The 121896-nt window shown below is 43.7% G+C and overlaps 1 long non-coding RNA gene, 1 other non-coding gene and 1 pseudogene across 3 annotated transcripts, besides 12 other annotated features; 2 read left to right on the top strand and 1 right to left on the bottom strand.

Annotated features, from left to right (window-relative positions):
- The first annotated feature begins 761 nt into the window (after window positions 1-761).
- Window positions 762-32921, top strand: MIR4432HG (MIR4432 host gene). Of its 2 annotated transcripts, NR_132991.1 has the most exons (4): window positions 9101-9193; window positions 13517-13635; window positions 22100-22228; window positions 32289-32921. It is a non-coding gene; the product is annotated as an MIR4432 host gene (long non-coding RNA). The 2 variants fall into 2 exon arrangements; NR_132992.1 differs by lacking the exons at window positions 9101-9193; window positions 13517-13635; window positions 22100-22228 and adding an exon at window positions 762-831.
- Window positions 4692-4775, top strand: MIR4432 (microRNA 4432). The gene has a single exon (NR_039631.1). It is a non-coding gene; the product is annotated as a microRNA 4432 (primary transcript).
- RNU1-32P (RNA, U1 small nuclear 32, pseudogene) lies at window positions 7374-7532 on the bottom strand (annotated as a pseudogene).
- Window positions 38436-38485: an enhancer, noted in NCBI's record as "active region_15802". NCBI's record gives its function as "activates an Ori minimal core promoter by ATAC-STARR-seq in GM12878 lymphoblastoid cells {active_cell/tissue: GM12878}" and the evidence as "EXISTENCE:reporter gene assay evidence [ECO:0000049][PMID:35858748]".
- Window positions 38626-38705: an enhancer, noted in NCBI's record as "active region_15801". NCBI's record gives its function as "activates an Ori minimal core promoter by ATAC-STARR-seq in GM12878 lymphoblastoid cells {active_cell/tissue: GM12878}" and the evidence as "EXISTENCE:reporter gene assay evidence [ECO:0000049][PMID:35858748]".
- Window positions 39186-39685: an enhancer, noted in NCBI's record as "active region_15800". NCBI's record gives its function as "activates an Ori minimal core promoter by ATAC-STARR-seq in GM12878 lymphoblastoid cells {active_cell/tissue: GM12878}" and the evidence as "EXISTENCE:reporter gene assay evidence [ECO:0000049][PMID:35858748]".
- Window positions 40456-40535: an enhancer, noted in NCBI's record as "active region_15799". NCBI's record gives its function as "activates an Ori minimal core promoter by ATAC-STARR-seq in GM12878 lymphoblastoid cells {active_cell/tissue: GM12878}" and the evidence as "EXISTENCE:reporter gene assay evidence [ECO:0000049][PMID:35858748]".
- Window positions 54953-55142: an enhancer, noted in NCBI's record as "active region_15798". NCBI's record gives its function as "activates an Ori minimal core promoter by ATAC-STARR-seq in GM12878 lymphoblastoid cells {active_cell/tissue: GM12878}" and the evidence as "EXISTENCE:reporter gene assay evidence [ECO:0000049][PMID:35858748]".
- Window positions 55513-55562: a silencer, noted in NCBI's record as "silent region_11508". NCBI's record gives its function as "represses an Ori minimal core promoter by ATAC-STARR-seq in GM12878 lymphoblastoid cells {active_cell/tissue: GM12878}" and the evidence as "EXISTENCE:reporter gene assay evidence [ECO:0000049][PMID:35858748]".
- Window positions 69646-69897: a silencer, noted in NCBI's record as "fragment chr2:60549375-60549626 (GRCh37/hg19 assembly coordinates)". NCBI's record gives its function as "represses an EF-1alpha promoter that drives an FKBP-Casp9 reporter gene in an ReSE screen in phorbol 12-myristate 13-acetate-treated (for megakaryocytic differentiation) K562 erythroleukemia cells {active_cell/tissue: K562(+PMA)}" and the evidence as "EXISTENCE:reporter gene assay evidence [ECO:0000049][PMID:32094911]".
- Window positions 74011-74070: an enhancer, noted in NCBI's record as "active region_15797". NCBI's record gives its function as "activates an Ori minimal core promoter by ATAC-STARR-seq in GM12878 lymphoblastoid cells {active_cell/tissue: GM12878}" and the evidence as "EXISTENCE:reporter gene assay evidence [ECO:0000049][PMID:35858748]".
- Window positions 75931-75980: an enhancer, noted in NCBI's record as "active region_15796". NCBI's record gives its function as "activates an Ori minimal core promoter by ATAC-STARR-seq in GM12878 lymphoblastoid cells {active_cell/tissue: GM12878}" and the evidence as "EXISTENCE:reporter gene assay evidence [ECO:0000049][PMID:35858748]".
- Window positions 80851-80920: an enhancer, noted in NCBI's record as "active region_15795". NCBI's record gives its function as "activates an Ori minimal core promoter by ATAC-STARR-seq in GM12878 lymphoblastoid cells {active_cell/tissue: GM12878}" and the evidence as "EXISTENCE:reporter gene assay evidence [ECO:0000049][PMID:35858748]".
- Window positions 94159-94689: an enhancer, noted in NCBI's record as "H3K4me1 hESC enhancer chr2:60524583-60525113 (GRCh37/hg19 assembly coordinates)". NCBI's record gives its function as "activates a minimal SCP1, AML or CMV promoter by ChIP-STARR-seq in naive H9 embryonic stem cells {active_cell/tissue: H9 hESC(naive)}" and the evidence as "EXISTENCE:reporter gene assay evidence [ECO:0000049][PMID:30033119]".
- Window positions 117259-121215: an enhancer, noted in NCBI's record as "VISTA enhancer hs1535". NCBI's record gives its function as "enhancer in: hindbrain (rhombencephalon)[4/5]" and the evidence as "EXISTENCE:transgenic organism evidence [ECO:0001131][PMID:17130149]".

Genomic DNA, 121896 nt, shown 5'->3' with positions numbered 1-121896 from the left:
ATTCACTCAGGAACCCGGCAGGAAGCAAGGCAGTCCTTGATTGCCCATGTCGTTGAGATGGTAAAAGGGGTATTCTGAGCAACTGTTGAGTTCTTTTACATCCCTGGGATGGCATGGTCACAAAGGCCAGACACCGGGCCTGACTTCAAGGTCACTGTGGCTGCACTACTGAGTGACTGTGGACAAGTCTCACATTCTCTTGAAGACTCAGGAGCCTCCTCTGTAAAGTGGAGATGATAATTATTTCCCACCGCATGGGTGTGTTGTGGGGATTAAATGAGATCATACAAGTGGAATGCTGAGCACCAGTCCAGGAAGGCGAGGGGCACGCCCTACATGTCACCTACTGGATCATTGCTGTTTTCAGGGTTCCTATTACCCAAAGATCCACCTAGAATTCTTCCCCTGAGTGCTGTTCATCTTCGTCAAGGCTCAGCAATGTTTTGGATGATTCTCCTTTGACATAGCTCTGGTGCTTGTTAATACTAAATGTTTTCCAGCTTACCTATAAGGAAACTGAGTCTTAGGAAGCAATTGCAGGGCCTCTACTTTGTGCATGAGAATGAGTGACGGCTGGGGAAACCTGGGATTTGGCCTGATGTTCAAGCACTGGCACCTGCCTGCCTTTTCTCTGTAAACATCTGACCCTAGAATGCTCCACCAGGGCGAGACCATCATCACCAAGCAGCAGCTGCATGGTATTTATCAAAGGAGGCGTGGTTTCCTTTGCTGTGGCTCTCCGCATTCGTGGCAGTTATTCATTTTTGAAGCAGAGGTCACTTTTCTTTCACTGGTGAGGTACTTTGACAAAGACGAAGAAGGGAGACAATGGTAATGATGGTGGAGTCAGGGGGAAGTGGGGATGGGATTGGCATTGGGTTTGAAGGCTGACAGTCAGAGGAAGGGGAGGGACTGAGGATAAAATACTTGCTGTGCTCATGTTGTCCAAGAGTTTGCATTCTCTGGTAGTCAGTGATCAAATGAAGCAGGGAGTTTCGTGTTCAAAAGCAGCACCTACAGGTTCTTTATAGAGGCTTGCCAGAAGATGAATGCCTTGGCTAGAATTTGTAGGCAGGCTTATTTAAGTTACAAGTGACAGACACTCAAACTAATAATAAACAAAAAGGGAATAATTGGCTCATGTAACTGGGAAGTGCAGAGGAATATGGGATACAGGAACAGCTGGATCCAGGGGTTGGCACCAGGTTGTCAGGGTTTTTTTTTTTTTTGAGACGGAGTCTCGCTCTGTTTCCCAGTTCAGTGGTGCAATCTTGGCTCACTGCAACCTCTGCCTCCTGGGTTCATGGGATTTTCCTGCCTCAGCCTCCCAAGTAGCTGGATTACAGGCGTGTGCCACTATGCCCGGCTAATTTTTGTATTTTTAGCAGAGACGGGGTTTCACCATGTTGGCCCGGCTGGTCTTGAACTCCTGACCTCAGGTGATCCACCCACCTTGGCTTCCCAAAGTGCTGGGATTACAGGTGTGAGCCACTGTGCCCGTCCCAGGTTGCCAGGGTTCTGTCTCCCTCTCCCTCTCTCACCTTCCGTGAGGCAGGAAGCCCCAGCTCACAGGCCAGCAGCTGAGATAAGAAGTCATGTCCTTTTTCAATGACATCAGCAGACTATACCAGGGAGGGTCTGGCTAACTGGGCCTGGGTCATTAGCAGCCCTGCCTCAGGAGAGGAGCTATCTACTATGCAACACAGGGCAGTACAAGCCTCGGTTCCTCCCTGTCCACCTAGTCATGAAAATGAGGATGGTTTTGGTGGTTAGCATGTTCCCTCTTAACTTGCCTCAGCATCATCTGCAAAAACTAGAAAATATAAGTGTGCATATTTTTAGCTGTTTTTAAATTTGTAAAACTGGAAACTGTTAAGATATTTACTTAGAACAAGAAAACCTACTGTGCCCTGAGTGAAGTTCACTTAAGCTGCCTCACAGTTACTCCTTGAGTCCTCACTGTCCCGCAGTCTCCTTTCCGCTGAGTTGGGGTGAGTTCTAACTTCAATTTTGCCTGTGAATGTAAATCAAATCTGACCTCCCGTCTCCAGTACATCAAGGGTGTACTCACAGGGACCTAGAAAATATTATATATGGTCCCCTAGAGCTCAAACCCAAGTTGTCTGGGGACAGAGAAGCAACTTTGGGCCATTCCAGGGAAAAGCTCTGGCCACCCTGTAGTAAATCTTCTCCCTTCCTTTCCTTTCAATGGAGGAGGAAGCTTGTCCTTTGCATGAGCATGAAAAATACTAAATTTGGACTTTTTGGAGGTTTTCATTTATGAAGTAGAGTCTATATATTTGGCTCAAGTCTTGCCGGCTGCCCTATTTTCATAGTCCCAGGATCAATATGAGGTTAGTCCATTTGTCTTCTGGAAAAATGTTGTGGCTGGGCTATGTGGCTCACACCTGTAATCCCAGCACTTTGGGAGGCCAAGGTGGGTGGATCACTTGAGATTAGGAGTTCCAGACTGGCCTGGGCAATGTGGGGACACTCTGACTCTAAAAGAAATAGAAAAATTAGGCATAATGGCACATACATTGTGGTCCTAGCTGCTTGGGAGGCTGAGCTGGCAGGATTGCTTGAGGCTGGGAGGTTGAGGCTGTAGGGAGCTGTGATTGTGCCACTGTACTCCAGTCTGTGTGACAGAGTGAGGCCCTGTCTCCAAAAAAAAAAAAAAAAGAAAAAAGAAAAAAGAAAAATGTCGTGCAGTCTTGCAGAATCTTCATGTGATCTTGCTTTGAGGCTATTAGAAAGTTCTTTCATACCCTTCCTCTGTGCTTGGCTGGAAGCCTTTTCCCCTAATTTTGGCACCTCCACCTTGAGTCACCTTGCAGTAGGTGGGAAGTGTTTTCCTTTTACAGGTTGGCCACACAACTGCCTCATCTCCTGTCCTGCACGAGGGCCACCACAGCTCTCCCCTTTCCTTTCCTTTCGTTTCGTTTCCTTTCCTTTCCTTTCCTTTCCTTTCCTTTCCTTTCCTTTCCTTTCCTTTCCTTTCCTTTCCTTTCCTTTCCTTTCCTTTCCTTTCCTTTCCTTTCCTTTCCTTTCCTTTCCTTTCCTTTCCTTTCCTTTCCTTTCCTTTCCTTTCCTTTCCTTTCCTCTCTTCTCTCTTCTCTCCTCTCCTCTCTTCTCCTTTCCTCTTCTTTTCTTTTCTTTTTGAGATGGAGTCTCATTCTGTGGCCCAGGCTGGAGTGTAGTGGCACGATCTCAGCTCATTGCAACTTCTGACTCCCAGGTTCAAGTGATTCTCCTGCCTCAGCCTCCCTAGTAGCTGGATTACAGGCATGCGCCACCATGCCCGGCAAATTTTGGTATTTGTAGTAGAGACGGGGTTTCACCATGTTGGTCAGGCTGGTCTCGAACTCATGACCTCAAGTGATCCATCTGCCTCAGCTTCTCAAAGTGCTGGGATTACAGGCGTGAGTCACCGCGCCTGGCCCAGATTGTTCTATCTCCCTCTCCCCTATCACTTTCCATGAGGCAGGCAGCCCCAGGCTCATAGGCCAGCAGCTGAGATGAGAGGACATGGCCTTCTTCAATGACATCAGCAGACTGTACTAGGGAGGGTCTGACTAACTGGGTCTGGGTCACTGGCCCCTCCTTGCCAGCAGCCCTTCCTCAGGAGAAGAGCTGTCTACTGTGCAGCACAGGGCAATACCAGCCTCAGGTCCTCTCTGTCCAAGGATTTAGTTGGCTTCAGGGAAGGCCCTTGTAATGACCTGAAGATGGAAATGAAGAGGTCAACTTCACCAGCACCAGCCACCTGTCCAGAATGTCTCAGCTTGTGTTTCTTCCTTTAAGATTCAGAAGGGTAAAAGGGAGCCACCAAACCTCATTTGGAGGGTCTGTCATTCTTTGCTGTTACTAGCCACTTCTCTGGAACACTTGTGTCCCTGTATTAGTTAGATGCTTGCAGTTTAAGGGGACTATGGCGTAATCCCATTGCTTTAGGTGATGGAGGATTATTGGAAGGACACCCTGGGAGGTGGGGAAGAACAGTAAATCTTCTCAGCAGTCACAGCTGGGCTTCACCGAGAACTGGAGTATCGTCCATGGCCATATAGGATTTGACAGGAGTTTGTGTAATCTAGTAAATAAAACCCCATGTTCCATAATCAAACTGCTGGGTTCACATTGCAACTCTGCCCTTTACCACTGTGTCACCTCTCTAGCCTCAGTTTCCTACCATCTATACAGTGGTGACAATAATAGCACTGACCATGTGGGGTTCCTTGTCAAGTTTCGGTGAGATCCTGTGCACAAGGACCTAACAGTGCCAGGCAAAAAGTTATGCTCAATGAGTATTGTTGTCAACTGTGGCTCCATGGACACTGTTATTATGAATACTTGTTATTAACAGGGGCTTTGCCCCACAAATGTAAGTCCATTTTTGTCCACTCTCGTGTTGGGGAGTTGGAGTGCTGGCTACTCTTTTCTGTTCTGTCACATGTACCATTACTCTTTGACGACAGCTCCCCATGTCTCAGTCAGATGTCCCAATAGAAGATCTGATTGGCTCTGCCAGGTGTTATCTAGTTTTGGGCAGCCCTACTGGGCATGTGGGGCCCTAATGTTCACACTGGGCCACCTTTTTGGCCTGTTTGCAGCCTATGAATTACCCCCTTGTTTGGTGGATTATGGCCAGAACAGTCTATAACTGAGAATCCCCTCAGACTCTGGGCAGAAAGGCATCTTGCAGAGCCGTTCCAATGCGACACCTCTAGAGTGTCATCCCCTAGAATGTCACCTTGGAAAGACTCTGCAAGATGCCTTGTTAACCATCATGGACCCTGTTAACCATTGTGGGCTAGCATGGTTCTACAAAGACACCTGTGCTCTGCTAGTGAGGGCCCTAACCCATCTCACCCCCTATGGATCCCTCCCTGATTCTGCTGGGATTCCTGCTCACTTTTCCTCTCACATGTTCCCAGCCTCGAGCAAAAATGAGGTATCTGTATTGGAAGCTAGAAATGCTGAGTTTTGAAGCAAATTCTTTGGGTAGGGGGTCCCCTCATAGCAATGCCTCTGGAGTAAGGGGATAAAGACAGAAGGATGACTGACAGGTTTCCTAGGGAGCCCCAGTTCTCTTAACTGAGTGTCTTTCCCCAAGATGGCCTCTCCCTCACGGGGGTAAACGGGGTGCCTGGCGTGGCTGGAGAAGTCTGCTGGTTCTCCCACTGACTAGTGAAGGAGCAGAGAGGGCAGCTCTGCACAGGTTTCTGGACTGGCCTCTTGGAGACCCTTTCGGGGGCTGCCTCTGGAAGATTCACTCCTAGGCTCTCAGAAGATCTGAGGTAGGCTGTTAGCTGAAGCTCCAGAATCCCCTTTCTTTTATTTCTTCAGCAAAGTCCCAGCCTGTTGACCTTTGGGTCCCAGTGCTGAGCCCAGCTCTAGATTTATCTACCCCTCTGGGGCCAAATGCCTGACTTGTTAGCCATGCCGAATGGTTTTATTTGTTTCTGTTGTGCATTTTTATCATTTTTGTTCATGTGCCTGGAGGCTTTCCTTAGAAAATGATGGATGCGTTTTCATAAATCAAAACATAAATGAGAAAGTATATAAAGGCAAAAAATAGACCCAAGTCTGGAATTTGCCACTAGGAGCTGCTAGCTATTTCCCAGGGAGAATGCCCTTTTTGATTTTACAATGTCAGATCCTGACTTATTTCACAGAGTACAATTTTCAGAGCACTTCCTAATACTACTGGCCACAGTAATAATGATGACAATCCCAACCGTGCCTGGTATGGTGCTGAATGCTTTTGATACATTATCACACTTAATTCTTAAAACAGTCTGAGGAGCCAGGTTCTTTCACTATCCCCATTGTAAAGATGAGTAAAGAGAGGTCCAAATGATTTTGTTACTTAACCAAGTTCCCATCTTTGGTAAAAAGTGGGATTAAAATGCAGGTTTCTCATGTTCTCGACGGACAGATACCTTGGACTCCCTTTTCATTGCTTGCCGGAGGTGTGTAAGGGTGGTGGGTTGTAGCTTCTCCTGCCAGCTCTGCTGGAAAGCAGGTGGCTGGGAGTGGTAGGGGCAGCTTTTAGTTGGAGGGGCTCATAGAGAGAGTCTGTTCTCATCAGCTCTGTTCACAGAGTGCCCCTGAGCAGAACACCAGCTTTGCTGGGTGGCACATTAGCGCAGTGCCTAATGCCACGACGCCTTAGACAATGTCACTGTCACCACTAGCAGGAACCTGCCCCCTCCACTCTGCAACTTTCCTGTTTCATCACCCTTGAGCTATGAGGGTGTCCTCTAGCTATGAGCCAGAGGGTGTCCTCTAGGACCTAGCCACAGGGTAGGAGTCTGATACAAACCAGAAGACAACTGGTGAGAATTCCACGTATTTCCTTTATTAGTCACAAATCCACTGGTTGTACGTGGTAGAATTATCACTGGGACCAGCTTAAGAAGAAAGGAGGGCTGGGTGTTTATTGGTTCATGTGATCAGAGCATAAAATGCTTTTTTTTTTTTTTTTTTTTCCTGTTGGGGAAAATCCTAGTTTCCCTGTTCAGTCTCATGCCAATCCTTGGGCCAATCAGAGGGAGGGGGAAACTGTCCAGTTCAGTTCATGAGCCCTTTTCTCTGGCAGAAGGATGGGTAACTATGATTTTTTTTGTGCTAGAACTGCAAAATCAGAGTTAGGGGGCAAGATGCCCACGAAAGAGGAGGCTGCTCTTCTTGTAGACAGTTTGGTAAATGTCTAGGACATTTTCTATTGCTTTTCTTCTATACCTCCCTTCTTTGTCTGGGATATCATACACCTGGCCTGAGTCAAGGTGCTGACATAAGTCTCTGGTGAACTGCTGAACAGTTCCACTCCTTGTTCTTTCCAGGGTGCCCCATCCCATCTTAGGGCATCTAGGCTCAGATCCTGTCCTTTGCTCAGGCTTGGAGACCTCAAGTGATGTCACTAGGAACTATCCAGGATTGTAGAGGGGCTTTCAGCCCACAGAGTTTCTAACTGGCCACATTTGGAATTTTCCATTTAGCAGGACTTTCCCTCTGTGAACATCTGGTAGGATCCAAATCCTATCCCAATTCTGTGTTCTTTTTCAGACTTTCTGAACACTAAAAACATCTGTAGTTTTGCGAAAGGTTCTTTCACAATTTTATGATTGTAAATAGGCTAATTAGCCCAATCACTTGTTATTTTGTCATCTGCGTGGCACCACCTGGCCCTGGAGTATGTATCTCTCTGAGTACTAGGCAACGAGCAGAGCAGATGACCACCCTGACGAGACTTTGAATTAGGAATCTCATGACCCTGCCTTGGAACTCTGGCAGGGAAGTCCTCTCCTTCTTGATAGGAAAGGATGAAGGTTTGGGCACTTTCTAAAACAAATTTTTATTATTATTATTTTTAAAGCATGAATGCAGTTCCCCACTACCACAAATTATGCAGTCAGGTTTCCCACATTTGGGGAAATTGCAGGGGGTCAGCACATCCAGTGTGAAATGGATAAGCCTCATCCTCGGAAAACCACCTTTGCGGTCATGGTATCTCCCCTGCCAGTAAGTATATCTGAGAAAAATATTTTTAACAACAACTTAAAAAAGAAAACAAAACAAATTTCTGGTAACTACCATGTAACTCCATGGTAAATGATTCTCTCTCTGCTTCCTACCAGGTGACCCCAGTACCCAATGGTCTATCAGGTACTCGGTTCTGCCCAAGAAGCAATTCGGAGCTTTGCTAGGTTCCTTCTTGTAGTGTTCCAATCTGTCTTTCGCACTTGATCTTGTCTCTTCGGAGATGTCATAAACTCTCTAAGGACGGGAAGCCTATCTCCTATTTCTCTTTGTTAGGCATATGGTAGGCATTGATAAGTCTTCCTTGGCTAGGGAGCTATAATTGTAAGAGTGTGTGTGTGTGTGTGTGTGTGTGTGTGTGTGTGTGTGTTTTGGGGGGGGGACAGGGTTGGCAACTACAAGCAAATACTCTGAGATCCCTCTAGCCCTGATCTATTGGGAATACCTAAATCATATGTATGCAAGTTTTAATTCTTGGGTGAGGGGCTGTTTCCTAACTCTGCTGATTTCTAACTGCCCCTTTCCTGTAATTGCTGGGTCAATGCAAGTTCTCAGCTGCGCATTGGAAATGCCACTGCTTTCCATCACAGTGATGAATTTACATGGGAAAAACCTGAGGCCAAAGAGTTCTGGCTCTTACTCAGAGCCTTCCTACCAGTCACCTCCCAAAGTAAAAGAATAGTAACATACCTGACCTGTTCTTCTGGCTTCTCTAAAGCCAAATTCCAGCCTTGGTTAGGTTTCTGTTCATTTGGAAAATATCTGTATGAAATGTAGGTGCATGTCATGGAGGGGGCAGTGGGGAGTGAGTGAAGTGAGTCAGAAGGGAAGAGGAGAGCTCTCTCCCCCTGACCCTGCCGCCGCCTGCTTTCTTCCAGTGAGTCTAGATGGATTTTTGGGATCTGATGTGGCTGCATAAAGACGTGTCTCTGAAAAAGCAAAATGTCAGTGTTTTGAGGCCTTTCCGTTGGGGAGGGAGGGAACACGGTGGTCACTGGTTGTTCTCCTTAGGCCAGACAGGAGGAAAGGGAAGTATGTGTGAGTCTCTGATAATTCTCTTCTTTTTCTTTCCCTCACTTTTGTTCTTCAATAAATCACTCAGGACAATCTGCTTCTTCTTAGTGGTGTGTTTTCCTAGGGTTCAGCCTTTGTTTGAAATTCTAGAACAACAGAGTTGCAGTAAATATGGTCAACCTACGTGTAATTATGCTGGTATGTCAACTTTGCCCCGCAGAGTTGGGTCTGCTCTGGTTAAACAGAGGCCCCCCTGACTCAGAAACAAGACCTCCTGCAGGACCCTGTGGAGGGCCGACCCCAATCCCTGTGTCTGAAGGGGGTAAGACAGCCCATAATTACGCTCATTGTTTAGGTCGGAGCACAGGAGGGTTTACATTAAAGACCTCAGCTGGCACACACAGCATGCCTATGGAAAAAATGAACCGCTCTCCTCCGCCCGCTTCCCGGTCCCAGCGTTGCCTGTCCAAGGGCTTTGGGTTTCACAGACGCCTTCTGTGACTCCACGTTCTGACCACTCCTGATTAGAAGCTTGGCTTCCCCCAGTTCTAAGAGATGTCTCAATCCAGAGGTTTGGAAATTGAGCCTTTCAAGAATCACAGCGTGTAGGTCTTGGGAAGGACCTAGAGATGATGCTGTAAGTTGGTGTCTCTTAAACTTTCATGCTCACAGGAATCACTTGGAGTTCTTGTCAAAATGCAGATCTAAATGTGGTAGTCTTGAGGTGGGGCTGGAAAGTCTGCATTTCCAGAAAGCACCCTGGTAATGCCCTGTGCTGGTCATTGGACCCCACTTGGAGCATCAAGATTCTAAGCTAAGCCTTTCATTTCACAAAGAATAAAAGGGAAACCCGGAGACCTGGAAGAGCTTGTTGGGGCAGAGTAAGGACTTGAGTCTTCCTCTTGTCATGGTGTTGTCCTGGCCCTGCACAGATGCTCCTGGCAGGGATGGTGTGTGTCTTAGCAGAGATGGTGGTCCCTTCTGGAACCACACCTAGAATCCAGGAGCAGGTGGCTTTTCCCCAGATGCTCTGGAGTGGATTGGATCCCCAGAGCTCTTGATGTGAGCCCGCAGGCTTCAGTAGTTGAGAAACTGGATGATAGTAGACCACTCACTATAAGATCCTGCCTGGAATCTTCAAAGGGGGCACAGGAAAGGAGGGCCTATTGAACATGCTGTGTATTGAGAGATGTGTGTGTCAGCAAACCCCAGGCTACTGATGCGACATTTTGGATAGGCAAGTGAGATTTGGAGGGGAGAATATGTGGCATCACGATAGAGGGGAATGGATTTTTTTAGTAGAAATCAAGGATCAGGTTGGGTGCGGTGGCTCAGGTCTGTAATCCTAGCACTTTGGGAGGCAAAGGCGGGTGGATCATCTGAGGTCAGGAGTTCGAGACCAGCTTGGCAAACATGGTGAAACCCCCTCTCTACTAAAAATACAAAAAATAGGCGTGGCGGCGTGCGCCTGTAATCCCAGCTACTAGGGGGTGCTGAGGCGGGAGAATTGCTTGAACCTGGGAGGCGGAGGTTGCAGTGAGCTGAGATTGCACCACTGCACTCCAGCCTGGGCGACAGAGACTCCATCTCAAAAAACAAAAACAAAAACAAAAACAAAAACAAAAACAAAACGAAAATCAGGATCACAGACTTTTTTCCAGTCTACCTCTATGGGATCTTGGACAACCTTTCTAGACCCTCTCAGTACAGTCTCATATGTTATGTGCTTGAACCCAGGTACTAGGGCACGTGCTCTTTTGAAGTTTATTTCCACTCTAAAATTCAAATTGTGGATATTATCTCTTTTTCTCTCTCTAATTCTCTTGCTCCTCTGTCTATCTTTTTCTATTTTTATCTGTGTCGTGGCACTTTGGTGTTATATATACAGTTGTGTACTGAAGAATTGACCAAAAGAGGGGTCTGGCCTTTGCCCTTGGCTCCTGGGAGGCAATCTCTAGGCCCCTGAAGTGTCCAGCCCGATGTCTTTGTTTGTCTGGGGGCTTTGGCAACTGGACAGTCCAATAGTGTGTTTCATAATGGGGGCTTTGGGACACACCATATCAGTTCTAACCTCCATGGGAACTAGAGGCATAAGGTATTGGCCTGAGCCTCCACTGAGGGCTGGAGACTGAAAGTCAACCATGTGGACATTATGTGACTAAGCCCCAAGGAAAACTCTGGACACTAAAGGCTTGGGTGAGCATCCTTTGTTCACAATACTCTGTGTGCATTGTCTCACACTGTGGCCAGGAGGAGGCAACACCATCCACGACTCTATGGGGAGAGGAAACTCAGAAGCTTTGCCTTTAGACCCCTCCTGGATTCCGCCCTACGTGTCTCTTCTCTTTGCAGATTTAAATGTGTATCCTTTTCCTATAATAAAATCACAAGCATAGCGCCTTCCAGAGTTCTCTGAATCATTCTAGTGAATTATCAAACCTGAGGGTATTTGTGTGAATCTCCCAAATTAGTAGCCAGCTGATGTGTCATGAGGATGGCATGGATACCCCCAAACTTGCAGCTAGTGTTTGAAATGAGGGAAGCCTTGTGAGGATTCTCCTTTCAATCTTTGTAGTTGACTGAACTCTTAACAATAGCAGTACATCAATTTAGCAAGTATTCTGGGGAAAACAAAGAAATACATCAATTCCTTTAACCAAAGCCTGCCTGGTTGTAGAGTGGATTAAAGAGTCTAGGCTAGAGTCTAGTGGATTAAAAGCCTGAACTTTGCAGAAAGACAGCCCCACAGATGGAGCTGGGCCTTAGTACTTTCTGGTTGAGGTGGGCATGTTACTTAAATTCCCGAGCCTCAGTTCCCCATCTGTAAAGCATACTTACCTCGAAGGTGTGTTGAGAGAGTGACATGAAATCAGCTATGTAAAGCACAGGGCATACAGGAGCATTCCACACATGGTCACTGTTGTGGTTACTGTTATCATTATTGCTTCTGGCTTTGTTGTTGGTGTGATTTCCATGTTTACCTACCTACTGATATATGAATTACTACTTTGCCTTCTTCAAAATAGTACTTGACTGACTCAGACAGATGGAAGTAAGATAGCCTGATACAATAAACTACCAAGAAGTAGGAAATAAGTATTGGGTAAATGGCAGTGGCTGCTGAGGGAGAAGTGGGGGTCCTCTCTCAGAGTCTCTGGGAGGCTGGGTCTGGCTAAGGGAAAGGTTGCAAGATTGAGCCTCGCTAAGATTGGGAGAGCTGCCGCTTGAGACACGATGACATGTCTTTATATCAGAAGTAGGGGTAATCTTGTAGGGGCCAAAATGTGAGGAGAACAGCAGCTGGCCTGGCCTGGAGGAGTTGAGAGCCAGGCTGTGCATCTCCGGACTAACCCATCCATCTTTATGTCTTCCATAGATTTCTGTTTGGTAAGCAGAGTGGTCATTAATACAGGTGTGCACTGTGCCATAAAGAGCTAGGGGAGAGAGGAAAGGTGGCATTTGGTTTTGGGAACCTTCCATCTCCCTATCCTTTCCCTTCATTTTGTCATTTTGGGTATTGCCAAGTCTCTACAGAGGCTCATTTCCATTTTCTGCTAATTCGTTACTTGAGAACTAAGATATTTACTGATAATGGTTCTAGACATTGCCCTTCCAAGATTTGTATTTTAATGAGAGGGAGGAGTCTCTTTATGAGCCAAAAGAATAAAACTGTAGTGATAAGATATGGTGATAAACTTCATTGATAAAAGGAAAGTGAAACTTAAAACATTAACCTCACAAGGCTGGGTGCAGTGGCTCATGCCTATAATCCCAGCACTTTGAGGGGCTGAGGCTGGAGGATCTCTTGAGGTCAGGAGTTTGAGACCAGCCTGGGCAACATGGTGAGACCCTGTTTCTACAAAAAATACACAAATTAGCCAGGTGTGGTGGTGCACGCCTGTGGTCCCCGCTGTCTTAGCTACTTGGGAAGCTGATGTGGGAGGATTGCTTGGGCCTGGGAGGCAGAAGTTGTAGTGAGCCGAGATTGAGCCACTGCACTCAAGCCTGGGCGACAGAGTGAGACCTTGTTAAAAAAAAAAAAAAAATTAACCCTACAAAACGACAAAACTCCTATCCTCAAACCCTCCAGTCAAATCCTAGAGAACTGCTGCTTGTGAAGTTCTTACTAAGCTCTCTGGAGTCCGCAGTTAGGAGCAGAGTCCTGAATCAGATGCCCGTACCTGAATCATGGCTCTGACACTGATAAGCAGGTCCCTGAGCCTTTCTGTGTCTTAATTTTTTTTATCTGTAAGATAAACAATAAAATAACAATAGTGACTATCTCATAGGGTTGTTGGGAGAAATAAATGACTTACTAACATAAAATATATTGGCACGGTGGCTCACGCCTGTAAAATCCTAGCACTTTGGGAGGCCGAGGCAGGCAGATCACTTGAGGTCAGGAGTTTGAGACCAGCCTGGCCAACATGATGAAACCCCATCTCTACTAAAAATACAAAAATTTGCCGGATGTGGTGGCAGGCGCCTGTAATCCCAGCTACTTAGGAGGCTGAGGCAGGAGAATTGCTTGAACCCAGGAGATGGAGGTTGCAGTGAGCCGAGATCGCGCCACTGCACTCCAGCCTGGGTGACATCTCGAAAAAAAAAAAAAGAAAAAGCCATTATCTTTTGGGGGTCAGTGGTGTTTTAGTAAAAAAATCAAACAAAAACACTGTATTAGGGCAGTTCAGTGTTTTGATCACATAATACTTGGATTGCACAAGTTGACCACTGGCATCTTAGGGTCTCTCAGAGTTTTAACCAGTGGGCCAGGAATCAGGCAAACAGATAAAAACGTGGAAAACAATGTCTTTTTGTGATTCACCATGTCTGATTAGCAGTGGGAATGTGCATGGAACAGATCCTGTTTGGTTAAATAATAAAAACCAACAGTCTCTTGCATTTGGTAATAATATATTTGAAGTACTGGGGATGAGCAGTTTCTGGTTTGATGGTCTAGGTCTAGATTTCCCCAGCCTTCTCTTTGAACTTGACCTTCAACCGCTGGATCTTGAACCAGAAAACAGTTGAAAGGACATAGTGGAGACAGCGTGGGATCAAGCATGAAGACTGAGCTATGTGAGTCTGGATCAATCAGAACTTTTGTGAGCCTCAGTTTCTATCTCTCTAAAATGAATACCATAAAACTTTCTTCACAGGGCTGTTAGAAGAACTAAATGAGATGATGCATTTGGAATGTTTTGGAAATGATTAAGGATAGTGCAAATGTCCATTATTGTTTTGTTTTTGAAATGTATTGACTCCTGTCATTGCTCCTAGAAGGAGGCCCAGACAGGTTCAAACCCTTGCCCAGGATGAAATAGAGGGAGGATGTGATATGCTTTAGGGCTACTGTTGGCTGAGCTTAGCAATCACCTCTCACCCTTGTCCAGCATGTGGGTCTGCTTGCCTTCTGATCAGGAGCAGACGTCTGTCTTCAGTCTGAGTTTTCTGTCTGCTTGGCTGAACTGTAAGGATCTGTGCTACGTGTTGGATTAGGTTCCATTCTGTGTTCCATCACTGATTAATTTTGTGACTCAGTTAAGTCATGGAGGTCCAGTGTTTTCATGGATTGGGCAGCTCTGGTTCTACCTGTCTCAAAGAGAATTTGGAAAATAAAGACAACTAAAGGATTCAAAGTAAAAGCACTCCTTGTCAGGTTTTTCCACTCTGGAAGCAGGATAGCATCATGATTAAGTACACAGACTCCTGGGTTGCTGATTGCAGGTCGCTTAGCACTCTGGGCCTCAGTTTTCTCATCTATAAATTGAGAATAACAATAGTAAACTGGGGTAATTGTAAGGATGAAGTGACTTAATCATGTGAAGGGCTTCATTATAGTTCCTGGTCCGGGTCAGTGCTCTGCAGGTGTTAGCTACTGTGATGTAGGACATATACTGTATCCCCACTTTGAATGCAAGATTTCTGCAGGAGAAATAGGTGCAGAGGTGTTTGGGACCCTTTGGTCCTTGTTTTTCTGTAGTATTTTCCTGTAAGTCACTGGCAAGTGGAAAATTGGCCAAGCATTACCAATCTTTGTTAAAAAGTGTGGAAAAAAGGTGTTTAAAGATAAATCCCCTAAATAACAACCCTTCCCTGACCATCTTTTCCTAGAGCCTCAAAAGCAGTTTTGTATTTATATGAAGCTACCGGGAAAAAGGCCCCTGTGTTTGAGTTAACACATACAATAATTTATTCTGTGCTAGTTGCACCATTACAATTGAAATCTCTCATATTCTAGAATGGATGGACAAGGTCATGCTGCTAGGTTGGTCAGTTAGTTCTACTTTTTGTTTACAAAGTTTGTGTTCCCAAGTGCTGCAGGAGGCACTGTCTATTCTCTGACCTGCTCTGCAAAGTTTAGTGCAGACAGGCAGCGTCCCATTTTGTAGAGCAGGAGCCCAAGACCCTGAGGTACGTTTATTGGCCATTTTCACCATGAGTACTGATAATGATGGTGTTATTTTGAGATTAGTAAGGACAATTTTGAACACTTCTTGCTGGATAGAAATCCTCCGTGAAGGAACTTGGGAAGGTTTCCTAGGAAAGCACACTGGCCTAGGCCTGGTTTAGGAAGGTTTCAGTGGATGTTCATTATGATTGTTTGCAGGAAAACAAAATCGATGTGATACTTTGAACATGTCACCCAAAGACTACCAATGTTGACCCCAGACACTTGGGATCTCAGCTCTTGGCTGGAGCTGGGCATTCTTGCTGAGTCCAGAAGGAAAGAAAACAGCCAGGTGAGCAGGGCACCAGGAGCTCCGGGTCTGTGTGGCTGCTGGCTGTGGCACAGGGCTGAGAGCATGCACCTTGGGAGGTTTGTGCCTGATGCAACAATGAGGTTTCCAAGAAAGCTTTCCATTGCTCTATTATTGTTTATAAAGAAAAGAAAGTTTTTGTTTTTTTCTTTCCAAACACACAGGTAGAATTTGTCCAGTAGAACTCAACAACCTGGGCCAAAGAGGAGGGAAAGGAAAGTCATTTCTTATTGTCTTATTGGCGATTGTAATTGTGGTTCTGAGGCTGGCGTTGCCCAGGATATGGCATAGTGCAACATTCTAGGAAGTTGTGGGGACATTTGGTATTAGCCTTGCCATTCAGATCCAGGAGCTGTGTCAACACTGGGGTGGTGACATCCTCTTATCTGTTCACTTAACAAGTTTCCTTCCTACCCCATTTACTCCTCATTCTTTCTGGAAGAGATGCTATTTTCTGAGAAAATGTTTTGAAACATCTGAGAATTCAGTGGTAGAGGCTGTGGTGGGCATCCCAGATCCCCGCTTCAAGACCAAGGCATCCATTGTGCTAGCTGCCCAGGGAGAATCAGCTGCTGATGGTCCACAGCTGGTCTTTCTCTAGAACCAGCCCTGGCAGAAGGCAGTGGCCTTACCCAATCTTACTCCCATTCTTCCGGGGGACCCTGCAGCCAATTAGTTGACTTAGGAATAGAAAAGCTGGGCTCCCTTGCTGTAACTTGGAACAGCTCAGAAGGGCAACCCACCTCCAGAGCTCCCCAAGGGAAGAAGGAAGCTTCTGTTACAACCGCACCACACTTCAACTTCCTCACCTGCCTCCTCCTGCTTTCCCTTTTCCCTGACAGGGGTTGTTCCTGAGTGTTTCCCAAATTGCTCTGTACCACAATCTCTGACACAGAGTCTGGTTCCAGGGAATTTGATGTAAAGTAAGTCCCTTGGCACCATGACTAGGGATGAAGCAGTGTCTCTGGTCTCTGACATTTTCTATCTTTTCTAGAAATGTTCCCTTGTCATTTTTTTCCAGCCATGATCTTGGGGGCAGGGACTTTCAAACCCATCTAGGTCGAAATTGTTTACATGCATATATCTGCATGTCATGCAGATGTAAAATCTGAAAGGACACCCTCTGAGGTATTCACAGTTATGGTAGGAAAGGAAGTGAAGAGCGAACTCCGATTTTAACTAAATAAACTTCCATATTGTTTAAATAGTGTAATGAAAATAAATTAATGTATCGCCTGTATAATTACTATTGTTTCTTACATTTTGGCCTATTTTAGAATCTGAGGGTGATCATCTCACCAACCCATGTATTCGCTATCCCCAACCTTGTCGTTTCTTCCTCCCCACCTCCCTCTCATTCTGTGGGGGCTCTGTGCAGCTGGTCCTGAGTGTTGGGGTAATGGTGGGATGAGAGGTGGGGAAGTGAGGATGACCCCCAACCACAGGGGTCAGGGGTCAGCTTCGGCTACTCGCTTATTGGAATGAGTCAAAGTACAACAATAATCTGTACCCCTTGCCACGGTGAATTGATGAAACCTTCCTATCCCAGTGTTAGAGGAAGTGTTTACTATTTTGTTATAGTAAATAAGAAGGGCTTCCCTTCTTCCTGCTGAATTCCACATAGAAGCATGAGGATTTAGTGCAAAGCCAGCACTCTGATGTGGCTCTGTCTTTCCAGATCTTTCATGGTCCGGAAGACCATGTCTGGTCCCTGATCTACTGATAAGGGATGGTTAGTTAGGAGGAGGGACCCGGGGGTGGCTGCCTTTCTCCCTGAAAATTGGTGTCAGTGTTTAGAGCTACCTCTTTGGTTTTGGAACTTATCTGTAATTTAAGGTGTCAAGGTCTGACTCTTTTCATTTGGGGCAAAGACAAGCTGTTTTCACTTTGGGGAGAAGAAGAGGGGTGAACTTTCATACTCATTCTCTCTCCTGCCCCTCTGTGAGTGCCAGGCTTCTGTTTCTCTCTTCCAGGTAGAGCTGATTACTCAGAGCACAAGATATGAAAGGACAGGCAGTCCACAGACATCGAATCTTTTAAAATCACTTAACAATTGAACAGTAACTCCTGAAATGGAAGCCCAGATCCTATACCTCATTCTGAGAAAAGTTACTCTCCACCACCGTGCCTCAGTTTACTCACGTGGAACACTGAAGTTACAGCACCGAACAGAGGCTAGAGGGGGTGGGTGTTTGCTAAGTGGGACCTGGGGCTAACCTTTCTGATCTGGCCTGTCTCCCTAACGGGGCTGTTCAAGACTCAATTGGGTTAATGAATGTGGCTGTATAAAGCAGAATGTTTGTAAATATAAGACTGTCATCAATTTAAAGCAAATATATGGTTTATTTGCTTTAAATAAGGTCTTCAAATAAACATCTTCCTGGAGGTCAAATGCTAAAGTGCACGTTACCATGGGTGGATAAGAAGAGACTACTTTGTCCTGGGGCACTGTTTTCCAAAATGTGTTCCAAAAAACCCTAAGCACAAAAGATGTTGCTGTAGAGCAAAAAGCTGTATGTATGTATGTATGTGTGTATGTATTTATGTGATCAGTGTATTTGGGAAGTAATGCATACACATTTGGGTGAAGGAGGCTATGAAAGTGAATTCTTATAGAGGAGGAAATAAATAACAAGTTATACAGTTATTAAAACACTGATAAATGCCACAAACATGACAAAATCTAGAAAACTAATGTAATATTTTTACTCATTAATTGCTTGACATATTTCTATAATACTTTTCCTTCTATATTTTATAGCTCTGCACTCTTTGCTCACCTCTTCATATGACAACAATTTGGAAATCTTTTCTACAAAGAGGCTAGAAACCTAATTTAGTCTTTCCCTAACATGATTGATGAAAATTTATTTTTTGTTATTAATAATTAAGAAAAGGTCAGTTTTGTTGCTTGTTATTGGTACTATCATGTGAAGTTTTAGGATTGTTGACAAATTTGGGACATCTCTTAAGTTTCCTTCATATGTGAGCTGTAAGATTTCACAATGTTCTGAGTTTTCTGGTGCAGTAATTTATCTCACCTATTCTTTAAACTGATGACCCTCATTAACCAGGCCTTGAAAGGGCCCCATCTAGAGAGGGGTGGTGACACTTAAGCTTTATTCCCATCAAGGTACATTTGCCCCCGTACAAAACCTCTTCTCCTACCCCTCCAGTATTTATTCAGAGAAATTTCAAACCTAAGGAAAAGTTGGAAGACTAGTGCAATGGACACTTGTACAGCACTCACCAACATTCACCAATAAACATTTTGCTACATTTGCTTTACCTCTTTCTCAATCTCTACCTCTCCTTCTCTCCTGTCTATGCACACACACACACACACACACACACACACACACACACACACGCACCCCACCAACACATCACACACCACACATACACATGAGTTCAGGCTATATTTTCTAGGAATGAGGACATTTTTGTACATAGCCATAATACTATTTTCATGTCTCATAAATTTTCCATAGATATTATAATGTTATCTAATAAACACTCCATATGCTATGTGCGTATTTACTAATTGGTATCAAAAGTCCTTTGTAACCGCTCCCTTTCCTTTCCTCCCCCTCTCTTTCCTTTGCTTTTTCTTCATTTCCTCTCCTTGCCTCATCCTATCTATTAATCTTTGGTTACATTCTTACTTTTTGGTTCACAATGTCCTAGGATTACATTGCTCTATTTTACCCCCAGAGCTGGAATCAGCCATTCTCTCCAAGGAACCCTGGTTCAAGGATCCCTGTCAAAAACAAAGCACCTATTAACATGTGACAGATGCTGGGACATTACACTGTGGGGTGAACACCACCCTGTTATCTCTGGATCCCCTCTTTGTGAGCCAAGTCCTTGGGCTTGCTACTTAAGTACCAGGGAGACCACAGATGCTGGTGACACCTGGAGACTTTTTATCAGGTATTTGAGAGATGCAATTTGTCCTGTGGAAAAAGGCTCAGTCTGCAGACCCCTGGCCTTCTCTTGTGTACTCCTCTTCTGGCTGGGAGGTGGGGTGAGGAGAGAGTAGACCACAGAGACAGCCTGTAGCAAAGGAAGAAGAAATTTCTGGAAGTTTTTTTTATATCTAAATACTACTCCTCCCTGTATGACATCCAAGTCATTGTTTAAGGTCCACCCAGTGTCGTCTCTTAAAACACCAGTATCATGTCTGTAGATAGCTGGGAACTCAGTCTCCATCTGCATCTCTGGACCCTATGGTAGGAGCCTATGAAGAACAACCTGAAGCTTTGCCAGGGCCTTCAGCTATGGGTTTGGACATTGTCCAGAAAGAGCACCAAGTTTCCGCTTACACCTTCTGGGAGGACAGCCTTGGAGACCTGCAAACACATCCTGAGCTAGGGAGAGTCAGCAGGCCTGGGCCCTGAGGGGCAACCAGGGGTGACAACTAGGGTGCATTACTCAGACTTGCTTCCTGGTGCCACTTCAGAGGCATTAATATGTTTCTTTTGAGAACTGTCCTTTGAAAGAACTCTTGGAGTGGAGCTGATTCTGTAAACTTGATGCTATCTGGAAACCAGAGGACCAAACAAGCAGCCTGAGGAGGCCAGGAACCCTGGGGATGCGACCCAGGTATTAGTTGGAGAGCCCAGGAGAGGCCCCAGGGAGGCGCTGATGAAGTGGGACAGGACGTGATCACTACTGTGAGCTTCTAGGTGGGGGACAGGGCAGGAGAAGCCCCTCCCAGGGGTTGCCCGAAGTAGGCGCCTTGGCTGAGACCGAGGACCCTGGCAGGAAGGCCTTCTATAGAGACAGGATCTTCCATCTTTCTTCTACAAGTGGCTGAAGGAGGAAGTTGGAAAATCAGTTAACGTTTCTCCAGTGTGATCTCTTCACCTACAAAGCTGTGGATTAGATGACTAGTTTTCATGCATTTAAAAAAAAAAATCAGCAAAATGAGGCCTTCTGTGGAAGCCCAATTAGGTAGAAGTGCAGCTGCTCTATTTGAAGAGGAAGTTGGGGCCCCAAAGCCTTCCCAGAAGCCCCCTCTGCCAACCTTCCTCCACCCCTCCGTGGCCCCTGAAGGGAGCTCTGGTTTTTCTATAAACAGATTCCATCTGGAATAAAAAGCAAAGGTCTGAAAAGTTTTTCTCATTCTAAACATGCAACTACAGGCAGAAAATTGATTATTTGGAATCCTGCGTGGAATGCGCTTGTGAGGGCTGGTGAGGAGGCACAGGAAGTGCCTTCAGCATCATGTGTTTAGATGGCTGGGCGGGAGGGCCATCGAAGGACCCTGGAATCATTAGAACTGTTGGCGCTGACGAGGGCTAAGTGGACCAGAGAAGCCCGTGTCCTGTGGCTGTGGGTCTTGGGTGTGGGGAGTCAACGGAGCCGCTGGGTCCAAGTCTGAACGTGTCCTGAAATGCCTCCTAAAGCCTTCATTGTTTCTGGTCTGCTTAGCACAGGTCCGCATTAACACTGTGTAGAATGGCTATAGGCTTCCTAGAAAATATGAGCTAGGATGGTAGTTTTGAGACACTCTGTTCTGTGTAATTCTTGTTTTAGAAGAGGATTCATTCTATGTTTGCCCAAGATTCATAAGGAGTCTGTGCATACTAGACAAGAACTGACACTTCTGGAAGGTTTTAATTTTCAAAGAACATCCTATGATCTCATTTGATCCTCACAACAAATCAGAAAAACAGGCAGGGTAGGTATTAGACTCATTTGCAGATGAACAGACAGAAGCCTAAGGGAGGGTGAGTGGCGTGCTCACACATGGCTGGCACCTGTGAAGCTGGGACTGCATTTTCGATTCTCCAAGCCAGCCCCAGCTTCCCAATTCTGTGTAGATAGCGGATCAAATGCAGGTGGTTAGAAAAGAGTTTTGTTGCTGTGGCTTCTGTGAGCAAGATCAGCCACGGGCATGGTTAAAGGTGGAATTAAGACTTCTTACCAACTCCACTAAGTAGCTCCTCTAGGCTTCAAATGCCACTGAACATTTTGGGATCCACTGGGGAGAGTAGTGCCCACCCCCACTCCTGCCCAGGCTCCCATTGTAATTGCTTTTCCTGTAGCTCCCTGGGGCAGCAGGATGTGGCAAGAGTCTACAGACTTGAATGCTACTCCTAACTCTACTGCCAATGGTTCATGTGTCTTGGGCAACTGCGTTGACCCTCAGAGGATATTGAACTACAGCAGTGTTTCTCAAAGTGCTGTGCTTGGGCCACCTGTGACAAAGTTACGTGAGAGAGAGAGTGTGTGTGTGTGTGTGTGTGTGTGTGTGTGTGTGTGTGTGTGAATGTCCTGTGTGTGTATATATATTCCCAGGCTGCTCCCCAGATCCGCTGAATCAGAGTCTCTGGGCTGGGGCATCTTCTCCTTCGTTGATTCAGAGACACACTCAGGTTTGACGACCACTAGGCTAGAGGCTCCCCAAGTATCCTTCCAACTTAATGCCTCCTTTCTGCAATAACCCTCTTCCTTGACTCTGGGTGGGCTGAGATTTCTGTAGCGAAGGGTAGGACTTGATTTAACAGTAGGTTTAAAAAGCTGTTTCAGGCAGACTTGCAAAAACCTGAGAGTCCAAGGGGGAAGTTACAGAGTAGGGGATGCAGGAGTGAGTGCAGAGTGAGAAGGCACCTGTGTGCCTGTTTCAGAAATGAAAGTAACTTCCTAAACTCTGCTCATGCCAAGAAAAGTATGGGTACTGTGTTGCTGCTTATTAAAGACAAAATAAATCACTGTTCCAAGGAGACACTTCTTGCCTTTTCTTGCTATCCTATGTCTACTTCTCCATGATTCAGGTGCTGACGAGGACTTTCACCTGGGAGAAGAGCTCATTCTTCCTATCGTTTCCCTGGGAAGAACATGGCTGAAACAACTTACTGTACAGACCACAGAAGTGAGACCAAAAACACTGAGATGAGGAAGAGGTCAGCAAAAGAGTCATATTTTAAAATATGTGCAATACTTATTATAATTGTTCTGCGCACTCCTATGGTGTGTTAAAAGATTTCACACTTTATAAGGTCTGGCTTCCAAGCTGAATATGATATTGTCTTGTACTCAGGTTGCATATAAAAGTGGCTGTAACAGCTTAAAGAGCTAGTCTTAGGAGTAGACTCACAGACCAGTGTTAGATAGTTTATGCTTATGAATTTGAATTTGAATATTTTAATACACCAGGGTTGATAAAGTCATCAAAAGTGTTATGGTAAAAAGCCAATTCCTAGGAGGAGACCATTGTCTTAAAAAATTATTAGCATTTATAGCTTATGTGGGAACATAAGTTCTACTCACCGAAGACTATAGAAGAGGTGGTTTCGTGATACAAGAAATGTGCTACCTGTACAAATTTAATGTGAAGTGAAAATAGTGTACCTATGTGAGTGGGATATCATGCAGATAACTTTTGGTTATTCAAGGTCTCCTTGTATAATTTAGGAAGTTATTTATTGTCAGCAAATACTTGTAAATTATTTCCAGCTGCCATGAACTAAATTTTAGGTACACTCTTTTCTGTGAGACGCAGAGGTGCTCATTTGGGAATGGATTCTGGCCAAGAAGTATGCATGATCCACTGGAACAATGGGAGGTAACATTTGGAAGAAGAAAATAAAATTGGCTGGGCGGGGTGGCTCACGCCTGTAATCCCAGCACTTTGGAGGGCTAAAGTGGTCAGATCATGAGGACAAGAAATCGAGACAATCCTGGCCAAAATGGTGAAACCCCGTCTGTACTAAAAATACAAAAAATTAGCTGGGCGTGGTGGCGGGTGCCTGTAGTCCCAACTACTCAGGAGGCTGAGGCAGGAGAATCGCTTAAACCCGGGAGGCAGAGCTTGCAGTGAGCCAAGATCATGCCACTGCACTCCAGCCTGGCAACAGAGTGAGACTCCATCTCAAAAAAAAAAAAAAAAAAAAGAAAAAGAAAAAAGAAAATAAAATGGACCCCCACCAATGTCCTGCGTCTTCTGTTCTCATTCTTCTTAACTCTTCAAAGATCATACACAGCGGATCTCAGGTCAAAGCTGCAAGTTGTTTTAGTATCCTGGGATCTTCTGTAGCAGAGCCAAGATTTGAGTTTTTCTAAACTGGTAGGCTCATTCTTCCTGGCTCCGTATCTCTCTCCCTGTGGCCATTCCAGGGTCCACCCATGAACAGCCTCATTGCAGCTGCCAAGTCACCAGCCAGCCTATTGGACAACTGGCCTTTATATTGAAGCAGGCACTTGACATTCCAGCCCTGTTTCCCTGCTGCCACTGCTGCTTTCTCCCATCCAGTGATACTGAAATAAACTGTTCAGGTGAAATGAAAATATCTAGAAAGAGGCCTATAACTCTGTGTCAATGGAAAGCTACCTGGGATGTGCATTAGCTCTGCAAGCAGTAGTGTGGGGAGATACTCATCCTGCCAGGGTAGCTGTCTCCACATGAAACATCTTAATTTGGGTTTACTATAGTTAGAATATTTTGCATATTACTGTTCTTTATTTCAAAATTATGCCTACTTAAAAAATAATAGTTCTTTAAAGAGTTGCTAGGTTTCCATTTCTTTTGCATCATAAAGACAGAGCATTATGGATATTTCGAGAAGTAAAGATAAGGGATAATATCACTCATGATCCCTCACACGGTTATTATTTTTGTTTATTTCATTCCAGCCTTTTTAAAAAATAAGTATGCTTTTATCTAGTTGTAACCACAGTGTCATACTATTTCCAGTTTCTTTTCCCACTTAGCATGTGTCATTTTGCATTTTTCCATGTTACTGTGTAGTCTTTGTCCTCCTAATGGCTACATGAAGGTCCATGGCTGTGTATCATAATTTACTTAACCATTTACCTACTGTAATCATTTTGATTGCTTTCAGTTTCCCACTGTTATAAGTCATATTGCAATGGGCATATATGTGCATATTGTTTTTCCATATTTGTATTATTTGTTGCATTTTTTAAAAAGTGTCATTCAGGAACCAGGATATTTGCTCAACAGTAGACATTGCATTTGAAACTAATGGGGAAAAGGGGCTTTATAGAACAATTACAGTGGGAAAATGGGGCATTATTTAACAATTTATTGGGTCTTCACTATTCCATAAGTTGAGGAGAACATGTAGCATTATGAGTATTACCACAGTCATAGGCATTCAGACACCTTAAAAGTACCTGTGATTCATTCAGAGGTCTTGTGGTGGTGTTAGGACTCTTCTGTCCTTTGCAACATACTTACTTGCTTTGGTGCTGGTTGTTATTGCTTTATTGCAATTTCACTGCCATATGCAGGTACACAAGAGCCTATGTGCAAAGGTGTTAAACAAGGCAATCGGAATATTCTTTGGTCAACATCCTCCAGGAAAGATATCTGTGATATCCTATTTACCTGAACTTCACCTAAGGTGTGGGTTTTTGTGGTGGTAATAAGAATACCATTCTTGTCTTTTTTTGTTTTTGTTTTTTTGTTTTTTTTTCCTCAAGATGGAGTCTTGCTCTGTCACCCAGGCTGGAGTACAATGGCATGATCTAGGCTCACTGGAACCTCCACCTCCCAGTTTCAAGTGATTCCCCTGCTTCAGCCTCCTGAGTAGCTGGGATTACAGGCACGCGCCACCATGCCTGGCTAATTTTTTGTATTTTCAGTAGAGACGGGATTTCACCGTGTTGGCCAGGCTGGTCTCGAACTCCTGACCTAGTGATCCGCCCACCTCAGCCTCCCAAAGTGCTGGGATTACAAGCATGAACTACCGCGCCCGGCCCATTCTTGTCTTCTTTAATGTCAGTAATATAGCACTTAGTGAGTGTACAAATGAAAGCTGTGACCCTCTACTTAATATTTTGGAGGCACTGGATGTATTGGCCACTGGCATGCCAAATATGAGCTTGTAATTACAATGACATTCTTTTTTAGGGTTTATGAAGGTTTTATTTAATGAAACATGCTTAAGACTAACTAGAACACCTTTCTGTCCCTCATTCTACCCCTTTGTTTTCTCCATTGAACTTCATGACCTCAGAGTGAATGTGAAAGGGTGAGTTTTGGGAGGCTGGGAACAAGGGTGCACAGTAGTGGGTCTATGTGAGCTAATAGCAGGGAAGAAAAATCAGCACTGCATTTTTTAAATGGGGGAAAAATCAGGAAAAAGGCATGCATAAAGGATTTATCCCTTCCATGAAACATTGATTAATGAAATCTAGTATAAACGGGTGTCATGCCCTTTAAATATTAGATTTCATTACTTAGTGGATGGTAGGCTTCAGAAAGGGGATACCCTGTCTCTGCTGGCTCTTTATGGACACAAGTGTTTCATGCCCTTGCAGTGATCAAAGATGCAAATGCCTTGGGTAGCCGAATCATGGGACAGTGTGAAACATTGTGCTGGACAGATGTGTTGTCAGGAAAGGGCTTTGGTGATAAAAGGGACAGCTGTCCTCAGGATGGGGGTGGGGGAGAAAGGAGTCAAGAGGGAAGGAAGTATGCAAGGGAAGGTGACCCAACCACATGAAGCCAGCCACTTGGGCCCCCAGCTGGGAAACTCCACCAGCTTGCTAGCTCTTCCGGTTCTAGTAGGGCTGGCCAGACATCTGGCCTCTGTTCTAATTAAAGTGGGCAACTAATTTGGTGGCTGCAATGAAGAAAGCGGCAGTGAAATCTTGATGGCTGCAGGGTCATAATAAGGCCCTATACAACTTTCCAAGACTAAGGCATTGCCAAATTATTTCCATTTCCTAAGGGCCATTCAGTTCAATTCTGCTTAGATTTATTGAGCACTAGCTCTATAGAAAGCCCACACCCCGGCTCCAGGAAGCCTCTTATCTATTAGGGAAGGCACATGAGGAGACTATGGTGTAAAAGAAATGAATTAAAGACCACGATACAGGCACATGCAGGGTTCTGTAGGAATGTAACAGGGAAGTAATTTATTCCTATTGAGAGAATCTGGGAAAGCTTCCTGGTGGAGTTGGCATTTGCTCTGAATTGTTAATTCTGAAGTTCGATTCTAGGCAAACATTCTGGAGGATCGCCATGAGCAGAGAGGCAGATTTTCTGAATGGAATTTCTGGAATTTGTCCTCTATGGGAGTGAGATAAGAAGTTCATTCTAGTATAGTCACAGAATTCCCCACATTTCATGGGTGGAAGCTCAGGCCCTGTGGCCTCTAAGACTAGGACTTGCACAAATAGAACGAGCCGGGAGCCTAGCTTTTCACCCGACTTGAATTGTTGGAGAAGGATCAGGTTGGCCCTTAGGATGTGGCCTATGTTTATGCTCCAAATGGTGCATATGGTAACCTGTTACTATCAGGAATAATTAAACCACAATATACCCAAGTTATCTCCCGCTAGGTAGTTAACCTGCACTTGGCTCTGTTGGTGGCACTGGCGGCAGGCAGAGTGAGGGCTGCCCACCTTCATGGAAATGAGCCAGCTGGAGCCCACTTGTTATCCATGTCCTTCCCTTTGGTGCCCCTCCTCCATCCCTCTCCATCCATCCTCCATCCCCTCTTCCTTAAGGCCTCTCCAAGTACCAAAAGAATGGCTGGCGAGACTGTGCCAGGGATCAAAAAACTCCCTGATTTTATCTTTGTTACTGAAGGCGAAAATGATCTGCTATGTATATTTTATGAGAAAATGTGTTTTGTTTCTAGTTCTACAGGCAGCCCTCCCTTTCCGCCCCCTAATAAGCTCATGTCAGAACTCTGAAGTCAGTTTGCCGTAATGGTAGCCTAAAGGACATATTTTGTAAAAACGAAAAATGAACATATTATTTATATATCAATAGTGTAAAAAGCATTGATCAACGCAAGCAGCCTGTTGTTTTGCTTCTCTACTTCCCCTCTAAACCTCCTTCGCCATCTCCTGCTTCCCCCTCCCTTCTTGCCCCAGGTGCCCACGTCACTCCTACCATTTAGAGAGGGAGTTCTAGCCTGTCCTGGTCAGTTTGTGCTGGGATCCGGCCTTTAATATGGAGCCTTCAACGGCTGAGCCTCCAAAATGACTCTCTGACAGCCAGCCATTAATTACCATCATCCGTGTCTAATTCATTCATCCCTCTCCCTCTCATGTAGAGGGACAGCTAGGGCTGAGGGCACTCAGGGAAATGTAGGCACGATTCCATGTTCTTTATGCAGAGAGGGCTGCCGGAGACTTTGTTGGATGCAGGGGCTTTAATTGAATTGGCTTGCCAATAAAGCTGTTGTCATTCAGTAAGTGAATTTGTTGTACTACTCGAAGCACAGCTGCTGCAGACGGCCCGGAATTTCCTGAAGGCAAGCCAGGCCCTCGGCTCGCCTGGGTTCTGCCTTTTCCATTGATCCTGAAGGCCATGCAGAGTGTCCCCCTTCAGGGCTTGGTTTTGGCACTGATTTGGATGCCATCAAGGAGCATGGGCAGGCTGGGATTCAGCAGGAACCTGGAGAGCCTGTGGGGTGTGACCCTAGGGGTTTATAGGGAAGAGATAACTCAGGAGTGTTAGGGGTGGTAGCTATCAGGCAGGAAAGGCCTACGTACCACAATTGGGTATTTTTTCAATGTCCAGAAAGAAGCTGCCTTTGGCTCCATCAGGCTAGTCATAAGAGAATATCACTTCCCATTGTAAAAAAAGAAATTGAGAATATGACAGTTAATATATTTGTAGGGCCTTGTTTAAGAGGTCAAGTGGTATTGAGAAAATGCAGTGGCATTAGAACTGGCATTTGTTACTAGGAGATCGTTGGGCCAGAAATGCTCTACTGCTCCCACAGTTTATAAAACACAACAAGATTGGCAGGTTGCATGATTTATGATGGCTTTAAAGTAACATCAAGATTAAGGAAAGTTTTTCAAGGGACTGCAGGCCATTTTTATTTTCTGCATCCACGCACATGAGTGTAGTGGGCTCAAGTGACTAAGAACAAGAGTGGGAGGAAGATTTTCATGTTTCTGGTGGTGTCCTTACACTTTAAAATAGGTGGGGATTGCTCACTGAGCTCTTCATTCAAGGGATTTTCCCCCTTGTAATTTGGAATGATCTGAGCAGTGCTTGAGCCTTTTCAGGGAGCCTACTGTCCAATTGCAGTGGAGGGTTCATAGAACACAGGGATCCCTGGTCTACTTTCAATTAGTCAGGACTAGAGGATTTCCCAGCTCTTTACACCTCTTCTCCAGGGTCTGTCTACCTTTTGGCTGTTTTGTTGTCTCCTTTACCAGGACGCTGGAGAAGAAGGACCCTGTAAGTCAAATGTAGTTTTTGTTTGAACCCTAAAATTCTGACAGCCCAGAAGCTCTTTAAAAGAAGCCTATGTATTGGCCCCATTAAACTTTTTTTTTTTTTGATCCAGGGTCTCGCTCTGTTGCCCAAGCTGGAGTGCAGTAGTGCAATCATGGCTCACTGCAGCCTTGACCTCACAGGCTCAAACGATCCTCCCACCTCAGCCTCCCAAGTATCTAAGACTACAGGCATATGCCACCATAACTGGCTAATTTAAAAAATTTTGAACAGACTGGGTTTCCCTATGTTACCCAGGCTGGTCTTGAACTCCTCAACTCCTGATCCTCCTGCCTTGGCCTCCCAAAGTGCTGGTATTACAGGCATGAGCCACTGTGCCTGGCCTTGGCTGTGTTTTGATATGGCAAGTGAGAGTTGGTTTCCTACATCACGTATGCAGCTTTGAAGCTTATAAGGAAGAAAGATGGTGGAAACTCAGGTGAGAGAGGCTTTGGGACTTGGTATCGACATGAATATCCGGCTGGTGTGAGAGAGAGTGATGTATGTGTAGGTGCTCCTGTGTGTGTGTGTCCGTGTGTGTATTTTTGAGAGAGAGAGGTTTGCTTCAATGCCTAACTTTGGCATGAAATAGAGAAAATGATGCTCCTTACTCTAATAAGTAAATCTGTTGACAATACTTTTTGCTAGGTACAATCACATCTTTGTAAACTCTTCCCGCAAATCAAATCATGACAGAAGATGTGGCCATGGAAACAAAATCATTACTGTTTTGTTTCAAGAAGGTGGACTGAACCACAATTCAAGTGGAAGGTCCATCTTCTGAAGTTTCTGGCTTATACTAGTACTAGTTTTTTTTTTTCCCCCAAAATGGTTAATTTTTTTTTGTTTTGGTGAGACAGAGTCTTGCTCTGTTGCCCAGTGGCACAATCTCGGCTCACTGCAACCTCTGCCTCCCGGGTTCAAGTGATTCTCCTGCATCAGCCTCCCAAGTAGCTGGGACTATAGGTGCATGCCACCATGCCTGGCTAATTTTTTGTATTTTTAGTACAGACGGGGTTTCACCCTGTTAACCAGGATGGTTTCGATCTCCTGACCTCGTGATCGGCCCACCTGGGCCTCCCAAAGTGCTGGGATTACAGGCGTGAGCCACCGTGCTCAGCCGCTATCTACTTCTCTTCCTGTGTTTTCTGTTCTCTTTCTTCTGGGCTTTGCATTCTTTCTACCGTTCCCTACTCCTCCTCCCTGGCCTCCCAGGTCCTCCCTGGCCTCCTGACTTCCCCTTTCTTTCATATCTCTAAGTCTTTCCCTCTTGATTTCATCATATATCAAACTATCTAATAATAGTATTAAAATTTTACTTGTCTTTACACACATGATTTCATTAACTTGCTTCTCCAAGTGATTATTCTTTCTCCTTTTGCGTTGGTGGGGTTTGCGTAGCTGTTCCTCTTTGAGGAGGCCACCATGACTCTGGCGATTTGCTCTGAGACGCTACTTTCCACCAACTACCATATTGGGTGGAAGAGGCAGATCCAATTTTTAACTTTCTAAGGTAATAAATTCAGGAAACCCCAGCTGAGGCCAACTCACAATATCATTCATTTTGGTTTCTACTTTTCATAATTGAGTGCCTTTTTGTACTTCTCTTTGATAAGTGGAGTTAACATCTCCATGTGAACTGGAAAAGCTAAGTTGGTGGTAGTCCCTTGAGGATTTTGTGTCTTGCTCTGACACCTTCATTGACTTCATCAGAATTTAGATGTATTAAGGGATCAAGGAGTTGCACTTATGTGCATGAAGTTCTCAAGGTGTTTGGAGAGCCTGTTCCTAAGCCAAGTTCTGATGGTCCCTAGGAGAGAAAACTTTTTGCCAAATGAACACAGTTTGATGGAAAAGTTCATGACAAGCCAACATAATACTTTAACCATTTTCTAGCAGTGACTCAGCAGTTATGGAAAATGACTATGGGAAAAATACCAAAAAATTCTTCTTTTCTGTCTTCCCCTACTTTGATAAGCATTCTTTTCACTTCTCCTTCCAAGATTCAGAATTGTACTTTCATTCCCTTGTTGCTTTTCTTCTCAAACTGGGGAGTGTCGAGTGAGGTGGTGGTATCCTGGGTGAACCCTGGGCTGTAGGATAAACATGGCAACTTTCATGGAGCATTTATTTTACTTATGAATTTTTGAGGAAAATGTAATTAATGGAAAGATCATCATTACATGATGGAGTCAAATGCAAAATTGGCATTAATGTTAAATAAAGCAGGAAACTTCAAACTTTGTTGTTGTTGTTGTTATTGCTGTTTCTTGTTTTTTTGAGCCAGAGTCTCATGCTGTCACCCAGGCTGGAGTGCATGGAGTGCAGTGGTGCTATCTTCGTTCACTGCAACCTCCATTTCCTGGGTTCAGGGGATTCTCCTGCCTCAGCCTCCTGAGTAGCTTGGATTACAGGCACCCACCGCCATGCATGGCTAAGTTTTGTATTTTTAGTAGAGACGGGCTTTTGCCATGTTGGCCAGGCTGGTCTCGAACTCCTGACCTCAGGTGATCTGCCCACCTCGGCCTGCCAAAGTGCTGGGATTACAGGCGTGAACCACGGCGCCTGGCCAGGAAGCTTCAAACTTCTGTTTGAGGTTCTCCAGTTCAGCCCCCATCTCACGGTCTCCAGAAGTAGGATTCTGCTCTTCAAAGGGGTGGGGAGGTGCATGACCCTGGAACCAATTACTCTAGTGGATTTCTTATCAGAGCTAACACAGATTATTTGTCTGACAGTGAATCTTAACATCCTTGGGGCATGGATCTTACTACATCTATAATGTCAACTTCAGTCATCCCTACTAAAGGCATTAGATATTTGCAGTTGTGTTATCTGCAATGTAGGAAGGGCAAAAGTCTTGGGTCAATTTTAACTCTTCTTAGTTTACGAAAATGTCTGGAGTACATATAGGCAACCCATAGTCATTTGGGGACTTGTCGTTTGTGTGTGGATTATCTCAGCTTCTTATGTTCCACATTTCCACTTACCTGCTTTTGGACATTTCTTCACTCATTAGGTTATTTGTGATGAGTCAAATCCCAAATACACAATCCCAGATCAGGCTCAAGAAAGACATGCAGAGTATGTGCTCTTGGCAAAGGCCTCCTGATTTCCACAGGGCTTTGACCCCATGCTCGATGTGAAACTCCTTTTCCCGCTGAATCTGCTGCACCAGCATGGGTCTCAGGATTCCCTTAACCCTCCGGTTCAAAGCCAGCCTCAAAGCAGTCTAATAGTCCTCTTAGTCCTTAGCCCCACACTCTGATCTTGGTCTGTCAAGTTTCTCTCTTGGAACAAGAGTAAGCACAGATCCTCAGGGAAGAGCAGGCAAAGAGGAAATTTCTCTTTGAGGCCAGAGAAGAGTTGATCCAGGGTGCCCACTCTTGGCCAACCCTCAAAGGTAGTGGTCCCAGGCTCATCTTGCCCCTCCATGGCAAGTGGGTGCTAAGTGAGAAGCATGAATAGATGAAACCCCAAATAGCACCCTGAAGCAGACATCCGCACTTCCTCACCCTTCTCTCCTCATAGGCAGAAACTTGGGGGTGGGAGAGGGGGAAGAATTAGGGTAGCAAGGCAGGCATGTTGGGGGCAGGGTTGGAAGGAAGTTTAATGTTCGGATGTGTCAAGTTTCTCCTTGTGGCTGGAGTGTGAGACTAATATTTTGCCCCTACCAAAGGAAGGCCATGGCTGATAGAGACAATGATATTACATGCAATGCTTCTTTCTTTTCTTTTTTTTTTTTTGGTTCTTAGGTGTGGCAAAATGGCTTTGTTGTGGTGGAAGATGAATTGTCGTCTCAAGGGGGCAGAGGACTGCCTGTGAGCTTCCTTAACATGGAGCCCGAAACCGGTGTTTGCACAGTCCTTGAGGAAAGGGTTTGCTCAGCAAATTAACAGTGTGAACAAGACTGCAGGAGGGACCATTTACCTACCTGAGAACAAACTGTTTTCTAGCTCTTCAGCAGCACCACTTACGCACAATTTTCATGTGCTAATGGCAAGTGATTATTACCTAGTTAGTGAATATACGTGGAAGACATAAAATAGCCTTTACTATCCCCTGGTTGAGACAACTCGCTAACTCAGACTTGCCAGGTGCTCTGAATTAGAGAGGTGCTACAGGAATGTCCTCTCGGATTTTTGGCGTTGAGCATGCATGCATGTGAGCAGGGTGCCATTTCTTCAGAAGAAAAATAAATGACAACATTCTGTTTTGGGGCTTGAAACTGCATGACTGAAAACATAAAGGTGACAACTGTGATATGCTTTTTTAATGAGGGCAGAGATGTCAAGAGAAACCAGCCTTCTAGGAACAAAAGAATACTCTGTCAGGTGCAGTGGACTTAAGACCTTTTTCTCTCTTGGAATAATGTCCTTAAAAATAACCAAATTTTCCATTCAATAGAAAAATGTTCATCCCTTCCTCCCCATCAATATGAATTGTTGTCTTGGAGCATGGGGCACTAGCAAGCCATATTGATTTTGGAAATTAAAATGGGAATGTTGAAGAGCGTTTTCAAAGAATTATATGGGATTTTAGCCATCTGAATGGCTTTCTTTTTAGGGTCAGTGAGAGTATTCTGGCTAAAATGTAGCCCATTGCTTTAGAAATAGTTTCCTTAATGTCTTTCCTGTCGCCCCTGCTGGGTCTGTGCAGGAAATGTAAACCAACATACAATATGTGTGTTTATTTTCATGTCCCATTTTATGGGAAATTGGATGGGGTATTCCACTGAGGCTTCAGCTATGATGTGTTGACAATATAGGGGGAGCAGGGAAGACTATTGCTGAAAGAGTTTACAAGGGAAGAAGGGGGTTCTATAACCTTTGAGAACTATGGGGAAGAGCCAGGCCTGCCAGCGAGAGCTCCGTTACTCAGGGGCCAGAGGGAGGCATTCAATAATGAAACCGGCTGGTGAGTTGCTCATCCATTAAATGACATCCTCACCAGCCAGCCCCAGTTTCCAGCACAGTTGGGATGTTGTGCCACACCTCATCTTGTGAGATGTTATGTCTGATACTGTGTGGTCTTCCTGCCTCTGCTGGCCATAGGAAACTCAGGCTACCAAACACCCAATCCAGAGTCCATAAGGGGTCACTAACTGGGTGGGGGGCAGAGTTACCCGGAGGACCCCTGCAGGAATGCAGAGGTTAGAGATTGTCAAACCAGTCATATCCTGGCCTTGTGCAGGTGGTGGCAAAACTGAACCTTTTCCTGGGATCCTACTGGAAAAGCAATTTAAAAAGTGCCTGGGTAGCACGGGGCCTGCTCAGGGAGTGTGGGTCCGTGTATTTCCTGTAAAATGTTTGAAATCTCAGCGTTAGGCCCATCTGTAAGACAGCAGTAGGTGTCAGTGGGAATACATGTTTTTCCTGCAGAAGAAAAAAGTTAGCATGTTTGCATTTTAAGCTCATAAACAGCTGCAGCCTGGACCGCCATGGCAAGCACGTTGGGGCTGGAGGAGCTGAGAGCTGCTGTTTGCCGGTGCACAGCAGCAGTTTCCAGTTGTAGACTGAAATATTGTATATATCTCCAATTTCAATAGGACTTTGTTTTGTGTTTCTAAACAAGGAAATTGAGGAGTGTCAAATTAATTTTTTAGTCCTGGTCATTTTTTAATTCCAGTTGGCCAGCTCGGCCTGGATTTGTACAAATACCGATTCCAGAAAATAGTTGAAGTACTAAACTTAGTAAATAAATGTGTTTATCTTTCAAATAGATTCAAGATGAAATACCCAGCACTTCTCCAGGGCATTTCTGTCCCTGCCTATTCATTTTAGCAGCTTGACCAAACTAATTCCCTTCCCTTAGTGTAATATTTAAATGGACTTCTGGCATCTGATACATTGCCTGCTGCTCCAATTCCCTAAGAAAGTCATTTAAATAGATTTTGACTATCTTGCATCTACTATAAAGCCAGTCAACTAAAAATCCTGGTCACTTCTCTCTAATTTTAGATGAGCCATGTGGAATTATTGGCTTTTGAGAAAATTCATCTTATCAGAGCTGAAAGTTTTGGATTTAATTTTTAACTATCTTTTTTTTTTTCTTTCCCAGCAAGAAAAATGAATGAAAAGACAAATAAGAAAGTGTTGCCATACAAAGTTAGCGAGCTGTCAGATAGATATAACTACTAAATGAAAGTCCACATTAAACTTTTGGGGCAAGATTCTCACTCCGCCTTCCCTCAACTCCAAGCCTTTGCTCCACTCCACTCATGCCCAATCTGAGAAAGGAAAAGAAGCAAGTTTGACACGTATCCTGCCTTCCAGGAATTTGCGATCCAGTTGAAGAGACAAGCTCTACCCATTCAGAGGGTGGCTTGTGTGATTTGGGTTTTCTGCTAGGCACAGGATGAGGGGTGCAGAGGGGAGTGGGGGAAATAGATCCTTATGTATTGGCTGGGGACCAGGACTTGGGGGTATTATAATAAGTTGGCCTGAAGGAATAGCGAGAGGTGGGTATGTGAAAAGCAAGCTGATAACAGCATAGAGATGGCAAATATAAGGGGAAAGTGGCCACAAAAGTGAGCAATGGAATGCCAGGTGCAGTGGCTCACGCCTGTAATCCCAGTACTTTGGGAGGCTGAGGCGGGTGGATCACAAGGTCAAGAGATTGAGATCATCCTGGCCAACATGGTGAAATCCCGTCTCTACTAAAAAAATACAAAAATTAGCTGAGCGTGGTGGCACGCACCTGTAGTCCCAGCTACTTGGGAGGCTGAGGCAGGAGAATCACTTGATCCTGGGAGGTGAGAGTTGCAGTGAGCCGAGATTACGCCACTGCACTCCAGCCTGGTGACAGAGTAAGACTCCATCTCAAAAAGGAAAAAAAAAAAAAAAGTAAGCAATGGAGAGCAAAAGGTGGAGGTGGTGGACAGGGACTCGGCCAGTCTGACTGCATCCCCAGAAAGAGAGAGGACCTGGTGGAGAGTGTGGGGCTATGGTGGGGAGGCCTGGAGTGTCGGGCCAAGGACTTTAGATTTTTTGTTGTAGCCAGTGGGACGGGATTGTCATGAGATGTGGTGGAGGACACAGAAACCTGAGGCAGAGAGGCTCCTGTTCTCCACACTCTGGGGCCTTGGGTGGTGCTTATGTTAAATCATGACATGAGTCACCAGAAGGAGAGCCACCCAGATGCGGGAGGGCAGAGAATCTCTCTGAGTTGGGAGTAGGGAGAGAATGCTGCAGACTGGAGTTGTCTGGGAAGGTGTCTTGGAAGACGAGGATTTTGCCAGGTGAAAGGGAGTAGTAGGAAAGTTATGGTATTTTGAACCATCTTCTACTACAGGAAGATGATTATTAAAGCAGCACTAGACCCTACCTTGGCTGTCAAGATGCATGAATAAAAATACACTTGTCACCATATTTACTTCCTGTTCCCTTTCTTCCCGTTTAAAATAGTAATTGATGCTTTCATTTTTTAAAACAGATGTTCTCCATTTTTCAGCATGTTGTGGGGTTGCAGAGTATGCGTGGGGCAGCAGCTGGTGATAACATCTTTTATTTTTTAATTTTCTGGCTGTGGATTGGAATTAGAATCAGGATTTAGAAATGGGGAAGCCGTGGCTTGTGGCCTGCATCCTGACGTCTTACATTACATCTCAGGTAGCAGTTTGTCCTTATGAATCAAACCTGCCATGCTACTGACAAATAGGAGGTATTTTTATATGATGTAAGTTATACCTGCTTGTGGTAAAACAAAACCAAACCAGAAGGTTTCCTTTTCTCCTAATTTGTCTCTCCAGAGGAAACCACTGTTAACAGTTTGGTTTATATCCTTTCAGTCTTTTTTCCTTTTCAGATAATAACAGTGGTAAGAACTAACCTTTACTGGGGAATCTGGACATGCCAGACACAATTCTAAGTGCTTTACATATATGAACTCATTTAGTCCCTGTGCCAGTCCTCTGAGGCAATATGACTGTTTTCCCCATTTGAGAGATAAGGAAACTGAGATGTTAAGTAATTTTCTGGAGCTCACGTAGGTAGTAGGCAGTGAAGCCAGGATCAATATCCAAGTGTTTTGAGTCCTAAATCTGTGCTCTTAGTTATGACTTTATGCTGCTGCCATGAATATGTATAGTGCATATACATATTACTACCTAGTTCTTAAAAAGATGAAATCATACTATAAGTGTTGTTCTGTGGTTTGCTTTTTTGATAAACATTAATACTGGGGACATTTCCCCATTTCAGTATATATAAATTTAATTCTTTTTAAAATGTACCTACAATTATACTGATGTAGCATCATTTTCAAAAACGATACTCTTCCTTCTGGCCATTTGGGTTTGCTCCAGATTTTTGCTATTATAAACAATATTACAGTGAACCTCTCAACAATAGCAGTAGCAACAACTACCATTAATCCTGAATAATGTGCTTACTGTGGGTGGGGTCCTATTCTAAACCTTTTCCATGTATAAACTCATTTAAACATACATCTTTATATAAGTGGGCTAGTGTTTCCATAGGCTAGATGCCTGGAAGAGGGACTGGTAGGTTAGAGGCCAAGTGCATTTAAAATTTTGATTGCAATTTTCCTCCCCAAACAGGCAAGTATTTATTAAGTGTCAGCTCTAAGTGCAACACCCTCTTAGGCATTCTTTGGAATGCACAGACACATGAGATAGGGGCCCTCCCACAGGTTTACAAGAGTGGAGAGACAAGCTGGTACAAGTCGCCAGGTGATGAAAACAGTCATTCCACAAGGCAAAGCTGGTGGCATATGCTGGGAGCACTACAGGTGTGTAGAGAGCAGGGAGGTCTGTGAGGGGTGGAAGGTATCAGGGGGAGCTTCAGAGAGGAACTGGGGCTGAATGAGGCTTGGAAGGATGGAAAGATGGAGGGAAGGGGTTGGAGAGCAATCCTGGGGAAGGGCCAAGAAGAACGAGGCTTAGGCGGGAGGTGGTGTAGTTGAAGAATGAGACAGTGAGTCTGTGGGATTGCCATCCTGACTGAAGCAAAGAGTGTGTTTTGGGAACTGGTCAGCCAGCCGACCATCAAGAGAAGAGTAGAATAAGAGTAGAAATGGACATCCACCTGTCACATGACTAAATTGTTTAACCCAAATAAAAGCTAATCAATTAACAAATAAAGCTAATCAATTAGCTTTATAAATGAAGCTAATCAGTTGCTAAACTGTGCTCTATTCTTCTGCCTTGACATAAGAATCTTTGACCTGGAACAGGTTTGAATTTAGAATTTTCCACTCCATGGACTATGGCACTGGAGGGTGGTGAATTACATTTCCCGATCAGTGCCAACAGAAAGAGAATAGGGCTTGTGATAATCAGATATATTTGCCCAAATCACTTGGATAAGTTTTTCTCCTCTGTCAATGCTGAAGCACGCTGGTGCTGGAGCAGGAAATCACAGCCCAGAGAAGGTGAGCAGGTGCCCTGTTCACACAGAGCTTGGAAGTTCTAATCTCTGACCTGAAGTGAGACATTGAAATAGAAATCTTTCTCTTCCTCCTCCCTCCTTACCCTACCCCCAGCCAACAAAGAAAGAAATGCAGGTGCATTTAACTTTGCCTGTAACTTTCTGTTCTGCAATGAAAATGGCCTCCTGTGTTTTTGTTTCACAAGCACAATTAAAAGTCTAATTTCAAAGCTACAATAGGGAAGCAAGGGCGTCAGTAAGAAACCCAGAACTTGATGCAAATAATTGAGCCATTTTTAATTTGTTCAGTGTGATCAGGTAGGGGGAAATTCTATATTTAAATATAACCAACCACCTTGAACCTTGTATGGAAGTAACTGTGTAAGAAATGTTTGGTAACATGTTGCTGAAGTTGTAAAATGTGTACCTCCCAAAACAAGGATATTCAAAAGTTAAGTTTCTCACGGTGATGTTAACACATCCGCATCGCGTTGCACATGCTGTACAATTCTGCATCATAAAAAATGGATTTACAAGCTTAAGTACTACTCGGGAATATTACATGTGTGGAATGTGGCTGGGTTAATGTCACTGTGAGACCCTTAGCCGTTGCCAAGGAGGTTTCCTGAGCCTCAGCTGGGGCCAGGCGGGGGCAGACTGGAGAAAGCCGCTGCTGCCTGGGCCTGCAACTTTGCCTAATGAACAAAAACACCATTTTGGCCTCAAAGATCTTGAGCTCCACAAGCCACAAATCACAACGAGGAAGAAATCAAACATTAAGGTTTCTCTCGGATTATTATTGACCAGGACGGTCTGGAAATTATAGGATCTTTCTAAATGTGGGCAGGGGCTTCCGTGAGGTCCAGCAACACAGTGGCATTTGCTTTTACTGCTGCTATTTCTCTGTTTCTGGTTTTACTTACTCTGACCCCTCTCCACACCAGAGCCGGTGTGAGAGCTGCTGTCACCTGGCCTTTCCCAGAGCTGGAGGGAGTCCCTGGGGGACGAGTTGGGTGGCAGGTGATGCGTGTAGACTAGGATGTGAGATTAACTCCAGTCCGAAAGGGCCCTGGGATAAATTACACATGTCCGAACATATCCATAGAGGAGGAGTTGAGTGGAAATAGGCTTCAGGGGCAGCCAAAGAGGGAAAAACATGAGGACATTGTGTGTGTGTGTGTGTGTGTGTGTGTGTTGCTGTAATGATGGGAGGGAGGATGCAAGGCAGGACTTACGGGTCCTAGCCAGCTGTGCTGCACCTGGTCCGTGAGGCAGTGTGGAGTCCACCGAAACGACCCTCAAGCCTGATGCCAGTTCCAGAAGCCCAGTCGGCAACTCTGCCACCTTACACTCCTCTCCCCGTGGAACTGCCTGGGGGTGCTGGCATGGGGACATGAGGGATGTCTGACAGGAGAAACAAGCATTTCAAGAGTGTGTGGTTGGCTTCGCTGTCCTTTGGGGGGAGGAACTGGAATCAGTCAACAGGCAAGTAAGTTGTTATTGCACACCTTTTATGTATTCTGCTGGGCCGTGGGCTGCGGAGGGCACTAAAGGGGTAGAACATCCTGCTCCTCTTGAAGACGCCCAGCCTTTGGTCCCATGACCTCAGGCACATGCGTAATCTAAGCGGCAGCCCAGAACTCATGACGGGTGCCCAGTTCCTTGATGCCTCCTGAAGGAAATGCTGCAAGCTGTTCAGAGGATGGAGACTGCATGGGGGTGTTCGTAGGCAAGGAAGGCTTCAAGAAAGAGGCAGCTCTGAGCTGCTTTTCAAAGAAGAGAGGATTTAGACAGGCAGAGAGAAGTGGGGATCACTCAATAGAAGTAAATTCCACAAGCTCTGATCTCTATCCCTAATAGGGAACGGGGCTCCTAACAATAGCTTTTTTTTGTGGTCTGAATTCAGGCCCGACTCCCAGTTCCAGCCTGAACACTGGTCAGCTGAAGACAACGCTGCCACCTTCATCTCTTCCCTGCCTGTCCTGCTTACAACAGTTGCAAGAAGTTTATACCCACATTAAGCCCCCAGAGGCAGGCTGGCAGCCAGCCTTCGCCACTGGTGCAGAGAACTGAGTCAACCACCCGGTGTTCCTGGCTGCTCCCCCTGAGAAGCTTTCCCACCCTGTTCCCTGAGTCGAGAGTCTTGGCTGGGCACCTGCTGCACTGTGGACGTGCGGACGCGGCCTCCAGAAGGGGGAAGGGAGCCCTGGCTGGCTTCTCTGAGACGTGTTGAGTGGCTTGCCATTGAAGACTGTTTCCTCACTCAGGCAGCTGCATGCCCCAAGTGAGTGACTTCCTCTCTCTGGACTCAGTTTCTGAATCTGTAGACAAAGAGGGTGGACCAGATGGTCTTGGAGGTGCCTTCCAGGTCACATCTCTCCTGTTTCTAACAGCAGGTGGAAGCAGGTGAGGAGGGCAGTCGGGCAGAGAGGAATGGAGAGGAATTCCCCCACAGAGGCTCTTGGGAACCACACAATTCCCCATTCTGGTGCCACCTGCTTCAAGGATGTGAGTGAGAGCAGTGCTGGCCTTGAAGCCTACATCGGTGGGTAGTCTAGCCTCCCTAGATGTGTCCTTAGGTGTCATGGGATCCATATCTGGATCATCAAGGAGACCTCACTTAGGCTTCTCTTGACTTACCAGGAAAGGCTAAGTCTTGCTTCGGGCAGGCAGCTGCCTCTGGGGCCCGGGCCTGTGGCCCCAGGGGAAAGAATTGTTGCCCCAAGATGCTCATGCAATGTTGTGTGACTGTGGCAAGGCTGTGCCATTTTAGCTGGGATCAACACGCTAATGGGCACAGGTCCAGGGGGAGTGCAGGTGCCTTCCTGGGTGCAAAGTGGCCCTCATCCCCATAGCACACAATGTCTGCACAGCTGAGGCTGGAAGGGACTGGCTGAGGGCCGTGCTGGTGTGGGCAGATCCCTGGAAGATCACCTGGGCCATCTCCTCATTCTAAAGATGAGAAGAACGAGGCTTGGAGAGGATGAGTGTCTTGTTGAGGGTTGCACAGCAAGTTGGGGACACAGCTGCAGGAAATCCAAGTCTCCTGATTCCTAGCCCATGATATTTTCTCTCCCACCAAGTTGAAAGGCTGAGGTGATGGGAGGCCTGGCATACCACAGATGGAAACTTGCATCGTTGCCCCCGGGGCTCAGATGATTCTCTAAAAATGTGTCTGAGGAAGTGAGAGTGCAGGGCCTCTCCTCACACGTTGGAGCTGTAAGTAGGGCACGTGCTTTCAGCTCCAGGCAGGACTGGAGAAGGTTATGGAAGGGCAGCCAACCAAGAAGCACTTATTTAAGCATTTTTATGTGCCTAGCCCTGAGCTAGGCATAGTAGGGCATAAAGGAGCTTTGAAGGACCCTCCCAACACAGCAATTTCACTGCAGCTGGTGAGCAAATTTAACTCACAAATCAATTACAAAAACAACCTCATGCAAGCTACTGTTTGTGTAATAAAATGTAAGAACATATATTTGTATTTGCGTAAAGGAAATCTGGAAGGATATAAAAAGATAATAAAAGTGTTAACTAAACAGTTACGTGATGGGGTGGGGGTGAGATTTTTGTCCTTTGTACCTTTTAATTACAAAATTATTTTGAACTATGTGAATGCATTTTCTTTGCAAAACATTAAATACAAACAATAACAAAAAACCCAGACAACTAAATGTGAATTGGGTGGCAAGGGGCCAAAGGGATTTGGGAAAAGCAGAGTTCAGAAGATGTCATAGAGCTGATCCAGGTTTCTGGAAGGCCAGAACTGGAAGAGACTGTTGGCGTTATTTTGTCCAACTTCCCATTCAATGCTCGTGTGTTTTGTACAACAGCCAAGACATGGACCTTCGAGAGTCCCTCACTCAATAATTCCTAAATGCTATGGCATGACAGTGCTAACCTAGGGGTCACAATGCACAGATAGGTCGGTCCCTGTCTCAATGGCCTTATGTTCTCCAAGTGTACCCTTGACTGAAGTGCCAAGGAGATTCTGATTCCTAGGGAAAAACAAGAAACACAGGAGTTAAAGGGCTTGGAAGGAGGATAGAATTAGGGAAAGCAGCAGAGTTTAGTTAGGATTTGAAATAAATCTCAAAGGAGGGGTCAAGTTTTGACAATCGGAGGACAGGAGTACCAGGTGGTAGGGATATGGATAAAGATAGAGATAGAGGCATGTTCTCAGGATTAGCAGGGGACTAGGCCAGGTAGGGTGGAATAGTAGGGTGGGAATCTGGGTGAGTATATGTTGTAGATTGTATTGACTGTCAGTTTGAGCTTTTTTTTTTTTTTTTAATTCAATAGAACATGGAGAACCAATAAAGATTCCTGAGCATGTGCTTGAGTCATTCTTCTTGAAATTCTCCAGTGAGTGGGAACTCCCTATTTCATCCAAGAACTCATGAGGATGAGCTTCTTGGAAGCAGTAGGAATTGATCTGGGGCTTCAAGGATCAGAATGTCGAAGGTACTCTGGGTGGAGGGAAGAACGAGTCTAGTGTTAATGCGCACTGGGAAAGGATTTTGAGCATGAGAGAGCATATCCATGCTGTGCGTTGGGTAGACAGCTCTGGCTGTGCTATCTAGGATAGGCTGGAGGAAGGGTTGCTTGAAGCAGCATGACAAGTTAGGAGTCCCTCACAATTGTCCTAAGAAGAGATTCTGAAAGCCTGACTTAGGAGGTAGTAATGGGAGTGGAAAGGCACACTGGAAAGACTCATTCCTCTCCTATCCCTGAGGTCCTCTTTGCTTGGATTAGAACAAAACAAAACAAGACAAAACAACCAACAAACTTCTGACTCACTTGCCAGTCTCAAGGGAAGAGACTATCCTTAGCTCAACAGTCCAAGATCTCTGTTTACTAGATATTTTCCTGGGTCATTTCTTTATTTCCTGTGCCACTGGCAGGGGGTGGCAGCTGTGGTCACCCTGGCCCTGGTGTTTTTTGGCATTTTGCTGCAGTTTAGATTGTGTTGATGGTAGGATAAACATTTCCATCCTTGGGCATCTTGTTCCATGCCAGAGGAAAGGTACTCAACGGTGTTGAAGCCACTGATACAGCTGGCCTCAACCTTCTCATCTTGCATATGAGAAAATGGAGGTCCGGAGAGTTAAAGAACATGTTCAAATCATGTGGGGAGAAGTGGGGACACAGGAGCAGAATTTAGTCCTTAGGTCTTGGACTTTTTTTTTAAGTATACCTTGCAGTTTTTATTGAATAATGCTAGTATTTACTGACCACATACTATGTGTCATACACTGTGTTAAAGCCTTCATTAATTTCATTTAATCCTCTTAAGTTGCTATAGGTAGGGACTATCATTATCTCTATTTCTTCAGATGACAAGCTGAAGGTCAAAGAAATTGAGTAATTTTCCCAAGGTCATGTAACTAGGAAGTTGCAGAGTCAGAATTTGAATCCAGGTCTATCAGACACCATGTATCTGTCCAAGTATAAGGAACCCCCTGAAAATTACTTATTAAAAATAACTCTGACATCTCCAGCCGAGTGTGGTGGCTCACGACTGTAATTCCAGAACTTTGGGAGGCCAAAGCAAGTGGATCACTTGAGGCCAGGAGTTCGAGACCAGCCTGGCCAACATGATGAAACCACAGCTCTACTAAAAATACAAAAATTAGCCAGGTGTGGTGGTGTGTAGTCCCAGATACTTGTGAGGCTGAGGCAGGAGAATTGCTTGAACCTGGGAGGGAGAGGCTACAGTGAGCTGAGATCATGCCACTGCATTCCAGCCTGGGCCACAGAGGGAGACTCCATCACAAAAAAAAAAAAAAAAAAAAAAAAAAAATTAAAAAAGAAATTGTGACATCTCCAATAGAAGTTCTACTTTTAAAACATTTACTATGTGAGTAAATATATAATGAACTCAGTAATGCATTTAGGTGAACTTGTATTTTAATAATCAGTATCTATAAATGTTATGGAATATATACTTTTGGAAAATAATGTTGTGAATTCATGCAAGACATGATGGAAATGAGTTTTAGAACTTTCAGTTGGGTAGAGGAGGTAGTAGGTAAGGTGGGGAGGATGGTTGCTTACGAAGTACATACAGTAAGGGGTCATCTCATTGGAGTGAGTTTCTAAACCTTTTCAGGTTTCTCATATAACCTGACCCACCGGTGTAAGGGTATGAATGAAGTCACACATTTCACTGGCTTGTTACTCCTACCTGCAGAATTCATGACCTCAGCCCCACTGCAATGTTTACTAGTACTTCTGGAATGCACAGAGTAGCATCACATGTAAACAAACTTGGACCTGCTGCTGGGCTCTGTCTATTCATCGTGTGTCTTGCCATTCTCCCTGGTGCCCTGCCCCATGTCCATGTGCTCGCATGTACTGCTGTACCGGAGGCTGGTGGTCTGTGGAAAAGCAGAGGGAGGGATGGACAGGGAGGCCTTAGTAATCTTTGTTAGAGGTATTTGTTAAAGGGGGTCCCACAGCAGGGCTGCTGGAGCACCAATGAGTTACACAGCTTAGAAAAAAAACAGCTCTTTCCAGTTTTTAATTGAGTATAACTTATATTCAATACAATGCACAGATCTTTAGTGTTTAGTTCAATAAATTTTGATGATTGTATATGCCCATGTGATCAAAAAAGTTATAGAATATCCCAGAAATTTCTTTTATATCCCTTTAGAGTCAATTCCTTTGTTCCCCAGAGTCAATCACTTTCTAATTTTTATCATCTTAGTTTTCTCTAACTTCTCCTAAATGGAGTCATACCATACATACTTTTTAATGTCTGGCTTCTTTAACTTGGAAATATGTTTTCAAAATGCGTCCAAGTTTTTGCATGAATCAATAGTTTATTCTTAATACATACAGTTAAATTGTATTCCATAGTATGGATGTGCCATAATTTGTTTTTCTGTTCTCCTATATTTGCATAGCTGGGTAGTTTCCAGTTTTTGACTATCATGAATAAAGCTGTTATGAACATTCTCTTACAAGTCTTTTTTGGAAGCCTGCTTTCATTTCTCATGTGTAAATAGTAGTGAAATTGCTGGGTCATAGGGTAGATGTCTATTTAACTTCACAGGAAACAGCCAAACAGTTCTCCAAAGTGGTTGTACCATTTTATATTTGCGCCAAGCAGTATAAGAGGGTTTTATGTCCTCTGTATTAACTTCAACATTTGGCATTGTCAGTGATTTTCATTTTAATTATGCGAGTAGGTTTGAAATTATGATTTTGATTTGCACTTTCATGATTATTTTGAGCACCTTTTCGTATTTAATTGACTCTGTATATCTTGTGATATTTTAAAAAAGTCTTTTCCCTATTTTTTTAATGGTGTTGGTTTTGAAATTTTTGGTTTGTAGGCATTCTTTATGTATGGTGAATACATGTCCTTTGTCAGATATTTGTATTGTAAATATTTGTTTCCAGTCTGTGGACTGCCAATTCAATTTCTTAAGGGTGTCTTTTGTTGCACAGAATGGTTTTTTTTTTTTTTTTTGATAATGTTCCAGTAACTATGGGTGCATAACAAACTATCCCACATATTTGGCTTAAAATAATGAAAACATTTATTTTGCTCATTAATCTATATTTTTGGTAAGAATCAGTAGGGATAGACTGCTTTTGTTCCCTTTGGTGTCAACAACTTTATGGTAAGCCTTAAAATCATGTAGTATAAGTCCTCCAACTTTGTTATTCTTTTTCAAATTGTTTTTGATATTTTTTGCCCATATGAGTGTTAGAATCAGCTTGTGAATTTTTCAAAAAGGCACATGAAATGTTGATCTTAATGATATTGAATATGTAGATTCATTTTGAGAGAATGTGCATTTGACAATATTTTGTCTTCCACTTCATGAGCATGACATCTCTACATTTATTTACCTTTAATTTTTTTCTGCAATATTTTTATGCCCTGTACAGTTTTCAGTATTTTTATTTCTAAATGTTGAATGTTTTTTGATGATATTGTAAATGGGATACAAAAATTATTGTCCATTTTTTTATTGGTACTGCATAAAAATTAAATTACTTTTAAAATTTTGGTCTTGCTAAATTGATTCCGTAAGGTTTTCTACATATGTGATCATATTATCTGCAAATAACAATGGTTTAAATTATTTTCTGGTATTCATGTGTTATATTTCTTTCTCTCTTTTTTTTTTTTGGGCTTATTTCACTGGCTATGACTTCTAGTATAATACTGAATAAAAGGGGTAAGAATGGATATAATTTCCTTACACAATGTTTTTGTTAGGTTTTGGTATCAGAGTTATATGAATGTCATGTAACAACTGGTGACATGTTCCCTCTTCTAACTTTTGAAAGTGCTTATCTAAGATTGGTATAAATTCTTCCTTAAATATTTACATAATTTATTGGTGAAGCTGTCTGAGCCTGGATAGTTTTTCTTGGTAGGTAGTTTATTATGAGTTTAATTTCTTAACAGACATAGGACCATTTAGATTTATTTCTTCTTACTTCAGTTCCGGTACATTTTATTTTTCAACAAATGTTTCCATCTTGTATAAATTGTTGATATTTTGGCATCCACTTGTTTATAAAATCTTCTTATTATTCTTTTAATATCTTTAAAATTTGCAGTGATGTCTCTTCTTTTACTCCTGCTTTTGGTGATTTGTGTTTTTTCCTCTTGCTCGATTTTGCCAAAAATTGATCAGTTCTATTAATTTTTTCAAGTATCCAACTTTTAACTTTTTTGTCTATTTTCTGATGTATTTATTTCTGCTATTAAATTTTATTATTTGTTTTCTTCTACTTAATGTTGCCTTGAATTTGTTATTTTTTTCTTGCTTCATTTTTTTTTTTGAATTGAGTTGTTGCTCTGTTACTCAGATTAGAGTGCAGGGGCATGAGCACAGCTCACTGCAGCCTCTACCTCCTGAGCTCAAGTGATCCTCCTGCCTTAACCTCCCAAGTAGCTAGGACTAAAAGTGTGTGCCATCACACCCAGATAATTTTTTATTTTTCAGTTGAGATGGGGTCTTACTATGCTGGCTAGGCTGGTCTCGAACTCCTGGCCTCAAAAAATTCTCCCTCTTCAGCCTCCCAGAGTGCTGGAATTACAGGCATGAGCCATCGTGCCTGACCTTTTTTTGCTTCTTAAGGTGAAAATTTAGGTCTTTGATTCAGTCCTTTTTTCTAATATAGACATTTAAAGCCCTAATTTTCCTCTAAGTCCAGATTTATCTGCATCCTACAAATTTTCTTATGTTGTATGTTTTTTATTCTTCAGTTGGAAATATTTTCTAATTTCCCTTTTTTTTTTTTCTTCTTTGACTGATGGGTTATATAGAAGTGGTTACTTAAATTTTGAAATATTACAAGATTTTCTAGATATCTAATTATAATTGATATCTAATTTCTATTGCAATCAGAGAATATTATTTTGATCCTTTGATATGATTTTGAACCTTTGTTTTTTTTAGATTTGTTTTGTGGCTCAGCATGTAATCTGTCTTGGTGAATATTTTAGGTGCAATTGAAAATAATGAGTATTTGCAGATTTTGGCTATAGTTTTTTATAAATGTCAAATTGGTTAAAAGTGGTATTTCAATCCTTTTATATCCTTACTGATTTTTTTGGGGTTTATTTGTTATATCATTTGCTGAGAGAGAGAGGTGTTATAGTCTCCAAGTATGAATGTGAATTTCTCTATTTTTCTCTTTAGTTCTGTCAATTTCTTCTTTTCGAATTTGGAAACTTTGTTATGAATATATATATATACATTTATAATGATTAGGTCTTCTACATAAATTGATCTTTAAAAAATGACAAAATACTCACCTTATCTCTGGTAATATTTGTTGTCTTAAAATCCACTTTGTCTGATTTTAATATAGCCCCCAGTTTTCTCATGTTTATTGTTTGCATGGAACATCTTTTTCTAATATTTTCCTTTCAATCAATCTTTCTCCTCCTCCTTCTCTTCTTCCTCCTCCTTCTCCTCCTTCTCCTCCTTCTGCTTCTTCTGCTTCTTCTTCGTCTTCTTCTTCATCTTTTTTTGTTGAGACAGAGTTTCACTCTGTTGCCCAGGCAGGAGTGTAGTGGTGCGATCTCAGCTTACCGCAACTTCTGCCTGCTGAGTTCAAGTGATTCTCCTGTCTCACCTTCCCAAGTAGCTGAGACTACAGGTGCACGCCACCATGCCCAGCTAATTTTTTTGTATTTTTAGTAGAGATGGGGTTTCATCATGTTGGCCAGGCTGGTCTCAAACTCCTCACCTCAAGTGATCCACCTGCCTCAGCCTCCCAAAGTTCTGGGATTACAGGCATGAGTCACCATGCCCAGCCCAATCTATCTTCTTTTATCTCTGTTTTTATATTAATAATTAACATGTTACTTTTAAATTGCATATAGGTAAGTCTTGCTTTTCTATTCAATCTGACAATTTCTGCCTTAAACAGTTGATGTATTTAATCTATTTACATTTACTACAATAACATTTATGATTGGGTTTAAGTTTATCATTCCGGTATTTGTCATATCTATTCATTGTACGTTGCTTCATTTTTTTCCTGTATTCTTTTAGGGTAAATCAAGTATTTTTTTATTACTCTATTTTGTCTTCTTTATTGACTTTGTAGCTATACTTTTTGTATTATTTTTATAGTGTTTGCTCTTTAGAAATTAGACTGTGTATTTTAAGTTATCACAGTTTACTTTCAAATACATTCCTAATGAATGGCAATGCAAGAAACAGCAATATAATTACATTCACCTGCTTCTTGCCCTTTATGCTATTGTTTTCATATATTTTACTTCTATTTATGCTATAAACTCCATAATATATTATCATTTTTGCTTTTAACAGTGAGTCTTTTTTTTCTACAGAAGTTGGAAATATACATATTGTGTGTGTGTCTGTGTGTGTGTGTGTGTGTGTGTGTGTGTGATGTCTAGGTATGGTTTTCCTTGTATTTATCTATTTGGGTTCACTGAGCTTCCTGGATCCATGGGTTGATTTTGGAAAGTACTTGGCTGCTATCTCAAAAAAAAGAAGAAAAAATACATTTTCCTTGTTAACATTCCACTTTTTTTCTTAGACTTATTTTGCAACTGGCTTCAAACAATTTGAAGAAAGGGTCATGGCTTTCCCTTCAGCAGAGTTTGGGATCTGAACACTGGTGAGATTCTAGAAAATTCTTTATGCTTTACAACATAGCTGCCAGCTTTTATTCTTCTTTTTCCCACTGGAGTGTTCTCTTTGCCCTCCAGCGTTGCCCCCAAATGTCTGCCTCTTGAGAGTTCTCCACCCAGTGGTCCTGCTTGCGTCTTTGGAGGACGGTAGCAGTGCGCTCAGTGGAGGCCACGGGTGCCTCAGAGGGATTTCTCTTGGACCTCCTGCCCTACCCCAGCTTCGGCGTTGCACTTGGAGAAGGCCCTGGATATCTCAGGGTAATCTACCATCCCTAGCCCTACAGCATACTGGCCCTGTGCACTAGATAAGAACAATAGCAGAGGGTTGTGGACTGGTACAGACACACACTCCCCAGGGTCTTAATCTGCCATGCCAACCCACTCACTGCTGCAATTCTATTAAAAGTTTGGTGGGGCTGGGTGCGGTGGCTCATGTCTATAATCTCAGCACTTTGGGAGGCCGAGGCAGGCAGATCACCTGAGGCCAGGAGTTTGAGAACAGCCTGGACAACATGGTGAAACCCTGTCTCTGCTAAAAATACAAAAATTAGCTGGGCATGGTGGCAGGCACCTGTAATCCCAGCTACTCGGGAGGCTGAGAAAGATAATCGCTTGAACCCGGAGGCAGAGGTTGCAGTGAGCCGAGATTGTGCCACTACACTCCGGTCTGGGCGACAGAGCAGGACTCTGTCTCAAAAAATAAAAAAATAAATAAATAAAATAAATAAATTTAAAAAAACAAAATTAATTAAAAAAAAAGTTTGGTGGTTTCTCCTTACCCCTATCCATGGCAGATTCATCTTTCTCTGCTCCTTCCCAGTGATGAAAATGTCTCTCTTCTTGCTAGGAAGGAATCTTCACTTTCTGAAATTTAGTTCATTTCACTTCTTTGCATCTGAAGCTCTCTGATAGGTTTTAAACAATTGTGATATTGTAGCTTACCTGGTTCATTCTCATTGTTAGGATGGGAGCAAGTCTTCAGCAATTTTTGGCAACCTAAATGGAAGTGGAGCTCGTTCTTTTTGTTTTTATTTATTTACTTTCTATTTCCAGTAACTAGATGCCGATCTATGCAGCTGGGATAGGAATAGATTTGAGTGATCCTAACTCAAAATCCCAATTCCTTTCCTATGTCAAAAGCTTTCTATTGGATAAAGCTCATAATCTGTGACTCCTTCTCTCACTTGCAGTTGCCCCCCAAGAGGCTCTTCAGAACCAATTAAATGGATTTCTGTCGGGCCCACCCGTCAGTGTTACAGAGATGTCTAAATCTCAATATTCAAGGCATGGCAAACTCCTCACCCGTCAGCTACCCAATGCATCTATTGTTACAGTAAGAATACACTGGAGAGGGGCAATCCCTCAAAAGCATTTTCAGCTTGGTGACATCAAGGCTTACAGAAAAGGGAGTGATTTCAGGGTGAGAGTAGGGTAGGAACACCTACCTACTAATGTTTCCTTGGTTTCTTCTCGGAGCTACCCTTTTCCACAGTTAATCCTGTGGTAACTCCTTGAGCTAGGTCTCATTTAACGCACAAGCATGCTGAGACTCCAAGTCGGGGTATAACTTGCTGGAGGTAAGTGGCAGAGCTGGGATTTGAACCCACATCTGACTCACTCTAAAACCTAGGCTTTTAAAATTTTTTCTTGACCAACATGGAGGAAGGCATGGCAGAAGACAGAATAGGCAGACCACTGCTCCCCGGTCAGGCCTGGGACTGACCTGGCAGGTGTCGGCCCTGGGGTCAGAACCACGTTGGAGGCTGTAGCTTCTGAGAACAGTGCTCTTCTGTCAGGACCCCACCTCACAATGGATTCAGGTACTCTCGTAACCTTGAGCAGTGCATTTAGTCTTTTTCTGAATATCAGCAGTTTTCTGAAAACTGGAGTTGTCCCAAATCCTTTGAAAACATTCGTGTGGGAAATTGGGAGCCACTCCTCCAAAGGTCACTGTCCCAATAACTGGATTTATAGAAAGGAAAGGACAGAAAGGAGCAGCCCCCACGTTCACCCCAGCCCCTGCCCATCCCAGTCTGCACAAACCTTCTTGCCACACCAGAGGCCACCTCACGCTTGGCCTCTTCTCCCTGGCACGGTGGCTTACACAGGAAAAGCCAAAGTGTAATTAGTTAATAGCAGAGCTCCTCTGTTAATGGAAAGGGCATTTCAAACTTACTTATGCAAACTGATACTGTGGGATTTGTCAGAAACCATCAATAGGATGCAACAGAGAGGACTCACAGGTCATTTGTCAAATGGGGACAAACCTTGTCTCATTTAAGCTTTGAGACCCAGAGTGGCTCTCTGAATTGCTGGCCTGCTGGGATGTAAGAGCACTGGGGGAGGAAGCTGGGACCCCTTTTTGGAGCATCTTTTCCCTCATAACAGTTCTGGTCAGGACTGCTACATACCCAACAGGCATGATCTCAGCTGTTCCTCACCACAACCCAATGAGGTAGTTACTAGTACTGTCCCTATTTTATAGCTGAGGAAACTGAGACTCAGACAGGTAAGTACCTAGACTAAGGTTAAGTATCTAGTCAATGGTGAGCCTGGAACATGAGCCCAAGATTGCTTGAATTCCAGGTCTAGGTGGTTAAACACTTTCCTGGTACCTTTCCATTCAGCAGTTGGCCTACTCTAAAACCTAGGTTACTAATAGAAGATGACAGGGGATCCTCTGAGACTGGTTATTTATCACCACACCTCTTTTCTCCTCTTCTTGGGCTCATGGCCACACTATATTTCCCAGACTCCCTTGCAGTTGGGTGTAGCCATGTGACTGAGAGCTGGCCAATGTCATGTGAGTAGAAGTGTTTCTCCTCTACCCCCTTAGGTGATCTTCATGCTCATTCCATGGCTAGAATGGAAGTGATTTCCAGGACCACCTTGAGAGCCATGTGTTGAAGGTAGTTGATCCATAAATCAGAAAGAGCCTGGGTCCCTGATTCACCACTTGGAGGAGAATGTTCCTACCAAGCATACCTGTATCACACTCTTTTATTGGGTTAACCCACTTATATATGAAGGTTTACCAGTTGTAGAAACTGATGTTACCTTAAGCTATGCAAGTGTTACCCATCAGGAAGGGGTTGGATGGCCACTGAGGAGCTGAGGGCATGACCCTGAATACTCCCTCTGATTAACTTGCCTAGGGAGGAAGGGGTGAGGAAGCTCGGTCTTTCTTGCTGCACAGATTCAGGTTTGGGTGCAAGGCTTAATGGATTAATGAACCTTGAACAATTTAATTTTTCTAAACATCGCTATTTTTCTGAAAGTTAGAATGATATTTGCATCATTCTGTATGAGTTTAATTTAGTCAACAGATTTTGTTGAGCACTTACTCTGTGTTGATAATTGATCTAGGTGCTGGGGAGAGGAGCAGTGAGCAAACACAAAATCCCTGCCTGTTTAGAACTGATCTTCTAGTGGTGGTGGTTGGGGCTGGGAGCAGCTGGACAGTGAATTACTAAGTAAGTATGCCATGTGGCGATTAGTGATGTGGGGAACTAATAAAGCAGAGTTGGGGGAGTGAGAATACCAAGCATGATGGGTGGAGGGCAGGTGGTCAGGGAAGGTGTGTCTACTTGCAGACATTTGAGCAGATACCTGAAGATAAAGAAGTGGGCCATGGAGATCTTTGGGGAAAGGGTGCTGCAGGCAGAGGGACTGGTCAGTGCAAAGGCCCAGGCCAGAGAGCATGTGTCATGTTGGAGGAGCAGCGAGGTGGCCAGTGTGGCTGGAATGGTGAGGGCCAGGGTAAGTGTGGTCATGTTGGAAAAAGCATCCTTCACACCACCTGCATATATGTAGATGGCCCACAAATGTTGAGTCCTTTCTTCCTAGATGACAGCTTTGTAGTCTCCCAGGGAAATCCTCATTGGTAAAAACAAACAAATAGATGAAAATTGAAGCAAATCAAACACAAATTTTCTTTATTGACTGGCTGATGCCTGAAATTTCACTAGGAGACATTGTCCTTTTAGTCCAAGGCTCTAGTTCCTGTATCATACAAATACTTCTGGCAAAGGATAACATTCCAAGCCATTTTGGTCATTAAACCTTAAAGAGGTTGATTTCAAATTTGGTTGAGGTTAGTGGAGGAGAAGGGTCTGAGAGATCTGGTTGCCTGGAGAGGATTGAAGTAAAGATCAAGAGAGGGCCAGGGAAGGAGGGCAAAGGGGTGTGTGTGGAAGCTTAAGCCTGTGTGTTTTGAAGCTCCTCTATGCTATAGCTTTATGTGGGTGTCAAAGGAATTTACATCTGCAGACATCACTGATTCTCAGAAAGGATTGCTCCTAACTCACAAGTTTGCTATATATTGAGTGAATGAATGAATTTTCTATATCCCCAGGAAGGGATGATCCTTGCCTCCCACCCTGTCACTGAAGACCAGGAGAAGAGTGATCCCCCGAAATGCCCTCAGCTCCTGAAATGCCCACTGTCAACATTCTTGGTTACAGACAACGGCAACACCTGTTTCAAGAATAAAATGGATCTATTGAATATTTGGGATCATTAGGAGTTGAGGGGCAGGGAAAGCAAATTCCAGGTTAAGTTTCCAGAAAAAGTGCCCCAACCGCACTGTAGAACTGGCCTGAAGATGAAACCACCATTGCAGCTACTGAGAACTCAATGATAAGAACTTGTCATTTCTACCCTGTGCACTGCTGCTTCCCAAGAACTGATGCTACCGTGTCAGCGAAGGGATTCCCTTGCTGAGCCCAGTTCCTTACACTGCTCACTTCATTTCTAAAGCAAAATCTTATGCAGGTGTGTACAAAGACAGAACTATGTCACAGGCCTGCATTCTAACTGCAAGAGAGGCTGGCAGTTTGAGTTGTGACTACAATGGGGAGGCAAGAATGCTATCATGAGATTTTCCCCCATTATAGAAAGGATTGGCAAAGATAGAGCCAAAGTTCCCTGTAGGAGATGTGTACAGAAGGTCTGATGAAAATTCGAAGTCTTATTCAGAACAAAAGGCCTAGATAACCTTCCAGGGACCCTGGAAAGAATGATGCCTAGGAAGGTGGCTTCTGTCATGAAGTGATCACCAACCATGGCAATGTCAACTGGGGAATGGCAAGGGGGAGTGCTGGGCATAGGGTCCAGCTCCCAGGAAACTAGAAGGAGCCCAGGAAGCTAGAAGGCAAGCTTATGTCAGCTTGGTCTTTTTAACAGGGCTCCACCCTGCCAAGAGAACAAGGCCTACATGGGAAATTATGAAGAACACACACACGCAAAAAAAAATCTGAGTTTGCTTTGTGTAGGGATTTAATTACTGACTTATCCTGATGCTTATGTATACTTGCAGCTTAGAAAAGTGAAGACATCTTTCTGGGACAGTTCTGGGAAACAGAAGCCCATGCGCACTAAAAGGAACCAAGGAATGTTTTCCATGTATCCTGAGCTGGACACCAAACAAATGTGTTCCTCTTTCTTTGCTCACTTAGAAGTCTTCTTCCTGTCCTGGGTTAATTGACTTCAACTTTGAAGGAGATGATGTTTATTTTCATCTTCGAATCTGACCTGATACCATTTAGAAATTATGAATAAATTTTAATACATTGGAACCCTATGTTAAACCACAATGCATGAGTGGATGAGTCACAATTCCAAGACAGCTCAATGCCCCACACAACTAAGACACAGATGACTTTGGTGCTCCCCAAATCACTTTCCCATGAAGGGCAAGGTTCTCTCGGCAGGGTGGGGCATGGTCAGAAAGGAGAACTTCAGCTTCTGCTTCAAAACAAGCTTCCAGGCTCAGATGGGCCCTGCTGTCTCAAACACTGCTCTTCACCCTGCCACGCTTTGTCCTTGCTGGGCTCGCCATCCTTCAAGGGCCCCCCTCCAGGAAGCTGCCCTCTCGTGGCAGGCATCTTGCTGGTAGCTCCCAATTATTTTGTGAGATGGGATGCAGAACAGAGTTGCTTTGGAAGCCCTGGAGGGTATTGAGGGTCTGACTTTTGGGCCGCAGGACCTCTGCAAAGCCTGATTCCTTGAAGACATCACTTTGACTTACTTGGTCCCAGAGCCTGTCTTGTTTTTAATTTCCCTGCTAAGTTTCTGTTCTCCAGCAACATATAACCCCCTTTTTCTACTTCAGTAACCTCAGTGGTAGCTCTCACCATGTTAAACAACGGTCTGATTTGGCATGGAAAAAAAGCAGTCAATTGTTCCCTTTAAATCTTAATGTTTTCAGCCCTGGGAACATTTGAAGTAACTATTTAATGAGAAGACTTCTGGTGAAGCATAGGTAAGATCTTAAAGGCTCTAATTGCTCCCCAGAGAAAGCTGTCAGGGCTAAGTAACCTCATTCAGGTTGTGTACGCAGAGCAGGGAGAGCAAAACAAGGCAGAAGTGAAGAGTGGAGGCTGAGGGGGCAGAAGTCACAGAGACTTCTCGAACCTGGAAGTATTTCTGGAGTTGTGCCTTGCACTGTCTGTTTTGGGTACCTGCTGGCTGACTGCTATGCCCCCAAATGGTCAAACAAATGACTTACTCTTTCCTGGGTCTAGTTGCCTTCTAATTTGGAACTCAAATTATAGTTCTTTCTTCTCCTCTTTCATTTAAATACAAAGCAAAACAAAACAAAATCTGAAACTATTTTTCCTTCTAACCCCCACGTGAACTTTTTATTCCTTTTATTTTTATTCATTTGCTTATTCACTGCACAAATATTCATCATGTTTCCCCGGGGTTTCAGGCACTGTCCTAGGCACTAGGGATGCACCCTATTGTTTATGCATTGTTGATTTAGTGGCAATAAGATAAATTTCTGCACAAGGGACAAGATAACAGATGCACACCCCATCTGCTGCCAGGGGGCACCTCCTAAGCCAATATCCCCTGCCTCTAAGTTTGGGCTGTGTGAGGTAGAACAGGGGAGTTCTGCCATACAATAGTAATGTTCACTGTGTGCCCAAGGCACGTGGAGAGTGAGGCACTTTGGAAATTGGGCTCAAAATGACTTCTTATTTAACTGAAACAAAAAGCCCTTTGTGTGAGCCTTGCTCCCTCCAGTCCATGGAGGCGGTCTGTTTGCTCTGACAGCAGCCCCGCAGTCCCTGAGCTGCCTCAGGTGAAATGCTGCCTGGTTGCCAATGGCCACACTGCTTGTGACCATTACAGGGCCTAAGTGGGTTTGGGAGCCATACGCTTGGAATTAAGTAAGAAAAATGGAGGCGAAAGCAGGGCACTCTGCAGCCTGTACTATTCAGTCTTCTCTTGATGTGACTGAGACTTAAATTGGGAAGTATTTGGCTGATGGCGAGGTCAGATAAACGTTACGGATTTGATGTAATCCCAGACCTCAGACTTGAAACGGAGCTTGACCCTTCCCTTTGAGCACTTTTATGCAATGCTACTGGACATGTAGTAACAAGAAAGGAAACAGAGGGAGGATATCGGTGCAGCCACGTGTTGAGTCTGGGAGAGAAAATGACAGCGGGAGCAAGATAGGAGATGTGAATCAAATCAGGGGTTGAAACAGCAAAAGAGAATTCCACAAAGTTAGAGCTAGTGACGGGGATGATATTCCATGATACGATTTTGGGGAAGGGGGCTAGGAATGTCATCTGGCTGTTTAGAAATCCAGTATAACCGTATGGCCTGAAATTCAATGTATAATTATTACAAATTGCACTTATGTGTCCTCGTAAGGCTAAGTGTGGGGGTGGGTGGAGCAGCTTTCACTTTGCCTGGTTTTCACACGGGGAAACTGAGGCACAGGAAGTTTCTATGACTTGCTCGGGGTTGTACAACTGGTGGCTAAATTTTGTATAAAATATAGTGTGTGTATCCTGTCTTTCCATGGTGATGATGCCTTGAATTTGTCAAGTACATTTGCATTTATCATCTCATTGGAGCAGCCCAACAACCCTGCAGGAGGTGGAATGTGTGAGAAAACCAAGGACCAGTGAACACTGAAAATGGACTGGAATTCCCAATTCTTGGGCACTTTCTATGTGCTTTGTGCCTTGCGCATGCTGTCTCAAAAAATACCATCTTTTAAAGATATAATTTATCGCTCTTTTGGAGATGGGGAGGCTGAATTTTGGGAAGGGTAAGAGATATGCCCAAGAGCACCCAATTGGTAAATGGTAGACTTGAGATGCAGCTCTAGGTGTATGACCCTGAAGCCTGGGCTGTTCCATGACAGCAGATGACTCCTACCACCTGCTACCTGCCTGTGGACACCCGGCAGCCCATCAGGGCAGAGTTGGCCTTAGAACTCCATTTCTCCACTCCTAACGTTTCCACCAGACCAAGCAGCTTGCACAATAACAGCTTTGTGGTGAATAGCAGAAGTGTGGAATCCGAGAGGCCTGAGTTTGGTTCTGGGTTCTTCTACATGCTAGCAAAAGGTCTAGGGTAATTCTTCGGTCTCTCACAGTGGTCCAGTTGCCACCTGTATAAAATAAAGATGAAAACTCCCCCCTGGAAGGACTGTAATGAGAATTAGTGCGTGTAAACTGCTGACAGCTCTCAGGGTGTGGTGAGCGCTCAAGTAGTGATGGGTGTAGGGAGGGACAGCTGGGCGCTTGTTTCCTGACTTGGTCTCTACATGTTGCCCTGTCCTGTCTTTCTCATTTCCACAGGTAGGCACACAGTTTCCTTTACTTATTTTTGAGAAAGGGTCTTGTTCTATCACCCAGGCTGGGGCATAGTGGTGCGATCATGGCTCACTGCGGCCTTGAATCTCCTGGGCTCAAGCAATCCTCCCACCTCAGCCTCCCCAGTAGCTGGGACCACAGGTGTTCACCACCACACCTGGCTAGTTTTGTCTATTTTTTTGTAGAGACAAGGTCTTACTTTATTGCCCAGGCTGGTCGCGAATTCCTGGGTTCAAGTGATCTTCCTGCCTTGGCCTCCTAAGGTGTTGGGATTACAGGTGTGAGCCACTGTGTCCAGTGGGCACACAGTTTTGAAGCTTTCCTCTGCCCTCTCTCCTAGACCTCTCCTCTTTTTTCTTGATTTCTCTTCTGAGCTCTTGCCATGGGTATGGAATACCCTTTATTTTTCAGTCATATGTGCCACAGCCAATGTGTGAGGGTGCAGAACGGAGCCATCAGCTTCCCTTCTCCTGGAGCCCCTCTTTGGCTTCTGTATCCATCAGGGTTCTTCAGAGAAACAGAACAAGGGGCTGGCAAGTCAGAACCCTGGGGGGCAGGCTGGTGGGTTGGAAACTCTCAGGCAGGAGCTAAAGCTGCCCTTGACAGGTGGTATTTCTTCTTTCTCAGGGGAACCTCAGTTTAGTTTTTAAGGCCTTTCAACTGATTGGATGAGGCCTACCCACATTATTGAGACTAATTTCCATTACTTAAAGTTATCTGATTATAGAGGCCAACCACATGTACAAACATCTCCCCAACACCTACCTTCGTGTTTGGTTGGATAATTGGGTAGGATAGCTCAGTGACATAGGTCCGTAGGACTCACCGTTGCAGCTTCCATGAACTGCCCTTGCACTAAAGCCCCCGTAGTGCCTCTGTCCTCCTTTTCCTCTGCCCACTCTTTAAGTATTTACAGTCATCAAGGTTCCATAGCTGGCACTTTGCTCATTCTAGATGCTCCTCCAGGCAGCCTTGTCTCCCCGCGGTTGCTGAACTATGGCTTGTATGCTAGCAATTGCCTAGTTCTCATTTCCGGAAACCTATTTCTGCTCAGCCACTGAGCACCTGCACGGGATGCCCCCACTCCCTCAGCTCCCACCTTATCCCCCACTCCCTCCTGTCCACTTTCCGGGATTCTGCTCTTTCCCTTCACTTGGTCACCCCAACCAGAAATCTGGCTGCCATTCCTGACTCTTCCCTCTCCCTCTCTTGTCACATTCAATGGGTGACCAAGTCCTGATGATTTCTACCTATTAAATATGTCATTCACCTAGGTAAGAAAATATTTATTGGTTATCTACACACAGCACAGACCTAGGCTCTAGGGAGTTCTTAATCTTGGCACTATGGACATTTTGGGTCAGATAATTCTTTGTTGTGGGGAATGTTCTGTGCACTGTATGATGTTTAGCAGCATTCCTGTTGTATTAGTTGCTAGGGCTGCCCTAACAATGCCACAGGCTGAGAGGCATAAGCCATGGAAACTTATTTTCTCAAAGCTCTGAAGGCTGTAAGTCCAAGATCAAGGTGCCAGTAGGGTTGATTTCTCCTGAGGCCTTTCTCCTTGGCTTGTGGGCTGCAGCCTTATTGCTGTGTCCTCATGTGGCCTTTCCTCTGTGCGACCACATCCCTGGTTCCTTTCTTCTTCTTATAAGGGTGCTGGCCTTATTGGATTAGGGCCCCACTCTAAAGGCCTCACTTTAACTTAATCACCTCTTTAAAGACCTTATCTCCAAGTACATTTACATTCTTAGTTACTGGGGATTAGGACTTCAACATAAGGATTTTAGGAGGGGCAAATTCAGTCCATAAAACTGGTCTCTACCCACTAGATGCCAGTAGCATCCCTTACTCCAAGTTGAGACAACGAATAGTGTCCCCAGATACTGCCAGATGTTCCCTGGGGGCAAAATGGACCACGGTGAGAATCGCAGCTCTATACAACAGAAAGTTTCTGACAGTGACTGCACATTAGAATCACTTGGAGAAATTAAAACCAAACCACCCACAGAGATTCTGATTTAATTTAATTTTGGGTGAGACCCAGGCAGGGATATTTCGCAAAAGCATTCCTGACTATTCTAACTTGCAGCCAGAGATGAGAACCTTCTAGGACCATTAGAGTGAACACGACAGACATTAAATAACAAATTTTGTGATTAAAATTTTAAAGCACGATTAAGATTATATTATGCATACTCTTTTGTAACATTCTCTTTAAGTATCTTGAACATTTTCTTATGCTGTTAGAGAATCTGCAATAAAAATTTTCATGAGTGTATAGTTGAATGTGCTGCAAGTCACATAATCGAGGCCCTATTATATATTTTAGAGGGTTCAAACTCTCCTTTATGGACGTAATACTGCAAAGAATATTCTTGTTTGCATATCTTTGTAAGCAGCTTTGATCATTTTCTTAGCGTAAAATTTGAGAGGTAGAAAACCTGGGTCAAAAGGGTGGATATTTGTGTGGCTTTTGATACATATTACTAAATTGCCCCTCAGAAGTGTTGTATTAATATAAAGCTCTGCTAACAGAATATACAGTTGATTCTTGAAAAATATGGGGGTTAGGGGCACTGATGGCCTGTGCACTTGAAAAATTCAGGTATAACTTTTGACTCCTTGAAAACTTAACTATTAACAGCCTGCTGTTGACCAGAAGCCCCACTGATAACATAAATGATTGATTAACACATATTTTTATGTTATATGTATATATACTATATTCTTACAATAAAGTAAGCTAGGGAAAAGAAAATGTTATTAAAAAGATCAGAAGGAAAAGACATTTGCAGTACTGTGCTGTATTTACTGATAATGTAAGATGACATCATCTGTTTACAAGATGAATTGTTTGTCTGAAATAGGCAAATACAGCTGCAGACCTTGTCTATGGCACATATCAAGCAATCCAACTTTTTCCTGTAATGTCACGACTTTTCTCTGCTTCTTGGGAGTACTTCCAGCATCACTAGCAGCACTTCGTGTGTATCCCATGGTGTTATTCGAGGTTTATGGCATTGCACTAAACACGATGAAAAGTATGAGAGAACCACAAGAGATCACTTTTCACTATGATACACAATTTACTGGAGAGAGGAACTGCTCACCCGAAGATGATTAGAATCACACAGTGGCGATTTAAGTGGATACTTGTAACACTTGAGTCACCACAATAGCAACAGGAGGTATCTATGAAACGACTACAGTAGTACAGTATGTACTGCAGTTCATTTTTTGCAGCTCTGATTTAATACTATATCTTCACATTTGTTTACATATCTCTTGACTATGAATGATACCATGTATGTTCTGTATTTGTGTGCATATGTCTTGATAAATTCTAACTTTTTATAATAGATTTATGTATACTTTATGGTAGTAAATGATAAAATAGACTAGTATCTACATATGGTTTATATATTCATGACATACCTTTTTCTTAATTTTTTCGGTATTTCTAGTCTATGCAGTTCTGCAAGTCTTTTAAATAGTTGAAAAATCTTCCAAGGATTTTCAATATATATTGGAAAAAATCCATGCATAAGTGGATACATGCACTTCAAACCTGTGTTGTTCAAGGGTCAACTGTATCAAAAGTCATTGCCCTATGTCTTCACCAGCCTTGGGTATTTCAATTTTTGAAATTAAACAAAATGTAGTGCCTTGTTTTAATTTGAATTTCTTTGCTTATAATTGAAGCTAAACTTTTTTTTCAAATACTATACATTATTTGCAGTTTTCATTTTTGAGTTGCTTGTTCATGCCATTTGTCTATTTTTAACAATATTTTAATTTTTCATATATATATTTGCTAAAGCTGGTTATCAGCATATTAACTGTTATATGTTGCAAATTTTTTAAATCAAGTTAGTATTTGTCTTTGGCATTTGTATATGTCATGTTTATTTCTAGAAGTAACTTTGTTATAGTTAAGTCTATTAATATTTCTTCTCTCTTTCCCTTTCTCTCTGCTTACCATCCTTCCTAATTTTATTTATAGAAAACTTTTTCATATTCACCATCAGATCAATATTCACCTATGTTTTTGTTCTTTTATTATTATATTTTGGACATTTGATTTTCTAAATTTATTTGAAATTTTGGCATGCCATGTGAAGTAAGGATTGAATTTACATTTTCTTCCAAATAGTTACATAGTTGTCCTGAAACAACTTCTTAATAATTTTATCTTTTCCTGTTGATTTGAAATGTCACATTTTCTTAGATGAAATCCTTATCTGATTGGGTCTGTTTTGGTGCTTTCTGTTCTGTTTTACTCTGCATCGTTTTATTTGCTAGATTTCTAATTTGTTCTGGCAGATGAAGTTCAAGTTCTTCTCATTTTAAATTTTTCAAAAGAATTTTTGAAAGTCAGAATCTTTTGTTTCTTTCAGATTCTAAAAATTCCCATTGTGGTTTTGAGTAAAACTCCATTAACTTGGGGAGAATTTATAGCTTTCAGTATTACATCTTATCTTCCATGCTCATGATATAGCATTTCTAGTTTCAAATATTCTTTATGGATCTTTGTAAAGCATGTTGTTTTCTTTATAGCAGTCCCATATGTTAAATTTATTTTAAGGTACTTTATATTTTTGTTGCTATTTGAAATGGACCCCTTTAACCATTATATTTACTAGGTGGCTATTGTTGTTATTTAAGAAGCTATTGTTTTAGATATATTTATTTTGTAATTGTCTAGTTTACTGGGTAATTAGTTTCAATGGTTTATTAATTTTAGTTTTCTGGGTTGTTGATTATGCAAACAGTGTTCATTTGGTCTTATTGTCAATGTTGGCATTTCATATTTCTTGTCTTACTGCATTGGCTAAATATCAGGAAAAAAATTCAGCTATATTGGGGATGATGAACATACTTAACCTGCCCTTGATATACTTTGATCTTTTTATCTATTCTAATATAAGATTGGCTGAAGTTTTGTAAGACTTTATTGTGCTTTGTCTGATTTTTGTATTGACATTGTATTGCCTATTGTCTCTGTCAGATTTTTGTATTGGCATTATGCTAACTTGGCAAATTAAACGAGAGCCTTTAAAGAAATTATATGGTCTGGAACATTTTATGTAACAAAAGAATAGTTGATTTCTTAAAATTTTGAAAGAATTTGCCCGTAAAACCTTCCGATTCTAATCTCTTGGCAAACTTTTCCAATTTCTTCCATAGCATTTGCTTGTTCAACTTTTGGATATAATTTTGGTAGTCTACATTTTCTTAGAAAATTATCTATTTTACAGAGATTTGATGTTTTAGATTTGTTGTAGTGTGGCACATGAAATTCTGGTTTAAGTAAAAATATTTTCATGTCTGTAGATTTATGTACATTTTTACTCCTAATTTTGAATTTTTATTTTTTGTCTTAAAATTATGTTCTATTCTTTTTCTTTTAAAAATACATTCACTTCCATTTTATTTTTGTTAATTGCATCTTATTTACTTTTTCTAAATTATTTGATTTGAAATTTTAGTTTATTCTTATCTTTTTAAAATTACTGATGAAACCATTTAAGGCTGTATGTTTTTTCTCTGACTCTGGATTTGAGAGCATCTCCTAAATTCATGTATAAAATTTTCTGCGTAGTCTGAATTGAACTGTTATTTCCTCTTTAACTGAAAATTATTCATAAGTGAATTTTGACATTTTTAAGGAGCTGGGACTATTTTTTGGAAGGAGTGTTGTAATTTTTGTTAATCTCTAGATTTGTTCTAGGGTGCATTGAGGATGTGATTGAAACAATTTCTACTTGTTTCAAACTAACTGTAATTTTCTTTTCTGGAAGAGTCTTTTTAAATTGAAATCTGAGTGTGTTCCTTTCCTATGTAAAATTCTTCAGTACTCCTCCATTACCTTCAGGATACAATCTTAAGTCCTTGACATGGCAAAACAAATTTTCTAGAATTTAGCCTCTATCAATTATTCTAGCCTTATCTTTTGCCACTGACTCCCTTCTCCGCAGCACTAGTCAACCCCTCCTGCCTCCCCATCACAAACGCACTGAGTTAAAAGCCCCTGCTTTGGGCCTCTATTTTGTGCAGACCTCTAGTTCAGCACTTCTCTTTTATTACAGCTATGTGTCTACACACCTGCCATCCCATTAGCCAGCGAACCCTGTGGGGCCTTGGTCATTTTTGTGTTTTCAGTGTTGAGAGCAGTGCCTGGTATATACTAGGCATCAATAAATGTTGGTTGGATTGACCTTGAACAGATGGGAGCATGGCATGAGCTCAGCTGGCTAAGGGGCCTGAGGCAGGTCCCTTTTTTACCAGTTGACTTTATTGATCCACAACAAAAGATCAGGTACAAAGATTATTTGTAGAACAAGTGAAGTATGTGTTCCATATTTGTAACAAATTATCATCCTTTGTTGACAAGATTAAAGTCAATTCTAACTTTTTTTTGTGATGCTACCACATAGTGGTGTACCTGTTCTTAACATTAGGAGGAGAAGCAGTCTAGATCATGGAAAGCAGTTGGACCTGAAGCTACATGTAGCAAGCAGTCAGTCCAATATTTGCTCTGGCTGCCCCCACACAGGCTTGCAAGCCCTCAGCTTCCGCAACTGTCAGAGAAGACACTGGACAGGGTTATTCCTAATGATTTAAAAAAGCATCCTTGGTAAGCAGCAGGAAAAAAATAACTCACACCACCAAAAGAAGAAACATTTTTATTTTTTAAGATTTTTTTTAAACTGCTTAGATTCCTGAAATAGAATGCAGAATTTTATGAATTTGTGTGTTGCACATTTTTTTTTATTCTGCAGAGATCTAATTAGGTTTTCAAAGTGTATATGATCCAGAAAAGCTTAAGAACAACCTACTTAGAGGGTTCCAAACTTGAGACCTAAGGGTCACAAGGCCTGATAAAATATTATTTCTTTTTCTTCCCAGATTGCCCCATCATGTCATCCCCTTAACTGTCAGTCAATCAAAAATATTTAGAGCAGCTTCCATGTTTAACGCATTATTCTCTTCCAGTTAGAAGAAGAATAAGAAAAAGGAGCATGAGCTTGTCCCTGACTTTTAGAAGCTTAAGGTGGGATTGGGGAGAGAGGAAAAATAAATGTGGAAAGTTAGCAAATACGACTTCTGGTATAAGGCAAATACATTGGCCACAGGCTGCAGCCTCCCCTTTCTACCTTGAATACTCACAAATGATAAGAGAAAAGTTTTACAAGCACATAGCCATTCTTAAACAAGAGTAAATTTCCATTATCAGATATGGAGAGGTTTCTCTAAAGTAATTTAACACAAAGGTCATACTGGAATTTGGAGGCCTTAGCTGTTAGGCTTGTGGGGAGTGGGAATCAAAGTGGACTAATCAACGGACTCCAACTGGAATCCCATTAGCTGGAGAACCTGGGGCTGTAATTATACAACCTGTGTAGAGCTAAGGCCTGAAAACACACTCCCCATTAAAGGTGGGAGGGGGCAGCAGAAACACCTTGCTTTTGTGCCTAGGCTTATGGCTAAGGGTCTGAGGAATGCCACCCAGCATGACAAGATCTTGGCATCATCCTGTGTGTTCAGGGCCAGGGCCAGTGAGCAGATTACTTTGAGGTGAGAAGCCTGAGCCTTAGTATCAAATCCTCCTTAAAACTGCCTTGGGTTTTTAGAATGTATATGTAATATAAACAAACAATATACATACTGTATATTATTACAGTTATGTGTCTACATGTCTGTCATTCCATTAGCCAGTGAACCCTGTGGGGCCTTGGTCATTTTTGTGTTTTCAGTGTTGAGAACAGTACCTGCTATGTACTAGGCATCAACATATACTGAGTATATGTTGATATATACACACACACACGTATCAGTCAATTTTCCTAAAAGATAAGTTCACAAACAAAAATTACAAAATGCCCAGGAAGTTCAACACCATGAAAGATGAGTAACAAATTCAGAAAATGGAGGAACCAACATCCAAGGAAAAGAGATAATAGAGCAATCTAAAAAAAAAAGAAAAAGAAAACAAAAAATTAGCTAAATGTTTTCAAAGATAAGTGAGGACACAGATATGATGAAATAAGAACAGAACACAGTGAAAAAAGAACAGGTGGTTAGGAAAAGATTAGAAACTTCATAAATGAAGAAATAGTTATTAGAATAAAATAATTTAGTCCATGGGTGTTTTAGTTAACAAATCATGCTAAAAATTAGTAGCTTAAAACAGTAAACACTTATTATTTCATAGTTTCTTTGTGTCATCATTCAGGCATAGTTTAGCTGGTTGATTTTAGTACAGGATCTCTCATGAGGTTATAGTTAATACATGAGCCAAACTCTGCAGTCATCTGAAGTCTTGACTGGGGCCGAAGAACCTGCTTCTAGGATGGTTCATTCATGTAGTTGTTGGCCAAAGGCCTCAGTTCCCATAGTGCTGCTTGATGTAGTCATACAACATGGCAGCGGCTTCTTCTAGAGTATGTGATCGTAGAGACAGCAAGGATTAAGAAAGCATAAGGTTTTTTATGATGAAGTCTTGGAATTTACACACTGTCTCTTCCACCATATTCTATTAATTAGATCCGTCATCAAAACTAGACCTAACTCGAGAAGAATTAGATTCCACTTCCTAGAGGAAAGACTTTGCAGGTACATTTAAAAACATACAGTGGGATAAATAGCCTATTGTACACAGCAAAAAATGAATTAGGAAACCGGAAGACTGAGCTGAAGAAATGTTTCAAGATGTGACATAAGGAGCTAAAGGGATGAAAAACATGCAAAAGAAGTGAAGAGATCTGGAGGACAGATCAAAATGCCCCAATATAAATTTAATAGTGGTCCCAAGAGAAGGAAACAGAGAAGAAGATGCAGACAAAATATTTGAGGGTATAGGGGCTGAGAATTTCCCGAGACTGAAGATAATATTTCCCAGATTGAAAAAAATCTCATCAGGGCTGAAAAGTATAAATAAAAGTTAGCCAACTCTACAAAGCAATCACATTGGCAAAAGGGTGGCAGAAGATACTGCTTCAAAAAATGAAGGGCAAGAGATTTCTAGGGATGGAATAGTCAGAAAACTCTTTGTAGGTGGTAGTGGGAAGGCTAGGTCTGTTTCAGGCACAGAAGGCTGACTGTGCTCAGTAGAAAGGGACCAGCTTGTTGGGCAGTGATGATGGTGCTCACGCATCTTCAACTGACCTTCCATTGGCTCCTGGGACAACTTCCTCCCCACCTCTGCCTCACCTTTGCCACTATAAAAAGTCTGGCAAAGAAGAGTGAGGCTGCCCTGGAACTCTGATACCCTAAGTGTAGTGGCAAGGCCTGAATACACCATGCTTTCTACCCCTCCACCCCTCAATGGGGCAAGATAAGGTCCCTTTCTGCTTCAGGCTCCTCTCTCCAGATTTTGGGCCTCAAATGTCAAAATGCTCTAAGCAAATAAAGATAATTTTCTTCTGCACTAAGGCCTAGACTTGCCACATTCCTGTTTATTTTCACCCCCAAAAGCTGTAATTAGTAGTCAGGCTTGATTTTCCCTGCAGACTCAGAGACAGGAATAAGTGTTAATTTGAACATTTGCAACTAACAAATACCTTCCCATTGGCCCACACATAACCCAGCAGTTTTGAGAGATGATGAAGCCCCTAAGGAAGGCACAGGGTGGGGTGGAAGGTAGGTGGGGAGGGTGCAGGGAGGCAGGAGCTGATGCAGTCCGGCCGGGGCTATCTTGCTGACACCACAAGGCCAAGACCTGGAGAAGTGACAGCTTTACAAAAGTGAAGGCCTTGATGGGAAGTGGCAGAAGGCAGCTAACTACACCCAAACTCACAAGAGACGAACACCACCGAACGGGAGCAAAAGCTTTGGCTGGGAAAATCAGTCATCTTAAGAGAGAAAACATTGTTGGGGAAAAATATCTTTGACCAGGCAGTGTGATCCAACCCCATGAGAAATTTTTCTTAAGACCAAACCTTTGCCCTTTGCGTCCTGATCTCCTGCCTCAGGCGGAGGCTCTCTGGATATATGTCTCTATGCTGAGGTCACTATTGTCTAAGGTTCAATAAAGCGGGTCTGAGGGAACAAGTTTTGGGGCAGGAAGGAAAAAATATTGGCAAGGAGAAATCAGAGTCTTAAAACCACAATAATTCGATCTACCACATGAACTTTCACAGTCAGTTCAGAGTTCATTCATGGTTCTTTTTTTCCCTCCTGTTGCTGCTGTTGTATTTTCCCTGTCTGCATTTTTTTTTAGCTTCCTGAAAACTACTTAAAAATTGGATAAAGAGAAGGCATCATCCACTTTTCCTCCCTTTAAGGGAAAAAAGAAGTTTCCAATATCACCAAGCAGGATGGCAATTTATTCCTTTTGGTTTCATTTCTAATCCCTAGGGATATTGAGGGAAAGGGGGCACTCTCTGTCTTCCCCTCCTCTTTGTTTCATTCCTCTTGTTCTGTGTCTCTTAATCAGTCGGTCACATTCCAGATCTTTCTTTTTGTCTCTTCTTCTCTCTGGGTATTCTGGTCTTTCTCTTTGGCTACAGTCTCTACATAACCAGACCCACACCCAATATATCAGCGAGGCATTCAGCATCCTGGGCCAGCCACAATCTCACAGCCTGCACAGCAGTCACATTCCCGGTTGTATTTTCAACCTCGTTTCAGCACCCCTAGGCGGTGTACACGCTGAGAAACTTTGGTTCTTTTAGCTGTCTGGATGATCTTTTATTTTAGTGACCCTGGGCAGAACACAAACCGAGCTCAGTCTGCTGACGGAGACCTGACCTCTTTTTATGTAGCTATGTCGAAAGGGGCATCTGTGGGATAGCCAGGTTTTCAGGCCAATAGTTTTGGGATGGCTGCACGTGCACGTGCCCACACACACACACACACACACACACACACACACACACGGCATTGCAGAGAAACTGATTTATTTTTGGGGTGGTATTTGATTCCTATGAAGTAATTTGAAAACTTTTATTTCCCATTTTCCTTATTGTTATTTTTTTTTAGTGAGAGAAGGAAATGGGTGATACCTCCAGCCAAAGCTGTCATGTTATGATGCAGGCAGGGGCCTCAGCAAAGAGTGTGGTCTTTCAGGTAAAGGAATCAGGGCTGGGAGAAGAGAGGGCTAGAAATTGCATATGGCAGGGAGGCTGCTGGACTCTCCTGCTTTGCAACCGGGCACTAGCTGCAGGATGATTCAGGTGCAGACAGGTTTTTTTTTTTTTTGTGACTCAAGGACTCCAAATGATTCTGAAGACAAGGGGAAAGCATGGCGTGTTGACATGAAATCTGAGGCTTTCTTGGGTGTTGTGGTGGGTGAGAATGAAGGTTAGGTTTTCAGTGAGTTTGAACAGCACACCAGAATTTTAGGGAAAGAATTGTTATTTACAAATTCCTGGATCTTTCTCAGTGAATGGGGGTGCTGGTCTACATGCTTGGGGTCCCAGGCATTTCAGAGATTTGTAGGAAACACAGGGCAGGAAGGTGTCTAGCAATTAGGAACAGTTTCTCTGCTGGTCTGAGTGTCTGAGAGCCCTGGAGTTCTGCATCTTGACTGGGTTTTGGGACCCAGGCTTACTGATAGCTGAGTGGAGGAAGACGTGCACCAGTCACTTGTCTCATAAATATAATGGTAACTCAGAATCTTGGCCTTTAATCCCATGGCTATTTGCACAATTACCTTCTCATGACCAGCACTAATCCTCAGCAAAACTGCAAAGTCAGGTGAATCCTGCCTCAGTGGCTTCAGCTTTTTTATCTCCTCCCCTATCCCCTGGCTGGCCCACCCTCACTCACTTCCTCAGCTCCTATCTTCCCTCTCAACCTGGTGTTCTGGGCTCCTTTCTCTCTGCCCTATTAAAAATTCCATAGAAAACACAGATCTTAGTAACTCACATCTTAGCTTTCCCAAGAATGTTTGCATCTCTCATTATGTTCTAAAAGGCTTTGTCCTTTATGGGAGGAATGAATGCAAGTTCCACGGGGATAGATATTTTTGTTAGTTTTGTTTGCTGTCGTAACCCCAGGACCTAGGACAGTGCCCAGCATATGGCAGATGATCAATAAACTTAATTGAATGAATGAGTCAACTAAGTGAATTCAGGTTTTGGTCAGCACATAAGGACAGCTCTTCCCTGTGGGGGGAGCAGCTGGAGAGAGACAGACACTGAAACTGCCCCTACTCTCTCCAGGGTTTCACATACAGGCTACCACCTCCTCCGTCCCCACAGAAGGCCAATCCCTTAAATAACTTTTTAAAGACGCAACTTTGTTTCGTCAGACTCTCTGGGATACTAAAATCCCTGCTTCGGTTTCTGGCAAACTTTCCATTCTTACATGGCAAAGATGGTTTCCTTTCCCACTCTCCCAGGCCCCCGGCTTCATTATGGTGACCTCTTTCAGCATGGTGGTCAGTGCCTAATGTTCATTCGCCCCCGGGGGATCCCAAAGCTGCATATGCAATGCCCACCTCTGTCCTCACGGCGACGGGAATAGAACAGTCTTTCCTTTCGCAAACCTCCATGCCTGCGTCTCCTTTGCACGACTGACTGCTTAATAGTAAAATCGATCTGCTTCTAGGCAGGGGCTTCAGGCCTGGTGACTTGGCCTTAAACAAAGTCACGCCTGCAAAGGACAATTGCTCAGAGCTGTCCCTCTCTGAGGACTGCCCCTTGTTAAGGTGTGAGATGGAAAGTTGACAATGGAATTAAAATATTTTGGGCTGTTTGGAGAGCTGTTTTTAATATGTGCAAGGGCTGTAGTAGTCCTTGTTTAGAACATCTTCAGTTTGCCAGGGAGCTCTGTGCATGGAAAATGTGAGCGCAAGGCCTGAGGTAGAAGGGGAATCTAAACGACCTGGACATGTACCCGCTGTTCCGAGCAGCTGGGGGTGTGGGCTCTGTGTGTATTAGGGAAGGCTTTTCTTCTATTTCTAGACATTCTCTCTCCCACCTTTCAGTGGGCATGTAAATACCCATCAGCACCCTGGTCCGCAGGACCATCCCAGCCAGCTGTACCATCCACAGTGGATTGTATACATAATGCAACACCATTAACTGTAATGCTGTCACTCGGCAGAAAGAGCACTGGGGAAGTGCTGGGTGGAAGGTAGGAAGCTGCTGACCAGCTGGCTCTCGTTTATGTAATCATAAACTCAAACCTGCATCTCTCTGAAAGCAAGAAAAATCACTCACCCACCTTTGGATTACACTTTTACACAAATTAATGTCATTTTCTTTTCCAACAGTATTGACTGCAGGGCTGAATTTGGCCCGGCAGGCACAGGGAAAAGGAAGCATGCTAAGAGCAGCTGAGTTAACGGCATCCCTCTCAAGAAAGAGGATTCTCTGAGCAGGGTGAGAGAACAGAGGGAGAAGATGAAGAAGAAGAAGGAGAAGGAGGAAAAAAAACCCAACAACTTGCAAACACATACACCTCCCTGTGTGCTGCTGCTGCCTGGATGCATCTAAGATGGCACCTTGGTGCCCTGCCACATTCGGTCTCCTTGGTACCGAAGCGGCGCTCAGCTTCTTGTCACTGAGTGGATGATGATTATCTGCACCAGGGTCTCAAGGGTGCTCAGGCTTTGCTGGCGATTGGAGCTGAGATGCTTCAGCTGAAGGATTTTAAAAGCTATACAAGGCCAAAGAACCATTACCAGTCACTTGCTGTGTGATGCCTGTTGAAGAGGGGGTGGGTATGGAAAGGGGGGGTGCTGGGGGAGCCAGCAAGGGGAGGGCATGATATCTTTATCCCCTCCCTGTCCTCTCACTCTCCCCCTCTCCTCCCACCTCTCCACTTCCCCATGCCTTTTTAGCCACTGTACCCTTGCTGAGGCATGACAAGGTTATGTCAGTGTGGTCTGAGAATCTATTGATCACGGCCATCAAAGATCTTCGCAGGAGTTTAGGGATTTGGTGCTTTGCATAACACCCCACTCATCTCGGTTAACTCCTCCTGTCCTGGCCTGGGCTCCTACCACCTCAGAGCTGAGCTGTTTGCAAAACTTGCTAATTCCTGTGACAGCTGCTTTCTGAACTACATTCATAAGGCTGTCAAAACCATTGTAATTACTATTATAACAAAGCTCAGGTGCATGACCCAGGCAGCTAAGAAGAGATGGGATTGGATGAGACATAGCAAAGGGAAAAAACCCACATATAGCTACCAACACCCCATGCGTGTGCCTATTCACAGACACGCACATGCTTGCCTCATCTTCCCCTTGGAGGACCACAAAAGAAAGGTTCAATAAGCAGAAGGGATCTTGTTGATCTCCTATCCAGGTGATTTTTCTTTGAATCAGTGGAAAAAAAAAGAGATGGTAGAAACTACTGAGTCATATACTTGCATTCTGACATGTAACATCTCTCAATAAATGTATTTTGAGTGTGGACTGTGGAGCCAGCACTATTCTAGATGCTGCAGCTAAGCAGGATATAAGACAGACAAAAATCCCTGTCCTCATGGAGCTATTAGTCTGGATGCACTGATACGAGGCCGCCTGTCTTCAAAGTCTGTGAGTGACTGAGGCCTCCCCTGTGACTACATCATGACTGGATCAGTATTTTCCGCTAGTGCAATTTGCACAAATACACATACACACTCACATATAATACTTACAGACTTTAATAGTAAAAGAGTAAGAAAATATCTGAAATATTTCTCTTTGGAGTCTGCAAAAACAGGAAAAACTAAAATGTCCCAAACCATGAACCTCAAAGAAAAGTGACACTGGTTTTCAGCCTGATGATGCACTGTGTCCTGAGAGGTGTTTTTGTTAGCTAGATTTTACCCACCTGGAAGGACGATTACAAGGGCTTGCAGTGCATGGAAAAATCTAAGTATTTCTTACAGTAAGAGAGAGGTGGTGGTCCTCCACAGGCTGTAGAATGGGCAGTTCCCGTGGGTACCTGCCCACAGGTTTCCTGGGATGCTGCAGGGAGAGCAGGTTTAGAATACAGAGATGTGAGTGGTGTGGTCCTGGACAGGAGGCTACAGAGTGAGAGGACTGGCCTTCAGAGCAAAACTGTATTTTGCAAAGGATCTTGGGGACCCTTCTGGGATGCAGGGCATCATGAACCCCCAGATGGTGGCCAGGCTTGTGGTCCCGGCTGGGTTATACCACGGAGCATCCTATTCAGGGCACAGCAGAGTGCCCAGGTGTCTAAGGACCAGGGCACATTCAGCCTGCCTGAGGGGGCTTTTGGCCACATGTGACAACAGATGAGCTTCTGGTTGTTCCTCTCTGCCCTTAGCACTGGGTGTCACTGCAGGGAGGGTGGATCCCTTTAGAGACTTGTAGGGGCCAGGAATTAATCACCTGGCTGAAGGAGGGTGGGGGTGGAAGTTGAGAGGAAGAGAGGGGCAAGAGCACGAAAAGTTTGACAGAGGGGAGGAAAGAGAGGGATCTTTTTGGCTCAGCAATTCTCAGACTCCCTCAGAATCCAGCTCTTCATCCTTGGCTGTCCTGAAAGTATCCTTTTGTAGAGACTGATGTAACGCCTCGGCTGAGCCCCAGACGTTTTGTGCATTAGTGCATTGCCTTTGCACATTTTGGGAGCTGGAGGGTTGGAATCCCAGACACTTATGTTTACAGTGGGACTGCAGATTTCTCTGTTAACAGATTGGAGGAGCAGTGGCATTTGCATGCAGGAGAGTCGTTGTTTCGGAGGCAGGAGAATGCTGGGTCTGGGCTCTATGTTGGGAATGGGTAGCACTTGGCAACTTCACTGTCAGACCCGAAGCCTCCAATCTCAGAACGCCCATCTGAATGGGAGCCGGCAGAGGGCTCACGCAGCACGCAGCCCCATCCTGTGTGTCCAGCCTGCAGCAGGGCGGGGAGGGAGAGCTTCTTTTCTTTTTTCTCTTCTCTTCTTTTCTTCATCTTTACGCTGTCTTCAGAGTTAGGGGGTTACATTTTGGATGCTTCCCCTCAAAAGGCAGCTTGTTTTGAATAAGCATGCCCACCCCAACCATGCTTTTGAATCACACAGTGACTTTATTCATAAGGTCGCTCCTTTCAAGGCAATAGATGAGGAATGAGGAGTCTGGGCCCACAGTGAAATCATCACTAGCTAAACCCAAAGCAGGGATGCTAGCAAGAGAAGTCGACATCTTCCTCCAAAAAGGATTTATTTTTAAGCAATGAGAAGAAGACAAGGCGTGTGTGTCTGTGTGTGTGTGCTACATTCACGTGCCAAGCATGGCATAACTCTGCACGAAGACTACAAGCAACTTGAACTTGGCTTTGGTGACGCCCTGTGTATTTTTCTAATAAACAAAAACACAAAAACAGAATTTCTAAACCCTGGCCCCACCTCCAGAAAGGTCCTCCTCCTCCTTCTCCTCCTCCTTGTCAGACAGTTTCACTTCTGCCATGTTTTTTCATTTCTCCTTTAGGTTCTCGTGCCTTTTTGAATACCTTTGTAGTGAGGAGCCGGCTGCCTCCCCACCTCTTCTCACTTCTGCTGTTTTGTGATCTTGCCGTTTTAATGAGAGCACAGTCAATAACTATGGAGAGGTGCTGACGACATTACAAAGGAACTCGCCCTTAACAAGTCAACTGTAGACGAGGTGCCAACGGGATGGACAAGAGGATTAAAGTATTTATGCCAAAATATCAGAAGCACACGCAGAATTAGCTCCCTTCGTGTTAGATATTTTACTTTTGGCAAGTCCGTATTTAAAAATCTTTTATCCTTGTTTTGCTTAAAGTATTACAATAAGCCCTGGATTTTTCACAGTTACACTTGTATATTTTCACAGCTGTTTTAATCAGAAAAAATTAATGTGCTTTTGATAGCTCAGAAATCTATCACTGGCAAAAGCTTTGCAAAGATGTGCTATGGAGCAGAGTGGAATCCTCAACATCATACATTTTACTGGCTATTTGAAATTCATAGAATTTCCCCTAAATATTTTCTTTTGCAATTCTTGCCTAAATTAATCTAACAGCTCGGGCTGACATCTTTGATAATCTCTTTTGTTATGAATGCAGGGATTGTTATTGTTAACGTTCTTTGGTAACCCAATGTGAACTGTCTGTTACTGGAGGAAAATACAATTGCTATTTTTGGGTGTATTGGAAGCATTTACTAAAATAAAATATATGCCATAATGGATAGGCAGGACTGGTACTCTCGTTGGTGGCTTTATAGTTACTGGCTTAACCAAGGTGCTCCCCTGGATTTTCACCAGCAGCTCATAAAAGAACTTGACTTTTGCTTTTCAAGGTCTGAGACTCATACAGATCCATGGACACTGCATCTCGGGCATGGTGACAGCACATGGCCTTGGACCCAAATGCTGGGTACACATCATTCACTGGGCAAGAGAGGGAACTAGGAGTAAAGTTCCTGGCAGCATGTCAACAACACCAACACCAAAAATAATTAAAAAAACAAAGCAATACAAAAACAACTTGCAACAAGGGAAGGGAAAGATGGGAAAGGAACAAAAGAGATGAACAAAAGTCTCCATTTGCCCAGGTTTGCCTGGCAAAGAAGAGGCTGGTTTCAAGGGGAGGGGGAATCAGTGGATTAATGTGAACTTTAATACCGAAGCAGTGTGTGTTTATTGCTGGTGACCACAAGACATAAATCTTGCAAGCACAATATACAATGCGATGCAGCCCCCAGTTTTTTTTTTCCATCTCCAGTCTCAATTTGTGTGTAAGTGTGTGTTAAGTGCTGGTGAAAAATAGTGACCTTTAATAAAGGATTGTATCCTGTGACTATTTTCCCAGACACACAGTGACCTTTCAAACCAGACTGAGGTGAGGGGGTGTGGAGTTTGGACTTTGAACCGGCCAGACCCCGCTGCGCTCCTCTGTTAGCCTGGCCACTTTTTATTGTGTCACCAGGGAGCATTCTGTATGCAAAGCAGGCTGGGCTGGCAGCCTGAACCTTTGCAAATCAATTTGTCTGTGAAGGCGAGTCCACTGGAGTGAAAGATGGTCTAACAGGGCACACTGCCTCCTCTCTTTGTGACATCATCGCCTGTGGTACTCTTGTCAGTCATGTCTGCCCAAAGGACAGTTGGAAAGGGGGGCCATGCTGGGGAGGGGGTGAAAGGGTGGGAGGGGTTAATCCTCATGACCAACTGTGGCCTGAGAGACAAGGGGCATTCTTCTTAAGAGGACAAAGCTGGGGGGTGGATGATCTGCCTGGCTGGGAGGGTGTTGGGGGAGGGCACCATTCACTTTCAATATTGTTGCCTGGCTGTAGAAGCCAACCCTACTGTTTTTTCTCTCTTCTGGGTCTAGGTATTGTTACAGGAAGGGATCACTATCTCTTTTGGACCAAGAGAGTGTCAGGTCCTAAGGAAATGTTGAAGGTCATAGTAGCAAGAAGGTTCACACCTGCCAACGGAGCTGGCACCCATGAACTCTAACTTTTGACTATTTACCATTAAAGACCTTGAGCTACAATCCCATCTCATAGCAAACCTTTTCATAAGGGTTAATATTATTATTGATTTCCTTAAGTCTTTCCAACATCCACGACTGTGCATTAATCAGTAGCTAAAAAGACCAGAAAAGACAGAAAAATTTAACTACTTTGTTCCCTAATTCAAATTTCTTCAAGAAGTCCTTCTAAAGATATGGAACTCCTGCATTTTTCATAAAACAGTGGTTAGATCAATTTCCGTGTAAGCAATGAATCATCTTTATACTTCACAAAAGATGGGGAGCAAAGTTTGACTTACCAAAGAAAGGCTGACTGATTAGTCTCTGGGTGAACAGTCTGGTGGGAAGACCACAGATTCCTGACCCCTGCACAGGTTTAACATGAAGCCCTCCAAGGAACCTTTCAGAACTGCAGCAATGACTTACGGTGGCTTCAGAGTGGGGTGAGCTTGAGTTCTAATCCTTGCTCTATCACTTATCAGATTATGAGAACTTCGGCAAGTTACCGACCTCTTTAAGCCTTGGTTTCCTCATCTATGAAATGGGGATAAGGCATATTTACCGTATGGGGTTTTTGTGAGAATGAAGAGTTCAGATGCTTGCACTGCTTGGCAGAGTGCTGGCATGTAGTTACCTTCCATAAGCGGCAGCCCTGGTAATAATATCATAAGTGATGATTATTGAGGTTGGGTACTAAACAGGATGTTGTTGTCTACAGATAGATGAAGGATAATTCAGGTTTTAAATAGCTTTATCATCCATGAAGCACTTGTTTCAACTTAAAGATCCTGGACGTTTGAGGAGAAGTTGTGTTTTATTTTGCAAATTGTCATATTGGATTTAAGATGATTGACATGTGCATCATATATATGTAGCATCATATATATGTATACACACATAGAAATATATATTTGTGCTATGCACACATCATTTTTTTCCTGACTACCAAGCTATTTTCAGTTATAACCCCCAAGCATAGGATACTAAAATTTATTTGTGTATCATGTCCTTTCTACATGAGATCACAGGATGATTTGCAGAGAGTCAGTGGCAAGCTGACAGGGAGAAAATGTTTTTGGGAGCAGGATTTGAAAGGGAAGTTACTGTGAGGCGAGGCTAGCCATCCATTTGTAAAGAGCACAGACGTGATTGGCATGGGCTGACGACTGAAAGAAAAATTCCCAAAACAGTTTGATTTTTAAGTTGAGTTTGAAGTTGAGTTTCACCATGAAAATTGTGAAAAGGAATGGGTTGAGTGTATCTCATTTTGAGGGAAACAATCTTACTGACCTTTTTATTTGGGAACTCACAACTAAGGGAACAGTAATGGGGGATTTGGGAAGTAATGTGAGCAAAGGTAGGAATTTCAGAGAGACCCGAGGCAACATGGAGTATTCTAGGTGAGGAAAAGGAAATATTAGAGGCAGAAAGATAAGAATGAGGTCACATATCAGATATTGGAATCAAAGTTAGGATGCTAGAATTCCTTTAATGATAGCAACAAAAAACAAGAAACAAACAAAAAACAAACAAACAAAAAAACCCAAACAGATAATACAGAAACAACCACAAAAACAGTTCTTTTAACCACAAGTTAGTGGTGTAGAATGAAGCCTTGAAATAGCAAGCTAAAAAAAAAAAAAAAAAGGTTATATCGAGCATCCCTTAAGAAACACAGAAGACTTTGAGACTAAAAGTAGATATAATTCTTAGCATGGAGGTAATGAATGACACATTCCAGAAAATGAAGAAAGGATGATAGACAAAGACATGCAGGTCCAGTCAGATCTTGTTTACGTGTTTCTTGGATTCAGTTATCCAAGATGTCAAATCTGGACCATAAGTGAGATGGTTCCAAAGCCTTACCCAATACAAGCAGCACCTGAGGTGGGCATCTTTCTGGTCCCTTGGTTCAGCTCATCTTGCAAAGGGTTCCTTTGCACTCCCTAAGTAAGAGATGAATTGAGGCCAGGTTGAGAAACAGGAAAAGGGAGAGAAACTTCTTGGAATTGCATGAGCAGAAACCATTCTTAGAAAGGCTGGCTGTCCTAATACAGTTAAGTGTGTAGGCATAATGCTCCCAGTGTTCCCAGAGGCTGAGTTGGAAGAAGCCACGTGGGAAATTGGAAATAGCGTGGCTCCTTTGTCCTTGCTATATTCTGCTCTGTTTTTCTTAGATGTTGGAAAACTCTCCTTGAATCCTGTCCTTCCACTGCTTATGAAAGCAGGGGATTACATTACCTCAGACCTCTTCTACAGTGAGAGAAGGTTGATTACAGTTATCAACTGGAATTGTGGAGAAAAATGAGAAAAGATTAGGCATCTATAACAAGAAAAAGGCAGAGCATGAGTCTGTAGGGCAGGGCAGCTGCTAGCCAGGTGGAAGTGAAAGTCTAGGTGCAAGTGGTCTGGGAGGTGGAGGCTGACCCTGCTGGTAGAAGCTCAAACCTGCATTAGGGAAAGGAAACTCGGACACTGTTTTCTCCTCTCTGTCCACAAATGAGGAATAATAGAGCCATTTTCTGTTCTTATTCTGGGGATAGGGTGTGTCCCAAGAGAGGTCACATTCTAAGACCCTGTCCAGTTTGAACTGAGGCATGACCATCTTGATCAGTCGTAGGAGATTTCTATGAGGAAGTGAGATGGGAAAGGGTAGGGCCTCTTATCCTAATATACTCAAATTGGTAACATTAATTATCCATCAGATAAGAAATCAGGGCCTCGCCTGGCATCTCTGACAGCAGTAGGATGGGAGCTCTCTGGAGGTTTCCAGCTGCCTCGATGGCGGCTGGCTGTGGGTGATTCCTGGACCAGGTGCTGGGAGCATTCTACAAGATCACCTAGGGTAGTGCCTGATGAGAATGAGGTGTTGGTAAAATGGAGCTGTCTCATTGTGCTTCGACACTTAATTGTACACTGTCTCTTCAATGACAAAGTGAAGCCTTGAGGGTAGGCCCCATATCTGCACATTAAAATTCCTCAGGATCTCTTACTAAACTGGCATGCAGTAGCCAGAAATGTAGCCGGTGAAACTTTGTTGTTTAGCTATTTAAGTGGTGAGGGAAGGAGAAGAGGTCCCAGAAAAAAATCTCCCAGCCATTGGGAAGGGAGGTGTTCGTGGTGGTGGGGAGAGGACTTGTGGGTGGTTAAGCTTATTACCCTGATTAACTTGGTTAGCTTGTTACCCTGATTAACTTTATCCAAGTGTTTCATATGCTTAGAGCTTATCTGATCTCCACATGGGCCATGAAAGCTACTGGGGCTGGGAACTCCTGCCCATTACCAATTAGAACTGGGGTTATGACTAAAAACAAAAGAGCTTTACTTTGTGTAGCACTCCACCATTTTCATTTTCATTTTCTTTTCTTTTCTTTTCTTTTTCTTTTTTTTTTTTTTGAGATGGAGTTTCACTCTTGTTGCCCAGGCTGGAGTGCAATGGTGTGATCTTGGCTCACTGCAACCTCTGCTTCCTGGGTTTAAGCGATTCTCCTGTCTCAGCCTCCTGAGTAGCTGGGATTACAGGCAAGGGCTACCACGCCTGGGTAATTTTTGTATTTTTAATAGGGATGGGGTTTCATCATGTTGGTCGGGCTGGTCTTGAACTCCTGACCTCAGGTGATCCACTGGCCTCAGCCTCCCAAAGTGCTGGGATTACAGGCATGAGCCACTGCACCTGGCCCACCATTTTTATTTTCTTACTTTCTTTTAAAATAGTTTTTAAATTAAGGTATGACTAACATACAAAAAAGCTATAAATATTTAATGTACACAGTTATCCCTCGGTATCCTTGGGGGATTGGTTCCAGGACCACTACAGAGACCAAAATCTGGGGATGCCCAAGTCCCCTATATAAAACAATGTGGTATTTGCATATCACCTATTCACATCCTCCTGCATACTTTAAATCATCTCTAGATTACATATAATACCTATTACAATGTAAATGCTATGTAAATAGATATAAATATAGCATATTTTTAAATTTGTATTTTAAAATTGCTGTATTGTTATTTTTTATTGCTTTTTTTCCCAAAAATTTTTGGCAGGTGGTTGGATGAATCTGAGGATGTGGAACCCGTGGATATGGAGGGCTGACTCAATGCCTTGATGAGCTTGAAGATAAGTATATACCCCCGAAACCACCACCACAAACAATGCCATAAACTTAACCACTGCCTCTAAAAGTTTCCTCTCTCCTTTTTTCTACAATAAGGATATTTAACATAAGATCTACCCTCTTAACAAATGTTTAAGTGTATAATATAGTATTGTTAACTATATGCACTGTGTCGTACAGTAGCTCTCTAGGATTTACTCATCTTGCATAACTGAAACCATGTATCTTTTGATCAACACTTCTCCAGTTCCCCCTCCTCCCAGCCCCTAGTAAGACTATTTTAGATTCCTCATATAAGTGAGCACTTCACTGTTTTCAAACTGCATTTGTAAAGTTGATCTCCAGGTAGAGTTGCAAGATAAAGTACAGGACACTCAACTACATTTGCATTTCAGATAAACAACAAATAATTTTTAAATATTGCATGGTTCATACCTAGACCAAAAAATTTTGTTGTTTATCTGAATCTCAAACGTAGTTGGGCATCCGGTATTTTTTGTTGTTGTTGTTGTTATTGTTGTTAAATCTGGCAATATTATCTCCAGGCAGAAGACTAGAATTGTGGTTAAAGCACAAACACTGCTAACATAGAAGTGGTTAGTACTTCAAGCTCTGCAGCTTATTAACTTGGTGTCTTTGGGGAAGATTTCTTTTCTTTTGAGTTGGAGTCTTGCTCTTATTGCCCAGGCTATAGTGCAATGGCGTGATCTTAGCTCACTGCAACCTCTGCCTCCAGGGTTCAAGTGATTCTCTTGCCTCAGCCTCCAGAGTAGCTGAGATTACAGGTGCCTGCCACCACGCCCGAGTGATTTTTGTATTTTTAGTAGAGATGGGGTTTCAACATGTTGGCCAGGCTGGTCTCAAACTCCTCACCTCAAGTGATCCACCCGCCTTGGCCTCCCAAAGTGCTGGGATTATAGGTGTGAGCCACTGAGCCCAGGCTTCTTCTTCTTCTTTTTTTTTTTCCCTTGCAACCATAATTTTCTTGTGTGTCTATCACGCATTGTGTGCCAGGCTGTGCTGTGAGAACTTCATGAGATAATGCACATACAGGCTCAACACATAGTGCTTGCTAAGAAAGGTATCGTTATTCTCTCATTCAAGCCTAGCACAAAAGACATGTGAGGAAGACACTGAGTCTTCATTTTAGAGAGGAGGAAACTGAGGCTCAAGGTTGTGAAGAATCCTGGTGAGGCTGATTTGAACCTGGATTCCAGAATCCTGCTCTTTTCTCCTTAGGCGGCTGGTGGGAAATTGCCAGGTGATTTCCAGGCCAGGGCCTTGCATTGTAGACTGCCAGTTCAGATGTCTTAGATGGGACTCAGAAGGTGGGATTGAAAGGGGCAGTGGTGCAAACCCAGTGGAAATGGTTGCTAAACACAAAAGACAAGTAGGCGGTGTCTTCTTGGGCCAAACTCCCCAGTAAGCTGCTATCAGTAGCATTTGCTCAGGAGTGAAACACACACAAAGTCTGTTCCTGAGAACTGCTAAGCAAGTGAACTTCCCCTTCCCTTGGGTCAGCACTTTCCCTCTCAGGGAGGCCTGGAGCCCTTGGGAGCCTCTTGCTTCTGTGATCCCTCTCCAGCCCCATGGAGGAGGGATGCTGGCTTGAGTTCCCCATGTGGGGGTGGCAGCTGGCCTTCGCCACGGCTCCCACCTAATGAAAACATTGCAAGATGGACAAAGCATAAAGCAAAGCAGAGACACTGATGTGTGGGCAGGTGTGGGCAAAAAAAAAAAAATAAAAAATAAAGTTCCAGCACGCAAAGTTGAATTGCTGACACATGGGGTATCTTAATAGTGTGGGAAAAGGGGATTATGAGATCAAAGGCCATGATAAGAGGGAGATTATTTAATCACAACTCTGCCACAAAGAGGGACAGTCATATAGGAAGAGCAGGCACTTACACATGCCCATTTCTTTGATTTCAAAGTGTGAAACACTCCACCAGATTCCACACAACCTGCTCCCACTCCTGACTCCCCAACCCTCCCGCCCCTGCTGCCTCCCACCACTGCCTGCTTTTGCTGGTAGAATGCAAGACCTCTAGTGCACACCAAATTTGCTTCCCTGGGATTTTATTTCCAACTCATATTTTTATTTTTTCATAGCTAAGTGTTTTTCTCTGGCTTTTGAACATCCTGGCTTTTGCTTGAAGTCTCAGCCCATGTTCTTTATTTGGTGGTAACATTAGGAGTCAATTTGGAGGTTTTAAACAAATTATTATTATTTCATTTTTTAAGAAAAGGAAACCGGTTTGCCAGCATTATTGCTAATTCTTAAAATTCAAAGCAGTTTGTTAGAGACTGTTCTTTGGTCTTGGAGATGGAGCCGAGTTTGGTTTATAGCCCGTTGTCTTCACACCCATCTTGGTGACTAATACTGTAAGATGGATTTCCTTTTTTTTTTTTCCTTCCTTGAAGTGGGTTTCAAATTCCCAAAGAATTTCTGGGAGGGGAAAAAATCCTTTAATTGAAAGCAAGAGAAAACAAAACAATAAAAACATAAGAGAGCGACAGAAATATCATGTTTAATGAAACCAAGTTCCATCCCTGCAGATGGAGGCACAGAATGACCTAAAGATAGAAAAACAAGTTTCTTTTATGTGCCTTTTAAAGCTCGGTTTTATTTTGAGGGTTGCCTGTGTGACTGACCAGAGCCTCACCGAGCCCTTTAGAGAGCAGGCAAGAGGAGTCCAGCCGCCCTCCACCTCCTTCGAGTCTCCCAGGCATAATGCACACTCAGACACTTTCCTCCTGGGGCCTCAGTTTCTTCTTTGTAAATGGGCAGATTCTTGTCTACCTCCATGAGTTTTTGTAGGATTCTTGGAGATGAGTTAAGGAAAGTTCTTGGCACAATGTCTGGCCCTTTTGAAATGATGCTGGCTATTCTTGTGGCCTGATCTTCCCCACCTGTGAGGCTCTGTGTGCAGGCAGACCATAATCTTCCATCGAGTAGGGCTGGGCTTTGCACACCTGAGAGGCCTCCTGGGCCCTGATGATACCCGTGGACTGAACAAGTAACCAAGAATAACAGAATCATTCAGGCAGGTTTCTTAAAATAAACTAAGAAAGAAACCCTGAACATCCTTTTTAAACAAATTAGGCAAAACACAGAAAAATAAAACAAATTTTTAAAACTCCACAAATCTGTAATTAACTCTATTTCATTAGTAATTAATGACTTGAAAGTTTTCCTATTCTGCTGTCAATTCTTGCATCTCTTTGAAAACCTTTCTGTCTTTTCCACCTTCTATCTATGGAATTACTCTCCCAGAAGGTTGAGAGGACTTGGGTATGTTTTGAGGCTAGAAATGGATTTGACCCTTATCCATTAGAAAAGGGGCCGGGTACAGTGGCTCATGCCTGTAATCCCAGCACTTCAGGAGGCTGAAGCAGGCGGATCACCTGCCATCAGGGGTTTGAGACCAGCCTGGCCGACATGGCGAAACTCCATCTCTACTAAAAATACTAAAATTAGCTGGTCTTGGTGGCAGGTGCCTGTAATCCCAGCTACGCGGGAGGCTGAGGCAGGAGAATTGCTTGAATCCAGGAGGCAGAGGTTGCAGTGAGCTGAGATCACGCCACTGCACTCCAGCCTGGGTGACAAGAGTGAAACTCCATCTCAAAAAAAAAAAAAAAAAAAAAAAAAAACACACACAAGAAGAAGAAGAAGAAGAAGAAGAAGAAGAAGAAGAAGAAAAGGGCACTGAGGCTCTAATAATTGCGTATGGCCTATGAAATTCCTAAATAGCAGGGGCACCATTTATTCTGGAATCTTCTTTGCTAGAGAATAACAGAGGATTGTGTATCACTAATCCACCTTTACTATTCTTCACATACACTGCTCCTGCCCACCCTAGAACAATTTTAAGCACTTGGCTGGAGTCTCTGACTTTTCCTATTACTCCTAACCTGCAGTTTTCCTCATCTCACTTCCTTTCTCCTCCTTGTCTTGGTGCAGCAAACCCTCTCTTTCCTTGGTTCTCCAGTGGCAGCTCCTCTCCCTCCGCATTATCTGCTAATTTCTGTCCCTTTTAAGATACAGCATGGGCACCTTAATTCATTGAATTGGGTTGGTTGAACCCAAGGGGGTATTGTTCGTCCCTCTCCTCTTCCTTCTCTCTTCTTCCTTCTCTTTCCCTCTTTTAGTTTGTTTTAGTCCATGTACCTTGCAACTGCATTTCTAGCTGGAATTCCATATTTTTAAAAAATTTAGAAAATTTGTTGATTTTTGTGTCCTTTATTCTGTCATTCCTGGCAACCCAAGTTGGCCTGAATGATAAATAGCAGCTGTTTTTTAATGTTTCAAATGGCAAAAGGTTTCCCTCTAGGAATAACAGCTGGTACACTGACACTGAATCCATTTGTTAAAATGATTTCTATTTTATTTTTTATGATATATGTCTATTGAGCAGCTTGAGGCAAGCCTGTGTTATCTTATGGCTTGTTCATCCCACCTTGTATTCACGCAAGCTCTTCCTTGCCCCATCCCAGCCCTTGCCAGTTCAGTGCAAACTTAGCAGCAAGTGTACTTTCTTTCATATATTCATCTGGTGAGTAAAGTTTGGATCTTTGATTTGTACCCTTCCCTTGCTCTGTCAGGGCAAGATGGGGGCAGGCTGGGTGTGAAGGGAGTAACACTGCTTTTTAATCACTTAGAAACGTACCCTTCTCTCTGGCTTTGCTTTTGTTCAGGGGTTTTTAACCTTGTTAAGAAGTCACACCTGGCCTCCAAATAATTGCATACTCCACATTAAAGTTTACTGCCCCTTTCAATAGAAATAAAATGAAAACTAGAGAATTTAGAGACAGACCACAGGCTTTGACCATGCAGTGAAATTCACCCAAGTATAACATTGTGTGGATGCAAAGCATCAACACAGAGAAAACTTGAATGGGGCTGGACAGCACCCTCACTTACCTTCGGGGTCTTGGCAGTTTCTGAATGTATGAAGCTCACCCATCCTGGCACAGCAAGAATGATCCAGCTTGGAAGATGGGTTAATATTGTCCCATCCTTGTTTGGTGATCTTTGCTGTTTTGCATTTTAAAAATCTTTTCTTTCAAATTGTCTCAGAATGTCTTTTTATTTTCTTCTCTGCCAAGCCTATAGGACCAGGAAGGGTTACATCTAGTTAGCTGTGCCTGTGCTTAAAGATTACCTCTCTCTCTTTTTTTTAAAACACACACACACACGCACACTCACACTCAGACTTAACTTGTTTAATTTTCATTATGAAGGGTGAAGTCCTAGTAGGGAATTACCCTTGGGAACAAAGTTAACAGCACACAATTGGAATACTGAGTCTTAAGACAACCTTTTTTTAAGGGCAATAAGGAGATTGGCTCTGGGCTCAGACGGGACACCTGGGCAAGCCTTGTCTACTGCAGACAGGCTGTTTTTGCCCCTTTTTTGGTTCACTCCATCTCTCTCCATGTGCTGCTTCTAGAACTTCCTGGTGCTCAGGCCTGGCCTCACAAAAGGGAACAACCGTTCATGTCCAGACACATTGCAGACTTCTGGCAAAGCAGCCTGAGCTCACGAAAATTTACACTTTTCCTGGCAACTGGCCGAGAGTATGAGCAGGACTTGGCTTGGGTTTGCTTTCAGTTAGAGGGTGGGAGTGGAGGGAGGAAGGTGGGGCTGGGGGATGGGGCAGCAGTGAGATCCCCATGAAGGGTCAGAACTGCTGAAATAAATATCAGCTCAGCTAGGGAGAGCAATTCCTGTAATTATATCTGCTCAATGGCTTATAATCAGCATTCTTAGCAGAGCCTGTCCCTTTCATGTTTTCTCCTCGTGTGTGCAATATGGGTGGCACCGATGGTGGGGGCAGGGAGCAGAATAACACCTTGGTTAAAAAAAAAGGTGGTGGTGTTAGTGGTGGTTATGGCTGTTTATATGAACATCACTCTTATTGAGGTTACCTTTGAAATAATTCCAGTGGGGCATTTGCTGGAATTTCTGGTGGTGGGAAAGGGGCTCTTAAGAGGCTTGGGGGACTGTGTGTTGTTTTTCACTAGGGGGAATCCTGTGCCTGTAGACATTTAAAATACCAAATAAAACTGAGCATGTGAACGAAGCTCAGAGTTGCCATTTTGGTCCTGCCCTCCGAGTGAGGATCCATTTTGGGTCCCACCCTCGTGTAGCCATTCTCCATCTCCCCTCTGAAAAACTTGAGAGAAACCAGCCGTCTGCCAGTCCACAGCCCGTGTGTCATTTCCTTCTCCAAGCCTCACTCTTTCCACAGAGGAGACTTTTCAAATTAACGTTTTCAGTTCATTAAAGACCTTTTCGCAAACATCTCGTTCTGGTAAAGGCAGCATTTCATCTGGAAATGGTCAGGCGCACATTGGCACAGAATGGTGTGAGAAAGAAAAAAATTCAAAGTCAAATCCCTTCTCACCAAGTGGACAGACAGTGTGCAGTAAGCCTCAACTGGGCCTTCCTTAGAGGATGCAGAGATTTCTTTGGAAGGGAAGAACAAAGTCAATGAATGAAAATTATTTGCTCCTGTTTGTTTTACAAAACTAGCAAGGGAATAGGGGAGCTGGGCTTTCATTGCCATTCTCAAAAAAGAAAAAAAAAAAAGAGAATTCTCAGGGAATGAGCAACAGCTCTCAACTGTGCCTCTTTTTCTTGCTTTTGCTAACATCCACTGTAGCCTCTCCAGGGCTCTCTCTGTGCTTGGGGAGTAATGCATGAAAATCCTTCTGCCTCCAGAAGAAAATATGGTCTTCTCTTCTTTGCCTGGTTTGAAGGAGACACTTTGAGAGCCTCACCCAAATGGCTGGATTCCTCAAAATAAACCAATGGAGCAAAACAGCAGTACCTGGAAAAGCTTGAGTGCTTGCGGCTGGGACAAAATTTCAGACAGATTCAGTTGATGTACAACTGAAGATAGGTGTGCAGAAGTTGCATTTCTCCTGCTGTGTTGCCCCAGACTTGGAGAAAAAACTCAAGAAGCTTAGAGTAGGAAGGAACCTGAGGGATTAGCTAGTCTTTTTATTTATTTATTTACCTACTTACTTATTTATTTAAACTGTTTTCTGGAGTTCCAGGATTAGCTTCACTTTTATGTGTTTCATATGGTGGAGTCTGGCACAAGATTTCCACCAGACCTCAAGCTCAGTGAGGCCTGGGCCATGTTCACTTTATTCATGTTAATTGCACAAAGTTGGCTCTAGGTAACTATCTGTGAACTGAACACAGAAGAAATAATGTAGCTTCAAAGGAGTTTGACAATCATGATCCAGTCTTTTTGTCCTCCCTACCACCCATTTTACATCAAGGCCAGAGAAGCTGGATGAGTTTCCCAGGGTCTCCTAGCCAGTCACTAGGCCTAACCAATACCCAGGCCTAACCAGTGTCCCCTAACAGCCAGACTAGTGTCCCCTCCATCAGTGGGACCCAATTAAAACCACAGAAGCCAGCTTTTCAAGGCCAGCTTTTGGATATTAAGACCCATTCCCCACTCACCATTCAGCCAGTGCTGGGCATGAACAGCTGGGGCATTTGGAACCGTGAGCTCTACAGGAGCAGGATTATGTCTGTTTTGTTCATCACCGTGTACTGTGTGCATACCACATGGCCTGGCACTTCAGTAACTGCTCAGTTATTGTAATGCTTATTGAATAAATGAACAAAAACACAACTCCAGCCCAAGTTCTCCTCTCTTGAGTAATCTGGAAACAAAAGATAATGCTCCATCCCAAGCTTGTCCTCAAGAACTCTAGGACCACAGAGGTCTTTTGTCTTAATTGCAGAATGAGCCGGGATTGATAGAGCTCCACCCTCAGTGGCACCCAGCCTCCATGTCAGCATCAGCATCAGCATCACGGTAGCAGCAGCAGATAGAGATGAAGTACCTTACTCTCATGAGCCTGCACAAGGAAAGAAGCAGTTTTTGCCTTGTTTGAACATGGCTACTGGTTGGTCCTACTCCATCAATCTTCTTACTCTTGCCCTGTGCAAATTATATACTCCTACAGCCTGAATTCATGAGGTGGGGCAAAGAACACTGGACTCTTGAAGTAGCAGATTTGGGTGCTAGAGTTGGTTTCACAACTTCCTGGTTATGTAACCTCATGCTTGACCCTTGTCCTATTTAATCTCTAGTTTCTGTAGGTGTCAAAAGGGAAAACATACCATGTGGATTTGCTGCATACCGGCTGTGTGTCATTGGTCGAGTTTTGTAATCTTTGGGTTTAAGCCTCAGTGTCCTTAACTGTGAAATGGGTTATTAACAGAATGTACTGCTCAGGGTTCATGTAAGCATTGTGAGAGTAAATACATATAAAATACCCAGCGTAGTAAGTGTTCAATATGTGTTGTTGTCATACTTGTTCTCATCTCACAGGAATTATAAAAACCATGGGAAGTGATTCATTCTATAGAAGAAGAATTCTATATAATGTAAGGGATGGGTATTGTATTTTTAATTATTTTCACTGTGTATCCAATTCTCTACTAGCATTCACACTTAGCTCTGTTTTACACAAATATCAGAGATAAATGGTTCCAAATGAAAGCCATGACCTTAACTCCTTCCTGGTGTTCTCCCACCTCCCTCACTCTTCCTGCCCCCATCTCATCTCCTCTTCCTGTGTTTCCTGCTTCAGCAAATGGTGTCAACATCTTTACAGTTGTCTAAGCCAACAGACCAGAAGAAGTAAAATTCCACCTCACCTTCATAACTACTCAATTACCAAGTCCTGTCAATGCCCTTGATTAGGGGGACCCTCCCCAAAAGCTGGATGTGCTTCTCCCTCCACATTCTGCTATTTGGTTTTAAGCCACAGCCTCTCACCTAGGTTTGGGCAGCTGTGTCTCTGTGGCCCTACTCTCCAGCTCTGCTGTCTACATTCTTAGCAGGTTTGTGTTCCTCCCATTCTTGCCTCTGGCTTCTACACAAACTTCTCCTCTTCCTCTCACCTGGGCAGCCCTTTCAGGACTCAGCTTAGAGTGTTCCTACAGGAAACTCTCCTTGAGCACCCTCCTGAGGCCTGAAGGATGAGTGCCTTCTAGGGGCATCTTTACTACATTGCCTTGGGCATACCTCTGCCTCAGTGTTTATCATCGGGCCATGTTAAGATTTTTAGAGACAATAAATCATAAATTACAATGTCTTCGGGGCATACCCATCCTATGGCACAGAATGAGGTGTTGCTGGAAATAAAATAAAATTAAAAAAATAAGATATTCTCTTCTCTGTATGTAATCTAAAATAAAAGAAAATAGTAAACTATATGTGTCATTGTAATTATCACTAACACTGCTTGTTATGGATCAGGCTCTGGCACTCACTTTACAGATGTTAAAACTCATTTAATTCTCACAATAATTGCATAACCTGCTATCCCCATTTTGCGGATGAGAAAACTGAGGCCCAGAATGGTAAAGTAACTTGTCCCAGATCACCGAGCTAGTAAGTGACAGAACTTAGCTTCAAATATAGGCATTCTGTTCCAGGGTCTATGTCCTCAACCATATACTGTAAGGAAGCTCAACAAAATTCAGAATGTTTGCTATTTTACATGTTTTGAAGAAATATCCAGCGTAAAATCGTTCCAAGAATCTTTCTGTCTTGCTCTTCTGTTGTTGACAACTGCTTTGCTGAGACTCTGCGCATGTGCTTCTTGCCAACTGACCAAGCCACGCTGCTTACTGCATGGCACAGTTGCCTTTGCAAGACAGAAGACATCTATCTTCCCCTCTGGACTCTAATCCCTGAGGGCAGGTCCTGTGTCTGTGTCTGTGTGACCCATGGAGAGAGGGTTGCCCAAGCATGCAGGCCAGTGTGGGTTTCCACAGTATGGTGATATCCCTGTTTCCTGATCACACCTCCCCGCTTCCCCAAGTTCACTCTGGTTTCCTGTTTGTTACCTCCCTGGCCAGGTTCAGCTAACCTTGCCAGTGGTCAGCAACAGGGTGGGCTGAGGTGAGGATGGCATAAGCACTAGAAGCTTCCCTCTCCCGTCCTGTACTCCTGCAACCAGTTCCCTGGGAGTTTCCTGTCTTTCTTCACAGTTGTCCACACACCCTCAAAAACTGTCTCTTCAGTGAAAGTTGGTAGAAGCTGTGTTGTAAATACGTTGTAATATTATTTGTAATACAAATAATAAAGAAATAAAGTTTCTCTGTCACTATCCTTGCTCTAAGGACCACCCCATTCTAAAACAAATACTATAGGATTAAAAACACACCAAGAGAGCCATCTTTCTAATTGGGTGGAGGTTGAGCTGAAGTTTCGGAAACATCTTTCCTGAGCGTTCCCTCAAACTTGAAGCTGAAAATACAAATGAGCCCATGAGCTCTTCAGTTCTTGGAGGATCACTCCCCTCCGTTGGACTAGCTATTTTTCTCTATACTGTTGAGAGGTATTATGAGTATTTATTCACTCAGTATTACGAGGAGAAAGCTTGCATTTGCCTTGCCAATGTTTTGTTTGCTTGTTCCTTTTTGGGTTCCAGGACCTCTTTCTTTTTGGTTCCAGATTCCGTCCCCCAAAGGAATCAGTGATGCCTTTCCCCAGATCTTTCTTTCTCAGAGTCTGCAGTTTTATCTAACTTGAGCTAAACTGTTGAAAATATGGCTGTCAACATGCATTGCATTTTCTTCTCACAAATAAGAATTGAACCTATCATTTGCCAACAAGTGTACCAGGCTTGTTATGAGAGAGTTTACTGTGGCAGAGCAGCAGGGGGTTTTGGTATGGCTGAGGAAGGATGCAGAGAAATGACTGTATTCACAGTCGCTGGGATTCATACTGGGTGTAAACTGCCTCTTGGGTATGACAGTTGTACTGTTTCCAGTGAGGGTTCTGGGTTCGGTATGTATACATAGGTTAAGTTTCCTCTAGTCTTGATTACTTTAGGTGTAATCTCATGGGAGTCAGGGACAAAAGTATTTTTAACTTTTCCATCACTCTTAGATTCTCTAACAATTAAACAAATAGGTTCAGACTCCTCACCTTCGCAGCTGACTGCAAGTAGGACCAAGATATGTTTAGGCCTGGAAGTGCCAAAAGCTACCAGAGACCTCCTTTTCAGAAGATCACCAACCTAAGGTTGACCTCTTCTGAGATGACCAGAATTGTTTTATGAGTAAATGCCCACCATTAATTTGCTAATCAAACTTTTCCTGTAACATGCACTTGTCTAATTATGCAAGAAATTCTTTCCATTTGATTTCCAAGAAATTCTATTTGATTTTTAGATTATGAGTCTGATTCCATTTGGGTAAACAGTTTAGTGCAATGCAATAAATAATGAAGTCTTATTTCAGTGTAAGTATTTCCCAAATATTGCCTGGGATATACTTATGCCAAACAATTTTTTGTTGTTTACACGAAATTCAAATTTAACTAGGTATCTTATATTTTTATTTACTAAGTCTGGCAGCCTTAGAAGGTAAGCACTTGAGAAATGGATTTTGAATGGATCCACATTGTTATGTGCGTGGGTGTGTTTGTATTTTAGGTGTGTATTTTGGGGGACAGAAGGGAGGGTCTAGGGAAGAATTTCTTGGGCAATTAGACAAGTGCATGTTACAGGAAAAGTCTGATGGGCAAATAAATGGTGTGTGTTTACTCATCAAACAATTCTGGTCATCTCAGAGGAGGTCAACCCTAGGCTTGCTGATCTCCTAAGGAGGAGGTCTCTGGCAGCTCTTGGCACTAGGGCCTTAGCGAGAGACATGGTGAAAGGAATCCTGCAGTATGCCAAGAAAATGGAACTCCTTTATGATGGCCAGTCAGCATGACTTTGGGCATCTCTCTTAAGCCTGCTTTGTCTCACTTTCCACATCGCGAAATGGGATTAATAATAATTATTTTAGTTACATCATGGATGCATTTTGAACCATAAATTAACATGATGCTCACACTCTTTGAAACAGTGTAAACTTGCTATATGACTAAAGGAAATGGACTCTGTTTTGCCAAAATATACTGAGCTGTACCACATGGTTTTAGGGAATCCAGGCTTTGGATCGCACCTTGGAATCCAGACTTTGGATGCCCTTGATAGGTAAACTCTTCTCCCATCCCAAACTCTCCCCTTTTAGCAATGAGAGTCCCTTTGGATAAAGTCTCAGGTGGTTTTGTCTTTCTCTGATGCTGTTTTGAGGTGGCTACTGTTCTCAGTACCTCAGTGGGATTCCAAAGTATGACCAAAGAGGATTTGGGATATTTATGTACAAGCTGGCTCAACTTAGCAGAAAAATATCTGTGCAAAAATTGAGAGTAGAAAATGATTGAACGTGTATTTCTCCACAATGACTCTAGTATCTCCACTCAGGTGCATAAACAGAGTGTGTCACATACATAAGACGACATATAATTCACATTGCACTTGAGAGTTTACAACGTGCCTTTTCACACACATTATTTCATCCATGTATATATTATCTTCCTGTGGGCAAAAACAGACCTTTTGCTTCTCTGTACACATGGGTGGAGGAGCACAAGCTGCAGAGTGGGTGACCGAGTGACCAGACCTACTCACACTCCCGCCAGCATCGAGTTGTCCTTGATCATGTGGGCTGCGCCATCACACTCAGCATTCTGTAAATCATTGGTACTTATGTTGAACGTAGTACTTTATTATACCATTGTTCACCGGACTTGTAAGCTCTAAGAGGGCAGAGATTTTTATATCTTTTGTTTATTGTTTTATTCTCAGTATCAGGAATGTTGCACGTAACAGCTGCTCAAATATTTACTGAATAAATGAATAAGTGAATTGTTCTTCATAACTTAGTTATATCTTCTCAAATAGATTCTCATAGCTGTGAGGGTAATTTCCCTTGTTCCCCCGGTGTACCTGGCATGGTACACTGGTGCTGAAGAACCTGAATATTAGTGATGCAATTTATGTGTAATTGACTCACCCAGGCACATGGAAATGTGTTTTGAATCAGTAGATAGAGCCATTTTAGGGCCAAACGCACTCTTACTTTTGAAATCCTAATCTCATATTATATTAATTTTTAAAACGCATTTACATTTCGCCCTATATGTGGGTGTGCATGCAGATATTTCTGCTGTAAAATAATTTTTATAATTTGCTTTGTTAATTATCACTTCAATTATTATTTTGATTTCACAGTTTCTGTTTTGTAATTTAGAGCCCTTTTTTTTTTCATCTCAAACTTGTTTTGGCCCTTGACAACCCCACATCCCCTAGGCACTGTGCCTACAGCGCCTGATGCATAAAATGGCTTTGCCTGTGGGCGCTTCCAGGACAAGAGTGACCTAAAAGGAACAAGAGGATGCATCAAAATCAAATTCCGCATCCCAGTGAAACTGTTCTCCATCCCCTTTCATCCTGTTCCCGGGCCTTCTCTTTTGCCCTGCCCCATCTGCCAGACTCCAGGCATGAGCAGAGAGAGGGCGAGCTCTGAGTTTTATGGTATCTGTAGTTGTCCCCCAAGTGCAAGCGTCTAATTAGGCTTGACACTGCCGAGGCGTTTCCCTGACATTTATGTCACTGTCTCTCAATCTTTGGCAGCATTCGGTCTTGTGGGAAGCACAACAAACAATGTCAGAAACAACATAAAATTCCCCGTTAGAGGAGGCCCTCGGAAACGGTGCCGCTGTTTTTTAGGTTCACTAAAAGGGGAGGCCGAAGGGTGGGGCCGGGTGTGCAGATTCCGGCTTGGAGGAAGAAATAAAACGGCTCATTTAAATTCTTAAGAACTGCATAGGAGGCAGAAGACACAATGAGTATCTTAGAGAAGAAAGGCCATCAGTTGAACAAACTAATCACATGGTAATCAAAGGGGAGTGATTCGCTGCCTACTGAGAAGTACTTTAGAAGAAGTTCCAGCCAGGGAGAGTAAAGACCCTATCGAATGACAGCTTTCATAAATTATAGATTTTTAAAAATTGCACAAAGGAATGTGCAATAACGTGCGAAATGGATTTAAAGACGAAAAGTTCCTAAAGCATCTGGGCAAAGCCAGGAAACAGGCAGGGCTCAGCTATGGGAGGTTCTGATCCCGCGTCAGAGGCCCACGCCCCCCGCAAGCCCCGCCTCCCTCGCAAGGTCCCGCCCCCACGCTAAACCCCGCCTCCCGCAAAGCTCCGCGGGGATCCGCGTGCCTGGCGTTGATGCGGAAATGCCCTTCATGTGATTAGCCGGGAACTGGATGCCTGACTCAACAAACACCTTAATCAGGGAGCAGGTTGCTGGACTCTCTCCACTGCACACTGCCACCACCAGTTTTACAGACTGGAGATTCTTAGCCTTTACCACAGGACAGGAAGGCAGGGAGAAGCAGCATGACTTGGAGTCTGACTTCTGGGCTTAGGCCAGGCTTCCTGCCCCATAGTTAGGGTGGGCTGCTGGGTGGGGTGGGGTTGCTGGGAGGACTGCCCAGTCAGAGCTCTTCTCCGCCTAGGCTTGTCCTTAAGCCAGGCTGAGCACTCAAGCCCTCTGCCCAATCTGCTGTAGCCATTTCGGTCATGTGGAGTCGTAGCCTTGCTGGGAAGGGCAGCAGAGGCCAAGGTGGCTGGGAGGTGCTTCTGAGCATCAGGGCCAGGCCAGGTCTCAGCCAAGGGAAAGGAAGGCAAGCTCTGCCTCCTGGTCTCCCGCCTTTGCAACCAGGAGCCCTTTTCTTGAGCTGGTGCCCATGGTAGCTGCCTTGAGGCCTCTTCTTTTTCTCAGGTGGTAACAAAGTGATGACTAGCGAAGCCTTCAGATGTGATTCTACCTAGGACTGTCTGTCTTTGTAAGGAGATTTGAGAAGTTGGGAAAGTCGTGACAAGTTAGAAGTATTAGCACTGAGTGCTCTTTCTAACTGTGTGATCTGAGGACAGGTAATTAACCTCTCTGGGTCAAAGTTAAAAGGCAGGTGGGACTAGTACCTTCTTCTGAGTTGTGATGAGAAGCCCAAATGAGGTTCTGGATGCAAGTAGCTCAGCACAAAGCCCAGGATAGAGTGAGTGTTCAGTAATGTCAACTATTGTTATGCTACTGAGGTCACCCTGAGCATGACGGCTGGTGGTGGAGAGAGGCAAGGGTAGGCTTAGCTACCTGCTCTCTTCCTGACCTCCTAGAGGAACCTGAGTGGAGAAGGAGCATTGGCTTGTATGAGCTCCTAACAGAGTCTGTGAGGAACTGTGAAAGCTCCTCTCCTTGTCTCCAGACCCTGGCACGGGGGTGAACATGCTTAGTACTCCGGAAATTAGTCAGCCCCATCACTGGAAGATTTGACTGGTTGCTGCACTGTGGAGGGCAGGCTTGTAGACTATAGATTCCAGCTCCTGTTAGGAATGGATTAAATCTAACCTGCAGCCGCCACATGAGTGGCTTTCTTGGGGATCTGCCACACACGTGAGCGAGGCCTCAGACACATTGAAGGGAAATCAGCCTCCACTCCAGATGGTCAGTTGGGGCCCAGAGCCTCCAGGTCAGCTTTTGGGGGGTCTGCCAGTCTTGTCAGGAGTCCAGCTCTGTGCCATCATCCATTCAGTCTTTGGCATCAGAGAGGAAGGGAGTGTCTGGGGACTTTCCATGAGACCGGTTTAGCTGTGAACCCAGAAGAGAAAATAGGTGTGGTGAGAATCTAGCTGTCTCTGGCATAAACTCCTGAATGGCACAGGGTAGCTCTAAAGCTGGGCCTGAGCTTCTTAACTGGAGATCCTTGAATTTGTGGAGGATTCATGCACCTCTTGCAACTGGACGCAAAATGCATGTATGAATGTATTCACTTTTATCCTATTCTTAAAGGATTTGGGACTCCCCGAATACAAAGAATCTTTGCTTTATCTTGCTTTCTAGTCCAATGGGAAGACTTTGGGGCTGCCAGTTTAGGTGAATTCCCAACATGAGTCTACTCCAGCCTTATCCAGCCTCATAGATTCCAGATTAGATTCTGTGAGTTGATGATACTGAGGCCACCAGGCCAGCACAACGCTAAGAGGGCTGAAGCCCTGCTCCTGGTTGGACCAGAGTAGAATTATGGTACCTGCCTTCTGCATCCAACATTCTTTGAAAAGACGATGGGTCAGGGTCAGGATTTCTATCCCCCTTTCTCCGTCTTTCGTTTTCTTCCTTCCTTCTAGTAGGGAGCAAATGATGGATAAGAGGCAGAGATTTATGAGCACCGTACCTCATGGTGGCGCTGCTATTGAGAGGCTGTCAGCATTAGGAAGAGGGAGGTTTACTTGGCTGTGAAGAATCCGAGAGACTGCGATGGGCAGGGTTAGGGCCCTTCCAGAACAGATCCAGGAGCAAGGGTCATCCGGACCTCTCCAGTTTTCATGTTCAGGCGGGCAGGGAGAGGAGGGAGAGGGATGTCAGGGAAGGAAGTCCCAGACACCCATTCGAGACAGCCTCTGTGAGGGATGAAAGGCGACTCGATGGGAAAATTGACATTTTGCACCGTTGTCTCAATGCCGTGTCTGCCTGCAATGGGCTCAGAGCACCATTGTTTTCTTCCTGGTAATGGGCTCCACCTGAAAGCCCTTCCAGACGTCGAGGGCATGGCTGAGGGGTTACAAACGGTTCCGTGGCTTAAAAAGAAAACTTGGAAAAACCGCTGGTGTAGCCTAACAATGGGGCTTTGTGCTCTTGCCCGACCCTGCCTACCAGAGGGCCTTTTGTTTTCAACAATTTCTGGCACCGGACTTCAGGAGGCCATGGGCCCTGCTTTTCTCTTAAAGTCAGAAATACTTGCAGCTGGCATTCTGTTTCATCCTATCTCCTCAATTCGAGGGACCTACCCCCGTCTGAGGCCACGGCTGAACAGGAGTGGCCTGCTCTCTCTCTCTCCTATTTGTAAGGCAGGGCGGGAGACAATACTCCATCCAGCCTGGAGCTCCGGCTGTCTGGGTGAGTGCGACGCCAGCTGTCAGCCTGGGATAAGGTCAGACAGAGGCCACCCTGGTCCCAGGTGGGCAGGGGTCACCCAGGTGACCAGACTGCACCGGAGGCCCAGAGAGTGTGCAGGAGCATGAACTGTTGGGCTCCCCTGCAGGAGAGAAGCTGCAAGCACTGATGGGAATCCACTGCAGACCCTGGCCAGGGGGCCAGCATTGTTCCAGGTGCCTCTGTCCCTTCAGGAAGTTTGGGGTCTTCATTAAGCTTGTGCTTCTGCAGCCCAAACACAGGGGTATCCAGGCTGTGCTGGCCGGGTGGCCTTTCTCTGTTGATAGTTTTGTCATCTGGAGGAGTGCTTCAGGAAGAGGCGGTTCATTGGATCAAGTCCTCTCTCTGGTTTTGGAGACAGTAAAGCGTAACGATTAAGAATGAACCTTCTGAAGCCAGACTATGTTCAAATTCTGCTCAGCCACTGAGTAGCTTGGCAACAGAGGGCATGTGCCTCAGTTTGTTCACCTATAAAATAGGCCTAATGAGAGTATGTACTTATTTTGTAGGATTGTCATGGGTTTGAGTTGATGCACGTAACACACTTAGAGCAGTGCCTGTTAAACAGTAAGCACTCAATAAATGTCAGTTTTTATTATTAGCAAGAAATATCTCCAGGGGAAAGGGACCCTTCCCACTGATGACAATGCAGTGGCTCTGTGAGTGGTGTTTATGTCTGTCCGTCACGGTCACTACCCCTGAGAAACCTTCTTTTATCACTCCAACAGACAAGGTTGCCTTTTCTTTTAATTGCTTTGATATTTGTGATCTTGCACCTTCTAACTGAAAAAATTCCTTTAGGCTGTCTTCTCTGCCTTATCTTTTTCTGTCCATTCTCCCAGCTATTAATATCATAAATTCTTGTTAAATATTTTTTGGTTTACAGATTTCACTCTGTTTTTAGAAAACAACATATACTCTTTGTAAGAATATCCTTCATAAAAAGAAAAATCTCTAGTCTAGGATAATGTTCTTAAAGTTTTGTTCTTTTGATAAACTCCATTTTTTTTTTTTGAGAAGGAATCTCGCTCTGTCACCAGGCTGGAGTGCAGTGGTGTGATCTCGGCTCACTGCAACCTCTGCCTCCTGGGTTCAAGTGATTCTCCTGCCTCAACCTCCCGAGTAGCTGAGACTATAGGCACATGCCATCATACCCAGCTAAGTTTTGTATTTTTAGTACAGACGAGGTTTCACCATGTTGGCCAGAATGGTGTCTATCTCTTGACCTCGTGATCTACCTGCCTCAGCCTCCCAAAGTGCTGGGATTACAGGCATGACCCACCATGCCCAGCCATAAACCCCATTTTTTAAAGAACAGCACTCTACCTGACCAAAACTACATTGTAAAGGTATCATAATAAAACAGTATGGTACTAGTTCAGAGAGAAGACAGAAACAGCAGTGGAACAAAATATAGTAGGCAAAGCTCATGAATTGATAAAATGTATTATTTTATATATATAAAATTATTATTAAAAATTATTATTTATTAAAAATTTATTTTCAATAAATAAAAATTATTTATTGAAAGCCAATAAATACAGCCAGATTTGTATGAGACTTTATTAAATTGTAAAGATGGCATTGAAAATCAATGGGGAATTGATATATTAGTCAGCAGTGTTGAGACAGCTATTTGGAAAAATACACATTTTGAAAAATAAGTAAATCTGGATCCCTAAATTGAAAAAGACTATAATCACAAAAAAGTAAATGAAAATTTTAATGATATTCAAGTAGAGCAGACATGAAACTATGGGAGCTATAAAAGAAAAACTGATTAGTTTGATAACATAAAATCTGAAACTTTCGTATGGCAAAATATTATCAAACTGGGAAATAAAATATAGCTATCTGGGTCTATGTAGCAAAAATACCATAGACAAAGTGAAAAAAAAAAGACTAACTGGGGAAAATTTTTGTAACATATTTTCTTAATATGTAAAGAGCAATCAGTAAATCAAAAAGACAAATATAACAATAAGAAAGTAGGCAAAACTCATGAATTGATATATGTTTTAACCTGCTTTCTAAAAACTACTAGATAATCTCTTGTATATTTGTTGTCCACCAATGTGTCTTTTTCTTTGAAATATCAATTCATGAGCTTTGCCTACTATAAGTAGTGAGAGTATGCCTACTAGCTGGCTAGAGAACAATGGAATCAGGTCTTCCACTTGTGGGTCTCTCTCTTTCTCCTTTAATTCCTAGTTCAGGTGGCTTCCTCTCTGCCTGCCCTGCCCTGTCCTGCTGCTGGCAACCACACTTTCAAATCTGAAGGAGTGGTACACACTCCCTCCTCGTGTTTCCTGTGCTCTTCTGCTCCATCTTTGGTCTGCTGCCCAGAAGGCTACCTGGTGCCCACTGGACATTCAGGGCTCACCTCTGAGTCCAAAGGCGCTCTTCTTCTTCTGGAAGGTCTCCTTTCTTGTTAGAATGCCATGGCTGTCAAGCTTAGCTCACGTTAATTGTGGCCTGCTTCTTGACTTGATTAATGGAGACGCCATGCATATTTAAAAGCAAAATTGACCAAAATTAACTTTCAGCAGTTTTAGTCATTTAGATCCCAGCAACTCTAATCTCAGTCTTTGAAAATAAGTTGCCTATGCATAGTGACACTTACAGCTGGTTAGTGCCTCTAAATTACACCCATGATCCAGATGATGACTGGTGCAGAAGGACTCTTGCCATTGGCACATAAGTCAGAAGGTCAGCTGCCTCTGGCTCTGCCAGGGCAGTGGGCATATTCTCCAAGTCCGTCAGGGATCAGGCTGCAATGTGTTTGCCCATCATGACTTTCCTTTGTAAGTCTTCACAGATGAGAAAACGAGTCAGGGACCTGACTAAGCAAGACCTGGAATTTTGAGCCAGATCTATAATGTGGAAACATGAAAATCTTTTCATCTGGATTAATGCCCTGCTGGTGGTATCTTTCTATAACTATCCAGGGATAAAGTCTAACCGGAATAATAATAATTTAAAAAAATCCCAACAGAGCCTCCAAACATCCTACCCTCATCAGAAACTTGGCAGCATGATTTTGGGGTGTTTTTTTGTATAGCCCTGTTGGGAAGCAGACCCCTGGAACTGTTCATTTGTATAGCTTCCTTGACCAAGCTAGGATTCTAGCATGAAGATAGTCTGTGATGTTTTTCCCTCTTGATTTTGTGCACTTGATTTATTTCTTCACTTTATTTTCCCTTTCTGAAGTTTTCAATGATATACCAGGATTGTAGTAGAAGACAGTCTTCTGAAAAGTGTCCTTTTGCAGTGGAAGTTGTGAGACAGGGTGGGAGAAAATGAAAAAGATATAGGGGGTGAGGCAAATGAGAAAGTAGAGTCGAGGTTCACCCTTCTGCAGAACCTGCCTGTAGAAGCCGCTGCAGTAGAGGCTTTTCTGGCTCTAGAAGCCTCTACAGAATGTCCTGGGCCTGGGGTTGCCCTTCACTAGTATTGTGAGAGAACCTAGTCATAGGGACCAAGACCAGGAACACTCGCCTTGACCACTCAATCTCTGCCTGCTTTTAGCAGTGATTTGCTAGACCCATCTTTCTATAATGGAGATTATTTTGTTTGAAAAAAACCTTATTTTTTATTAATGGTGGCGGTGGGGGTGCATAAGCAATGCTATTCCACAGATGATGTGCACGGAACAAGTGAGAAGGGAAAGGGACCTTGTGCTAGAACCAGTACAGAATTCAGAGCCATTTCTCTTGGCTGATTATTTGGTGTTGGATAGTGGACAAAGTGTTTGGTCCTCTCTGATGAGGTGCAGGCATTAATTTCTGGTAGATTCTGATGACACTGCTAGGAAAAGAAGGTGTGACAACGATTCTATAGGAGAAACTGGGGGAAGGCGGGTAAAAACAAGAATGAAATTCCTTTTGAAATGTGCCTAGATACTATTCAGAGGAAATTAGTGGTTGAAAGCTGGCAGTTGGAGCACAAAGTATTAGACAATGACTTAGTATCATGGCCTTAAAAATAAGCCTAGACATATTTTTTTTGCCCACACCAATGTTTTCTCTACCACAGATATAGTGGTAGAAAAGTGGAGAAAGCCAGTATTTATTTTTTCTCCAGGTTGGGTAGAAAATAAAGAAGTAAACAAACACACTAGGCTTTCAGGTAAGGACTTATTTCCAAGGCTGCACTAAGGTAACCTTTTTAAGGGAGGTGACACTGGGCTTGGAGGTTGGGGGAGGGTCACGTATCTAAAGACAAGAAGAATAGTAAATCCAAGTGGAGTTGCCTCTTAATTGTATCCTGTGTCTTTGGCCTTGAAGGGCAGAGACTCAGAATTGGTCCAGTCTGATGCTTCATTGGTCATAAAGATTTAATTACAATCCTTATTTGACCAGGATTGTAACATGAGACTCAGTATTTACTAGGATTCTCTCTCATTGCCCCTCACTTTCTCCCCTTCCCTCCCACCCACCTTCCTTTAGTTCCCCCTCCCCATTAAAAGGACGACCAGTTTTGAATTACTGTAATAGCTGCACTCTTGGTTTAGGACTAACCTCCCTGAAATTTTCAGGACCACTAATTTGTGGTTACTCCAGTGCTAGAATGAACTTGGCGCTCTGGCCTTTAGACTGGCAAATGCAGTAAAAGTTTAAAGCGAAGACGGCCTCAGAGCCAAAAGAAGAGAGGAGATTGAAACCTAAAGGTTATCCTGAAATGCACTTTACTGTTATCCATGAGAACAAATGAGTTAAAAAAATTTCAAATACCAGAATACCCTACAGGGAGGAGATATAACTATTAAAGGGCTGTTATAGCTGCAATAAATGTAGGAACAATAAAAATAAATTGATGAAGTAAATGTCAGCGCTGTTCCCCTGAGCTGCCCCCACACCTTTGTCCAAAAGTAGAACATCTCCAATTACAGAGGGTGGAAACAGCCTTCAATGACAATATGACAAGGACAGAACATAGAACGCTGGCACAGAGAACACAATTATGCACAGCCTTGAAAAATTGTATCATAGCACAATGCATGGGAGAAATCAATTAATGATGCAGGGCTTCCACTGCTATCTAATAATCCTAGAAAGGAAAGGAGGGAAAAAATACTCTGTACACCCAGCGCATCAGAAAGGTGACCCTTAAGTGGAAGTCTACATAATACCAGAGGTCAGTCCTGAGAGTTTATAGCATCTGAAATACTCTTTTTTTTTCTCAATTTTTTTCTCCTTTAAAAAAAAATCTAACAGTCTTAAGGAGGCATTTAAGTAAAAGTCACTTCTTCTGTGCTTAAATAGCCTTGAAAGAGAGAGTTCTTTGGTGGAAAGGGCAGGAATGAGCAAAGCGCGTGGCTGTTGTCGCAAGCCCACCAGCTGAAAGGGAAAAGGCAAAAGTTAGGTGTAAACACAGTGGAAGGTAGAAGGTGATTTAGCTTGTGCAATTTACAACAGGTGCTAAACATTACGAAAACCAGAGCCATTAAGCAATCAAATTAAGCTATAATTATAACCGAAGAAAACTGTACAGGAATTCTAATTAATTCAAATCTGAACATGTCCAAGAGGAATGCTCCAGCAACCCCACTTCTGAATAAAACAAAACAAAAATAACCCTTGGATAATGCTTTCAGATTGCACAGGAAATTAAGAAATACTTCTCAGCCTGAATATTCTAAGCATTCCTTATGAAATAGTGAGAGAAATTCTCTGCAATGCCTCGGCACTTGGCTTTCCAGGTACACACTGCCTAAAGCATGTAGTTGGGAGGGGGGGTGGTGGGGGTGGGGGGTCCTTAACTCGGCAGGATTTGAAGAAGGAGTGGACCCAGGGATTCCACCATTTATATAAGTATTTCAAAGGGTCTGAAGGGTTAGCTCATTCTTCTCGCCTTTGAAGGTTTCTCGCAGGGCATGTGAGCCTTTTAAAGAGCTCTGCAACACTCCCTCTTTATTTTATTTATTTATTTATTTTTGTGTGTGTCTTCTGGACCAATTCCATTTTTTTTTCGGCCACTCCTCTTCCAATCCTCAATGGCAATCTTTTCACCTGACTTGAGCTTTCTGCTTTTGTCCCCCTTCAGGGAGCTCACGGATGTCAGGAGACCAGGGCAGGGTTTTCCATGGGATGCACAAAAACCATGCAAGTTGCATTTGATTAAGATGTTGTGGGAAGAAGAGGTTTAGATATTTGAAAAATATTTCCAACCCAAAGAGTGAACCATTTGATTAGCCTTTCTATTTCCCTAATTCATGATTCTTTGATTTTAACAATTCAAGAACAGAAACAACAAAAACAACAGCAATGGGAGCAAACATGTGTCAAAAGCTTGTTATGTAACATGCTAAATTCTTTATCCAGATGTCTTAGTCCATTCCTTCTGCCATAACAAAATGCCTGAGACTGGGTAATTTATAGATAATAGAAATTTACTTCTCACAGTTCTGGAGGCTGGGAAGTCCAAGATAAAGGTGCTAGCAGATTACATCTGGTGAAGGCTACTCTCTGCTTCCAAAATGGTGTCTCTTGCTGTGTCTTCACGTGGCAGAAGAGATGGAAGGGCAAAATTTGCCCCATCAAGCCCTTTTACAAAACACAAATCCCTTAGAAGCGGAACTTTGTGGTGTTGTCTGTAGTCCCAGCTACCTGGGAGACTGAAGCAGGAGAATTGCTTGAGCTCAGGAGGTCAAGGCTGTAGTGTGTGATGACTGTGCCTGTGAGCAGCCACTGCACTCCAGCCTTGGCCACACAACAAGACCTCACTTCTAAAAAATAAAGAAAAAAAAAGAAAAAGACACTAATTCCATCCATGAGGCTTGGTCTCATGGCCTAATCACCTTCAAAAGTCCCCACCATTTAATATTGTTGCATTGGGGATTAAGTTGCAGCATGAATTTTGGAGAGGACACAAAGATTCAAACCATAGTACAAGATTATCTCAATTAATTCTCTCAACCACTGTATGAGGTAGGCACTCTTAGAGTACCCATTTTACAGAAGAAGAGCCAAGACCTGCTGTTGGCTGTTAAATGGATTATAAAACAAAGACCCCTTTCATTTTATTCATGTGATTCTTGCACGTTTCTAAATAATTCCTTTCAAATTATCTTTGCTTTTCACTTGGGTTAAAGTGGTTGGGAGTGTGTGTAGGGGGAAGAATGTTTTCTCAGGGTAAGTTTGCCTTCTGGACTGAAAAGGTAGCATTGCCCTTGTCATTTGCATAGTTTTGCCCACCATTTTGAATATCTGGTTTTCAACACATCCTTGACACTTGCCTTGACTTTGCTTCCATTCACGTAACGATATGGTGCTTGGGGGGTAAAGATATGTGAAGAAACACTGAATTTGTGGATACTGTTAAATTCATAGCACTTTTCACTATTACTAGAGTTTGTGTTCTCACGGGAAACTCCATGCTCACTGTTGACAGCATTGATAAAAGGCATAGGGCTTATTTTTCTTCTGTGGTCTGGGTTCTCTAGGTCAAATCCCCTTTCCCTTTGATTCATTGTGTAAGAGAGGGTTGGTACCTAGTTTGGCAAGATTAGTTCATAAATGTTTGCTGGAAGCAATTTTCATAGTAGCAGTATGAAGAAATTCTAATTTTCATTGGTAGATGAGGAAATCAAGAATTTGAGAGTTAGAAATGTGGCCAGGATCACATTGCTAGTTATGTGACAGACACAAGCACTGAGCTACAGAACACAGTGCTCTTCCATGGGGCACCCCACCTGTGCATGCACGTGGGCACTCACTCCCACACCTAGTTTTCTTTTGCTGCCCTTGAAGCACCCTGCAGGAAATATAGGACATTTCCCTCTCACTTTGCAGGGCATCTGCCAAGCCTGGGATTAAGGGGAGTGCAGAAACTGCCCAAGGCTCAAGGGAGGCTTATGCCAACAAAAATGGCTTTTTATGTAGGGTACCAGGTGACTGGCAAGAAGTTTCAGCCTGGAGACTCCTAAAGGGCAGCTCTGGGACCCACAGACTTAGCTCAGCCCACAGGAGCCCTTCCATAGAAAGTATATGTTGCTTTGGGAGGCCGAGATAGGCGGATCAACTGAGGTCAGGAGTTTAAGACCAGCCTGGCCAACATGGTGAAACCCTGTTTCTACTAAAATACAAAAATTAGCCAGCTGCGGTGGTGGGTGCCTGTAATCCCAGCTACTTGGGAAGCTGAGACAGGAGAATCGCTTGAACCCGGGAGGCAGAGGTTGCAGTGAGCCGAGATTGTGCCACTGTACTCCAGCCTCGGCAACAAAGAGTGAAACTCTATCTCAAAAGTAAAAAAAAAGAGTATATGATTGCAGTTGGGAGATATGAAGACACCTGCTGTCATGGAAATACCAGCAAAAGGGAGAATACATGTACATTCAAACAGGAAAATAGTAATCCTTAGCATTTACTAATGCCAAGACCACTATGTATATTCATGCAATTCTCACAGCCACCCGATGAGGCTGATGAAATTACTATTCCTAAGCTAAGGCTGAGGAAATTGGATCTAAGGGTCATTCAGTGACTTGCCCAAGGTCTCACAGCTTGTGAAGGGCAGAATGAGGATTTTTGACTCAGGCAGGCAGACCTAGGAGTCCAGCTCCTAAGCAAAAAGCTGGGCCCACTACAAGCCTGTCATGTAAGAAGGGTTCCAAAGGCAGAGTGTGAGGAGCCAAGTGGGAAAGGGGTCTGTGACCTGGAGTGAGGCGGATGGGAAGGGCTATCTGGATGAGCTTGATGGAGGCCGTTGAAGCTGGACTCTGACAAGCGGAATTGGGAAGGCACCTAGTGGTGGGGGAGGAGGGAGACATGTAGGCCTCACAGCTAGCGCCAGCAGAGGTGAAGATACCACAGACACTTCAGCACCCCAGCCAGGGGCTTGGGTAGCAGGGCCCACAGTGGGAGTGTCACTGGGCCCCTTGCACTCTTCCCTGTCAGGATCTGCCCAGGCTCAGCTTGCATGGCTCGGGGGAGGACCACACTCCCTCCCCACCCCTCTAGGGTGACCTTGGCCCTGAGGCACTTTCCTGGACTTCCTGCTCTCATGGGGGTGGCAAGTGCCCTGGGGATCTCCCAGGGAACTTTTGGTCATCCCCTTCATGCCTGAGGTGTGATCTGTGCTTTCTGTCTGTTCTGGGAAAGACAGCAAAGGCCTGCAGTGGCCTGTTGCCCTGACAAGCCCTGCTTGGCAATCTGGTCTCATGGGAATGTTCCCAGCCCGCCCCTTGCTCCTCTAAAGTCCTGTCCTCTCCCATAAAAAGCTTCTGAAGTGGGGGAGGCCTGGGCACTCCTTGTGCCTGCAAACTCAGCTTCCAGCTTTTGAAATCCTCCTCAGTTTTGCATAAGTAATGGGCACCCCTCCCACGCATGGGTCCGAGGCTAATTTGACCTCATGTGGTGAGACTTCCCTTTCAACTGGCCTGTAGGGTGACCCAGAGACAGCTCCAAGATGTGGCTGGAGCCCTGGAATGGGCTGACCAGTATGGCAGCCACCCAGATGACCTGTGTCCTGCTTATTCCCTCTGTGAAGTTGGACCGGAAGTCCTTACTGGCAGCAGAGCATGGTGGTGAGCTCTATCCCTGGACTTCAACTGCCTGGATTGAAATCTCGGATCCCTCATCACCAGCCATGTGGCCTGGATGAGTTACTCAGCACTGTGCTCTTCAGTTTCCTCATCTGTAAAATAAAAATCTTTGTACCTCTCATTTGGCTGTTTTGAGGAGTAAATGGAAAAATATGTGGAAAATACTTAAAACAGCATCTGGCACGCAATGGATGCTCAATAAATGTTAGCCATTGTTTTTTACCGTTAGAATTTGAGGAATCCTTTCCTACCAGAGGCTCATTTCACCAATGAGGAGTCAGAAGCCCAGCCAGGTCATTTACCTACCTGAGATCACCTACCTGGTGTCAGAGCCAGGGCCTTGCTCTGGTGGCACTGTATGCCCAAACCAGCTCTCTTTCTGCCCCCACGCAAGGTGCTGGGGCCAGGTCTGTTTCTTAGAGCCTGAGATGAGGTCCCATGCCTCAGAATGGCTGGGGGAGGTTATTAAAAATACAGATTCCTGGCCGGGTGCGGTGGCTCATGCCTGTAATCCCAGCACTTTAGGAGTCCAAAGTGGGCAGATCACCTGAGGTCAGAAGTTTGAGACCAGCCTGGCCAACATGGTGAAACCCCCTCTCTACTAAAAATACAAAATTACCCAGGCATGGTGATGCACATCTGTAGTCCCAGCTACTCAGGAGGTTGAGGCAGAAGAATGGCTTGAACCTGGGAGGCAGGGGTTGCAGTGAGCTGAGATCGCACCATTGTACTCTAGCCTGGCCAACAAGAGCAAAACTCCGTCTCAAAAAAAAAGAAAAAATTAAAAAAAGTACAGATTCCTGGACCCCGACCTGGACCCACTAAAACAGACTTTCTGGGATAGTGCCTGAAAATCTATTTTAGCCAAGATCATGTCCTTACTTTTCCCACTTTCTACGTCTGTTTGATTCTTATGTCCCTTAAATCTTGAGAACTACCCACTTAGCTTTTGGGTACTTTGATCACATTACAAAAAGATTGGATGGCAGCAGAGTCTCTGAGTTTTTTGAATGAGCCCAAGTGCATGTCCTGCCTCTGGTGAGCCCTGCACGCTGCCACATCAGCCTGTTCTCTGGGAGCCTACCAAGCTATTGATCAGCATCTATGGGGAAGGGGAGTGGGGCTGGTGAGAAATGGAAGGTCAGTAGGAGATGAAGTGCTATGGGAAGGCTGAGATGGTTGGTGACACTGACATTCAGAGAGGCAGAGGCCAGTGAGTGGAGAGGTCAGGGTGGGCTTTGGGACAGGGAGGCCCTTGCAGGGTGGGGAGCTTTGAGTAGGCAGAGGAAAGACAGAAGGGCAGCTCAGCTAGAGCCACCTCTGGGGAGTGGAGCTGCTAGGAGCGGGTGTCACCAGCGGCAGCTAGGTACAGGGGTATGGGGTAGGGGACAGTGTGACTGACCAGCCACCAAGAAACCCACCCGCTTCTTTTGATACTGTTAGGCTGCTCTTTCATGATTAAATGAGCAAACGCACACCCTCCCTTTAAAGCTACTGTGGATTTGATTTCATCTGCAGGCTTTATTTTATTTTTTGGGTGGTTATAGAAGGACAGCTTGCCCCTTGATTTCCCTTGTCCCTACAGTCTTCAGGGACAGCATGGACATGATGTGGCTGCAGGAAACATGGGAGCAGCAGGCTGGCAGGGCAGGAGGGAACGGGCTGGAGTGGGGAGGGGTGGGGAGATGGTGACTCTTTGGTGCTGGGCTGGGCGCTGCCTCAATCAGCAGCTGCCCACACCTCCTCCCTCCTGTGACTGCTCTCTGGACATCCCCTGATCTACTCGGAAGAGGTGGGGGTGGGCTGACCTTCATGACAGATGTGGAAGAAGAGCGTGCCCTGGTTCCTGTCACTGGAGGTTACATAGATTTATCTGTGCTACTTTACATCCTTTCTGGAAGCTGGCAGGGTATAAATTAGAAATAAATAAAAATAGATTTATCAGCACTTTCCAAGTTTATACCAAATTCAGGGGTGGCAGTAGAAGTGCCTCTCTGAGCCCTTTAAGTCAGGGGTCAAGGTGCATGTGAAGATAAAGACCAATAGCTGGATCTCACCCACTGAGCCGAGGCTCCCAGCCAGACCTCTCGATGAGAGGGGATGCGGGGTAACTGCTCAAATTCCCAAGCGCTGGCTGTGGACCGTTCGCTGAAATAAGTCCTTTACATGGATTAACCCTTCAAGGTGGGTAGCAATATCACCATTTTCCAGGTGAGGAAACAAGCCTAGCAAGAATAAGTTACTCACCCAAGGTTGCACCAGTGAGTAGTAGGTTTGGAGTTGGCACCCAGGCAGCCTAGCTTCAGAAGTCACACTCAAGCCCAGGTCACAGAAGGACCTGCCTCATTGCTTGGATAAAGGAGGGATTCTGAGTGTTTATTATTAGTTGGTTGGAGAGACAACTGACATGCTTGGCTCTGTTTCATTCTGAGGCTGGCTGGAGTCAACATTGTTTGTGCTGGACAGATTAGCAGCTCCTAAAGGGCAGGGTCTAGGGCTCATTGAACTCTGCCAAGGCCTCAGCACATTGGACTTGTCTGCATGGTGACTTTGGCTGCATTGAGTCAAGTGCAGTCATTGTTTCCAGAAGTCCTCTGCCCAGCTTTGATAGATAACCACATTTTCATTATTCATCATGATCAAACAGAGTAGAGAAAGAAGGGTCTTCTTTCTGGTCAGTTGAAGTGTTCCTACTGCCTTTTCTTCAAAGGGAGGTGATTTGGAGTGAACTTTGAGTGGCTGGCTTGCTGGCAGGCCAACACAGGAAGGCCAGAGTTCTCCTCTGCCTGCCTTCCCTCTTAGTCCAGGGGAACTCAGATGCTTGCTGCTGCTTCCTGTGTCACTCCCTGTCTGTCTTAAGCAGGCCGGTGGTGCAGGCAGACTCAGCCCCAGAACAACAGAGACCCATCTAAGGCCTGTCCAGGTGTGAACTGTGAGAGGATGGGGGTGGGAGAGAACGGTGTTGCAACTTCTATCTCCCTCCTTGCCTTCTACTGACTATGTTACCCATGGGCCAGTCCTATACCCCAGCAGCCACAGAACCCCTCACCTCTGACCTGTCATCCTCTCTGCCTGTTTTCTGGAACCAAAACCACTTTCTCTCTGGTTAAAAATTCCGAAAAGCAGTAAGTCCCTCAGGTTGTCCCAAGGCCTTAGAGATGATAAACATTATGTCACCAGGAAGCCTCACTATCTTGGTAACCAAAGAGCAGGTGAAAGCTGTGAATGCTGTGCCCAGCTGGCGACGTGGGCATGAGCCCTGTTTTACATTGGCTCCTTGAGAGGGATGTTCAAGTACGGACATGGAATTTTTATTTCCTAGCGTTTGCCCTGTGGAACTTGATGAGAGATCCAACCCCATAGTCTCTGGAAGAGTTTTTTTTCTCTGAGTTCCTCTCTTTAACCCCTAAGAACTTGGCTATCTATGATTATTTTATGAGGAGGGTCTGGCTCCCTGAAATGAACATGCCATGTGAATGTAGATTCCATTATTCACTATTCTCAAGTAAGACCAGACTTAACCATAAGAACATAGCCTTGGGGGAAATTTTCTTTGGAAAAATTTCCAAACATATTGAGCGCTGACGATATATAACGCATGCAACAAGCATTCGTTGGCAGGTGTACCAGGGTGAGTAAGATATGGCTCCTGTTCTTAAAAGAGTCCTCACTCTAATGGTGGAGAAGCACAAGTGTATAAATAATACCAAGTGTGATTATGGCGACCATGTGCCTGGGAGAGGTTTATAAGTAGTTTATGTGGAGGTGTCAACTTGAGACCACCTAATTTCACATGCTGCCACACTCAGCACCCTAAGTGATGCCCAGGAAGATAGGTCAGATGAAGGAGTTATGCTTGTTTTTAACTTTCTATTTTGAAATTATTTTAGACTTACAAAATACTATAAAATCTGTACAAGGTTCTCGAATACCTTTCACCAGCTTCCCCTAATGTGAATATCTTATAATATCTTATGTAACCATAGTACAATCATAGAAACTAGGAAATTAACATTGATTCAGTATTATTGACTCATGTATAGATTTCATTTGAATTTCACCAACTGCCTCACGAATGCCTCCTTTCTGGTTCAGGATTGAAACCAGGATCTCAAGTTGCGTGGAATTGTTGTTTCTCCTTAGTTTCAATCTTTGAGAGTTTTTCAGTCTGACTTTCATGCCTTTGACATTTTTAAAGAGTACTGGTCCTTTTGTAGAATGTCTCCTGATTTGGGTTTTTCTAATGTATCCTCATAATTAGATTAATGTTCTTTCTGCATTTTTGGCAGGAATCTCACAGAGGCAGTGTTCTCAGTATATCCTATCTGGACATGCATAATGTCAATACGTGTTACTACTGGTGATGTGATCTTTGATCACTTGGTTAAGATAGTGACTGCCAGGTTAGTCCACTATAGAGTTACTATTTTCTCTTTGTAATTAGTAAGTATCTTGTGGGTAGATAATTTGAGACTATGTAAGTATCCTGTTTCCCATCATACTTTTGCCCACTAAGTTTAGCATCTATCAATGTTTCTCGTCTGTCACAATAGCTATAGTGTATTTGCTTAATGATGATATTCTATTTCTATCATTTCTTTCACATTTATTAATTGGAATCCTACTGTAAGAAATAGATGCCCCTTCTCCCCCACCTTTTTTTTTAATGTAATTACTTATTTATACCAGAATGGACTATGGATATTTATTGTATTAGACTCAGAGATTACCTTTAGATCCTGTTGCCGTGGCTGTGAGTTCAGCCTTGTCTCATCTCTTGCCCGGATCACCACAAAGCCTCCTAACTGGTCTTCTTACCTCCAGCCTCCTCCCTTTTAATGCAGACTCTGAATGTCCACCTGAGGTCCTGTAATGCCAGTCTGACCATGTCACAACCCTTCAGTTGCTTTCTCTTGCTCTTTTGAATGGTAACATAATTAACGACAACTAACATTTGTTGAATATTTACTAAGGGCTTTACATGCATATTCTCACGGAATCCTCACAATACTTGAATGCATTTGGTAGTATCATCTTCATCAGCATCAGCGGCAGCAGCCCCAGGGTGCAGTTGAAGCAATCAAGACACACAAGCATTAAGCAACTTCCCCAGGGTTGCTTAGCTGTTAAATGTTGAGGGCATACTCTCAGCCTCTAGGCTCTACCACCTGCTAAATAGGCCCTTAATGATCTGACCTCAGCTACATCTCCAGCCACATTTTCTATGGTCCCAGCATTCATTGCACTTTCCATAAACAGTTCTTGGAACAGAAGTAGCATTTCTCATCCAGTGTTGTTGAGGGTACAGATGACATTTTGGCTGCACTTGTGGTAGGGACATTGGTAGCAGCAGAAGGAGTAGTATCTAAGTAAGAAAATTATACAAAGGGTGGCCAAATTCTCTTGTGATTGTACCTAAATCTAGTAGTCCAGTATAGCTGCCTAGGCTGCAATTGTGAATTTCTTGTGAATTTCTGCCCTACCCACCCACACCTGGACTGCCCTCCTGGAGCTTCATCACTTTTTCTCTGTTTCATCTTTACCACTCAGGGTAGGTAAACCTCCTCTTCAAAATTCTTCCTGAACATCAAGTTTGTGAAGATGACTTTCCCATCAAATCCCCTCACTGGGACCATAGCATGTTGGTTCTACCTCAGATCTATGGCTATACAAACCTGTAGTCAAGGATCAAGTATTTTAACCTATTGTATGCCTCTATTGCCTGGGAAGTCGCCTTCTGTATAACATGTGCTCAATTTGAGGATTCACTGATTGATAACTACACATAAAACATGGAGAGTAATGACTCTAATGCACATTAATATAGTCCCCAAAACCATTATCTAAAACCCTTTGGGCCTTATGTGTTTCAAATGCAGAATTTTTCAGATTTAGCAAGATATTATGATGCATATCAAATATAATTCATAACACCCCCAGTGGGGTCTGAAGAAGTGTTCCATAGTCAAAGATAATAATATTTTTGTAGTGATATGAATGAAAATTCTAAGTGAGGAAAATAAACATTATAAATAGCCTCATGACAAGTTTTATCATCAAATAATTCCCCCCAGTTTTTTCACCTTCTGAGCTCTTTCTGTTTTGGAATTGTGAATAAAGGATTCTGTGCTGGTATGAAGGCATTAATAGGTGGCATAAAGAGGCACCATTTTGTCCTTAGGACCAAGATGAAAGAGACTTCTAAGGATGAGAACACTGAGGCTACTGGCAATGGCAAACAGGGGAGTTCTGTGGCTGTTCATCCAGCCATGGGTTGAGAGCTGGTGCGACCACAGGAAAAGGCCAGTTAGGAGCTATTACAGTTGTCCAGGACAGATGTCTCAAGGGCCTACCTTGGATGCTGGTGATAGGTTGGAGAGAGAAAATTTGATGTGAAGTGTTACAAAGGAATGAGCCACAGAACTTGAAAGCAAGGTGTGTCAATCTGGTGAATCAGCTGTTCTCAGGCTTTGTGCTCCATCGTTTGAAAGAGTGTTGATGTCTTTAACAGAGCCAGAGTAGAGGGAGGTAGGCGGAGAAGATGGATGCATTTGAGCATGCGGAATGTGCCTGTAGCCCATCCAGGTGGAAATAAGTTTTAAGAATAAAAGAGTAAACAAGTTTTAAATGACATCTAAAATAATATGTGGTTCGCAAATATGTTATTGGTCATGAATATTTCTATTATTATTATCATCACCTTATTCTTTTTCAAATGTCTTCATTGCTAGCCTGAAATCCCCTGCTGCCCAAGGCCAGAACAATTCTCAAATGGGCATTTACCTCAGTGTCCAGGCTCATCTGCCCCAAGTCTCCCAGAAAGCCATCATATATGTGCTCTCTTGGTTTGCATTGTCAAACTGTAAATGGTCATTTATTTAAAAAAAACAGGCTTTGTCTCCAACAAATATTTGGAGCCCAAGTTTTATCTGAGATGCAGGTTTCCTGGGTGGGTTGTAAACCCAGGAAATAGAGGATTGAATGGATGTAGTGCCAGACTTGGGTAAGTCATAAAGTTTGCGATTACGTTTGTTAGAATTCTAGAGCTAAAACCAGTTACAAAAAATAAGCCCACCTTCTGTCCTCCTGCCAAGATTAAAGCAGCCCTTGACTGTCAGTCCCTGATCAAAATGACTGTCCTCACAGCTGTAGGTCTAGTTTACCCTTCTTTTGTTCTCGGTTCAGGCAGAGGGGAAACAGCTGATGAGAATTCCCCACGAGATAGTTCTTTCCTCTTGCACAAAGGGGCTGGCTGGTGTCTGGAAAGCTTGGGAGATGTCCTTTGTAGACCTGGTCCTTGAGGGATGCCTCATGCTGGGAGGACAGGTCCCCGGGGCCTGGCAGGTGATCGTGCATGGGTCTGGAGGAGTGAGTAGATATGCTTTGTGTCTTGTTTCCCTGTTTTGTGCCTCTCTCACTCTTTGCTGGGGCTACTGGGAACTCTGTGGAAACTCTCAGGACTAGGATTCAGGGAGAAGAGAAGGGGAGATGGGTGGGGGTATTACGTAGAAAGGAAATATACAATTAGTAAATTTGATTCAACTCTGATCTTGGTTCCTAAGGATTGTTTTTGATAGGGCAAAATAGTTTTCCAGGAATAAAAGCCTTAGTGATGGGAAAGCTGCATGGGAATGAAGCAGTGGCAACTAGGTATGGGTCAGGACTCCCCAGGAGACTCCAGAGTTCCTGGCTCTCACCAAGACCCCACTCTGTCCTCACCTCACAACACCTGGGGGGTGTTTAGAGACCTGAGTGTGGGCAGTTACTTGCTCTCCCAATGGGCTGAGCCAGGACCTAGAACCCCCTGAAGCTGACCCTGGCACCAAGAGGGACTTGTACAAATACACACTGATCTTCCCCCAGCACTGTTGAGGTGTATTCTAAGCTGCATCTACAAATGGTAAGTATATTTTAAATATTCATGACCTTGCCTCACCACTGACAATCACTATCCCTACTGAGTGTCCCCTAAACTTCTCTGAAGCAGCTCAGTTGGTTTTACAAAGGCCATACAAGGGACCTGCCTCCCTTTCCCTTCAGATCCTGAGGTTGTGTCAAGATTGAACTCGGGATTCTGTTTTAGGTCCCATAGGCTTGTATAAGTTTTTATGTCTACAGGATAATGTATAAAATGTATCAAAATGTATTATGCCCACAAAGGTTTAAGTCTCTTGAAGTCACTGAGTTGACAATCCAACGGAGTGATTTGAGGGTATGGTGGTTGCAATTGTCGATAATGTATTTTCTAGAATAAGAGATAGCAAGTTGAATAGAAAATCTACAAGCCTCCTTATCTTGGTGTTCTGATGCCTCCTTCCTCACCCCTGACCTTTACCCCTCCAACCCACTAATGGACCCCAGAACTTATCCTGGAACCTGAGCTGGAGAGGGCAGGGTTGGCAGAGACATCCTCTCCAGAATCTGTCTCTCTCCCAGGGGAGCTCTTGAAGGAAATCTGCAGCAGAGAATTTTCCTGCTCTTCTTATCCAAGAGAAGGATTTCATTTGCTAGTTTATAAATGGGTGCTGTCTAGTAGTTAAGTCTGCTAGGGGACTGGGCTGTGGGAGCATGTTTGAGGGTTTTTGTTCATAAATATTACGTGGAAATGGAGTTCTGCTAGTGTAGGCCAACTCCTGAAAAATGGATCCCTTAACGTCCTCTCAATGAGACCCGCTACATGACAGCCAGCCTGGGGAGCTAAAATACTGGTGAGAAATTGAAGCCATAGATCTGCCTCAGAGTGCGGCCTCATCAGCTGTGATTGTTCAGTGTTAACTTGAAGACTCTACAGCACTCCGGTCTTGCCCATGTCTGATAGGCGGCAGCTTAGCTGGGGGTTCTGGCAGGGCAGGAGAGGCTGGCAATGGGCGCTGCTGCTGCCAGGTGCTCATTTTATGTATGTTCCCTTCTGGCATGCACTGAGGATGGCCTCAGGGGAGAAGAGAGACCCTTGAGTGCTGGTGATTGCATCCTTCAGGGTCCAGCCAGCAAAACAGGAACTGTCTGAGATATTTTACGAAGAGGAGATTTAATGCAGGAATTGGTTACAAAGGTGTAGGAAGGGCTGGAGGAGCAAAATGGAGATGGTGAATAGATGTGAAGGAGCAGAAGGAAGAATAGGTGATATCCAGAGATTAGGAAACTGCTAATCTCCCTGGATTAGAGCCTGCACCTGAGCCCACAACTATGCTGCTGGAACTGCCAAGGAGGTGCTGCTGCTGAGCCCTGGGTGGCTGGAATTGGGAATTACTCTATCCCACTGCCACTATGGCAACTACCAGTCAGTGCCAGAGCAGCCTCTGATGTCCGAGAAAAAAAAGTAGGAAGCTTTGCTCTGTCATCTCTGATCTCTCACTACTGCCTCCCTTTGGCAGAGTCTAACCAGGAGTTGCTGGAGAGTCTGTGAAGTGTAGACTCCCAGCCCCAGCAACAAAGAGGACAGCATAGAAGGGACTGTGTGGGTCTGAGAGGCAATGAATAAATAAATGGCACAGGGTTCTTGTGATAAACGAGCAGACGTGGAAACTAGGAGAGAAGTTCCTAATTTGGTTCAATGACTAAGGCACATTCAATATTTAAAATCCATTGTTCTCTGAATAAGTATTTTTGTTTTTGTTTTGTTTTGTTTTGTTTTGTTTTACAATTCTTTGGAGAAAAGAGGTTAGTGGTTAAAGGGATCAATATTCCACCCAGGACAGGAATTTCCTCTGCAGCATTTGGGGAAGTCTCTGCTTGAACAGTTCTGGTGACACGAAGTTTGCTATCTCAATGGGGTAGCCCGTTCATCATAGCTGGACAGTTCTAATCATTGGCAAGCAGTTTATTCAGCTGAAACTCATCTTTAAGAAACTTCTGCTCAGTGGTCCTTGTTTGGTACACAAAGGTGATTTCCTTGCCTTACCTCTTCTTTAATTTGGGAAGCACTATGTGTTATGTAGACAAGGTGGGCTTTCGCTTCTGTATTAGTCAGGAGTTGGTTTGTCCATTCATGACAGGTTTCTTCCTCCACTTCAAAAAAAAGCAGCTTAAATAAAGTTTAGTGGAGGCTACAAAAGGTGAGATGGTGTTGAGGCTGAAAAATTACCTATTGAGTACAATGTTTACTATTCAGGTGATGGATACACAAAAAGCCTAGACATCAGGACTATGCAATATATGCATGGAAAAAATCTGCTCTTATATCCCCTAAATATATACAAATTAAAAAGATTAAAAAATAAGTTTAGAGTCTGGAGAAGGGAATACTGCATAAGTCGGGGGACTCTGCCCCATCAATTCCCAGGGCCCCAGTGTTCTACATTTCTACTCTGCCATCCTGAAAGTATAACCCTCATCCTCATGGTCCAACATGGAGTGGAGCTCAAGCCATCCTGTCCAGAGGATGGGTAGAGATGGGGATGAGTAGAGTGCTAGCTCTCTGTTAAGGAGCTGTCCTGGGAGTTGCCATTTGAAACTTCCACTTACATTTGTTTGGCCAGATGATTGGCCAGAACTTGGTCACATGCTCACAATCTAGCTGCAAGGGAGTCTGGGAAATGTTTTCCTGGACTGGACAGCTAAGTTCCCTGTTAAAACCTCTACGACTGTGGACAGAGAAGACAACAGATACTGGAGTACAACAAGCACTTTAGCATTTAATCGCAACTCTAGCGTAACAGAGGCCAAGCCATGTGGTAGGCCAGTGTTTCGCACATTTAATATGATGTGATGTGAATCACCTGGGGAGTCTTAAATGCAAATGTTGATTTAGTAGATTGAATTGGGACCTGGGATTCTGCATTTCTATCAAGTTCCCAGCGAAACTCACACTACTGGGACCACATGGACCACAAGGATCTAGAAATACAATGTGAAACATGATGGAAAAAGTCTTATTTTGAATCCCACAAGTGGGATTGAATTCCAGCTTCTTTACTGTAAACTTACCTTTTGGGAGATGTTGTGAGATTAAAAGATCCTGGTTCTCAGGAGGCACTCCATAAAAATACACTTCCTTCCCTGTTTTGGAAAGATTCCCTCAGCTTCACTTGAGGAGGGTGCTGATTGGGTCAGACGAAGGGAGTGGCTCAAATCTGAAACATCAGCCACAGACTCCAGAAGAATGAACAGTGGGTGTCTCCTGAGAGCCAGGTGGGGTCTTCGGGGATTGTGGACAGGGAGGCTCCACCGGGCATTGAAAATGGCAGTGAGGAGGCTTAAGCCTGGGCGTGGGGCAGTGTGGGAGAGAGCACTTCCTCCTATGCCAGCGAGGACGAGGGCCTGAAAGAAACAAGGCCGCCACCACGGGCTTGCCCAACTCCCCATCTGCTCAGGGAGAAAAAGGACACGGAGCAGAGGCAGGAATTCAGGCAATTAATCCTTTATTTAAAGAATAATAAACAGCCAGATTTTACATGCTGAAAGAGGGAACAAGGTAAAAGGGGTTAAAAACTAAAAAGCAAGGATGGCAGACACCAATTAACACAATGCTAATTGACAATTTCCCCAAGCTTCCATGAAACATGCCAGGCCGATTTCCCCAATTGCTAATTAAATCAAACCGCACACACAATACTAATTTCCCTAACTTAGGGAACTCAGTAGACAAATAAAATGAGAAACTAACTTAAACATTTTGTCAAAGTATGGGAAGAAGGATGAATGAAATCTTAACATGAATAAACTGGCTCCAAGTAAATTTGTTAAAGTTCTGGCATGTTTAATGAAGTCTTGAAATATCCCAGTATCTCCGTTCTACTCACAATTGCATAAATGCACTTCCCTAGTCACAAAATAATACACAGCAGTCCTCTTAAACTTACGTTCTCTCCTTCTGGTGAAGGGTACCCAGCGCATCATGGAAGTGACATGTAAATTGCACCATTTAAATATTATAAAATACCTACTTAATTACAATTAAAAACAAAGGAATAACTTGTCTTTAAAATAGTCCCTGAGGTTCTTTGAGCTGGAGACTGGCTTTGTGAAAAACAGAAGCCAGTCACTTAATCACATAGTTGAGTGGAGAGGCAGCCGCCTTGGCTGGCTTTCTTGCAGTCTTCCTTCCCCCGCACTCCACAAAGCTTGCGGGGCTCTGATCTATCCCACAGGCCCCATCTCGTTCTCTTCCCACCAGCCCCCTCTGTAAGCCTGCTATGTAGTGTTCCCTTTCACCTCTGTGCTACATTCAGGGCCCAATAGAAGCATCCCTGTTGAATTATGTCATCACAGAATGGGGACGGGCCTTTAAGGTCATCTATCTAATTTGCTCATTTTACTATTGAGGACACTCATGCCAAGAGATGTGGATGTGCCTAAGATTCAACAGCTGGCCTGTGGCCCCAGGTTTTTAGTTTTCAATTATGCAAGAAATATGTGATGATCTTAATAATCATAGCTCACACTTGCATAGTGTTTACTATGCGCCAGCCACATTTCTAAGCACTCTACGAAATTAACTCAATTGATCCTCACAGTAATCCTGAAGTTCAGATCATTATCTCTCCATTTTACAGATAAAGAAACTGAGGGGCTGTCATGTTAAATAATGTGCCTGAGGTCATATCCCTAAGTGGCAGAAGTAGATTTGATCCAAGAAGTCGTCTGAACCACTCTATTCATTTGCTCTTTTTTAGAGTAATTAGAAAACAGGAATAGAAATAAAAGTAGAGCATGAGAAGTAAGCATCACCTTTAATAATAACAGTACACAGATGTAACCATGATTAGAATTTCGAACATAGCCTAACTTAATTTGTTCTCCTTCTTACATATTAAAAAAAACAGAATCAAACATGTTTATATGGTCTCACATGATTCACTTTTTTTCTCTTAATAGTCTATTATGAACAGCTTTCTATTGCTTATAAATACACATGTACAACATGATCTTCAACGGTTGAAAGGCAGTCCACTGAATGGATGTGGCACAATTTATTTAACCTATGCACCAAGGTTGACACTGAAGATGTTTTCTTCTTTCCCTCTGAACGTGTTGCAATGAACATCTTTACAAAAACATTCTTACCCTTTCGTTAGATTGCCCTTCACTATTAAATATATGGAAACTGGAAGCTCTGATAGGTAAGGGGGAGGGAGAGGTATGTGGGGACACCCCTAAATATGCAGAACTAGGAAACTGGACTCCATACCAGTAACAGAGGAAACCCCTTTTTTCCTAAGTGAAATATTTCACTTTATGTCCATTCTTGTGCACTCCCGCTTTCTTGGGGATCACTAAGGCAAGGGCCAGAGCCCCCACTAAAAAATATAATAGGCAACTCACCATCTGTGGCTAATTTGTTCTTCCAGGGGGTAAGTGATTAACTTTAGACAAATGCATGTCTTTAAAAAATTGTTGTTTTTTATTCTTATTTTAGGGTAACGGTTGCCCGTGGGGGTATTATGAGAACCAGGCTGCAGGTGAAACTTGTTTACCTGGTTTTCCATGTTCCACCCACCGACCAGAGAGGCAAGTTGATACCCCTGCCCAGCCTGAGGTGTAAGCATGGGAGACAGCCACGCATGGCTGCAGAGCTGGGTTCTAAAGCATTTTTGGCCTTTTTCTCCTGACTGGCATCCGTAATGCATTTGTCAAGAGGGAGGCTGCTTATCTGTCCTTGTCCCTTCCTGGGACAAAGGCAGACCTGTCACCGTCAGATCAAGGGAACTCCAGAGCCGTGTGGAAGGACAGCTCAAAGTCTTTCTTGTTCATTGTGATTTATCATAATCACTGACCCCTCCCCCAGGATGAAATAGGAATGAAATAGTAATGTGATAGGTTAATGCTGATAATTAAAGAGAGTTTAAGACCAGTGTGAGGCTGAACTGTGTGTGTGGGTGGTTGAAATGGTTGTTTGATGTGAAAGTCAATGATTGAATTATTCAGAGAGAGAGTGATTTCCAAATGATAATTTTACACTTTACATAACTGATTTTGATTTATTATAGTGGCACCCAGTCGAGCTGCTTTAGTTCTAAGGGGCTGTCAGCTTTTCTATCCCAAACCCTTGGTTTGGAACCACCCCCCCTCACCTCTCCCCTCAAAATCTGGTCATGTCTGAAATTTGACATTGTTGTTGTTATCTTCTCGGCATGGCTTTTCCCTCTTGTCCCTCATAAGAGTTTATGGCTTGTTTGGTTTTGCAATTTATAATCTGGCAGAGGGGTGTGTGTGTGTGTGTGTGTGTGTGTGTGTGTACACGAATGAGTGCACACAGGCCTGGGTATGTGGATGGTGAATGGCCCAGATAACCTGATCTCCCTTTCCTTCTCATTGTGGCTTTATGAAAGCTTTGATCTTTTGTCATTTAGCAAGCGGTAGGGCCATGCTGGGAATAGGACCCTACGGGCCGTTGGAATGAAAACGGTACAGCAGTGGCAAATCGCAATGCTGCTTCAGAATTGAAAAGAGAGAGTGAAAAGTGTGAGGGAGCCCTACAGGATCAACCCAAGAGAAGGAATGTCAGACTTTGAGAAGGTGTGAACTGACACCAGGTAAATCCATCTGAAAAAATCAGTCCTTCTGAGGACGGTTTCTTCTCATCCAAATCTTTTTTGCTGGGAGTGATGCAAACCAAGACACAGATCTCCTGCTGTTCTTTTTTGGAACAGCCTAGGATGCAAGTGCCATGTGACAGGCAAGCTAGTTACTTATCCTAACATATCTGCTTAACACCCACTGCCGCCCCCTCCAGCCTCTATCCCTCCTTGGTTTGGAACACCTGGGGCATGGGGGCACTTGTTCTTGTGGATGAAAGTGGTGGCACAGGACTCATTCATTAATTGACAAATCCTAACTGAGCATTTGTATATAGTAGAATAATATTGACAACAGCTAACATTTGTTGAATGCTTACTTTGTGACAGATGCTGTTTGAAGGACTTCATATTGACTCATTTAATCCTCCTTAGAGCCTACAAAGTAGCTCTGTTGTTAGCTCCATTTTGCCCATCAGGAGACTGAGGGTAACTAAGGTGCCTCTGAGCAATCAGTGCAGCGTCAACACTCAACCTTCTGCCCCAGCACCTGTCCTAGCGGGAGATGCCACATTCCATGTATCCTGGGCTTTTCTTGCCTAGGCCTTTGGATGGCTGAGTGCAGGTCTGCAATCTGTGGCTCTGAAGCAGGCAGGAGTAAAGCTGCTTCATTAAGGAATATGCTGGAAAACTGTGGAGCAACTAGATGAGTTTGGGGATCACAAGAAAAGTTTGGGATGAGTGGAAGGGAGGTGAAGGAGCTGGGGCACATTGGTGGAGGAAGGGGAGGAGAGGGGATGGGAAAGGGAGGCATTGGAAAGAGGTCCTG

This window comes from Homo sapiens, chromosome 2, assembly GCF_000001405.40.
Source record: "Homo sapiens chromosome 2, GRCh38.p14 Primary Assembly".
In the NCBI taxonomy this organism is placed as follows: Eukaryota; Metazoa; Chordata; class Mammalia; order Primates; family Hominidae; genus Homo; species Homo sapiens.
This window is presented reverse-complemented; position numbering and strand designations above follow the sequence as displayed.